The sequence below is a fragment of the Bos taurus genome, chromosome 18 (assembly GCF_002263795.3).
Source record: "Bos taurus isolate L1 Dominette 01449 registration number 42190680 breed Hereford chromosome 18, ARS-UCD2.0, whole genome shotgun sequence".
In the NCBI taxonomy this organism is placed as follows: Eukaryota; Metazoa; Chordata; class Mammalia; order Artiodactyla; family Bovidae; genus Bos; species Bos taurus.
The window spans coordinates 60,215,953-60,343,114 of NC_037345.1; the positions used below are offsets into that span (position 1 = coordinate 60,215,953).

The window sequence follows — 127,162 nt, forward strand, 5'->3', positions numbered from 1 at the left end:
GCAGCAGTGGACGTTGGGTTAACAGTGTGTATGTGCAGGGACAAATGCCTTTGAAAATGATGCCCTTAAAGCTACCCGATGACCAACCAAAGAAATAAGGATCAGTGTTAGGTCATAAGTGAACTTACCCCTAAATTATACATGAAAGGGATTCTCTGGTGGCTCAGATGGTAAAGAGTCTGCCTGCAGTGTGGGAGACCCAAGTTTGATCCCTGGGTCAGGAAGATCCCCTGGAGAAGAAAATGGCAACACTCTCCAGTATTCTTGCCTGGAAAATCGATGGACAGAGGAGACTAGTGGGCTTCATTCAGTCCATAGGGTTGCAAAGAGTCAGACACGACTGAGTGACTTCATTTTCACTTTCAACACATAAAAATGTTGCTCCTCTACTTCATGGTTGTATTTCTAAGCTTATGAATCATCTATTATAGTTTGTTCTCTGCTCTTTTTAAAGAGTTCTATTTCTCACATCTTTAAAGGATAACTAAGGAAAAATTAAATATAGGAACATATCCAGTTTCTAATAGTATATATTCTAAAAAAATATTTAGTGTGCATGTACCAGTACCAATATCTTAGATGATTCAGTTTCACAGTCAGAAATGAGAGTAGGTACAGAGATTTCCCCATATACATCTTGTTCCCACACATAGACAATCTCCCTACTTTATCTTTCCCCACCTGAAAGTACATTTGTTAGCACAGATGAATTTACATAGAATTAAGTAAGTTCTAGTTTCACTTTATGTTTCTCTTTTAGGGATGTGTACAGATATCCTGGAATGTGAAATCAAGTGGGCCTTAGGAAGCATCACTACAACCAAAGCTACTGGAGGTGATGGGATTCCAGTTGAGCTATTTCAAATCCTAAAAGATGATGCTGTGAAAGTGCTGCACTCAATATGCCAGCGAATTTGGAAAACTCAGCAGTGGCCACAGGACTGGAAAAGGTCAGTTTTCATTCCAATCCCTAAGAAAGGCAATGCCAAAGAATGCTCAAACTACCACACAATTGCACTCATCTCACACGCTAGCAAAGTAATGCTCAAAATTCTCCAAGCCGGGCTTCAGCAATACGTGAACCGTGAACTTCCAGATGTTCAAGCTAGTTTTAGAAAAGGCAGAGGAACCAGAGATCAAATTGCCAACATCCGCTGGATCGAGAAAGTAAGAGTGTTCCAAAGAAACATCTATTTCTGCTTTATTGACTATGCCAAAGTCTTTGACTGTGTGGATCACAATAAACTGTGGAAAATTCTGAAAGAGATGGGATACCAGACCACCTGACCTGCCTCTTGAGAAATCTGTATGCAGGTCAGGAATCACAGTTAGAACTGGACATGGAACAACAGACTGGTTCCAAATAGGAAAGGAGTTCCTCAAGGCTGTATATTGTCACCCTGTTTATTTAACTTATATGCAGAGTACATCATGAGAAACGCTGGGCTGGAAGAAACACAAACTGGAATCAAGATTGCTGGGAGAAATATCAATAACCTCAGATATGCAGATCACCACCTTATGGCAGAAAGTGAAGAGGAACTCAAAAGCCTCTTGATGAAAGTGAAAGAGGAGAGTGAAAAAGTTGGCTTAAAGCTCAACATTCAGAAAACGAAGATCAAGGCATCTGGTCCCACCACTTCATGGGAAATAGATGGGGAAACAGTGGCAGACTTTAGTTTTGGGGAGTCCAAAATCACTGTAGAAGGTGACTGCAGCCATGAAATTAAAAGATGCTTACTCTTTAGAAGGAAAGTTATGACCAACCTAGATAGCATATTAAAAAGCAGAGACATTACTTTGTCAACAAAGGTCCATCTCGTCATAGCTATGGTTTTTTCCAGTAGTCATATATGGATGTGAGATTTGGACTATAAAGAAAGCTGAGCACCAAAGAATTGATGCTTTTGAGCTGTGGTGTTGGAGAAGACTCTTGAGAGTCCTTGAACTGCAAGGAGATCCAACCAGTCCATCCTAAAGGAAATCAGTCCTGAATATTCATTGGAAGGACTGATGTTGAAGCTGAAACTCCAATACTTTGGCCACCTGATGTGAAGAGCTGACTTATTGGAAAAGACGCTGATACTGGGAAAGATTGAAGGCGGGAGGAAAAGGGGATGACAGAGGATGAGATGGTTGGATGGCGTCACCGACTCAATGGACGTGAGTTTGAGTCAACTCCAGGAGCTGGTGATGGACAGGGAGGCCTGGCGTACTGCAGTCCATGGGGTCTCAAAGAGTCAAACATGACTGAGCAACTGAACTGACTGACTCTATGGGTCTGGACAAATGTATAATAACTTGTGTCCATTTAAACAGTTTAACACAATGATTTCATGGTCCTGAACTCAGGATATTCATAACCCCTCCTTTGCAACCCATGGCAACCACTGACCATTTTAATCTCTTCTACATTTCCAACTATGTTCTCAGGTGGCTCTGTGGTAAAGAATCCACTTGCCAATGCAGGTGACCCGAGTGATGTGGGTTCAATCCTTGGGTAAGGAAGTTCCCTGGAAAAAGAAGTGACCACCCACTCCAGTGTTCTTTCCTGGGAAATCTCATGGACAGAGGTACCTGGCAGGCTACAGTCCATTGGGTCCCAAAGACTCAGACACAACTGAGCACATAAGAACATTTACCTACACCAAAATGCCATGTTGTAAAAATCCTACTTTTTGTAGCATTTTCAGATGGGCTTCCTTCACATAGCAAAATGCATGGAATGATCGTCCATGTATTTTATGCCTTGAAAGCTTAATATAAAAAGCTTAATATCTACATCTGCACTTCTAGTCCTGCTCATTAAATAGGTTCACCAATAACATTTTCTAGATTCCATATATATGTATATTAATACAATATTTTCACAAATACAGAAAATAGACCTGTGGACACAGTGGGAGAATGAGAGGGGGACCAATTGAGAGAATAGCCTTGACATATATTCACCACAATGTGTGAAATAGGGAGCAAGAGGGAAGCTGCTGTATAGCACAGAGAGCTCAGCTCAGTGCTCTGTGATGGCTAGAGGGGTGAGATGGAAATCGTGGGCGGGAGGGTCAAGAGAGAGTGGGTATAATATGCTTATGGCTGATTGATGAAGTTGTACAGCAGAATCTAACACAACATTGTAAAGCAGTTATATTGCAAAAATATATATACATCTCAAAAGAAAACAAAAAGACTGATAACCCAGTGCTTAAGAACCCACCTGACAGTACAAGGAACACGGGCCTCATCGTTGGTCCAGGAACATTCCACATGCTTCGGGGAGACTAAGCCTGTGCTCCACAACTGCTGAGCCTGGGTGGGGCAACTTGATCATTTAGATGGGCAAGAGGCAAATGAATGCTCAGCATCGCTAAATAATAAGAAATGCAAAACAAAACTACAATGATGTATCATCTCATGCCAGTCAGAATAACAACTAGCAAAAAGCCCACTAATAACATCATAAATGCTAAAGAGGCCTGGGGATCAGGGAACTCCTACATGGCTGGAAGGAATACAAACTGGTGCAGTCACTTGGGAGGGCAATGTGGAAGTTCCTTAAAAAACATAACCTCCTGACATTTAAGGAAATGAATTCCAAGAATAGTAGACAAAATAGATTAACTGACAAATGTTAATCGTGGACCCTCCCGCCCACGATTTCCATCTCACCCCTCTAGCCATCACAGAGCACTGAGCTGAGCTCTCTGTGCTATACAGCAGCTTCCCTCTTGCTCCCTATTTTACACATTGTGGTGAATATATGTCAAGGCTATTCTCTCAATTGGTCCCCCTCTCGTTCTCCCACTGTGTCCACAGGTCTATTTGCAGTTCTTAGTAAATCATCTGCAATTCTGAAATGACCAGTTGTGATCTAGCATTTCTAATTTAAGTATGTGTACTAATATACATACAATCATATGTTCCTTTTCAGTTTCTCACTGCTAGCATTTATACTTTCAGATATTTATTTATTGTTAAGAAACACAAGCTGGAATCAAGATTTCCGGGAGAATTATCAATAACCTCAGATATGCAGATGACACCACCCTTATGGCAGAAATTGAAGAGGAACTCAAAAGCCTCTTGATGAAAGTGAAAGTGGAGAGTGAAAAAGTTGGCTTAAAGCTCAACATTCAGAAAATGAAGATCATAGCATCTGGTGCCATCACTTCATGGGAAATAGATGGGGAAACAGGGGAAACAGTGGAAACAGTGTCAGACTTGATTTTTCTGGCCTCCAAAATCACTGCAGATGGTGACTGCAACCATGAAATTAAAAGACGCTTACTCCTTGGAAGGAAAGTTATGATCAACCTACATAGCATATTCAAAAGCAGAGACATTACTTTGCCAACAAAGGTCCATCTAGTCAAGGCTATGGTTTTTCCTGTGGTCATATATGGATGTGAGAGTTGGACTGTGAAGAAGGCTGAGCGCCAAAGAATTGATGCTTTTGAACTGTGGTGTTGGAGAAGACTCTTGAGAGTCCCTTGGACTGCAAGGAGATCCAACCAGTTCATTCTGAAGGAGATTAGCCCTGGGTGTTCTTTGGAAGGAATGATGCTAAAGCTGAAACTCCAGTACTTTGGCCACCTCATGCGAAGAGTTGACTCATTGGAAAAGGCTCTGATGCTGGGAGGGATTGGGGGCAAGAAGAGAAAGGGACGACAGAGGGTGAGATGGCTGGATGGCATCACTGACTCGATGGACGTTGAGTCTCAGTGAACTCCGGGAGTTGGTGATGGACAGGGAGGCCTGGCGTGCTGCGATTCATGGGGTCGCAGAGTCAGACACGACTGAGCGACTGATTTGATCTGATCTGATTGTATTCAATAAATAAATAAATATGTTATATAAATTATATAACATATATACTTTCAGAGATTTATATATCGCATTCAGTGTATGTCAAAGCCATGAGAAAACAGTTCCTTTAAGCCTCACAAAAACTTATGCTAAGAATTAAACAGGGTAAGATTTTATAAATCTTAGTTCAGAATTTTACCATCATGGTTTTTAATTATTCTTCTTGTGACAAATGTTAAATTTACATTTGCTTAAATGAGCCCATGAGAAGTCTTACTTAGCTCAATAGAAGAACAAAGGACAACTCAAGCAGGTGAGTTTATGACTCTAGGTCCGGAGAGAATTATCAGCAAGCTCTGAGTGAGGTCAAGAATAGAACTGAACAGAGAAAGAGGCAGTAATTGGGGTTCAGGTTTTTATAAGAGAACCTGGATGAAATGCTGTGGGCTCCCCAGGCTGAGTGCGGATTGGTCCATTCAGACCAAAAGGACTAGGATTCTGGTGAGTGCTCCAAGAGTGTCATTGAAGGGGAGCCTGTGAATAGGCCCTGGGGTTCAGCAAGACTGCTGGTCTCAAGGAAGGGGGTCATCTAGTGGAGGTGCTCACAGGACTGGCTGGTGTGAGTTCAAGGAACCGCAGGCTGCCTGCTCCCCAGACAGATGCTGAGGCAGTAACAGCACGGAGCAGTCAGGGAGGCTCTCAACAGTTGAGCAGTTATTAACAAATTGCTGATATATATAGACAAGATATAAGGCTGTAACCCTTCTTAGAAACAAAGCAATCTTACTTTATAAGTAAAGAAAAAAATTAAAAGTTGTAAAATATGCAAAGAATCACCAACATATCAACTAAACCTTTGTGATTAAATTATACCATGGTTCAAACACCCCTTGAAGGAAGTAGACAAAAAAACCTAACGATTACTTTTTGCTAGAAGTAATCTGAAATATATGAACAAAGCGTTTTCATAGATCTGGGATACCTGCTAATTATCTCCTTCTTACCAAACATATGTTCATTCAAGCATGTTATATTAGATCTTTTAGATAAAGTCATGTATGGATATGAGAGTTGGACTGTGAAGAAAGCTGAGTGCTGAAGAATTGATGCTTTTGAACTGTGGTGTTGAAGACTCTTGAGAGTCCCTTGGACTGCAAGGAGATCCAACCAGTCCATTCTAAAGGAGATCAGCCCTGGGTGTTCTTTGGAAGGAATGATGCTAAAGCTGAAACTCCAGTACTTTGGCCATCTCATGCAAAGAGTTGACTCATTGGAAAAGACTCTGATGCTGGGAGGGATTGGGGGCAGGAGGAAAAGGGGACAACAGAGGAGGAGATGGATGGCATCACCGACTTGATGGACGTGAGTCTGAGTGAACTCCGGGAGTTTGTGATGGACAGGGGGGCCTGGCATGCTGCGATTCATGGGGTTGCAGAGTCGGACACGACTGAGCTACTGAACTGAACTGAATAGATGATTTTGATATAAAACTGATCAGAATGTAAAAATATAGGGACCAAAGGATTTTGGGCTCCTATGGAGCTGAAGGAGCCAAAAACAAGCTGAATTTTAACTACATATCTGGTTCGTAAGTGGCCATTGTGAATGGCACAGAAATGAAACACCATGTAAGAAATCATAGTTAAGATTGAACTAAAGCATTATACAAGATTTTACAGGTTAATAGATCAGGCAAACCTAAAAAAAAACAATCCTTTAGATTATTTATAATTACTCATATAATCGTAACCTTTTTACTTTTCAATCATTGAATGAGCCACATAAATAATTTTATATCAATAATAATGCTTATCCAAATTGTTTTGAATATTTGGTCAAATATTCAGGAAATGGTAGAGCTTGGGAGATTTACTTCAGTGGATCTGAGCTTGATTTTCTCTAAAAAGAAAAAAGGCAGCACACAGACAATTCTAATGGATGTTTTACCCAATTGAGGTAATGGCAAAATATCAGAAACAGAAAAAATCAATCATATAATGTTAACATTTCATGCACACATACATACACTACTTAGGAACTATATACATATTAAAAGTAATAGAGAAAAATTATTCATGTCAATAAAATCAAAGAATAGATTTCCCTGTTTAAATCTTATAATTTATTTCTGGTTGAGTCTCTGTATTTTTAAACATGCTAGGGCAAAAACACATGACGATATGAATATAAATTAGAGCTTTTGCTTCTGAAATCTTTTATTCTTTTGAAATCTCTATCACTAGTGTTGAGCGATATTTTAGATTTAAACAGGGTTGAAACATATATTAGTAATAAGATTCCTGTAAATATTATTAGAAAATACAAAAATGTGATAAGAATTCTATTTTTGGAATATGTTGTTGTTCAATTGCTCATGTCTGGTCCAACTCTTGGCGACTCCATGGACTGCAGCACGCCCAGGGATTCCCTGTATTTCATCATCTCCCGGATTTTGCTCAAACTCATTTTCATCGAGATGGTGATGCCATCCAGCTAGCTCATCCTCTGTTGTTTCCCTTCTTCTTCCTGCCTTCAATCTTTCCCAGCCATCAAGGGGTCTTTTCCAATGAGTCGGGCTTTTCACAAAAGGTGGCCAAATAATTGGAGGCTTCAGCTTCAGGCCATCAATATTCAATATTCAACATTCAATATCAGGGTTGATTTCCTTTAGGATTGACTGGTTTGATGTCCTTGCAGTCAAGGGACTCTCAAGAGTTTTTCTCGAACCACCACAGTTCAAAAGCATCAATTCTTTGGGGCTCAGACTTTTTTATTGTTCAGCTCGCACATCCATACATGACTAATGGAAAAACCATAGCTTTGAGTATACGGACCTTTGTGGGCAAAGTAATGTCTCTGCTTTTTAATATGTTGTCTAGGTTTGTCATTGCTTTTCTTCCAAGAAGCAAGTGAGTTTCAATTTTATGGCTGCTGTCACCGTCCACAGTGTTAAATAAATAAAGTCTGTCATTGTTTCCATTGTTTCCCCATCTATTTACCATGAAGTGATGGGAACTGGATGCCATGATCTTCGTTTTTTGAATGTTGAGTTTTAAATTAGCTTTTTCACTCTCTTTCACCTTCATCAAGAGTCTCTTTAATTCCTCTTGCTTTCTGCCATAAGAATGGTGATATCTGCATATCTGAGTTTACTGATATTTCTCCCTGCAATTGTGATTCCAGCTTGTACTTCATCCAGCCCCGGCATTTTGCATGATTGTACTCTGCATATAAGTTAAATAAACAAGGTGACAATATACAGCCTTGACATACTCCTTTCCCAATTTTGAACCAGTTCTGTTTGTTCCATGTTGAGTTCTAATTGTTGCTTCTTGACCTCCATACAGGTTTAGAAGGGGGCAGGTAAGGTGATCTGATACTCCCCATCTCTTTAAGAATATTCCACAGTTTGTTGTTATCTAGCACAGTCAAAGGCTTCAGCGTAGTCAGTGAAGAAGTAGATGTTTGTTCTGAAATTCTCTAGCTTTTTCTATGATCCAGTTGGTGTTGGCAATTTGATCTGTGATTCCGCTGCCTTTTCTAAACCCAGGTTGTGCATCTGGAAGTTCACATACTGTTGAAGCCTAACTTGAAGGATTTTGAGCATTACTTTGCTAGCTTGTGAAATGAGTGCAATTGTGCAGTAGTTTGAATATGAATGCTGAGTATATTAAAAATGGAAAACAATCAGACCTGAGCTTAAGTAATGAAAACTCAAAAACTCAAGAACCCTACTAAACACAGGTGAGTGTTCATTTTTCCCAAAGCAAACAGAACTAAGAAGACACGGATTTCTCATTAACTGTGGCAGCTTATTCACACTCCTCACTAAATCTTTCAAAGATTTTTATAAAGATAAAGAGAAAAAGTATGAACATCTTAGTGCTGGAATCTGAGAACCACCTGAACCAACGGAACATGAGGTGTAATGGGAATAAATGTTAGTAGTGATCTGAATCTCTCCTGAAAAAATATCAGTTGTATGCTAATTTCACTTCACATATAACTTCCAATGTTCTGTATATTAAAAGTACAGTTAAGCATGAGTCCTTTCTGCAATATAGAGAAGCTGCTGCTCTGCTGCTAAGTCACTTCAGTCGTGTGCGACTCTGTGGGACCCATAGATGGCAGCCCACCAGGCTTCCCCGTCCCTGGGATTCTCCAGGCAAAGAACACTGGAGTGGGTTGCCATTTCCTTCTCCAATGCACGAAAGTGAAAAGTGAAAAGTGAAGTCGCTCAGTCATGTCCGACTCTTAGCGACCCCATGGACCGCAGCCTGCCAGACTCCTCCATCCATGGGATTTTTTCAGGCAAGTGTACTGGAGTGGGGTGCCATTGCCTTCTCCGATATAGAGAAGGGTGTCTCAACATTTTTCTTCTCCATCTTTTCCACAAACTTTCTGTGGAATTCTGGACTGCTGAGGTAATTCTATTTATAGGACCATTTTCTTAATCCTTTTCTAAATGTCTGAAGTTGCCATCCTACTATGTAAATTTCATCACTTACTGTTTCTAAGATTCCTAATGACTGAAGCCACATCCCAATAGGATCCTCAGATAGCTTATGCCTCCCTGGGGTGATCTCACACAAGGGATGTTTTCACCAGTTAAGAGTCATTATTCATGTTTGAGAATTTTTAAAAAAACATACTCCATAGAAAATCTGGGATACAGGACAATGCAGAAAAGACTCTAGGACTAAGACGGAGATATAGTCTAAGAGCTGGTCCTTACTATGTAAGAAAAAAAAAGGGAAGTAAAGGCTTGCAGATTCTCAGTCCAGGCATTTCAGGAGGAAAAGCAAGACACAGCCCCAGACCCAGGACAGGATATTACCTGAGAAGCTGGCCATTTCCTCCTCTTTTTCCTCCTTCTCAGTCTTCTCTGGGAATGTTATGTTGCAAATCACACCTGTGTCTTGAGAAAATACCTCCAAAGGCATCCGCACAGCTCTTTAACCTGCAACCACTTCACCTACAGACGGAAGGACCTTGAAAAAGCTGAAAAAACCCACTCTCCTGTCCTTTGTCTCAGGAGAGATTCGGGACCAGTCACTTCCTACCTGGAGACCAGCCTGTGGCTTATTCTTGATTGTTCTCTCCCCATTAGAGAGCTCCTAACACTCTGCTCACAGACGATGTGAGCTGACTGACTTCCCCGGTCCAAATCCAGCTAGACCAACCCTGCTGCCTCTGCTTGGACTGAAGCTGGGCCTCAGCTCTCACAAACGGACCAGAGGCCACGTCCTTAACCTGGGCATTCCCTTAGGATCCTCTGAAGCACTTCTACAAACCACACTGATGCTCCCACAGGACCAACACAGAACTCTGTTGGGAGGGGCATCAGTGAGGTCATTTCCTGACACTGGTCACGTGATCCTGATGGGGAACAGATGGAAACCACTTGGCTAAGGATTCTTTCTGAATCATTTCAGTGAATACCAAATCTCTGACGGTCAGGTCCCTACTTCCGAGAAGTTATGAATCTGCAGGCCTGAGGTGCAGAATGAGTCTTACCCAGTTTCCCATATGTTCTGATGTTTCTTCCCCCAAACACACATTCAGACACCCCAGAGCTCAAGCCCTCACACTCAGTACAGCTGAGACCTCTCAGGAGGGAGGATTAGGGTGGGAGCTTCTGAGGGAGGTCAAGGCTAGTATTAGGCAGAGAAAGTTCCAGTGTTTGGGGTTCAGGCCTAAGTGACCCTGGGTGAAGTGCTGTGGGCTCCCCAGGCTGAGTGTGGATGGGTCCATTCAAACCAAGAGGAGCAGGAATCTGGTGAGCTCTGAGGGTGTCATTGAAGGGGGGCCTGTGAAGTAGACCTGGGGTTCAGCCAGACTGCTGATCTCAAGGAAGGGGGTCATCTAGTGGAGGTGCTCACAGGACTGGCTGGTGTGAGTTCAAGGACCTGCAGGCTGCCTGCTCCCCAGACAGACGCTGAGGCAGCAACAGCACGGAGCAGTCAGGGAAGCTCTCAACAGTACTCTGTATGATCCTTCTTATTAGAACCGTCACAATGTCCCCGTAGTTAGAGTGGGCGAAAAGTACAATGGAGAAATGATGGGAAATACATGATCAAATGATTTGAGGCTTAAGGGTAGTAAGGAAACTAACTGTTACAGATGCCATCCCACTGTGCTACCAAAGATAAGATGGGAGAGGTTAATGGTGGTGGTAGGTTAACACTTCATTCACACCAACTTTACCACAAGAAGCCATTCAGTTTTATTGATTAACATGTATGAATATCACACACAGTCAGAATAAAACATTTTACACTCCCCTGTGTAACTATGATTAAAAGACAGATTACAAGCATAAACAATGATATTCATTCCTCTGATATAATGATCTGAGAGTTGTGATTTCTATGATTACAAAATGGAGGCTAATCATTCAAGAAAGAAGGCTTACAGTAATTACAGGAATTTCTGGGAAGCGTTTCCCATACATTTTAGGGTATCAGAGGTTATTTGAAATATGTCAGATATTCATAATTTCTGTTGATATTATAAAACACATCAAGATTTCAGTGAAACTGTCATTATATTAACCTTTAAAAAGCATAACTTGATAATTACATCTTTAGTATGTGGAATTATTCCTTGAACACTTACATCATGGTGACCTACAGGGATGTTTGACATGAATGACAAACACCTCCATTTAGATGTTTACTGTACATGTTACATTACTGTGCCCTTAATCTTCTAATGGAGAATACATATAAATGATTTCTCCTTAGATAGAAGGGCTTCTCTCATCTTTGAGGTACCAACCATCAAAAACATAAGTTTACATACACACTAGAAATGAAGCATATCATGGAGTAATTAGAGAGTTGAATTACATTCATTTTCAAATAATCACAAATCATGTCAATGTAAACAAGGATACATTGCTAATAATTGTACCTTTTTAAACAGAGTACATCATGAGAAACGCTGGACTGGAAGAAACACAAATTGGAATCAAGATTGCCGGGAGAAATATCAATAACTTCAGATATGCAGATGACACCACCCTTATGGCAGAAAGTGAAGAGGAACTCAAAAGCCTCTTGATGAAAGTGAAAGTGGAGAGTGAAAAAGTCGGCTTAAAGCTCAACATTAAGAAAACAAAGATCATGGCATCCGGTCCCATCACTTCATGGCAAATAGATGGGGAAACAGTGGAAACAGTGTCAGACTTTATTTTTCTGGGCTCCAAAATCACTACAGATGGTGACTGCAGCCATGAATTAAGACACTTACTCCTTGGAAGGAAAGTTATGACCAAGCTAGATAGCATACTGAAAAAGCAGAGACATTACTTTGCCAACAAAGGTCCGTCTAGTCAAGGCTATGGTTTTTCCTGTGGTCATGTATGCATGTGAGAGTTGGACTGTGAAGAAGGCTGAGCGCCGAAGAATTGATGCTTTTGAACTGTGGTGTTGGAGAAGATTCTTGACAGTCCCTTGGACTGCAAGGAGATCCAACCAGTCCATTCTAAAGGAGATCAGCCCTGGGATTTCTTTGGAAGGAATGATGCTAAAGCTGAAACTCCAGTACTTTGGCCACCTCATGTGAAGAGTTGACTCATTGGAAAAGACTCTGATGCTGGGAGGGATTGGGGGCAGGAGGAGAAGGGGACGACAGAGGATGAGATGGCTGGATGGCATCACTGACTTGATGGACTTAAGTCTGAGTGAACTCCGGGAGTTGGTGATGGACAGGGGGGCCTGGCGTGCTGCGATTCATAGGGTCGCAAAGAGTCGGACACGACTGAGCGACTGATCTGATCTGAAACATCAAACTTTCACTTGTGATCCACACTAACATCAATTTTCTATCTGTTTTAACTGTGGATTACTATCTATAGTACTTCTCTTTAAGAGGAACTTTGGAAAACAGGATTGATGTAAAGCTTTCTAGTATGGATTTTCTGGAATTTATTTAGATTTCATTTTTCATTAAACCATTTTCTACATTTTTTTTCTTTTACATTTCTCCATCATTCCATATCTTTCTTATATAAATGGTCTCGTGTTTTCTAACATGCATGTTTAGGACAAACTTCTTCCATCACTTATTTCATTACTAGAGTTTCTCTTCAGTATGTACACTGAGATGCCTAGTGAGATGACTGCGGTGCCTAAAGGCTTTGCCACAATCTTTACATTTATAAGGTTTCTCTCCTGTATGAATTCGCCGGTGTTTAGTAAGAGTTGAGGATTGACTAAAGGCTTTTTCACATTCTTTACATTTATAAAGTTTCTCTCCAGTATGAATTAAACTGATGTTGAGTAAAACCATAGTGCTGGCTAAAGGCTTTGCCACAATCTTTACATTTATAAGGTTTCTCTCCAGTATGAATTATCTGATGTTTAGTAAAATTTGAATTTCGATTAAAGGTTTTTCCACATTCTTTACATTTATAAGGTTTCTCTCCTGTATGAATTCGCCGGTGTTTAGTAAGAGTTGAGGATTGACTAAAGGCTTTTCCACATTCTTTACATTTATAAAGTTTCTCTCCAGTATGAATTAACTGATGTTGAGTAAAACCATAGCGCTGGCTAAAGGCTTTGCCACAATCTTTACATTTATAAGGCTTCTCTCCAGTATGAATTCGCTGGTGTTTAGTAAGAGTTGAGTTTTTATTAAATGCTTTTCCACATTCTTTACATTTATAAGGTTTCTCTCCTGTATGAATTCGTTGGTGTTTAGTAAGAGTTGAGTATTGACTAAACTCTTTTCCACATTCTGTACATTTATAAGCTTTCTCTCCAGTATGAATTAACTGATGTTGAGTAAAGCCATAGCGCTGGCTAAAGGCTTTGCCACAATCCTTACATTTATAAGGTTTCACTCCAGTATGAATTCGCTTGTGTTGAGTAAGATTTGAGTTTTTATTGAAGGCTTTTCCACATTCTTTACATTTATAAGGTCGCTCTCCAGTATGAATTCGCTGGTGTTGAGTAAGACCATAGCGCCGGCTAAAGGCTTTGCCACAATCCTTACATTTATAAGGTTTCTCTCCAGTATGAGTTCGCTGGTGTCGAGTAAGGTTTGAGTTCTGATTAAAGGCTTTGCCACACTTTGCACATTTATAAGGTTTTTCCCCAATGTGAATTCGCTGATGTTGACTAAGATTTGAGAAATAGATAAACACTTTGCCACATTCCTTACATTTATTAGGTTTCCTGCCAGTATGGATTTGTCGATGTTGACTAAGATTTGAACTCTGATTAAAGGCTTTGGCACATTCTGTACACTTGAAAGGTTTCCTTCCTGAATGTATTTTCCTATGTTTACTTATATTAGATGAGTTACTAAAGACTTTCCCACATTTGTTACACTTGTACTGTTTCTGTGAATTCTGAGTCCTCTGCTGTTGAATGAGATTTGAAGACTCATTAGAAACTTTACCATATTCACCACAATTGTAAGTTTTCTCTCCACTATGAATACTCTTATTTAGAGGAAGACCTGATGCTTGATAAAAGATATTCCTGCATTTATTACTTTTAGAATCCTTGTGTGAAGATTGAGCTCCCTGATGTTCCATAAAGTTTGAGTCTTGTTCAAAGTTATGCCCAGTTTCATTGCATGAATAGACCTTCACTCCATCATAAATAATTGTGTAATTACTGGCGCTGGAGCTCTTACTTAAGGTCTGATTCATTTTATTACACACAGAAAGTTCTTCCGTATTAACCATATCATGGGATGTATTGAACAATGATGGTTGGATTACATCTCTTCCATTATCATCAACATTACACACCTTGGAATGGAGAGAAAATATCTGTTGGTGGAAGAATAATGACTTTCTGCTAACAGATCCCTCAAATTGATTACATTGTGAGTTTTTCCCATCATTTTTAAATTTCTGGTTTTCAGACATGTTTAAATATATGTTTAATCGAAGCCTATGCTCAGAGTGGTTTGAATGAGTATTTACAGTAGAGACTGGAGGACCTCCCAGATTTTCCACATTTCCTTTCAGAGAACAAGTATGTTTCACAAAACAATGTAAATTTTTTCTGAAAAACTTACACTTCTCAGCAGATGTTGAAGACTGAAATGGGTGTTTCCCCCAATTTGACTCATGTAGCTCATTTCTTTCTGCAGTAATGTCTGTATCATCTGTAACTGTCTCAATTTCTTTATGTCCATATAAACATCCTCTCTGTCTTTCACATGCCTTTATATGTTCTGAGTCTTTCGTTAATTCCAAGTTTCTGAGGTGAAATCTTTCATATATTCCTAGGTTTGCTTTTGGGAACAAATCTTCTACCCTTGGTTTCTTTGGCATCAAATCCTGGGTGTCTTGAGGAGATATAGCTGAAAGACACCAAAGAATAAGTTTTATTATCTACTATTCTCAGTGATGCTTTCTAAGGCCCACTTGACTTCACATTCCAGGATGTCTGGCTCTAGGTCAGTGATCACACCATCATGATTATCTGGGTCGTGAACAAAGCTAGTGGAGGTGATGGAATTCCAGTTGAGCTATTCCAAATCCTGAAAGATGATGCTGTGAAAGTGCTGCACTCAATATGCCAGCACATTTGGAAAACTCAGCAGTGGCCACAGAACAGGAAAAGGTCAGTTTTCATTCCAATCCCAAAGAAAGCCAATGCCAAAGAATGCTCAAACTACCGCACAATTGCACTCATCTCACATGCTAGTAAAGTAATGCTCAAAATTCTCCAAGCCAGGCTTCAGCAATATGTGAACCGTGAACTTCCTGATGTTCAAGCTGGTTTTAGAAAAGGCAGAGGAACCAGAGATCAAATTGCCAACATCCACTGGATCATGGAAAAAGCAAGAGAGTTCCAGAAAAACATCTACTTCTGCTTTATTGACTATGCCAAAGCCTTTGACTGTGTGGATCACAATAAACTGTGGAAAATTCTGAAAGACATGGGAATGCCAGACCACCTGACCTGCCTTTTGAGAAATTTGTATGCAGGTCAGGAAAGCAACAGTTAGAACTGGACATGGAACAACAGACTGGTTCCAAATAGGAAAAGGAGTTCCTCAAGGCTGTATATTGTCACCCTGTTTATTTAACTTATATGCAGAGTACATCATGAGAAATGCTGGGCTGGAAGAAGCACAAGCTGGAATCAAGATTGCCGGGAGAAGTATCAATAACCTCAGATATGCAGATGACACCACCCTTATGGCAGAAAGTGAAGAGGAACTCAAAAGCCTCTTGATGAAAGTGAAAGTGAAGAGTGAAAAAGTTGGCTTAAAGCTCAACATTCAGAAAACAAAGATCATGGCATCCGGTCCCATCACTTCATGGCAAATAGATGGGGAAACAGTGGAAACAGTGTCAGACTTTACTTTTTTGGGCTCCAAAATCACTGCAGATGGTGACTGCAGCCATGAAATTAAAAGATGCTTACTCCTTGGAAGGAAAGTTATGACCAACCTAGATAGCATATGGAAAAGCAGAGACATTACTTTGCCAACAAAGGTTTGTCTAGTCAAGGCTATGGTTTTTCCTGTGGTCATATATGGACGTGAGATTTGGACTGTGAAGACAGCTGAGCACTGAAGAATTGATGCTTTTGAACTGTGGTGTTGGAGAAGATTCTTGAGAGTCCCTTGGACTGCAAGGAGATCCAACCAGTCCATTCTGAAGGAGATCAGCCCTGGGATTTCTTTGGAAGGAATGATGCTAAAGCTGAAACTCCAGTACTTTGGCCACCTCATGCGAAGAGTTGACTCACTGGAAAAGACTCTGATGCTGGGAGGGATTGGGGGCAAGAGGAGAAGGGGACAACAGGATGAGATAGCTGGATGGCATCACTGACTTGATGGACATGAGTCTGAGTGAACTCCGGGAGTTGGTGATGTGGGACAGAGAGGCCTGGCGTGCTGCGATTCATCGGGTCACAGAGAGTCGGACACGACTGAGCGACTGATCTGATCTGATCTGATCTGATTCTCAGTGAATATCCTTAAAGATTTAGAGAAAATTGATGAACCCTTCACTAGCTTAAAAATAAAATAGAGATGGGAGGATCAAGATACCAGAGGATTAGGCAGACACGGACTTCATTTCTCTCCACAAATGCATCAAGCATACATCAGAAATGGAACAGTTCTCACAGAGCCCAGCTGAACACTAGCAGAGGACCTTGGAAATCTAAAGGACAAGAAAGATTCCTGCTGAGCTATGCAGGGCAAAAGAAAGAAGAGGGGAAAAGAATAGGAAAGGAAGTCGGACAGGGCCTGCAACCCTGGGGGGATCTGAAGAAAGGAGAGGTCTCTACATCCGGGGAAGGCCCTCACTAGGGGAGCCCAGTTGGGACAGAAGGGGAGCCTCATCCTCTGTGGGAAGAGAATATGGCAACAGTCTGTGGCAGCAGGACAGAGTGAGACCTGTACACAGTGTACTGACCCCTGCCCGGCCCACCCAGCCTGAGAGGGTGTCCACTGCTGCAGACAAGGGCTGGGTGCCAGAATGTGGGGTCTGGAAAGCAGACTCAGGCAGAGGACTGCTGTGGGCTGTGAGGGGACATCCTGCAGGAAAGGCAGGGAGGGAGGAGCCCTGCAAACAGAAATGCTTGGGGAGGAAGACTGAACCACCACAGAGTAGAGTGCCATTGTTGAGTGATGTCCAAAGCGAAGACCCACCATTGTTTATAGCCTCTATCCCCCTGTGCTGGCCCCTCTTCACCAGGCACTATGAAGGGCTCCATTAGGGTGGGTGCTCTCATGAACCCAGCTGTTGCCTCTTCCTCTGTGCCCCTCATTACCAGGGTAGACTGGTGGACTCTGGGAAACCTTGGGAGCAGGTGTCTGTAGTTTATCCACATGCACAGAGGGTGCTGAAGCATTGCTGAGCCCCAGGGTCTGGCAGTTTAAGGAAGTCGAGCTGATATCTCTACTGGAAGTTGCACAAACTCTTTTCTATACCATCACAGCTGTCTGTGTAAACTCAGCCCGTTTAGAACATCTGAATGAACAAGGAGGGCTCCCCCAGTCACAGAAGGTGTAGCATAAGCAGCTGTAGACTTTGTAGGCTCCTACACGAGGGGGCGGAGCCAGGCCAGAATCTGAGCTGCCCCAGAGCACCACAGCGGGTCCAGCTCCATGATGAATGCAATCCTGGGCCCTGACTTCAGAGGATCTATGCTGGTGACCTGAGGATCTATGCTGGTGAAAACAACATCTGAGAGACATCAGGGCCATGTGCCGGGATACCCGTGGTTGAGGTGGGGCCAAGGGCAGTGCCGACCAGGGTCACATGAGAGCTCACACAAGGCATGAGATGTGGCACACAGAACACTCCCCGAGGTGAACATCCCCAGAAGAGCAATACTCAGGGTCTTCTCTCCCAGTGGGTGTGCTCCAATCCCACCTGCCTCCACCACAGATCAGAATCACAGTGAAGAAACAGATCTGGGGGCTTCTACTCCACAAATCAGGGAGCAGACCCCACCACAGATAGGGCAGTGACAGCCACAGAGCCAAGGGGAAGCTCGCTTCAATATCCAGGGCAGGCTCGGGTCACAGTAACAACAGTCAAAGCCCAGATCAGGAGATAAGGGCACAAACCTCTGGACCAACCTCACCCACCAGGGGACAGACACCAGGAGCAAGAGGAACTAGGATCCTGGAGCCTGCAGAACGGAGGCCACAAACACAGAATATGCGACAAAATGAGAGGACAAAGAATATGTTGTAGAGGAAGGAGTAAGACAAAAACCTGCTTAGATAAAAACTAAGTGAAGATTAGAGAGGCAATCAAATGACTACTTTTTGCTTAAAGTCCTCTTAAATTGAGACACCAAACATTTTCACAAGTACTAGGTGCCTACTAATTCTTTAATTCACTTCTTATCACCTGTGTTTTTATTTGAGAATGTTCAGATATTTGAATCTAAAAATCATAAATGATATGACATAGAACTAATGTCTTAGCAAGTGAGGACATACAAGACAGAGCCCAGGGAAGCTCATAACAAACAAGATAAATTGACAAAGTGGTAGTTCTTAAGAAATTAAATAAGAAGTGAGACTTTAAAAATATGATGGAAACACATGGGGCTCTACTCAGTACTCTTTGGAGACCTAACTGGGTAGGAAATCTAAAACAGAGTGGCTATATATATGTATAATTGATACTGTTTGCTGTACAGCAGCAGAGCTTTGTAAAACAGCTACACTCCACTAAGAACTTAATAAAAATATTTCTATATATTATCAAAAAATCTTAACAGTTTGAAACAACCATTGCAAATATGGAAAATGTTCTAAGTTCTTATGCCAATTTATTTTAAAATTCTTTGAGGTAATTGAATATATTAAAGTATTTTACCATTCAGGAATTGAGACAAATACACTTAGGTATTTAACATGAGTTTGTATAAAGAGAAGAGAACCTTTAAAGTAACCATGAAACTTTCATTTTCCCATTTTAGGGAGGTTTTGCTTTATGCAGTGAAGACATTACTTGAGTTTGACATGAATAAGGTCATATCTGCAGTTGCCAGTGGATTGGAAACTATAAATCAGAAAAAAGAAAAAAAAAATCTGTCCTAACTATTCCTAGGACTTTGGCAGTATGTCTATGACTCTACTTACACAGTTTCTGTTTAAAGGTAGAAACAAACTTTAAAAGGAGTATCATATAGTCACTCAGAAGTGTGCACAGTTTTCCTAGGATTCTCAAGAAATGAAAGAGTAGCCAACTCATGCAGGTTGTCACAGGCCAAGAGGAGAATTTTAGTTCTCACTGTGAATGAGAAAAGCAATCACTGGAGATGAATTCATGAATGATTAAAGAGACACAATGGGGCAGGTGATAGCTGTCTATGACAGCAACAGAAATAAATCCAGACTTCTCCAAAATCATTTCCAAGGAAGCAGATCTTCCCAAACCACATGACAAAGAATGACTTCCTCACTGATTCTCATAGAATCAACTATACATATATATAGCCACTCTGTTTTAGATTTCCTTCCCAGTTAGGTCTCTCACTGGACGTCTCACCTGAGTCATCAGCTCTATCCATTCACACCTACCTGGGTATATGCCTATTGTCTCCATTCTCCTTATATTCCTGAGATCCTTCATTTGCTCCAGAAAGGTGACCAAATCTGGCTTAGAGACCACAAGACCTGTTCATCAGAGAAAGGAATATTTGTTATGCCAGAGATTCATCAGTTTCTAATCCAATATGTATTCAGGTGAGAAGAGAACACATGGGTGAATGTTAATACAGCCTAGAGAATGATTTCCCCAAACACTTTACTGAAAGTACCTATATAATGCTAACTAATACAAAAAAGTCAGGTCCTGAGATTCTGGTCAAGTGCCACTAAAGCAAAAGTAAGTAGCGGAAATGTGAAACTAAGAGAAGGTACAACTATTTAATACCACAATTACCACTAACCTAGAAGAAGGAGGCAGATTACATGAAGGAAGAAAAGGTTACAAGCATAACGAATCATCATGAAGCCTTTCTTTCTAAACTCACAGATACCCATTTCCCCTAGAAAGCGGAGATCTGAAACAAATGTGCAGAGCAGAAAATTTCAGAAGACATTCTAGAAATGAAGGAACCAAAACCCTGAGGTTAGATAAGCGATTCTGGAAGGAAGTCATCCTCACCCAAGCAGGCCAGGTTCCTATAGTTCTCTATCATCACGTCCCTGTACAATTCCCGCTGACCGAGGTCCAGGCATTCCCACTCCTCTTGAGTGAAGTCTATGGCCACATCCCGGAATGTCAGCCATCCCTGAAATACAAAATACAGATGCCATGTTGCTGTGGGAACACTTCCTAATATGACCCATGCTGGAAACAGCAAGTTCAGAGACCTGGTTTTCATTTAGGAGAGTGGCTGCTATTAGACAAGAATATAAATTTTACACAATAATATTTTCTTTTTTGGGGTGTTAATTCTAGAAGGTCTTGTAGGTCTTCATGGAGCCGTTCAACTTCAGCTTCTTCAGCGTTACTGGTTGGGGCATAGACTTGGATTACCGTGATATTGAATGGTTTGCCTTGGAAATGAACAGAGATCATTCGGTCGTTTTGAGATTGCATCCAAGTACTGCATTTCGTACTCTCTTGTTGATTATGATGGCTACTCCATTTCTTCTAAGGGATTCCTGCCCACAATAGTAGATATAATGGTCATTTGAGTTAAATTCACCCATTCCAGTCCATTTTAGTTTACTGATTCCTAAAATGTCGACGTTCACTCTTGCCATCTCCTGTTTGATAGCTTCCAATTTGCCTTGATTCATGGACCTAAGATTTCAGGTTGCTATGCAATATTGCTCTTTACAGCATTGGATCTTGCTTCCATCACCAGTCACATCCACAACTGGGTGTTGTTTATGCTTTGTCTCTGTCTCTTCATTCTTTCTGAATTTATTTCTCCACTGATCTGCAGTAGCATATTGGGCACCTACCAACCTGGGGAGTTCATCTTTCAGTGTCCTATCTTTTTGCCATTTCATACTGTTCATGGGGTTCTCAAGGCAAGAATACTGAAATGGTTTGCCATTCCCTTCTCCAGTGGACCACATTTTGTCAGAACTCTCCACTATGACTTGGGTGGCCCTGCACAGCATGGCTCATAGTTTCATTAAGTTAGACAAGGCTGTGGTCCATGTGATTAGATTGGTTAGTTTTCTGTGATTGTGGTTTTTCAGTCTGTCTACCCTCTGGTGGAGAAGGATAAGAGGCTTATGGAAACTTCCTGATGGGATAGACCAACTGAGGGGGAAACTGGGTCTCATTCTGATGGGCAGGGCCATGCTCAGTAAATCTTTAATCCAATTTTCTGTTGATGGGTGGAGCTGTGTTCTCTCCCTGCTATTTACCTGGGGCCAAACCATAGTTTGGCCCCAGGTAAATACCGAATATGGAATGAAAGGGCAAAGATTAATAGAGTTTTGCCAAGACAGTGCACTGGTCATAACAAACACCCTCTTCCAACAACAGAACAGAAGACTGTATACATGGACATCACCAGATGGTCAACACCGAAATCAGACTGATTATATTCTTTGCAGCCAAAGATGGAGAAGCTCTATATAGTCAGCAAAAACAAGACCAGGAGCTGACTGTGGCTCAGACCATGAACTCCTTATTGCCAAATTCAGACTTAAATTGAAGAAAGTAGGGAAAACCACTAGACCATTCAGGTATGACCTAAATCAAATCCCTTATGAGTATACAGTGGAAGTGAGAAATAGATTTAAGGGCCTAGATCTGATAGATAGAGTGCCTGATGAACTATGGAATTATTTCTTTTACATCTATCAAATTGCCAACACCCGCTGGATCATGGAAAAAGCAAGAAAGTTCCAGAAAAACATCTATTTCTGCATTATTGACTATGCCAAAGCCTTGACTGTGTGGATCACAATAAACTGTGGAAAATTCTGAAAGAGATGGGAATACCAGACCACCTGATCTGCCTTTTGAGAAATTTGTATGCAGGTCAGGAAGCAACAGTTAGAACTGGACATGGAACGACAGATTGGTTCCAAATAGGAAAAGGAGTCCGTCAAGGCTGTATATTGTCACCCTGTTTATTTAACTTATATGCAGAGTACATCATGAGAAACGCTGCGCTGGAAGAAACACAAGCTGGAATCAAGATTGCCGGGAGAAATATCAATAACCTCAGATATGCAGATGACACCACCCTTATGGCAGAAATTGAAGAGGAACTCAAAAGCCTCTTGATGAAAGTGAAAGAGGAGAGTGAAAAAGTTGGCTTAAAGCTCAACATTCAGAAAACGAAGATCATGGCATCCGGTCCCATCACTTCATGGCAAATAGATGGGGAAACAGTGTCAGACTTTATTTTTCTGGGCTCCAAAATCACTACAGATGGTGGCTGCAGCCACGAAATTAAAAGACGCTTACTCCTTGGAAGGAAAGTTGTGACCAACCTAGATAGCATATTCAAAAGCAGAGATATAACTTTGCCAACAAAGGTTCGTCTAGTTAAGGCTATGGTTTTTCCTGTGGTCATGTATGGATGTGAGAGTTGGACTGTGAAGACAGCTGAGTGCTGAAGAATTGATGCTTTTGAACTGTGGTGCTGGAGAAGACTTTTGAGAGTCCCTTGGACTGCAAGGAGATCCAACCAGTCCATTCTGAAGGAGATCAGCCCTGGGATTTCTTTGGAGGGAATGATGCTAAAGCTGAAACTCCAGTACTTTGGCCACCTCATGCGAAGAGTTGACTCATTGGACAAGACTCTGATGCTGGGAGGCATTGGGGGCAGGAGGAGAAGGGGACGACCGAGGATGAGATGGCTGGATGGCATCACCGACTCAATGGACGTGAGTCTCAGCGAACTCCGGGAGTTGGTGATGGACAGGCAGACCTGGCGTGCTGCGATTCATGAGGTTGCAAAGATTCGGACACGACTGAGCGACTGATCTGATCTGATCGAAAACTATGGTTGAGGTAACGAAGATAATGGTGACATCCCTCAAAAGATCCCATGCATGCACTGTTAATCTGTGCCCCCAACCCTGCAGCAGGCCACCACCAACCCTTCTAGAATTAACACCCCAAAAAGATGTCCTTTTCATTATAGGGGACTGGAATGCAAAAGTAGGAAGTCAAGAAACACCTGGAATAACAGGCAAATTTGGCCTTGTAGTACAGAATGAAGGAGGGCAAAGGCTAATAGAGTTCTGCCAAGAGAACACACTGATCATAGCAAACACCCTCTTCCAACAACACAAGAGAAGACTCTATACATGGACATCACCAGATGGTCAACACCGAAATCAGACTGATTATATACCTTGCAGCCAAAGATGGAGAAGCTCTATACAGTCAGCAAAAAACAAGACTGGGAGCTCACTGTGGTTCCAATCATGAACTCCTTATTGCTAAATTCAGACTTAAACTGAAGAAGTGGGGAAAACCACTAGACCATTCAGGTATGACCTAAATCAAATCCCTTATGAGTATACAGTGGAAGTGAGAAATAGATTTAAGGGCCTAGATCTGATAGACAGAGTGCCTAATGAACTATGGACTGAGGTTTATGACATTGTACAGGAGACAGGGATCAAGACCACCCCTAAGAAAAAGAAATGCAAAAAAGCAAAATGGCTGTCTGAGGAGGCCTTACAAATAGCTGTGAAAAGAAGAAAAGCCAAAAGCAAAGGAGAAAAGGCAAGATATACCCATTTGAATGCAGAGTTCCAAGGAATAGCAAGGAGAGATAAGAAAGCCTTCCTCAGTGATCAATGCAAAGAAATAGAGGAAAACAACAGAATGGCAAAGACTAGAGATCTCTTCAAGAAAATTAGAGATACCAAGGGGACATTTCATACAAAGATGGGCTGAAAAAAGGACAGAAATGATAAGGACCTAACAGAAGCAGAAGATATTAAGAAGAGGTGGCAAGAATACACAGAAGAACTGTACAAAAAAGATCTTCATGATCCAGATATCACGATGGTGTGATCACTGACCTAGAGCCAGACATCCTGGAATGTGAAGTCAAGTGGGCCTTAGAAAGCATCACTACGAACAAAGATAGTGGAGGCGATGGAATTCCAGTTGAGCTATTTCAAATCCTGAAAGATGATGTTGTGAAAGTGCTGCACTCAATATGCCAGCGAATTTGGAAAACTCAGCAGTGGCCACAGGACTGGAAGAGGTCAGTTTTCATTCCAATCCCTAAGAAAGGCAATGCCAAAGAATGATCAAACTACTGCACAACTGCACTCATCTCGCACACCAGCAAAGTAATGCTCAAAATTCTCCAAGCCAGGCTTCAAAAATACGTGAACCGTGAACTTCCAGATGTTCAAGCTGGTTTTAGAAAAGGCAGAGGAGCCAGAGATCAAATTGCCAACATCCGCCGGACCATCGAGAAAGCAAGAGAGTTCCAGAGAAACATCTATTTCTGCTTTACTGACTATGCCAAAGCTTTTGACTGTGTGGATCACAATAAACTGTGGAAAACTCTGAAAGAGATGGGAATACCAGACCACCTGACCTGCCTCTTGAGAAATCTGTGTGCAGGTCAGGAATCAACAGTTAGAACTCGACATGGAACAACAGACTGGTTCCAAATAGGAAAAGGAATACAGTCAAGGCTGTATATTGTCACCCTGCTTATTTAACTTATATGCAGAGTTATATATCATGAGAAAAGCTGGGCTGGATGAAGCACAAGCTGAAATCAAGATTGCCGGGAGAAATATCAATAACCTCAGATATGCAGATGACATCACCCTTATGGCAGAAAGTGAAGAGGAAGTAAAAAACCTCTTGATGAAAGTGAAAGAGGAGAGTGAAAAAGTTGGTTTAAAGCTCAACTTTCAGAAAACTAAGATCATAGCATCATGTCCCATCACTTCATGGCAAATAGATGGGGAAACAGTGGAAAGAGTGACAGACTTTTTTGGGGGGGGGCTCCAAAATCACTACAGATGGTGACTGGAGCCATAAAATAAAAAGACGCTTACTCCTTGGAAGAAAAGTTATGACCAACCTAGACAGCATATTAAAAAGCAGAGACATTACTTTGTCAATAAAGGTCCATCTCATCAAGGCTATGGTTTTTCCAGTGGTCATGTACGGATGTGAGAGTTGGACTATAAAGAAAGCTGAACATTGAATAATTGATGCTTTTGAACTGTGGTGCTGGAGAGGACTCTTGAGAGTCCCTTGGACTGTCAGGAGATCCAAACTGTCCATTTTGAAGGAAATCAGTCCTGAATATTCATTGGAAGGACTAATATTCAAGCTGAAATTCCAATACTTTGGCCACCTGATGCGAAGAATGGACTCATTTGAAATGACCCTGATCCTGGGAAAGATTGAAGGCGGGAGGAGAAGGGGATGACAGAGGATGAGATGGTTGGATGGCAACACTGACTCAATGGACATGAGTTTTAGTCAACTCTGGGAGTTGGTGATGGACAGGGAGGCCTGGCATGCTGCAGTCATGGGGTCGCAAAGAGTCGGATATGACCGAGAGACTGAACTGAACTGAATATTTTCTACCCTATTTTTAGCCCCAAGAAAATAGGATGAGATATGATCCACAAACTACTATGGAAACTATTGTGACTTGGAAGAGGAATTATAAAATAATCAGATCAACATTGGCATATTTATTTTTGAGTGTTGTTCTCATGTGACACAGGATAAACTGTCTATCAAAAAAAAAAAAAAAAAGGAAATATTTTTAAAAGCATATTCTACTCCAAACATGCCGTGGTGGGCTCAGTGTGCCACATTTTTAACAACCTTTTTGGAACTAGTAATGTTGAAAATTCTGCTCCATGAATGACCATTTTGAACAGCAATGAAGTAGAATAGTAAGGAAAGAATTCATACTTAACTTTGAACTTTAAGAGTTCCACAGATTTTACAGCTCTAATAGGATTGTAACCTTGGTGGCAAGAATCATTGTAACTATTTAGTATATACTATATATCTTTCTGACAGTTTTCCAGAGTCTTGAATGTTCAACAGAAATAATTTAAAATCAATAATGTTGCTGTTGCATCTCTTGACAAATATTTTAACGGACATTCTTTAAATGGCAGAGCTGAAATTTTACTTCACTGTATGGACTATAGACTTTCATAAAACCCAGAAAAATATACAGAGACAACGCTAATGAAAGTTTATAGAAATTTCTGTATTTGTAAATAATACTAAAAACAAGAAAAGTGTTTGCCACTCAGTTGTGTCCTACTCTTTGGGACCCCAGGGACTGTAGCCTGACAGGCTCCTCTGTCCATGGGATTCCCCAAGCAAGAATACTGGAATGGGTAGCCATTCCGTTCTCCATGGAATCTTAAAAACAACAACAACAAGAAAAATATCGATGTTATTATGTTAACATGTTTATGCATACAGGCATATACTACAATGAGACTCCATACTCAGTAATAGTAATAGAGAAAAACTGTCATGTCAATAACATCAGGATAATTTCTACCTGATTAAAAATGTTCATAATATTTCAGGATATTATTTTAATTTTTAAAAATAGACTAGAGTGCAGACATATACAACAATATAAAATAAAGTGGAGCTCTGGTTCTGAATTTTTTAATTTCCTGGAAGTCATCATTTGCACTGAACTATATTTTAAAACTTGACACACACACACACACAAAACACTGTTGAACATAGATTAGCACTAATATGATTCTTGTAAACATTTTTGAAAATACAGAAATAGGATGAAACTATGTCTGTGATGTGAGCATGGAGCGTACCAAAAATGATCAGACTGGGGCTTGAGTGACGAAAACCCCCACTCCCCAAACCCAGTATCTCTACTAAACACAGGTGAATATTGTCAACTACAAACTGGCACTTGCCAAGAGCATTGCCAGCAACTGAACAACAACAAGGGCATTTGTCATCTGCCTCTGGGGAGAATGAACCCTGTGGTGCTGCAAGTGTTGACTTCAATCCCCTGAGGGAGTTCAGGTTGCATTGAGGCACTCTGTACTCCAGGGAATCTGGTGGAACAGGTCTTTAGAGAGTTAGATATTTTCAGGAACTGATTCCAAGATCCCAGTCCTTGCATCTCTTCATATCTGTGTGTGCTGGGCTTAGTCACTTAGACACTTGTATTCTGTCTGTAGGGATTCTCCAGGCAAGAATACCAGAGTGGGTTACCATGCCCCCTCAAGGGGATCTTCCCACCCATGGGTCAAACCAAGGCATTGCAGGCAGATTCTTTACCATCTGAGGCATCAGGGGAGCCCCTTCATATCTAGAAGAAGAAAGAAAGTGAAGTCGCTCAGTCGTGTCTGACTCTTTGTGACCCCATGGACTATAGCCCACCAGGCTCCTCCATCCATGAAATTTTCCAGGCAAGAGTACTGGAGTGGATTGCCATTTCCTTCTCCAGGGGATCTTCTTGACCCAGGAATTGAACCCGGGTCTCCTGCATTGCAGGCAAACACTTTACCATCTGAGGCACCAGGGAATCAGCACTAAATCACTGAACGGTGACATCAGCTCCTCATGAATGGAAGAAATGCTTTTGTCAAGTTAGCGCTTGTCTGCACTGGACTTGTGGTTCACTAAAATCTTATACACTGACCTTCCCCCACTGCCTCTTGGAGCAGTCTCTCAAGAGTTATCTGAGGTGCTGTCTCCTGGGGTGCTGTCCACATTTTGCTGTAAATAAAACTTAACTCACAATTCTCAAGTTGTGCATCTGTTTTAGCCAACAGTGTTCATTGTTCAAAGCAAAGAGAAACTAAGATGATAAAGAGTTTCCCCATTAACTGTGATAGTTATGCATATCCCTCAGTTTTTCTTTCCAAGACCCTTTTTGAAGATAGAAAAAAAAAAAAAATGCACTGGAATTTCAAAGAAGCACCTGAACCAGTGAACATCTGAGGTCATGGAGTAAGAAGCACATGGAAAAATGCGTTATCACTGCCAGGTATTTTAGCAATATTATGAAAACCATAATCTCAATCTATCATGAAAAATATCAGTTTTATGCAAATTCCACCACATATATACCTCCCATGATCTGTAAACTAATAGTACATTAATACTACTAATAGTACTAATAGTACATAATAGTAAGGGTTTTTTTTATCGATATAGAGGATAGTCTCTGGTACTTTTTTCATTTCTGAAAATTTTCTGAAAAATTTTGGACTGCTGAGTTCATTCTACTTATAAGGGCATTTTTTTACTCCTGTTCTAAAGAATTGAATTGCATCCACATGTAAACTCATCATGGCATTTCCCCTACTTTCCTAGGATCTCAACACTGAACCACATTCCAATAGGAATCTCAGATATCTGTGTTCATCTCTCACAAAGGGAATATATTCACCAGTTGAAAGTCACTAATTCATGTTGAGAATTCATCATGGTCTGTAGAAAGCCAGGTTAGAATGAAGAAAAGGCTGTGGGACACAAGGGAGAAGCAGTCTAAAGAGCCAGTCTTCATTATTATAAGAAAAAAAGAAAAAAGAAGTTGATAACAACAAACCCCCAGGGAGAAAAACTGGAATCAGAGAAGTAAAGGTTTGCAGCTTCTCAGTCCAGCCTTTTCAGGAGGAAAAGCAGACACAGCCCCAGACCCGGGACAGGACATTTACCTGAGAAGCTGCCATTTCCTCCTCTTCTTCCTCCTGCTCTGAGTCTTCTTTGGGGATATTATGTCGCAAACTCGCATACATGCTGAGAAAATACCTTTAGAGGCATCCACACAGCTCTTTCACCTTAAACTGCTGCAGTGAAAAAGAAGAGAACATCTTCTTGTTTCTCTCTCCCTTTTCTGAGCTCTTTTCTGACTTCCTCTGTCCCTGAGCTGTAGTGGGTAATCAAGATTAAGCTGATATGCTAATCACATCCTGGGTTTGGTGCTCTCTTTCTCCACTCTCTCCGAGAGTTCTCATTAGAGAAAGCAGGGCCCAGAACAATTCACAAGAAACAATGCGCCCAACTTCTGGGCTACCCGGCTCCGCCTCTGAGGGTTTTTGAAACAAAGCAGCAGGAAGACTGGCTTCCAGGAGCCCTGAGCTGGAGCCCTCAGCTCTGCCTGCCCCAGAGCTCTGGAGCCAGGGTTGAGGGCGGGATCTTCTCCAAACAAAGAATGTCAGCCTGATTCCTGGGGAGGGTCTCTCTCTGGAATGGGTGCGGCCTGTGCCTGTGCCCTTGGGGGAGGGGAGGGGAGGGGGCCCTGGGTTCCTGCAAGGCTTTGCTCTCAGAATTCTATCAAAGATGGCCTGAGTCCTTAGGTTTTTTGTTGTTGTTTTTACTCCCCTCTGTAACCTGGGGACACAGGTTTTCACAAAATGCTTTGCACTGTGAATGCCTCTCTGCAGGCGGGGGGCATCCTACTTCAGAGCAGGGGCCTGGAGGTGTTTCCATCACAGCTTTCTTTAAAAATAAACCAGGGGCAGCAGTGGACGTTGGGTTAACAGTGTGTATGTGCAGGGACAAATGCCTTTGAAAATGATGCCCTTAAAGCTACCCGATGACCAACCAAAGAAATAAGGATCAGTGTTAGGTCATAAGTGAACTTACCCCTAAATTAATACATGAAAGGGATTCTCTGGTGGCTCAGATGGTAAAGAGTCTGCCTGCAGTGTGGGAGACCCAAGTTTGATCCCTGGGTCAGGAAGATCCCCTGGAGAAGAAAATGGCAACACTCTCCAGTATTCTTGCCTGGAAAATCGATGGACAGAGGAGACTAGTGGGCTTCATTCAGTCCATAGGGTTGCAAAGAGTCAGACACGACTGAGTGACTTCATTTTCACTTTCAACACATAAAAATGTTGCTCCTCTACTTCATGGTTGTATTTCTAAGCTTATGAATCATCTATTATAGTTTGTTCTCTGCTCTTTTTAAAGAGTTCTATTTTCTCACATCTTTAAAGGATAACTAAGGAAAAATTAAATATAGGAACATATCCAGTTTTCTAATAGTATATATTCTAAAAAATATTTAGTGTGCATGTACCAGTACCAATATCTTAGATGATTCAGTTTCACAGCAGAAATGAGAGTAAGGTACAGAGATTTCCCATATACATCTTGTTCCCACACATAGACAATCTCCCTACTTATCTTTCCCCACCTGAAAGTACATTTGTTAGCACAGATGAATTTACATAGACATTAAGTAAAGTTTCTAGTTTCACTTTATGTTTCTCTTTTAGGGATGTGTACAGATATCCTGGAATGTGAAATCAAGTGGGCCTTAGGAAGCATCACTACAACCAAAGCTACTGGAGGTGATGGGATTCCAGTTGAGCTATTTCAAATCCTAAAAGATGATGCTGTGAAAGTGCTGCACTCAATATGCCAGCGAATTTGGAAAACTCAGCAGTGGCCACAGGACTGGAAAAGGTCAGTTTTCATTCCAATCCCTAAGAAAGGCAATGCCAAAGAATGCTCAAACTACCACACAATTGCACTCATCTCACACGCTAGCAAAGTAATGCTCAAAATTCTCCAAGCCGGGCTTCAGCAATACGTGAACCGTGAACTTCCAGATGTTCAAGCTAGTTTTAGAAAAGGCAGAGGAACCAGAGATCAAATTGCCAACATCCGCTGGATCGAGAAAGTAAGAGTGTTCCAAAGAAACATCTATTTCTGCTTTATTGACTATGCCAAAGTCTTTGACTGTGTGGATCACAATAAACTGTGGAAAATTCTGAAAGAGATGGGAATACCAGACCACCTGACCTGCCTCTTGAGAAATCTGTATGCAGGTCAGGAATCACCAGTTAGAACTGGACATGGAACAACAGACTGGTTCCAAATAGGAAAGGAGTTCCTCAAGGCTGTATATTGTCACCCTGTTTATTTAACTTATATGCAGAGTACATCATGAGAAACGCTGGGCTGGAAGAAACACAAACTGGAATCAAGATTGCTGGGAGAAATATCAATAACCTCAGATATGCAGATGACACCACCTTATGGCAGAAAGTGAAGAGGAACTCAAAAGCCTCTTGATGAAAGTGAAAGAGGAGAGTGAAAAAGTTGGCTTAAAGCTCAACATTCAGAAAACGAAGATCAAGGCATCTGGTCCCACCACTTCATGGGAAATAGATGGGGAAACAGTGGCAGACTTTAGTTTTGGGGAGTCCAAAATCACTGTAGAAGGTGACTGCAGCCATGAAATTAAAAGATGCTTACTCTTTAGAAGGAAAGTTATGACCAACCTAGATAGCATATTAAAAAGCAGAGACATTACTTTGTCAACAAAGGTCCATCTCGTCATAGCTATGGTTTTTTCCAGTAGTCATATATGGATGTGAGATTTGGACTATAAAGAAAGCTGAGCACCAAAGAATTGATGCTTTTGAGCTGTGGTGTTGGAGAAGACTCTTGAGAGTCCTTGAACTGCAAGGAGATCCAACCAGTCCATCCTAAAGGAAATCAGTCCTGAATATTCATTGGAAGGACTGATGTTGAAGCTGAAACTCCAATACTTTGGCCACCTGATGTGAAGAGCTGACTTATTGGAAAAGACGCTGATACTGGGAAAGATTGAAGGCGGGAGGAAAAGGGGATGACAGAGGATGAGATGGTTGGATGGCGTCACCGACTCAATGGACGTGAGTTTGAGTCAACTCCAGGAGCTGGTGATGGACAGGGAGGCCTGGCGTACTGCAGTCCATGGGGTCTCAAAGAGTCAAACATGACTGAGCAACTGAACTGACTGACTCTATGGGTCTGGACAAATGTATAATAACTTGTGTCCATTTAAACAGTTTAACACAATGATTTCATGGTCCTGAACTCAGGATATTCATAACCCCTCCTTTGCAACCCATGGCAACCACTGACCATTTTAATCTCTTCTACATTTCCAACTATGTTCTCAGGTGGCTCTGTGGTAAAGAATCCACTTGCCAATGCAGGTGACCCGAGTGATGTGGGTTCAATCCTTGGGTAAGGAAGTTCCCTGGAAAAAGAAGTGACCACCCACTCCAGTGTTCTTTCCTGGGAAATCTCATGGACAGAGGTACCTGGCAGGCTACAGTCCATTGGGTCCCAAAGACTCAGACACAACTGAGCACATAAGAACATTTACCTACACCAAAATGCCATGTTGTAAAAATCCTACTTTTTGTAGCATTTTCAGATGGGCTTCCTTCACATAGCAAAATGCATGGAATGATCGTCCATGTATTTTATGCCTTGAAAGCTTAATATAAAAAAGCTTAATATCTACATCTGCACTTCTAGTCCTGCTCATTAAATAGGTTCACCAATAACATTTTCTAGATTCCATATATATGTATATTAATACAATATTTTCACAAATACAGAAAATAGACCTGTGGACACAGTGGGAGAATGAGAGGGGGACCAATTGAGAGAATAGCCTTGACATATATTCACCACAATGTGTGAAATAGGGAGCAAGAGGGAAGCTGCTGTATAGCACAGAGAGCTCAGCTCAGTGCTCTGTGATGGCTAGAGGGGTGAGATGGAAATCGTGGGCGGGAGGGTCAAGAGAGAGTGGGTATAATATGCTTATGGCTGATTGATGAAGTTGTACAGCAGAATCTAACACAACATTGTAAAGCAGTTATATTGCAAAAATATATATACATCTCAAAAGAAAACAAAAAGACTGATAACCCAGTGCTTAAGAACCCACCTGACAGTACAAGGAACACGGGCCTCATCGTTGGTCCAGGAACATTCCACATGCTTCGGGGAGACTAAGCCTGTGCTCCACAACTGCTGAGCCTGGGTGGGGCAACTTGATCATTTAGATGGGCAAGAGGCAAATGAATGCTCAGCATCGCTAAATAATAAGAAATGCAAAACAAAACTACAATGATGTATCATCTCATGCCAGTCAGAATAACAACTAGCAAAAAGCCCACTAATAACATCATAAATGCTAAAGAGGCCTGGGGATCAGGGAACTCCTACATGGCTGGAAGGAATACAAACTGGTGCAGTCACTTGGGAGGGCAATGTGGAAGTTCCTTAAAAAACATAACCTCCTGACATTTAAGGAAATGAATTCCAAGAATAGTAGACAAAATAGATTAACTGACAAATGTTAATCGTGGACCCTCCCGCCCACGATTTCCATCTCACCCCTCTAGCCATCACAGAGCGCTGAGCTGAGCTCTCTGTGCTATACAGCAGCTTCCCTCTTGCTCCCTATTTTACACATTGTGGTGAATATATGTCAAGGCTATTCTCTCAATTGGTCCCCCTCTCGTTCTCCCACTGTGTCCACAGGTCTATTTGCAGTTCTTAGTAAATCATCTGCAATTCTGAAATGACCAGTTGTGATCTAGCATTTCTAATTTAAGTATGTATACTAATATACATACACTCATATGTTCCTTTTCAGTTTCTCACTGCTAGCATTTATACTTTCAGATATTTATTTATTGTTAAGAAACACAAGCTAGAATCAAGATTTCCGGGAGAATTATCAATAACCTCAGATATGCAGATGACACCACCCTTATGGCAGAAAGTGAAGAGGAACTCAAAAGCCTCTTGATGAAAGTGAAAGTGGAGAGTGAAAAAGTTGGCTTAAAGCTCAACATTCAGAAAATGAAGATCATAGCATCTGGTGCCATCACTTCATGGGAAATAGATGGGGAAACAGTGGAAACAGTGTCAGACTTTATTTTTCTGGCCTCCAAAATCACTGCAGATGGTGACTGCAACCATGAAATTAAAAGACGCTTACTCCTTGGAAGGAAAGTTATGATCAACCTACATAGCATATTCAAAAGCAGAGACATTACTTTGCCAACAAAGGTCCATCTAGTCAAGGTTATGGTTTTTCCTGTGGTCATATATGGATGTGAGAATTGGACTGTGAAGAAGGCTGAGCGCCAAAGAATTGATGCTTTTGAACTGTGGTGCTGGAGAAGACTCTTGAGAGTCCCTTGGACTGCAAGGAGATCCAACCAGTTCATTCTGAAGGAGATTAGCCCTGGGTGTTCTTTGGAAGGAATGATGCTAAAGCTGAAACTCCAGTACTTTGGCTACCTCATGCAAAGAGTTGACTCATTGGAAAAGGCTCTGATGCTGGGAGGGATTGGGGGCAAGAAGAGAAAGGGACGACAGAGGGTGAGATGGCTGGATGGCATCACTGACTCAGTGGACGTTGAGTCTCAGTGAACTCCGGGAGTTGGTGATGGACAGGGAGGCCTGGCGTGCTGCGATTCATGGGGTCGCAGAGTCAGACACGACTGAGCGACTGATCTGATCTGATCTGATTGTATTCAATAAATAAATAAATATGTTATATAAATTATATAACATATATACTTTCAGAGATTTATATATTGCATTCAGTGTATGTCAAAGCCATGAGAAAACAGTTCCTTTAAGCCTCACAAAAACTTATGCTAAGAATTAAACAGGGTAAGATTTTATAAATCTTAGTTCAGAATTTTACCATCATGGCTTTTAATTATTCTTCTTGTGACAAATGTTAAATTTACATTTGCTTAAATGAGCCCATGAGAAGTCTTACTTAGCTCAATAGAAGAACAAAGGACAACTCAAGCAGGTGAGTTTATGACTCTAGGCCCTGAGAGAATTATCAGCAAGCTCTGAGTGAGGTCAAGAATAGAACTGAACAGAGAAAGAGGCAGTAATTGGGGTTCAGGTTTTTATAAGAGAACCTGGATGAAATGCTGTGGGCTCCCCAGGCTGAGTGCGGATTGGTCCATTCAGACCAAAAGGACTAGGATTCTGGTGAGTGCTCTAAGAGTGTCATTGAAGGGGAGCCTGTGAATAGGCCCTGGGGTTCAGCAAGACTGCTGGTCTCAAGGAAGGGGGTCATCTAGTGGAGGTGCTCACAGGACTGGCTGGTGTGAGTTCAAGGAACCGCAGGCTGCCTGCTCCCCAGACAGATGCTGGGCAGTAACAGCACGGAGCAGTCAGGGAGGCTCTCAACAGTACTCTGTACGATCCTTCTTATTAGAACCGTCACCATGTCCCTGCAATTACAGAGAGGGGGAAAAGTACAATGGAGAAATGATGGGAAATACATGATCAAATGATTTGAAACTTAAGGGCAGTAAGGAAACTAATTGTTACAGATGTCACCCTTCTATGCTACCAAAGAGTTTCTTGTTAGGTATTCTTTCCTGCAACCTTAAATTGGTAGGCTAACACTTCATTCACTACACACCAACGTTTACACAAGAAGCCATTCAATTTTACTGATTAACATGTATGATTATCACACACAGAATAAAACCTTTTACACTCCACTATGTAACTTTGATAAAAATACAGATTATAAGCATAAACAATGATATTCATTCCTTTGATACAATGATCTGAGAACTGTGATTTCTATGGTTATAAAAGGCAGGCTAATCATTTAAGAAACAAGACATATACTAGTTACATGACTTTTCTGGGAAGGGTTTTCTGTACATTTCTAGGGTAGCAGACATGTTTTTAATTAAAACATGTCAACTGATATTCATGACTTCTGTTGATACTATAAAATACATCAAGATTTTAGTGAACTGGCATATATTTTACTTTAAAAGCAAGTGACATAACTATTGAAAATGTACATCTTACTTTAATATGTGGAATTATTCCCTGAACATTTACATCATGGTGACTTATAGGGATGTGCGACATGAATGACAAACACCATCATTTAGATGTTCACTGTACATGTTACATTATTGTGTCCTTAATCTTATAATGGAGAAAAATATAAATGTTTTCTTCCTAGATAGAAGGACTTCTCTCATCTTTGAGGTAGCAACCATCAAAAACATAACTGCATGCACACTAGAAATGAAGTGTAGCATGGAGTAATTTGAGAATTGAATTACATTCATTTTGGTTTTCAAATAATCACAAATCATGTCAATATAAACAAACATACATAGCTAGTAACTGTACACTGCTAAACATCAAGTCTTCATCTTGTGATCCATACTAACATCAATTTTCTATTTTAACTATGAATGACTATCTACAATATTTCTCCTTAAGAGGAACTTCAGAAAACAGGATTTATGAAATGCTTTCTAGTATGTATTTCCTGATATTTAGATTTGATTTTTTATAAATACTTTTCTATATTTTCTTTACATCATTCCATATCTTTCTTACATAAAAAAACTTGGGTTTCCTGAACTCTATGTTTAGGACAAACCTCTTCCATCACTTATTTCATTATTAGGGTTTCCCTCCAGGACATGTTCTCTGATGTCCAGTGAGGTGAGAGCTCTGATTAAAACCTTTGCAGGTTTCCTTACATTTATGAGATTTCCTCCAGTATGAATTCGCTCATGTTTAGTAAGAGTTGCATAGTGACTGGAAGCTTTTCCACATTCTTTACATTTATAAGGTTTCTCTCAAGTGTGAATTCTCTGATGGCAAGTAAGGCCTGTGCATTGAATAAAGCCTTTGCCACAATCCTTACATTTATAAGGCTTCTCTCCAGTATGAACTCTCTGATGGTAAGTAAGACTTGAGTGCTGGCTAAAGTCTGCCACATTCCTTACATTTAAAAGGCTTCTCTCCAGTATGAACTCTCTGATGGTATATAAGACCTGAGAGCCGGCTAAAGTCTTTGCCACAATCTTTACATTTATAAGGCTTTTGTCCAGTATGAATTCTCAGATGCTAAGGAAGACCTATGCTCTGGCTAAAGTCTTTGCCACAATCCTTATATTTATAAGGCTTCTCTCCAGTATGAATTCGCTGGTGTTTAGTAAGAGTTGCATATTGACTGAAAGCTTTTCCACATTCTTTACATTTATAAGGTTTCTCTCCAGCATGAATTACCTGATGTTTATGAAGACGTGAGCACTGTCTAAAGGCTTTGTCACAATCCTTACAGTTAAAAGACTTCTCCCCTGTATGGACTCTCTGATGGTAAGTAAGACTTGAGTGCTGGCAAAAGTCTTTGCCACATTCCTTACATTTATAAGGCTTCTTGCCAATATGGATTTGCCAATGTTGACTGAGTTTTGAACTCTGATTAAACACTTTGCCACATTCTGTACATTTGAAAGTTTTCCATCCTGTATGAATTTTCCTATGTCTACGTAGATTTAGTACGTTAGTAAAGAGTTTCTCACATTTCTTACACATGCAGTTTTTCTGTGCATTCTGAATACTTCGCTGTTGAATAAGTTCTGAAGACTGATTAGAAACATCACCATATTCACTACAATTTTAAGTCTTCTCTCCAGTATGTGTACTCTTATTTAGTTGAAGACCTGATGTTTGATAAAAGATATTCCTACATTTATTACTTTTAGAATCCTTATCTGAAGATTGAGGTGCCTGATGTTTCATAAGATCAGAGTCTTGTTCAATGTTATATCCAGTTTCATTGCATGAAGAGTTTCTTGCTCCATCATAAATACTCTGGTAACTATTGGGGTTGGAGCTCCTACTTAAGGCCCAAGTCGTGTAATTACACATGAAAAGTTGTTTCGTGTTAACCCTATCACGATATGTATCAAACAGTGATGGCTGAATTAAGTCTCTTCCATTATTATTACATTACACGTTTTGGAATGGAGAAAACCTATCTGTTGGTGGAAGAATAATGATCCGTTGCTCACAGATCCCTCAAATTGATTATATTGTGAGTTTTCCCCATCATTTTTAAACTTCTCCTTTTCAGACGTGGTTGAATGTATGTGTAATTGAAGTCAATGTTCAGAGTGGTTTGAATGAGCATTTGGAGTAGAGACTGGATGACCTTCCAGATTTTCTGCATTTCCCCTCAGAGAATGTGTATGTTTCAAAAACTGACGTAAGTCATCGCTTACAAAGATACACTTCTCTGCAGATGTTGATGACTGAAATGGGTGTTTTCCCCAATTTGACTCACATTTCTCATTTCTTTTGGCAGTCATGTCCACATTATGTGAAATGGTCTCAATTTTTATGTCCATATAAACATCCTCTCAGTCTTTCACATACCCTTGTATATCTCCAGTCTTTGGTTAAATGTTCATTTCCGAGGTGAGCTCTTTCACATAGTCCTAGGTTTGCTTTTTGGATTAAATTTTCAAACCTTGGATTCTTTGACATCAAACCACGGGTGTTGTGAGAAGACACAGCTGAATGATACCAAATAAAAGTTTTCTTATGTACTATTCTGTGTGAATATCCTTAAAGATTTAGAGAAAATAGGGACGCAAGAATCAAGATGCCAGAGGATTAGGCAGACTTGGAGTTCATCTCTCTCCACAAACACATCAAGAATACATCTGCAAATGGAACAATTCTCACAGCGCCCTCTCTGAACACTAGCAGAGGACCTACAACACCTAAAAGGACAAGAAAGATTCCTGCTGAGCCAGGTAGGACCAAAGAAAGAAGGAGAAGGAAGAGGAGAGGGAGAGGGATGGGCCCTGCAACCCTGGGGGATCTGAAGACAGAAGAGGGCTCCACCTCCAGGGAAGCCCCTCACTGGGGCTGGTGTGAACTCAGTTGGGACAGAAGGGGAGCCTCATTCTCTGTGGGGAAGAGAACACGGCAGCCAGCATGTGGGAACAGGACAGAGTGAGGCCTCTACACAGGGTGCTGACCCCAGCTCTGCCCACCCAGCCTGAGAGGGTGTCCACTGCTGCAGACAAGGGCTGGGTGCTGGAATGTGGGGTCTGGAGAGCAGACCCAGGCAGAGGACTGAGGTTGGCTGTGAGGAAATGCCCTGAGAGGATGGGACGGAGGGAGGGAGGAGCTCTACACATGGGAATGCATGTGGAGGAAGCCTGAACCACCATAGCACAGAGCGCCTTCAGCTGAGTGATGCCCAAAGGGAAGAAGCCCATTGCAGCCCCTCTCCCCCTGTGTTGGTGCCTCATTCCCGGCACTAGGAAGGGCCACCACCCGGGTGGGCTCTATTGAGCCCCAGCCACGGCCTCCCCCATGCACCTCCTCCACCACCAGCACACTCCTGTGCTCTGGGGAAGCCTCTGGAGCAGACACCTGTGGGTAGGCCACACGCACAGATGGAGCTGAAAGCACAGCTAGCCCCAGGGTTAAGGAAGAAAAGCTGAAGTCTCTCCTGGCAGCTGCACTAACCATGCTTTTATACCCAGAACCGGCTTTGTCAACTCAGCCCCTACAGAGCATCTGAAGGATAAGGAGGGCTCCCCCAGTCACAGCAGGTGTAGCTTTAGCAACTGTAAACTCTGTGGGCTCATACACAAGGGGGTATGAGGATCTATGCTGGTGACCTGGTGAAAACATCTGAGAGACCCCAGGACCATGTGCCAGCATGCCCATGGTTGGGTGAGGGGGAAGGGCAGTGCCCACACGGGGTGACATGAGAGCTCACACAAGGCATGAAGGTGACACACAGGGCACACCCCGAGGTGAACATCCCCAGAGGAGCAATCCTCAGTGGCTTCTCTCCCAGTGGGTGTGCTCCAATCCCACCTGCCTCGACCACAGATCACAATCACAGAAACAGATCTGGGGGCTCTGTTCCACCAACCAGGGAGCAGACCCCACCACAGACAGGGCAGTGACGGCCACAGAGCAAAGGGGAAGCTCCCCTCGATATCCAGCGCAGGCTTGGGTCACAGCAATCAAGTGCCCATCAAGGGGATAAGGGCACAAACCTCAAGACCAAACTGACCCCATAAGAGGCAGGCACAAGAAGCAAGAGGAACTAGGATCCTGCAGCCTTCAGGGCAGAGACCACAAACACAGAAAATGTAATAAAATGAGAGGACAAAGAGTATGATGCAGAGGAAGGGGCAAAATAATAAGCTACAAGAACCACTAAATGAAGCGGAGACACGCAGTCTAAGGATTACCTTTTGCCCTAAGTCGTCTTAAATGGAGACACCAAACATTTTCAGAAATACTAGGCGCCTTAAAATTCTTTAATCCACTTCTTACCACTTGTGTTTTTATTGGAACACATCCTATTAGATGTCTGTATCTAAAAATCATAAATGATATTGACATACAACTAATTAGAAACTGAGGGCCACTGGAAACTGATAACAAATGAGATAAATTAATAAAGTCTGGGGAAGCTGATAACAAACAAGATAAGTTAATAAAGACTTAAGCAATTAAATAAGAAGTGAAATTTAAAAAAATATGTTGGGAACACAGAGAACTCTACTCAGTGCCCTGTGGAGACCTAAATGGAAGGAAATCTAAAACAGACTGGCTATTTATACATATACTTTATTTTCTTTGCTGTGTAAGAGTACAACATTGTAAAACAGCTACACTCCAACAAGGATTTAAAGGACTGAAAAGGACTTCTTTATATGATCTAAAATGTTAATAGTTTGAAGCAACCATTAGAAATATGGTGGAAAATGTTCTAAGCTATTATGCCAATTTATTTTAAAAATCTTTGAGTTAATTGAATAAAGTATTTTACCATTGAGGAATTGCAGCAAATACACTTCAGATATTTAAAATGAGTTCACATAAAGAAAAGTGAAACATTGAAGTAACCCTGAGATTTGTATTCTCTCATTTTACAGATGTTTTGCTTTATACACTGAAATGACTTGAGTTTGAAATTTATATTTGTAGCTTCCAGTGTTTTAGAAATTATAAATCAGAAAAAAAAATTCTGTCCCCATTATTCCTAGAGTTTTGGCAGTTGTTTGCAACTCCACTCACACACTTCTGTCTAGAGGTAGAAACAAACTTAAAAAAAAATGTCCTATATTTACTCATCAATGGGCACAGTTTTCCTAGGAACCCCAAGAAATGAAAGAGCAGCCAACTCATGCAAGTTGTCACAAGCCAAGAAGAGAATTTGAATTCTCACTGTGAATGAGAAAAGTAATCATGGAGCTGAATTCATGAATGATTGAGAGGCAGAATAAGCCAGGCAATGTCGTCTATGACAGCAACAGAAATTAACCCAGAGTTCTCCAAAATCATTTCCACTGAAGCACATCTTCCCAAGGCACATGACAAAGGATGACTTCCTCACTGCTCCTTGGACCTCTCACCTGAGTCATCAGCTCCATCCATTCACACCTACATGGGTATGTGGCTGTTGTGTCCGTTCTCCTTATATCCCAGGGATTCTTCATTTGCTCCAAAAAGGTGACCAGGTCCGGCTTAGAGACCACAAGACCTATTCATCAGAGAAAGGAATATTTGTTTTGCCAGGGATTCATCACTTTCCAATCCAATATGTATTTGGGTGAGAAGACAACACAGGGTGAATGTTAATACAGCCTAGAGAATGATTTCCCCAAATACTTTATTGAAAGCACCCTTACAACACTAACAAATACATAAAAATCAGATCCTGAGATTCTGGTCAAGTACTACAAGGCACAAGTAAGTAGTGTAAATGTGAATTTAAGAGGAAGGTGTCACTGTTTAATACCATGGAACTCATATAATCACCACTAGGCTAGAGTGAAGGAGGCAGATTACATCAAGGAAGAAAAAGGTTAGAATCATACAGAATCACCATGAAGGCTTTCTATCTAAACTCACATATACCCATTTCCTGCTAGAAAGCAGGGATCTGAAGCTATTGTTGGAAGCAGAAAATTCCAGGAGATGTTCTAGAAACTAAACCCAGTGGTGGATAAGGGATTCTGGAAAGCAGTTATCCTCACCCAAGGAGGCCAGGTTCCCATAGTTCTCTAACATCACGTTCCTGTACAATTCCCGCTGATCGAGGTCCAGGCATTCCCACTCCTCTAGAGTGAAATCTATGGTCACATCCTGGAACATCAGCCGTCCCTGAAATACAAAGTACAGATGCCACGTACTTTGGGGTCACAAAGAATCAGACACAACTGAGATCGCAGAGTCAGACACGACTGATGACTGAATGACTGAACTGACTGTCATATGGCCAAGTGAAGACTTCCTAACATGACCCTAAATGAAAACAGCAATTTCAGAGAACTGATTTTGATTTGGTGTAGTTCCCAGTATCACACAGTAACATTTTCTACCATATTTTTAACCCCAAGAAAAGAGGATATGATTCACAAGAACCTATTCTGATGTGGAAGAGAAATTATAATGTAATCAGATCAACCCTGACATATTTATTTTTGAGTGTTGTACTTGTGTGACCCAGAATAAATTGTCTACCAAAAAACAGGAAACATTTTTAAAAAGCAGATTCTGATCCAAGAGTTCTGGAGTGAAGAAAATGTGCCCCATTTTTACCAAGCTTATTTGAACTAGTAATGTTGCAAATTCTGCTCCATGAATGACCATTCTGAACAGCAACAAAGTAGAATAGTAGGGAAGAATTCATACTTAAGTTTGAACTTTAAGTCTTTTACAGATTTTACAGGTCTTATAGGATAGTAACCTTGGCACCAAGAATCATTTTAAGTATTTAGTATACACTGTATATCTTTCTGACAGTTTTTACAGACTGTTGAATGTGCAACAGAAATGATAGCCCCTCTATCCTTAGGATTCTCCAGGCAAGAATACTAGAATGGGTAGCTATTCCCTTCTCCAGGAAATCTTAGAAAGAAAAAGAAAGAAAAAAACAATCAAATCATGTTAACAGGTTTATGGACACAGACATATACTTAAATGGGACTATATATTCATTATTAATAGTTAATAGAGAAAAGTTGTCATGTCAATAACATAAAGATGTTTTAACTTATTAAAAATGTAAATAAATACATGAGGATGATATTATTTTTGTTTCTTTAAATAAACTAGGATACAGATATACACAATGATGTAAAATAGAGCTCTGGTTCTGAATTTTTTAATTTCCTGAAAATCTGTATCATTTGCAAAGAGCTATAGTTCAAATTTTAATACAGTTGAACGTAAATTAGCACTAATAAGATTCTTATAAACATTTTGAAAAATAAAAAAATGTGATGAGACTCTGATGTGAGCATGGAGTGTACCTGGAAATGATCAGACCTGGGCTTGAGTGACAAAAACTCCCACTCCCCAAACCCAGCATCTCTACTAAACACAGTCATCTTCCAAAGCAAAGAGAAAACTAAGAGCATATGGGATTCCCCCATTAACTGTAATAGTTTAGGCACATCCCTCACTTTATCTTTCCAAGGCACTCGTTAAAGACAAAAGGAAAATACATAAGCTCCATAACATGGGACTCTCACAGAAGTACCTAAACCAGTGAACATCAGAGTCATGGGGTTAGAAGTACATGGAAGAATGCATTATTACTGCATGGGTATTTTGGCAATATTACAGAAACCATGATTTGAATCTATCATTGAAAAATGTTAGTTTTAAGCAAATTTCACTTCATATATACCACCTGTGACATGTAGCCTAATACCACATTTAATTAGTAAGTCTTTCTTATCAACACAGAGGAAGAGGATAGTCCCAACTACATTTTTTTATTTCTGAAAAATTCTGGACCACTGAGTTCATTCTATTTCCAAGGGCATTGCCTTTTGCTCCTGTTTTAAAGACCTGAAGTTGCATCCAGATATAAACTCATCATGGCATTTCCCCTACTTTCCTAGAATCCCAACACAGAACAACATTCCACTGAGAATCCCTTATACCAATGCCTCCTTGTGTTGGTCTTTCACAAAGGGAATATGTTCAACATTGAAACTGACTAATTCATGTTGAGAATTCACCATGCCAGGATACATACATTGGATAACGGGCTCTGGGACATAAGGAAAAAGAGCCAGTCTTCTTTACTACAAGAAAAACTGGAAAAACAAACACCTTAGGTAGAAAAATTAGAAGCAGAGAATTGAAGTTATGCAGATTTTCAGTCCAGGCATTTCAGGAGAAAAAGCAGACACAGCCCCAGACCTGGGACAGGACATTTACCTGAGAAGCTGCCATTTCCTCCTCTTCTTCCTCCAGCTCTGTGTCTCCTCTGGGGATATTTTGTCACAAACTCATATCTGGGTGTTAAGAAAATAACTTTAAAGGCATCCACAACTCTTGAATCTGCAAGTGCTGCAATGATTGAGAAAAAAGTTTTCTTGTTTCTCTTTGCCTTTTTCAGAGATCCTTTCTCACTTGGTTCCTGGTCTGTGGCAGATAATCAAGACTAACCTGATATGCTAATCACATCCTGTTTCTGGTGCTTACCTTTCCTGCATTCTCTTTGCAGACCACCCCTGCTAGTTCTCCTTTCTTTTTGCATTTCAGAGTGCAGACCACAGTACAATTCGTGAGAGATAAAGGACAGAACTACCAGGTTACCTGACCCAGCCTGTGAGGGTTTTTGAAACAATGTAAGAGGAAGACTCAGGTCCATGAGCCAAGAGCTGCAGCCTCACACTCAGCACTCCTGAGACCTCAGGGAGGATTTAGGGCGGGAACTTCTAGAAACAAAGAATGTCTGCCTGATTGGGGAGGGGCTCCTTCTAGGATGGGTGTGGCCCTCCAAGGCCTGGTATCTGTGCCCTTTAGGGAGGGGAGATGGGGAGTGACTGCTTGGTGGGAATCATCTGGGGGCCCTGAGTTGCTGGAAGGCTCTGCTCTCAGAATTCTTCCAGAAGATACCTTGCCTGCTGCAGGCTAAGTCGCTCAGTCCTGTCCAACCCTGCGAATCCACGGAGTGTAGCCCCATTGGCTTCTCTGCCTATGGGGAATCTCCAGGCAGGAATACTGGAGTGGGTTGCCATGGCCTCCTCTAGGGGATATTCCCAACCCAGGGATGGAACCTGCATCTCTTACATCTCCCCATTGGCAGGTGGGTTCTTTACCACTAGCACCACCTGGAGGGCCCCATGATACCTTGAGTACTTCATTTTCACCCCTCTCTGCAGCCTGGGGGACACAGCTTTTCACAAAATGATTTGCATTGTGACCACCCGCCTGCAGGTGAGGGACCTCCAACTTCAGAGACAAGGAGCCTGAAGGTATTTCCATCACAGCTTTCTTTGAAAATGAACCAGGGGCAGCAGTGAACACTGGCTTAAAAATGTGTGTGCCTAGACGCTGAGTCAGGTCTGACTCTGGGGCCCCTTGTACTGCAGTCCACCAGGTCTCTCTGCCCATACGAAGTCCCAGGCAAGAATACTGAAGTGGGGTGCCATTTCCTCCTCCAGGGGATCCTCCCGACCCAGGGAGCAAGCCCATGTCTTTTGGGCCTCCTGCATTGGCCAGTGGATTCTTTAGGACCATTGCCACCTGTGAAGCCCAAAAGTGTGTATGGGAATGGACAAATGCCTGCGGAAATGATGCCTAAATGCATATCTGATGATCAACAAAGGAAATAATGACCTGTGTTAAGTAATAAGTGACATAACTCTAAGCTGGGGGAAAAAAAAAAAGCGAGCTCAAAGTTGAGAATTAGGTTTTATTTGGTGGGAATGTTAGGTCTTGAGCCCAGGAGACAGTATGTCAGGTGATCTTGAGACAGCTGACTCTGAGGAGTCAGGGGAGGAGACAGACTATAGACAAGTTTGCAGCAATGGGCAGGTAATCTGATTATTAAAGGTTACAATAATTAAGAAAAAGATCCCTCACATGAAGAGATTTAGTGATCTTCTCTGTATGGTAAGATACAAGTGTCCAGACTTATTGAAATCATTTCTTTCATATGCATCTAGCTATCCAGAAGTAATCTGGCTTCCTAATTGTTCACATCCTAATTGTTTCACATCCTAATCCCTTGTTTACCATAAGAGATGGTCAACACCGAAATCAGATTGATTATATTCGTTGCAGTCAAAGATGGAGGAGCTCTATACAGTCAGCAAAAACAAGACCAGGAGCTGACTGTGGCTCAGACTATGAACTCCTTATTGCCAAATTCAGACTTAAATTGAAGAAAGTAGGGAAATCCACTAGACCATTCAGATATGACTTAAATCAAATCCCTTATGATTATTCAGTGGAAGTGAGAAATACACTTAAGGGCCTAGATCTGATAGAGTGCCTGATGAGCTATGGAATGAGGCTCGTGAATTTGTACAGGAGACAGGGATCAAGACCATCCCCATGCAAAAGAAATGCAAAAAAGCGAAATGGCTGTCTGGGGAGGCCTTACAAATAGCTGTGAAAAGAAGAGAAGACAAAAGCAAAGGAGAAAAGGAAAGATATAAACATCTGAATGCAGAGTTCCAAAGAATAGCAAGAAGAGATAAGAAAGCCTTTTTCAGCGATCAGTGCAAAGAAATAGAGGAAAACAACAGAATGGGAAAGACTAGAGATATCTTCAAGAAAATTAGAGATACCAAGGGAACATTTCACACAAAGATGGGCTGAAAAAAGGACAGAAATGATAAGGACCTAACAGAAGCAGAAGATATTAAGAAGAGGTGGCAAGAATACATAGAAGAACTGTACAAAAAAGATCTTCACAACCCAGATAATCACGATGGTATGATCACTGACCTAGAGCCAGACATCCTGGAATGTGATCAAGTGGGCCTCAGAAAGCGTCACTACAAACAAAGCTAGTGGAGGTGACAGAATTCCAGTTGAGCTATTCCAAATCCTGAAAGATGATGCTGTGAAAGTGTTGCACTCAATATGCCAGCACATTTGGAAAACTCAGCAGTGGCCACAGGACTCGAAAAGGTCAGTTTTCATTCCAATCCCAAAGAAAGGCAATGCCAAAGAATGCTCAAACTACCGTACAATTGCACTCATCTCACATGCTAGTAAAGTAATTCTTAAAATTCTCCAAGCCAGGCTTCAGCAATATGTGAACCGTGAACTTCCTGACGTTCAAGCTGGTTTTAGAAAAGGCAGAGGAACCAGAGATCAAATTGCCAACATCCGCTGGATCATGGAAAAAGCAAGAGAGTTCCAGAGAAACATCTATTTCTGCTTTACTGACCATGCCAAAGCCTTTGACTGTGTGGATCACAATAAACTGTGGAAAATTCTTGAAGAGATGGGAATACCAGACCACCTGATCTGCCTCTTGAGAAATGTGTATGCAGGTCAGGAAGCAACAGTTAGAACTGGACATGGAACAACAGACTGGTTCCAAAGAGGAAAAGGAGTCCGTCAAGGCTGTATATTGTCACCCTGCTTATTTAACTTATATGCAGAGTACATCATGAGAAACACTGGACTGGAAGAAGCACAAGCTGGAATCAAGATTGCAGGGAGAACTATCAATAACCTCAGATATGCAGATGACACCACCCTTATGGCAGAAAGTGAAGAGGAACTCAAAAGCCTCTTGATGAAAGTCAAAGTGGAGAGTGAAAAAGTTGGCTTAAAGCTCAACATTCAGAAAACGAAGATCATGGCATCTGGTCCCATCACTTCATGGGAAATAGATGGGGAAACAGTGGAAACAGTGTCAGACTTTATTTTTTGGGCTCTAAAATCACAGCAGATGGTGACTGAAGCCGTGAAATTAAAAGACGCTTACTCCTTGGAAGGAAAAGTTATGACCAACCTAGATAGCATATTCAAAAGCAGAGACATTACTTTGCCAACAAAGGTCCGTCTAGTCAAGGCTATGGTTTTTCCTGTGGTCATGTATGGATGTGAGAGTTGGACTGTGAAGAAAGCTGAGCACCAAAGAATTGATGCTTTTGAACTGTGGTGTTGGAGAAGACTCTTGAGAGTCCCTTGGACTGCAAGGAGATCCAACCAGTCCATTCTGAAGGAGATCAGCCCTGGGATTTCTTTGGAAGGAATGATGCTAAAGCTGAAACTCCAGTACTTTGGCCACCTCATGCGAAGAGTTGACTCATTGGCAAAGACTCTGATGCTGGGAGGGATTGGGGGCAAGAGGAGAAGGGGACGACAGAGGATGAGATGGCTGGATGGCATCACTGACTCAATGGACATGAGTCTGAGTGAACTCCGGGAGTTGGTGGTGGACAGGGATGTTTGGCGTGCTGCGATTCATGGGGTCGCAAAGAGTCGGACACGACTGAGTGACTGATCTGATCTGATCTGATCTGGTATCCTCTTATAATCACCCCACGCCCCTGCCCCCAGCAGTTCAGTTCAGTTCAGTTCAGTTGCTCAGTGTGTCCGACTCTTTGCAACCTCATGAATCGTAGCACTCCAGGCCACCCTGTCCATCACCAACTCCTGGAGTTCACTCAGACTCACATCCATCGAGTCAGTTATGCCATCCAACCTTCTCCTCCTGCCCCCAATCCCTCCCAGCATCAGAGTCTTTGCCAATGAGTCAACTCTTCGCATGAGGTGGCCAAAGTATTGGAGTTTCAGGTTCAGCATCATTCCTTCCAAAGAACACCCAGGACTGATCTCCCTTAGAATGGACTGGTTGGATCTCCTTGCAGTCCAAGGGACTCTCAAGAGTCTTCTCCAACACCACAGTTCAAAAGCATCAATTCTTTGGTGCTCAGCTTTCTTCACAGTCCAACTCTCACATCCATACATGACCACAGGAAAAACCATAGCCTTGACTAGACGGACCTTTATTGGCAAAGTAATGTCTCTGCTTTTGAATATGCTATCTAGGTTGGTCATAACTTTCCTTCCAAAGAGTAAGCGTCTTTTAATTTCATGGCTGCAGTCACCATCAGCAGTGATTTTGGAGCCCCACAAAATAAAGTCTGACACTGTTTCACCATCTATTTGCCATGAAGTGATGGGACCAGATGCCATGATCTTAGTTTTCTGAATGTTGAGTTTTAAGCCAGCTTTTTCTTCTCTTTTGAGGCTCTTTAGTTCCTCTTCACTTTCTGCCATAAGGGTGGTGTCATCTGCATATCTAAGTTATTGATATTTCTCTTGGCAATCCTGATGGCAGCTTGTGCTTCATCCAGCCCAGCATTTCACATGATGTACTCTGCATTTAAGTTAAATAAGCAGGGTGACTATACAGCCTTGACGTACTACTTTCCTGATCTGGAACCAGTCTGTTGTTCCATGTCCTGTTCTAACTGTTGCTTCTTGACCTGCATACAGATTTCTCAGGAGGCAGGTCAGGTGGTCTGGTATTCCCATCTCTTTAAGGATTTTCCAGTTTGTTGTGATCCACACAGTCAAAGGCTTTGGTGTAGTCCATAATGCAAAAGTAGATGTTTTTCTGGAACTCTCTTGCTTTTTCTAGGATCCAAGGGATGTTGGCAATTTGATCTCTGGTTCATCTGCTTTTTCTAAACCCAGCTTGAACATCTGGAAATTCACGGTTCACATACTACTGAAGCCTGGCTTGGAGAATTTTGAGCATTACTTTGTTAGCCTGTGAGATGAATGCAAGTGTGAAGTAGTTTGAACATTCTTTGGCATTGCCTTTCTTTGGGATGCCACCAAGGAAGTCCTTTCTTTGGGACTGGCCTAGTCCATGAATTCTCCAGGCCAGAATACTGGAGTGGGTAGGCTTTCCCTTTTCCAGGGGATCTTTCCAACCCAGGGATCGAACCCAGGTTTCCCTTATTGCAGGAGGATTCTTTACCAGCTCAGCCACAAGAGAAGCCCAAGAATACTGGAATGTATAGCCTATCCCTTCTCCAGTGGATCTTCCTGACCCAGGAATCAAACCAGTGTCTCCTGCATTGCAGGCGGATTCTTTACTAACTGAGCCATCAGGGAAGGCCCTAGTATCAAATTGACTTTAAATAATAATATCAAAAACTGATTTTAAATATCGAAAAGCTTAATTTCAAGGAAACAAACAACCCAATCAAAAAATGGACAGAAGAATTCAATTATCCAGACATTTAGATGGCCACCAAGCACAGGAAAGATGCTCAACATTGCTAACTATTTGAGAAATGGAAATCAAAACTACAATGAGATCACACCCCACACCAGTCAGAATGACCATTATCAAAGAGCCTGCAAATAGGATCATAAATTCTAGAGAGGGTGTGGCAAATAGGGAACCGTCCTACACTGTGGCTGGGAATGCAAACTGCTGCAGTCACTAAAGAGAACAGTATGGAAGTTACTTAAAAAACTAAAACTTAAAGCAGAATGGAGTTTTCTTAAAAATATAGATTCATGAAGTTTTGGGAAAACGAACTCAATTTAAAGTAGACCAAAATTTAAAATCTGCCCTTTCTGAATTCTTAGTAAATAATAAAAAGTTTAAAAATATCAATATTGATCTAATGTTTCTAAATTCTTCAAAAGACCAGTGTACAAATATGTATACAGACACACTCTTCATTCTTAGCTTTCTCAGTGCTAATGTAAACCTTCATATATTTATTATATATTTCATTCAATGTATGTCAAAGCCATGGGAAGAAGTTTCTTTAAGCATAGACAAGAAACATGTACTAAGAAATATATAGTGTAAAATTTTATGATTATTCGTTCATAATATTAACAACATGGCTTTTAATTATAGTTCTTGTGACTTTTCAAAATTTGCACTTGTTAAAATGAGACTGTGGCAGTCTGTGGAATGTCTCAGTTCAACAAAACTTCACACTGGATATGAGGGAGGTGAGTTTATGACTCTAGGTCCTGAGAGAATTCACAGCAAGCCAAGAGGGCCCCAAGAGAGGTTAGAACCAAGGGAGGTTGGTATCAAGGCTAGAACCAGGCAGAGAAATCTCCAGTATTCGGGGTTCAGGTCTTTATAAGTGATCCTGGGTGAAGTGCTCTGGACTCCCCAGGCTGAGCGTGGATTGGTCAATTCAGACCAAGATGAGCAGGATTCTGGTGAGCTCTCTGAGGTTGTCATTGAAGAGGTGGGCCTGTGAAGTAGAACCTGAGGTTCCACAAAACCGCTGATCTCAAGGAAGGGGTCATCTAGTGTAGGTGCTCACAGGACTGGCTGGTGTGAGCTCAAGGACCTGGAGGCTGCCTGCTCCCAGACAGATGCTGTGGCAGCAACAGCATGGAGCAGTTCAGAGAAACTCTCAACAGTACTCTGTATGATCCTTCTTATTAGAACTGTCACAATGTCCCTGTAGTTACAGAGAGGGGGAAAAGGTACAATAGAGAAATGATGACAAATATAGGAAATTATTTGAGGTTTAAGACCAGTAAGTAAGCTAATTTCTACAGATGCCATCCCAATGTGATACCAAATGGTTTTATTATTCCAATCTTTTCCCTGAAACCTTACGTTTGTTGGAAAAGTTAATGTTGGTGGTGGATTAATGTTTCATTCATTACACATCAACCTAAACACTTAAACAGCACCCACTTTTATTAATATATTAATTTCACACATAATCAACATAAAACCTTTTACAATCCACTATATGATCCTTGGGCTTATCCAGGCAGTCCCACTATGGTAATGGATGGGGAGGAAAGTGGACCAGGGGCTTGAGTGAACACAGAGAAAGTTGCCCCAGTGTCCAAAAGGAAATAGATGGATTGGCCTCCCACAGTTATTAATACCCAGGGTTCCTTAGGTGTAATTAGGATGGGAGCTTCTGTGGGAACCCTCAGGCACCTTCAGTCCCGATTGCTTTGAGAGCCCGACCCCTGGGCGCTATGCCTCATAGGGCAGTATCTCCTCCAGTGTGGTCCTTTGCAGACATGGACATGGACATGGAGCCAGGGGTGGCTTAGACAACTGAGGGTAATCCCGCTTGAGATGTCCCTCCTTGGCACAATAATAACATGTCTATCCCTTTTCATTGGGTTCCTCTGGCCATTGTTCCTTAGGCTGTTTCAAAGCAGATCTAACAGCCATTTTGGGGACTTCATTCTTTGGCCTGGTTCTTTTTTGCCTCTTATTTTCCTCCTTGTATTCTCTGTTGTAATATACTGTCTGAGCCAGCTGTAACAGTTTTTCTAAAGACTGATTTGATCCAAATGACTGTTTTCATAATGTAGGCAGATATCTGGAGCCGACTGGGTGAGAAATCTATCCTTTAAGATTACTCCTCCTTCTGCACTTTCAGGATGAACAAATATCAGTAAACTTGCAGAGACCCTCCTGTAGTCTATCTAGGACTTTACCAGGAGTTTACTTCATTCGTGTTCTATGTGAGCCAACTTAGCATAGTTGGAAGGCTTAGCGTGCCCTAGTTTAAGTCCTTCAAGAATACATCCGACAAAGTGGCTCTGTTATGGGAACTCCTTGGGTCTCAGTAGAGAGGAGGGCTATTTCGTGTTCCTTCTTTCCCCTTGCCTTCAAGCCATTCATCTCCAAAAGTAGTAGCTTCCCCTCAAACTCAAGCTCTCAAATCAGGCATCAGCATCTGCCCCAAGACATACATTACATCTCTCCAATAAGCTCATAAAATAAAGTTAGTCCCATAAAGGCTTCTATGTACTTTTTGGGTCCTCTAAATAGTCTTGATCACAACCGTGACTGTTTGAATTTCTACCAAGAGTGAGGCAACCTCTTCTGGAAGGGTGCCCTGATTCTCAGCCTGTTTAGTTGGGACCCTGGATCCAGGGGCAAAGTAAGAGGACAGGAGGGATCTGAAGGTTTCACACCCAAATCTGTACCCTTAGGAAATAAGTCTGGCATGTCTTGAAGAGAGATAAAGAGCAACACGTATATCACTTCTACATATTTCCCTTGTTTTCTACAGAACCATTCCAGTTGTAAAGCAGTATCGTAATTAAAGAGACTTCAACTGGCCAGTGTTCCCCATCTTCAAAAGGATTACCATGACTATTCAGTATCATAGAAGATCAGGCGCGTCTTTTAAAAACTCTGGGTATAAAACCTGTTCCAGTATTTTAAATATATTTTAAAGGAGTGGTTCTGGAGCCGTTAGCTCCCATCTGTGAGAAAAAAGAGGCATCCACAGCTGAGGCTTTTTTCCATCGGAGGCATCTCTACCTGCTCTAGATGGGGGTGGAGACAGAATTTCCACTGAAGCTTTCCTTCTCTGGTTGGACTTAGTCTGTCCCTTACCGACACAGGTGCCTTATCTGTCCTTTCTGGTTCTACCACTGAGGTGGGGTGAATATGCACCAAGTGTAGACCTGATGGCATCCCAGATTAAGGTCCAGTCATTAACGTCCATCATTAATTAATTAATGTCCATCATTAATTAATGTCCATCATTAAAATCTTCGATTTCTGCTCTTCCTGTCATGCCACCCAGAGTGCAACAGAGTAGCCTTCTGGAATGCTTCCCAAGTTAGAACTATTAGGGGAAGTATCCATCTTCCGTGTACTTGTGGCTATTCCTGAGTACAATCCTGAGTGCAATAGAAGGGGTGAGTCATAAAGGGATGAACAACAACCAAGATGTCCCTTCTGAGTATAGCAAAAGTGGGGAAGGGCCGCCCAGCAAGGAAAAAGTGATTTTAGTCCTTCAACAATTAGCGCCAATCCTTCCAGTTCATTCTCACAGATTCCAGAGAAAGAATATCTAAGGAGTTGAGACAGAGAGCCTCCTCTGATCCACTAACAGCACTACCAGAGGAAGAGGCCTGCTGTACTTCCAATTTGGCATTCTCGACTTATGTTTGTAGAAACCTCATGCTCACTAGCAGCGCTTCCATCCATATAGTTTGAGGCACAGCTATGACGAGGACTCACTTTTAGGACTCTGGCCCCATATTCAGCAGATGGATAGATCTTTTGTTTTCTCCTTTGTCTCTCGCTTCTCTTCTTTTTTCAGCTATTTGTAAGGCCTCCTCAGACAACCATTTTTGCCTTTCTTTTTCTTGGGGATGGAACCATGAGGGTGTGATCACTCAGCTAGAGCCAGTCATCCTGGAGTGTGAAGTCAAGTGGGCCTTAGGAAGCTTCACTACCAACAAAGCTAGTGGAGGTGATGAAATTCCAGCTGAGCTATTTCAAATCCTAAAAGATGATGCTGTGAAAGCCCTGCACTCAATATGCCACTAAACTTGAAAAACTCAGCAGGGGCCACAGGACTGGACAAGGTCAGTGTTCATTCCAATCCCAAAGAAGGGCAACAACAAAGAATGTCCTAACTACCACACAATTGCATTCATCTCACAGGCTAGGAAGGTCATGCTCAAATTCCTTCAAGCTAGGCTTCAAAGAATCAAGAACTTCTTAAATAAGCCTATACAAGTCACTGAAAAGTCTCAGTTAAACAGCAGAACACAAGGAAATGGAAGTAGGTGAATTTATTACAAGGACCTGAAACAATTAACAAAAAGGGCACCCTGAGGGAGGTCAAGGCTAGAACCAGGCAGAGAAAGTTGCAGTACTTGGGGTTCAGGCCTTTATAAGTGACCCTGGGTGAAGTGCTGTGTGTTCCCCAGGTTGAGTGTGGATTGCTCAGTTCAAACCAAGACCAGCAGGATTCTGGTGAGCTCTGTGAGCATTTCATTTAAGGGGGCCTGTTAAGTGGAACCTGGGGTTTGGCAAAACCGCTAATCACAAGGAAGGTAGTCATCTAATGCAAGTGTTCAGAGGACTGGCTGGTGTGAGTTTAACACTTGCAGGCTGCCTGCTCCACACACAGATGCTGAGGCAGTAACAGCAAGGAGCAGTTCAGGTAAGCTCTCAACAACACTCTGCATGATCCTTCTTATTAGAATTCTCACAATGTCCAAGTAGTTACAAAATGGGAGAGGTGATACAACATAGATATGGGGGAAAATATATGAAAGTATTAAAGGTTTAAAGCCACTAAGGAACTAATTTCTACAGATACCAGCTCTCTGTGCTACCAGATAGTTTGTTATAATCTCTTCTTTATAACTTTAAATAAGGTGGGAGAGGTTAATGTTGGTGGTGGGTTAACATTTCATTGATTACAAGCAACCGAAATACTAAACACCATTCATTTTTATTAACTGTGTGCTTAGTCACTCAGTTGTGTCCGAGTCTTTGCGACCCCATGGACTGTAGCCTGCCAGGCTCCTCTGTCCATGGGGATTCTCCAGGCAAAAATACTGGAGTAGGTTGCCATTTCCTTCTCCAGGGGATCTTCCCAACCCAGGAATCGAACCCAGGTTTCACGCATTGCAGGTGTATTCTTTACTGTCTGAACCACCATGGAAGCCCATACATGTATTAATTTCATACATATTTGACATTTTACAATTTCACACGTTATAATCTTTTACAATCCACTGTGTGATCCTTAATTAAAATACAGACTACAAGCATAGAGAAAGATTTATTTTTCTGATATAATAATATGAAAATTGTGATTTCTATGGTTTACACAACAGAGGTTAGCAAACACTTAGGAAATATGGCCATACACTAATTATATGCTTTTTCTAGAAAGCGTTTCCCGTACATTTCTAGGTTACCACAGAAGATATATTTCAACATTGTCAACTAATATTCATGACTTGTGTTGATGTTATGATGATACAACAATATTTTAGTGAACTGTTATTGTGTCATCTTCACAAATTCAGTGATATAACTATTGAAAATTTAGAACCAACCGCTGTTGTACTTTAATACATGCAAAGAGTTCATGACCACTTACATCATGGTGACCTCTAGGGACATTTGACATCAAAGACAAACACCTGCAATTAGATGTTCATTGTACATTTTACATTCCGGTTCCATTCTGTAATGGAGAATAGATAGAAATGGTTACAACACAATATAGAAGGGCTTCTCTTATCTCTAAAGTACAAACCATAAAAAAAAAGAAAAAAATCTACATTTGCATACACACTAAAAATGAAGCACAATATGGATTTCATAGTTCAATTACATTAATTCTCAAATAATCTCAAATCATGTCATTATAAACAGGATACATTGCTAATAACTGTAACTTTCTAACCATCAACGCTTCATCTTGTGACCATACTAACATGTTCACTTTCTATGTGTTTTAATTATACATTACTCTCCATAATAATTCTCCTTCAGAGGAACTTCAGAAAACAGGATTGATGAAATCCTTACTAGTTTTCAGTCTCTGATATGTATTTAGATTTACGTTTTGATGAAATACATTTGTACATATTTGTTACATTACTTCCATATGTTTCTTGTATAAGCTCTCATGCTTTCTGATGTATGTTTAAGACAAACCTCTTCCATCACTTGTTTCATTACTAGGGCTTGTCTCCAGTGTGTGCTCTCAGGTGTTGAGTGAGATCACTGCTCTGACTAAAGGCTGTGCCACATTGCTTACATTTGTAAGGTTTCTCTCCAGTATGAATTTGCTGATATTTAGAAAAATTTGAGCTCTGGCTAAGGCTTTGCCACCTTCTTTGCATTTGCATGGTTTCTCCCCAGTATGAATCCTCTGATGTTGGGAAAGACCTGAGCTATTGGTAACGGCTTTGCCACATTCTGTACGTTTCTAAGGTTTCTTCCAAGTATGAGTTCGCTGATGTTCAGTAAGATTTGAGAAACGGATAAAGGTTTTGCCACATTCCATACATTTGTAAGGTATATCTCCACTACGAATTCACTGATGTTGAGAAAAACTTGACATCTGGTGGACGGCTTTGAAGCAATCCTTACATTTAGAAGTTTTCTCTCCAGTATAAATTCGCTGATGTTAAGTAAGATTTGAGTTCTGATAAAAGGCTTTGCCACACTTTGCACATTTATAAGGTTTCTCCCCAGTATGATTTGCTGATGTCGATTAAGATTTGAGCAATAGATAAACACTTTGCCTCACTCCTTACATTTATAAGTTTATAAGATTTCTGGCCAGTATGGATTCACTGATGGTGCCTAAGATGTGAACTGTTACTAAAGGCTTTGCCAAATTGTACAATTGAAATGTTTCCGATCTGCATGAATCATCCAATTGCTACTTAGATTGGATGAGTGAGTAAAGACTTTTATACATTCCTTACACTTGTTTTCTTTTTGTGGATTCGGAATAGTCTGCTGTTCAATAAGTTCTGAAGACTGATTAGAAACTTTACCATATTCACTACAATTATAAGTCTTCTCTCCAATATGAGTATCTTTATAGAAAGACCTGATATTTGATAAATGGAGCATCATAGTTACTCAGAAATGTGCACAGTTTTATTAGGACTCTCAAGAAATGAAACAGCAACCAGTTCATGCAGGTTGTCACAAGCCAAGAAGAGCATTTTAGTTCTCACTGTGAAAGAGAAAGGTAATCACCAGACAAGATTTCGTCATGGTTTAACAGGAAGAAGGCAGCAGGTGATAGCCATCTATGACAGAAACAGAAATAAATCCACACTTCTCCAAAATCATTTCCAATGAAGCAGATCTTCCAAAAACACATGACAAAGAATGACTTCTTCACTGATGCTTGGACCTCTCACCTGAGTCATTGGCTCCATCCATTCACACGTACCTGGGTACATGGCCATTGTCTCCATTCTGCTTATATTCCTGGGATCCTTCATTTGCTCCAGAAAAGTGACCAGGTCCACCTTAGAAACCACAAGACCTGTTAATCAGAGAACAGAATATTTGTTTTGCTAGAGATTCATCACTTTTCAATCTAATATGTATCCAGGTGAGAAGAGAATGCATGGTAGGATGTTAAGACAGCCTAGAAAAAGATTTCCTCAAATACTTCCTATAGTTCTCTAACATCATGGTAGAGAGCACCCCTGAGTTGGGTCTTGGTCTTTGCCTGGCGTTGTTCTGTGCACAAGTCACACAAGTAGCATTGATCTGCACACACAGGGCTGGGAGCTTAGGAACAAAATAGCAGTGGCCCAGTAAGCTCTCCAGCACAGTTTTTCCTAAACGAGTTTTCTCATGATGTTTTACCAGCTGGATTTCTGTATTGCTGGAGACAGAGTCTTTGATCTGGGAGCTCCAGCAGCCCTCCTTTTATTCTTCCCTCATTTAGCGCCCACTGAACTTCTTCCTTGGTATACCTTGGGGATGGAGGTAATTCTGGTGCGAAGAGAACCTTAAAGATTGCCTCGGGGCCCACTGTGGGACTCGGTTGGATTGCCACCTCCTTGGCTGCCTAATCGCTGTCCGATTCCCATTGCTGACTGGATCAATTCCTTGCTGATGTAAAGCTGGCCTTTACAATGGATGACTGCCACTTGGGAAGGCTTCCAGACTGCTTCTAACAGCTGAAGATTTCTTTTTTTTTTTAAAATCTCCTTTCCCTCTGCTGTCAATAGTCCCCTTTCTTTATAAATGGCTCCATATACAGGTAAAGAAGCAAAGGCGTAATGTGCCTCGGTATAGATGTTGACTCCTTTCCCTTCGGCGTGCCATAGTGCCTGGGAGAGTGCCCATAGCTTAGCCCGAGGTGGTGACCACCCTTGTGGCAGGCCTCAGCCTTCACTATCTCATCAGTTGTTGTTATGCCAGAGCCTGCTTTGTGCTGCCCATCTTGGATGATACTGCTTCCGTCAGTGAACAGTTCCAGTTCTGGGTTCTAGAAGGGAATGCCCATCAGGTGCAGCCTGCTCGAGTAAATCTCATCTATGAACTCCTCACAGTTATGATCGGGGTTTCTGCTTCTGTAGGTAAAAATTGGTGGGTTGCAGTGTCCACACAGTCTTGAGCTGGACCCGTGAGTTTCTGCAAAGCAGTTCTTGATAGTGAATCGTCCTGGAGTTGGCCAGCCACTTATGTTCCCTGTTCATCAGGGCAGTAACAGCATGGGGAACCTTTACATTTACACTTTGTCCTAGTGTAAGCTTATCTGCTTCTCTGGCCAGAATCACAGTGGCAGATAATGCTCGGAGGCATGGTGGCCGTCCCGTGACCACTGAATCTAGTGGTTTGGACAGGTATGTGACTGGGCGCTACATGGCCCAACTGTTTGTGTGAGGACCCCCAGTGCAGTGTGATTTCCTCATGTACAGAGAGGGTAAAGTCCTTTGTCTCATCTGGCAGCCCTAATGCTGGAGCGCTTGTCAAGAGTCTCATTCACATTCATTTTTCCTCCACCTGGCCACTCTCCTGAGGGAGATTTAAGATTCCTCTTAATATTGACAGGTCGGTACAAACTCCCAAACTGGACCAGCCTCATAGGGAGGGATCAGATCCCCAAGAGGCTGGCACATCCTTCCAGCCTCATGAGGTCATCACAGACCCCAGGTTTTGGGCCCTCTCAGTCTCCGAAGGCCATGGACTGTGAAGCTCACTTTCACTGCATTCAATCAGCAATCATGCATACACAATCACTCAGAGGTTGTCACAATACCCCCCTCTCCTGAGTCCCCAGGTCTCCCTATCTGATGCTCCCTTCCTGGGAGCTCCAAGGAGGTGATCAGTCTCCTCTTCTACACATTGGATTAAGACCTCCTGACTTGGGACTGGCCCCAGGCCTTTACCTGATCCTGTGGCCATTCCTGGTGAGTTGGTCTGTCCCTTCAATGAGTCTGGTCAGGGCTCAGCCATCCAGAGAGTTAGAGCACCGTTCCAAAAGAGCACAGAGAATACCATCAGGTATCACGCCTCCTTGTTTGTCTCAGGGTCCTCTGCTCTGACCTGGCTGAGCCACCAGTCCGGCAGCTAAAGGGGCCAGTGTGGTTGGAATCTCGCTGGGGTCTCCAGGAATGTTGCAGAAACCAGTACTTGAGAAACTAAGCATCACACTCAGAGAGTTGGAGAACTCAGGTTCATTACACCGGTGGGCCCAGAGGAGTTAACACTCCAAGCTCTGAGCCCTGAACAAAGGGGTTACAGAGTTTTCATACATGGACAGGCATGATTTGCAGGTTTGCAGGGGCTAGGGCGATTCCAAAGGGCAGGACAAGGGTGAGTGAGATAAGCTCCAGTTCCAAGTATTGTGAGTCCCCACTTTTTGAGACCTATGTGATATAGACTTTGCAAGGAGCAAGCTGAGTTACAGAGGCAGAAGGAGCAGGAGATCATGTAAAATTTTGATTTGTTTCTCTTGACCTTCACAGCTTTCTTTGGAAATAAAGCAGGGACAGCAGTGAACATTGGGTTAAAAATGTGTGTGCCTAGACGCTCAGTGATGTCTGAGTCTTTCCGACCCTTTGGACTCTAGCCCACCAGCTCCTCTCTCCATGGGATTTTGCAGGCAAGAATACTGGAGTGGAGTGTCATTTCCTCCTCCAGGGGATATTCCTGACCCAGGGATGACGCCCAGGTCTGTTAGGCCTCCTGCATTGTCACTTAGACTCTTTAGTCCTACTGCCACCTTGGAAGTCCAAAAGTGCACAAGGGAATGGAGAAATGTCTGTGAAAATGATGCCTTAAATGCATACCTGATGACCAACAAAGGAAATAATGATCTGTGTTAAGTACTAAGTGATATAACAAAGGCTAAAAAAAAAAAAGATACACGTGGCCTGAACGTTGAGAGTTAGGTTTTATTTTGTGGAAATGTGAGCCCAGGAGACACAGTGTCAGGTGACTGCAAGACAGCTGAGGAGGCAAGACAGGAGCCACACTATATACAATTTTGCAGCAAGGGGCAGGTAATCTGAATATTAAAAGTGACAATTAATGCAAGGGAAAAACATCTCTCACATGAAGAGATTTAGTGATCGTCTATGTATGGGGCTTCCCTCATAGCTCACTTGGTAAATCACCTGCCTGCAATGCAGGAGACCCGGGTTCAATTCCTGGGTCAGGAAGATCCCCTGGAGAAGGAAATGTCAACCCACTCCAGTATTCTTGCCTGGAGAATCCCACGGACAGAGGAGCCTAGTGGGCTGCAGTCCACGGGGTCGCAAACAGTCGGACACGACTGAGCTCACTTTCACTTTCACTATGTATGGGAAAATGGAAGCATCTGGACTTATTGAAATCATTTCTTTCATATGCATCTAGCTATCTGGGGACAATCCTTCTTCCTTCATTGTTCACATCCTAATTCCAAGGGGACGACAGAAGACCAGAGGTTTAAATGGCATCGCCATCTCAATGGAGATGATTTTGAGCAAACTCCAGATGGTGAAGGAATGGGAAATCTGGCGTGTTACAGTCCATGGGTCTCAAAAGTTGGACAAGAGTGAGTGAGTGAACAACAACAAACATAGAGACACAAGCCCATCATACCCTGACTGCTGAATGGATGAGGGAGCTCACTGATCACTAAGTCACACCCTCTATGAATCAGTATATTCAAGAAACAAAGTCTGAACAAAAATGGCGGATGGCAGCCTCTCACACCACCGCCCACCCCCCCATCCCCACGCCCCAACCAGCCCCAGCTCCTCAGCAGTTACCAAGTAGGAAACAGCTGGTGGCTTCTGAATAGCTGCCTTTGTTTCACCCAGGCTCAGAGATCTGCTTTTAGAAAAGGCTTCTTTAGTGTTAGAGTCAAGATGGCCTGGATGAACAGCAACAACCTCAGATACGCAGATGATTTTACACTACTGGCAGAAAGTGAAGAGGAACTAAAGAGCCTCTTGATGAGGGTGAATGAGGTGAATGAAAAAGCTGGCTGAAAACTCATCATTAAAAAAACTATGATGATGACATCCAGTCCTATCACTTCATAGGAAATAGAGGGAAAAAGTGGAAACAGTGACAGATTTTCTGTTCCTGGGCTTTAACATCACTGTGAACGGTGACGGCAGCCATGAAATCAAAAGATGCTTGCCTCTTTAAGGCTATAACAAACTTAGTGTAGTAAAAAGCAAAGACATCAATTGCTAACAAAAGTCCATCTAGTCTAAACTATGGTCTTTCCAAGTCGTTTGAGATTTGGACCATAGAGAAGGCAGGGCACTGAATAATTGAGGCTTTCAAATTGTGTGCTGGAGAAGACTCTTGAGAGTGTTTTATCATTGAGGAACTAGGGTAAATACACTTAACATATTTAATGTTAGTTCATCTAAAAAACTAATTTTGAAGTAAAATTCAGGTTTGCATTTGCCCATTTAAGGGAGGTGTCTTAAGCAGTGAAGAAATAATTTGAGGATGAAATTTATTAAATCATACATGTAGTTTCCAAGGATTGGAAATTATAGGGTAGAAACAAATAATATCTGTCCTCAGTATTCCCAGAAGTTTGGCAGTTTGTTCACGACTCCACCCACACATTAAGATTTAAAAGGGCTTAATATAGTTACTCAGAAATCCTCACAGTTTTCCCTGAAACCTCCTCAGTGGCTCAGTGGAGAAGCCATCAGGTCATGCCATTTGTCCCAGGCCAAGACAAGAATTCTTGTCCTCACTGTGAATGTGAAAATTAATCACTGCAGAGAAATACATAAATGATAAAAAGAATCAAGAAGGGGTCAAGAGATGACCCTCTATGACAGGGACAGAAATAAACCAAGGCTAATCCAAAATCATTTCCGTTGAAGTAGATCTTCCCAAACCACATGACAAAGTATTGCATCCTCCATCGCTTTCATCTGAGTCATCTGCTCCGTCCACTGACATGTACCTGGGTGTATTGCTGTTTTCTCCATTTGATTTACAGTCCAGGCATCCTTCACTTCATCCTGAAAGATGACCAGATCCAGCTGAGAGAACACAAGACATGTTCATCAGAAAAAGGAATATGTGTTTTGGTGGTGATTCATCTGTTTCCAATCCAGTATGTGTTAAGGTAAGAAGAGAAGTCAAGGTAGAAGGTTAAAATAGCCACCCCCCCCCCCCACACACACACACAAAGAAAAAAAGGATTTCCCCAAAGACTTTATTGAAAGCACCTTTAAAATACAAATGCATAAAATCCAGATTCTGCAATTGTACTCAAGCTCTACTGAGGTTAAAGCAGGTAGAGGAAATCTGATTTTAAGAGGAGGTTGGCGCTATTTGATGCCAGAGAATTTATAGAATCACCACTAGTCCAGAATGAAGGGTATGCAGGTCATGAAGCAACAGTTAGAACCAACACGGAACAATGGACTGGTTTCAAATAGGGAAGGAGGACCTCAGAGCTGTATATTGTCACCCTGTTATTTAACTTCTATGCAGAGTACATTATCCAGCCAAAGCCATGCTGGATGAAGTAGAACCTGAAATTAGGATTGCCAGGAGAAATATCAGATATGCACATGATACCACTCTAGTGGCAGAAAGCGGAAAGGAGCTAAAGAGGCTCTTAATGGGGGTGAAACGGAGAGTGAAAGAAGCTGGCAGAAAACTCAACATTCAGAAAACTAAGATCATGGCATGTAGTCCCATCACTTAGTTCAAATAGATGCCAACACAGAAACAGTGACAGAGGGCTCCAAAATCACTGCGGATGGTGATTTCAGCCCTGAAATTCAAAGACAGTTGCTCCTTGGAAGAAAAGCTATGACCAATCTAGACAGCATATTCAAAAGCAGGATATCACTTTGCACACAAACGTCAAAATGGTCAAAGCTATGGTTTTTCTAGTAGTCACATACGGATGTGATAGTTGGATGATAAAGAAGGCTGAGCGCCAAAGAACTGATAGCTCAAATTGTGGTGTGGGAAAAGGCTCTTAAGAGTCGTTTGGACTCAAGAAGCTGAAACCAGTCAACCATAAGGAAATCAATCCTGAATATTCATAGGAAGGACTGACGCTGAGGCTGAAGCCGCAATACTTTGGTCTCTGTGTGTGCTGAACCAACTCATTGGCAAGATCCTGATGCTGAGAAAGATTGAAAGCAAAAGGAGAAGGGAGTGACAGAGGGTGAGATGGTTGAACAGCTTTGTTGACTCAGTGGAGATGAATTTGAGGAAACTCCAGGCGTTGACGAAGGATAGGGAAGCCTGGCTTGCTGCATTCCATGGGATCCAAGAGTTCCATACAACTTAGCCACTGAATAACAAACAACAAGAATGAAGGCAGAAGAAGCAGTGGTACATAGTACACAATGGAATATTACTCAGCCATAAAGGGGAACGTATTTGAGTCAGTTCTAACGAGGTGGATGAACCTCGAGCCTACTATACAGAGTGAAGTAAGACAGAAAGAGAAATAGAAATATCATATACTAACACATATATATGGAATTTAGAAAAAAACAGTACTGAAGAATTTACTTGCAGGACAGCATTGGAGAAACGGACATAGATAATAGACTTATGGAAATGGGGAGAGGGGAGGAGAGGGTGAGATGTATGGAGAGAGTAACATGGAAACTTACATTACCACATGTAAAAATAGATATCCAAAGGGAATTTGCTGTGCGTGTCAGGAGACTCAAACAGCACAGGGAGTGGGATGGGGAGGGAGATGCGAGGGATATTCAAAAGGGAGGGGATACATGTATACCTATGGCTGTTTCATGTTGAGGTTTGACAGAAAAGAACAAAATTCTGTAAAGCAATTATCCTTCAATTAAAAAGTAAACAAACAAACAAAAAGAATGAAGGCAACAGATTACATCAAGGAAGCAGTAGTTTAGAATAATAATGACTCGTGAAAATTGTCTTTCAAATATCACAAATACTCATTTCCCCCTAGAAAGCAAGGACCTGAAATTATTGGAAGAAGAAAAAGATTTCAGGAGACCGTCTAGAACAAAAGAAGCAAAACCCTGATGGTAGATAAGCGATTCTGGAAGGAAGTCATCCTTACCCAAGGAGGATAGGTTCCTATATTTCTCTACCATCACGTCCCTGTACAATTCCTGCTGACCGAGGTCCAGCATTCCCACTCCTCTTGAGCAAAATCTATGGCCACATCCCAGAATGTCAGCTGTCCCTGAAATACAAAGGAAAGATGCCATGTGGCCATGGGAAGACTTCCTCATGTGACCCAAGATGAAAACAGCAAGTTCAGAGACCTGGTTGTGATTAGTGGTGTGGCTGATGGTACAGAATAATAACATTTTTACACAGTAATATTTTCCACCACATTTCGACCCCACGAAAAGAGGATGAGATATGATCCACAAAGCATTACACAAACTATTGTGATCTGGAAGAGAAATTATAAAATGATCGGATCAACATTGGCATATTAATTTTTGAGTGTCATAAGCCTGTGAAACAGGATAAATTGTCTATCAAGAAAACAGGAGACATTTAAAAAAAGCATACTCTGATTCAAGAGTTTTGGAGTGGGGCCAATGCTCCACATTTTTAACAAGCTTATTGTAACTAGTAATGTGAAGAAAACTGCTCCTTAAATAGCCATTTTGAACTACATGAGCTGCAAAGAAATAGAATAGTAAAGATTCATACTTAAACATTGAATTGTAAGTGTTTTGCACATTTGAGAGGTCTGATAGAATAGTACCCAGGGCAGCTACAACCGTTTGACTTATTTAGTATATATTCTATGTCTTTCTAACAATTTTTTACTGTTGAATGCACCACATAAATAATATAAAATCAACATTGCAGTTCTACCTTTTTGCAAATATTTTGTCAAACATTCATTAAATGGCAGAGCTTGAATTTTGCTTCAGTTTGTGTGACCTAGAATTGAACTAATAAAACACAAATACACAGAGACAACACTAATGAAAGTTTGTAGAAGTTTTAGAGGGACTTTTGTGGTGGTCCATCGTTGGGGTACTTTAGTGGAACGGAACCTGGTGGTCCGGAGTTGATGATAAGAAAGTAAAAGAAGGAAAGAGGCTAATATTCCCTGGGTTACAGAGCAGGCCTCTGCGCTTCAGGGAATCAGCCAGAAAGAGAGAGAAAGAAAGAAGGACATGGGGACCCAAGTCTGGTGGTACAAGGGTGCTTTATTGAATTCCGTGTGAGTATTTATACTGTATTACAACGTAGCTTCTTCAGGTAAAGATCAAAAGACCAGACTTTACAAGTTACCAGGGAAACAGAGCAATAGAGGCCATAAGGCCAAAAGGCAATCCATATCAAAATTCAGTTCAGTTCAGTTCAGTCGCTAGTCGTGTCCCCTAGCTCTTTGCGACCCCGTGAATCACAGCACACCAGGCCTCCCTGTCCATCACCAACTCCCGCAGTTAACGCAAACTCATGTCCATCGAGTGATGCCATCCAGCCATCGCATCCTCTGTCATCCCCTTCTCCTCCTGCCCCCAATCCCTCCCAGCATCAGGGTTTTTTCCAATGAGTCAACTCTTCGCATGAGGTGGCCAAAGTATTGGAGTTTCAGCTTTAGCATCAGTCCTTCCAGTGAACACCCAGGACTGATCTCCTTTAGGATGGACTGGTTGGACCTCCTTGCAGTCCAAGGAACTCTCAAGAGTCTTCTCCAACACCACAGTTCAAAAGCATCAATTCTTCGGGGCTCAGCTTTCTTCAGAGTCCAACTCTTACATCCATACATGACCACTGGAAAAACCATAGCCTTGACTAGACGGACTTTTGTTGGCAAAGTAATATCTCTGCTTTTGGATATGCTATCTAGGTTGGTCATAACTTTCCTTCCAAGGAGTAAGCGTCTTTTAATTTCATGGCCGCAGTCACCATCTGCAGTGATTTTGGAGCCCCCAAAATAAAGTCTGACACTGTTTCCACTGTTTCTCCATCTATTTCCCACGAAGTGATGAGACCAGATGCCATGATCTTAGTTTTCTGAATGCTGAGTTTTAAGCCAACTTTTTCACTCTCCTCTTTGAATTTCATCAAGAGGCTTTTAGGAGCTATCCCACATTGAAGGTCAGGAAGGGTGGCGGTGAGGAGATACCCCTCGTCCAAGGTAAGGAGCAATGGCTGCGCTTTGCTGGAACAGCCGTGAAGAGATACCCACGCCCAAGGTAAGAGAAACCCAACTAAGACGGTAGGTGTTGCAAGAGGTCATCAGAGGGCAAACACACTGAAACCATACTCACAGAAAACTAGTCAATATAATCACACTAGGACGACAGCCTTGTCTAACTCAATGAAACTAAGCCATGCCCGTGGGGCAACCCAAGATGGGCGGGTCACGGTGGAGAGATTTGACAGATTGCGGTCTACTGGAGAAGGGAATGGCAAACCACTTCAGTGTTCCTGCCTTGAGAAGCCCATGAACAGTATGAAAAGGCAAAATGATAGGATACTGAAAGAGAAACTCCCCAGGTCAGTAGGTGCCCAATATGCTACTGGAGATCAGTGGAGAAATAACTCCAGAAAGAATGAAGGGATGGAGCCAAAGCAAAAAGAATACCCAGCTGTGGATGTGACTGGTGATAGAAGCAAGGTCCAATGCTGTAAAGAGCAATATTGCCTAGGAACCTGGAATGTCAGGTCCATGAATCAAGGCAAATTCGAAGTGGTCAAACAAGAGATGGCAAGAGTGAATGTCGACATTCTAGGAATCAGTGAACTGAAATGGACTGGAATGGGTGAATTTAACGCAGATGACCATTATATCTACTACTGTGGGCAGGAATCCCTCAGAAGAAATGGAGTGGCCATCATGGTCAACAAGAGTCCGAAATGCAGTACTTGGATGCAAACTCAAAAACGACAGAATGATCTCTATTCGTTTCCAAAGCAAAACATTCAATATCACAGTAATCCAAGTCTATGCCCCAACCAGTAACGCTGAAGAAGCTGAAGTTGAACGGTTCTATGAAGACCTACAAGACCTTTCAGAACTAACACACAAAAAAGATGTCTTTTTAATTATAGGGGACTGGAATGCAAAAGTAGGAAGTCAAGAAACAACTGGAGTAACAGGCAAATTTGGCCTTGGAATACAGAATGAAGCAGGGCAAAGACTAATAGAGTTTTGCCAAGAAAATGCACTGGTCATAACAAACAGCCTCTTCCAACAACACAAGAGAAGACTGTATACATGGACATCACCAGATGGTCAACACCGAAATCAGATTGATTATATTCTTTGCAGCCAAAGATGGAGAAGCTCTATACAGTCAGCAAAAACAAGCCCAGGGGCTGACTGTGGCTCAGACCATGAACTCCGTATTGCCAAATTCAGACTTAAATTGAAGAAAGTAGGGAAAACCACTAGACCATTCAGGTATGACCTAAATCAAATCCCTTATGATTATACAGTGGAAGTGAGAAATAGATTTAAGGGCCTAGATCTGATAGATAGAGTGCCTGATGAACTATGGAATGAGGTTCGGGACATTGTACAGGAGACAGGGATCAAGACCATCCCCATGGAAAAGAAATGCAAAAAGCAAAATGGCTGTCTGGGGAGGCCTTACAAATAGCTGTGAAAAGAAGAGAAGCGAAAAGCAAAGGAGAAAAGGAAAGATATAGGCATTTGAACGCAGAGTTCCAAAGAATAGCAAGAAGAGATGAGAAAGCCTTCTTCAGTGATCAATGCAAAGAAAGGAGAGGAAAACAACAGAATGGGAAAGACTAGAGATTTCTTCAAGAAAATCAGAGATACCAAAGGAATATTTCATGCGAAGATGAGCTCGATAAAGGACAGAAATGGTATGGACCTAACAGAAGCAAAAGATATTAAGAAGAGATGGCAAGAATACACAGAAGAACGGTACAAAAAAAGATCTTCACGACCCAGATAATCATGATGGTGTGATCACTGACCTAGAGCCAGACATCATGGAATGTGAAGTCAAGTGGGCCTTAGAAAGCATCGCTACGCACAAAGCTAGTGGAGGTGATGGAATTCCAGTTGAGCTATTCCAAATCCTGAAAGATGATGCTGTGAAAGTGCTGCACTCAATATGCCAGCACATTTGGAAAACTCAGCAGTGGCCACAAGACTGGAAAAGGTCAGTTTTCATTCCAATCCCAAAGAAAGGCAATGCCAAAGAATGCTCAAACTACCGCACAATTGCACTCATCTCACACGCTAGTAAACGAATGCTCAAAATTCTCCAAGCCAGGCTTCAGCAATATGTGAACCGTGAACTTCCAGATGTTCAAGCTGGTTTTAGAAAAGGCAGAGGAACCAGAGATCAAATTGCCAACATCCACTGGATCATGGAAAAAGCAAGAGAGTTCCAGAAAAACATCTATTTCTGCTTTATTGACTGTGCCAAAGCCTTTGACTGTGTGGATCACAATAAACTGTGGAAAATTCTTGAAGAGATGGGAATACCAGACCACCTGATCTGCCTCTTGAGAAATGTATATGCAGGTCAGGAAGCAACAGTTAGAACTGGACATGGAACAACATACTGGTTCCAAATAGGAAAAGGAGTACGTCAAGGCTGTATATTGTCACCCTGTTTATTTATCTTATATGCAGAGTACATCATGAGAAACGCTGGGCAGGAAGAAACAGAAGCTGGAATCAAGATTGCCGGGAGAAATATCAATAACCTCAGATATGCAGATGACACCACCCTTATGGGAGAAAGTGAAGAAGAACTCAAAAGCCTCTTGATGAAAGTGAAAGCGGAGAGTGAAAAAGTTGGCTTAAAGCTCAACATTCAGAAAACGAAGATCATGTCATCCGGTCCCACCACTTCATGGGAAATAGATGGGGAAACAGTGGAAACAGAGTCAGACTTTATTTTGGGGGGCTCCAAAATCACTACAGATGGTGACTGCAGCCATGAAATTAAAAGACACTTACTCCTTGGAAGGAAAGTTATGACCAACCTAGATAGCATATTCAAAAGCAGAGACATTACTTTGCCAACAAAGGTCCGTCTAGTCAAGGCTATGGTTTTTCCTGTGGTCATGCATGGATGTGAGAGTTGGACTACAAAGAAGGCTGAGACCCGAAGAATTGATGCTTTTGAACTGTGGTGTTGGAGCAGACTCTTGAGAGTCCCTTGGACTGCAAGGAGATCCAACCAGTCCATTCTGAAGGAGATCAGCCCTGGGATTTCTTTGGAAGGAATGATGCTAAAGCTGAAACTCCAGTACTTTGGCCACCTCATGCGAAGAGTTGACTCATTGGAAAAGACTCTGATGCTGGGACGGATTGGGGGCAGGAGGAGAAGGGGATGACAGAGGATGAGATGGCTGGATGGCATCGCTGACTCGATGGACGTGAGTCTCATTGAAGCCTGGGAGTTGGTGATGAACAAGGAGGCTTGGTGTGCTGCAATTCATGGAGTCGCAAAGAGTCGGACACGACTGAGCAACTGATCCTATCTGATCTGATGTGATCACTTTCTATCCATATCAAAGTGAAAGTGAAAGTGAAGTCACTCCGTCCTTTCCCACTCTTTGTGACTCTGTCGACTGTAACACAGTAGGCTCCTCAGTCCATGGGATTCTCCAGGCAAGAATACTGGAGTGGGTTGCCATTGCCATCTCCAGGATCCATATCAAAAGAGGGTCTTAAATAATCCCTTTCACCAAATGGAAAAGCTAATGAAGGAAATCCTCTGTAAGCATCCCATCTCTATTATATCAGTCCTGGGAGTGGCTTGTCACTCCTCTCCTCCTGAGAGGAACTGAAAAGGAACAGAGGGCTCAAGAGAGATAGGAAAGGGCACACAGGACTCCTACTGTGAAACATTCCCTGACAGTCCATGACTAAGACCTCAGCTCCCAAGGCAGGGGGATGGGTTCAATACCTACTTAGAGAAATAGATTCCACACCGCACAGCTAAAGTTTTCCAGTGTCAACAAAATCTCCCACATGGCTCCAAGATCCTGCGTGCTACAACTAAGACACAACCGGGGCAAACAAATAAATTAGTGTATTTTTCAAAAGAACTTTATATAACTTGGGAGAATACCAAAACAAGAAAAAAAATCATCAAATAATTTCAACATTTTTCTGCACACAGGGATACATTAAAATGAGATTATACTTACTAAGAATATTAAAGCTCTTCATGTCAATAAAATCAAGATCATTTTTAAAGGGTTAATATATATACATGTACTTGTGGATGATATTCTTTGTACATTTTAGATTCATTTACGGTGGAAACATACACAGCAGTATAAGATAAATTACGACTATTGGTTCTGAAGCTTTTCTTTCTTGAAAAACTGTATCATTTGTGTTGAGCTTTATCTTTCAACACAGTGGAAAACAGATTAGCTCCATTATGATTGCTGTAAATATTTAAAAATATACAAACAGGTGGTAAGAAGACTGTCTGTGATTTGAGCCTGGAGTGCTCTGGAAACATCACACTTGGGCTTGAGTGATCAATTCGCCTACCCCGAAAACCCACTATCTATAATTAACACAATGAGTGTTCATTCTCAGAAGCAAAGAGGAACCAAGAAGATGGGAATTTTCTCCATTAACTATGAGCATTTCCACACATTCCTTCTTCCTTTTTTCCACAACCTTGTTTAAAGAGAGAGGGAAGTATGAACTTCATAGTCTCATGATGTCAGTGATGTCTCCAGAACCAGTGGGCATCAGATGTCACGGTGTAAATGAATCACATGAAAGATGCACAATCACTGCCTGGGCATTCTGGAATTAACAATGAAATAAATTATAACTTGAATCTAACATTTAAAACTGTCAATTTTATGCAAATTTCATTTCACATATACTTCCCCTGTTTAGTATCCTAATAATGCATTTAAGTAGTAAGACTCAGCAATGCAAAGGACAGCATCTCCTAGCTTGCTTTTTATTTCTGAAAATTTTCGGAAAAACTGTGAACCTCTGAGTTGAGTCACTGGGCTTCCCAGCTGGCTCAGTGGTAAAGAATCTGCCTACCAATGCTGGAGATGTGGCTTCAGTCTCGGGGTGGAAAGAATCCCTGGGATGAGGAAATGGGAACCCACTGCAAAATTCTTGCCTGGAAAATCCCATGGACAGAAGAGAGTTGGTTCTATGTATAATGGCATTTTCAAACTCTGTTTTAAATATCTATATTGCACCCAGGTGCTAAGTCATCACTGCATTTCCGAACGTCCCTAAAATCCCAACACCAAACCACATCCCAGTGGGAGTGAGAATAGGAGTGACTCCCTATGCTGATCTCTCACAAAAAGAATAGTTTCAACAGTTGAAAGTCGCTGATTCACGTTGAGAATTCATCATGTTCCATAGAAAGCAAGGATGCAGACAATGGAGCAAAGGCTCTGGGACACAAGGAAGTCTAACGGGCTGGTCTTCACTATGATAAGAAGAAATGGGACGAAATAAGGTGATGAGATACCCGGGAAGAAAAACTAGGAGCAGAAAGCTAAAGGCTTGCAGATTCTCATTTGGGCATTTCAGGAGGAAAAGCAGATGCAGCCCCAGACCCAGGACAGGATATTTACCTGAGAAGTTGCCATTTCCTCCTCTTCTTCCTCCTGCTCTGTCTTCTCTGGGGATGTTACGCTGCAAATGCACATCTGCGGCTTGAGAAAATACCATTGAGGGCATCACAACAGCTCTTTAACCTGCAACCAATGCTCCTACAGACAGAAGGGCCTTGGAAAGCTGAGAAGACCGACCTCTCCTGTCCTCTGTCTCAGGAGAGATTTGGGAACAATCAATTCCTACCTGGAGACCAGCCTGTGAACTTATTTCTGGATTGTTCTCTCCCCATAGAGAGCTCCTAACACTCCCCTCACACAGATAATGTGAGCTGATGCCGGAAGCCGGTGTGAGGACATCCACCCATGGCAAAGGTCATGAGGAAGGAGGCTTGACAAACGCAAAGGTGGGATCGAGCCTCAGGAGTCCCTCTGGAAATTCTAGAGCATCTACCCCCAAAACCAGAGTCTGCCTACTTTACTACTTTGTGCTCTCACCTACACCTCTGACTTTAAGGGGGGCTGTCCCCCACCACCTCTTTCGGAGGAGTTAACTTAGAGCTCCAGTTAATAATAATTCCTGGGCGTGATAGGAGTGTTTCAACCTACAAACTTCTCTGAAGGTTCTTTAGCCTGCCTGACAGGCTTGTCTGGCCGCATGTGATTGCTCACAGCCTCCCAACCGTGAGAGGCATGAGATGCTTTAAACCTTCTAAAAACAGGTTCTTTAGAGAAGTTAGAAAACTATTAGTATAAGTATAGTGGGCTGATTAGAAATTGTATTGGTGAAGGGTTTTTCATTTGTTGAGCCAATGTTTACTGCTAAGTCTCCACATCCCCTGCCCTTACACACATTAATGAATATATAGAAGAAATAAGTATTAACCTTTTATATTAATCACATTAGACCTTAGGCTAAGTAAATTCTTTCCTTAATTAAAACCCACTACACTCTCACCCTATAGGAATGTAACTTTATTTGGGTGGCATCTGTAAGAAAAATCACCCCTGGAGAAATAAGTGTTGACTGACTGCTGTCACAAGGAGAGGGTCATAAATTGTCAGCAGGCCCCCTGGCCAGAAGATGATGTAACACCCCTAAGACCTCTGTATACATCTGTATGAAGCACCTGGCTTTAATAAAAGTCAGGACTGCTGTCCCCACGTGACTTTTGTGTAACATCTCAGTGTATAAAAACAGACCCTGGAAAATAAAGAATGGGATCAGTTACTTGAAAGACTGGTCTCCCCATGTCTCTCTCTCAAACTCTGGCTGAGTTTCCATCTGGAGCGCGGAGCCCGCCATGTTTACTAATTTTGCCTGGGCTTCTAAGATCTGACCAGGGAGGCCTTAGTGTATCCTCTCCTTTGGGAGGACGGAAGGATGCCTGTGGCCTACATAAGTGGTGCAAACTTCTTGTCTTGAAGTTTTATTGGTTTCCCGCGTAAACCAAGCTACTCAGCCTCTTTTCTCCACTGAATATTCCTGCTGAGCTATTCTCATTCTATTACTCTTTACATCTCTCATTAATATTTAATTAAAGCTGTTGTATCCTGAATACCAAAGCCATCTCCCCTTCGAACTCCCTGGATCAGCCGGGGCTGGACCTCGGCATGAGCTGACTGACTTTCCCTGTCCAAATCCAGCTAGACCAACCCTGTTGCCTCTCCATGGACGAAGCCAGGGCTCAGCTCTCACAGATGGATCAGGAGGCACTTCCTTAATCCGGGCCTCTGCTTAGAATCCCCTGGAGCACTTCCTAGACACCACAGTGATGCTCCCACAGGACCAACATAGAACTGTTGGGAGGGCATCAGTGAGGTCAGTTCCTGACACTGGTCATGTGATCCTGATGGGAAACCAGATGGAAACCATTTGGCTAAAGATTCTTTCTGAACCATTTCAATGAATACAATCCCTGGTGGTCAGGTCAACACTCCAAGAAGTTATCAATCTGCAGGTCTACAGTGTGGCCGTTAATGGAGTCCTCAGCAAATCCCATTTTTTTCCTGATGTTTCTTCTCCCAAACCAACGTTCAGGAGTCCTGAGCTCAAAGCCTCACACTCACCACACCTAAGACCTCTCTGTAGGGGAGGATTTCGGGCAGAAATTTCTGAGAGCTCAAAGCTAGCATCAGCCAGAGAAAACACCAGTTCTTACAGTTTAGCCTGTAGAAGTTATGCTGGGTGAGGTGCTCTGGGCTCGCTAGGGTGAGTGTGAATTAATCCATTCAAGCCAAAACAACAAATCCGGTGAGCACTGTGAGGGTGTCATTGAACGGGGGCATGTAAAGTAGACCCTGGGGTCAGCAAGACTGTTGATCGCAAGGAAGGTGGTCATCTAAAGCAGGTGCTCACAGGACTGGCTTTTGTGAGTTCAAGAAACCACATGCTGCCTGCTGCCCAGACATATGCTGAGGCAGCAACAGCATGGACCAGTTTAGGGAAATTGTCAACAATACTCATTTTTTGATATAAGGATATGAGATTTGTGACTTTTACAGCTTACCAGACAAAGCCTAGGAAGCACTTAGGAAGCATGGTATACACTAATTTCACGCCTCTTCCAGGAAGACTTTCTAATACGTTTGTGGGTTATCACAGAAGCTGTCTTCATTTCAACATTGTCAAGTAATACTCATGACTTGTGTTGCTATGATAAAGATACATCAATATTGCAGTGAACTCTCATTGTGTTTTTCTTACAAATCAAGGATATTACTATTGAAACTTTTAAACCAACTTCTATCTTACTTTAATACATGGAAGATTAAATGATCACTTACATCATGGCAACTTCCAGATATTTCACATCAATGCCAAACACCTCCGTTTAGATGGTCATTGTTCATTTTACATTATGGTATCCTTCATCTTCTAATGGAGGATAGATAGAAATGGTTGCAACACAATATAAAAAGGCTAATCTTAAATAAACCATTAAAAAAACTACGTTTCCAATCATAGTAGAAAGCTTAGTATGTATTGAGTGTTGAATTACATTCACATAAAAGAATCTAAAATCACGTCATTCTAAACAAGCATACAGATAGCAATCCACTCCAGTACTATTGCCTGGAAAATCCCATAGACACAGGAGCCTGGTAGGCTACAGTCTATGGGGTTGCAAAGTTGGACACGACTGAGCGACTTTACTTTTGCTTTCATACATACATTGCTACGAATTGTAACTTTCTAACCATCAACCTTCATCTCACGATTCTTGCTAATATGTCCATTTTCTATGTGTTTTAACTATGGAGTACTCCCTACAGTCATTGTACTTCAGAGAAACTTCTGAGAACAAGATTGATGAAATGCCTTCTATTATGCAATCTCTGATATTTATCTCCATTTAACTTTTGATTAAATACTTTTCTACATATTGGTTACATCATTTCCATTGGTTTCTTATATAAACTCTTGTGTTTTCTGATGCATGTTTAGGGCAAATCTCTTCCATCACTTGTTCCATTACTAGAGTTTCTTTCCAGTGTGTGTTCTCAGATGTATAGTGAGATGACCACTCCGACTAAAGGCTTTGCCACATTCAGTACATTTATATGGTCTCTCTCCAGTATGCATGTGCCAATGTTCAGTAAGATTATAACGTGTAATAAAGGCCTTGCCACATTCTGTACATTTATAACGTCTATCCCCGGTATGAATTTGGTGATGTTGAGTAAAGGCCGAACTCCTAATAAAGGCTTTGCCACATTCTTTACATTTGTATGGTTTCTCCCCAGTATGGATTCGATGATGCTGAGAAAGAACTGAGAAATGATGAAAGGCTTTGTTACATTCTTTACACATATAAGGCTTCTCTCCAGTATGGATTCGCTGATGATGGGTTAGATCTGAGTAACAGATAAAGGCTTTGCTACATTCTGTACATTTATAAGGTTTCTCTCCAGTATGAATTAGCTGATGTCGAGTAAGAAATGAGGAACGACGAAAGGCTTTGTTACATTCTTTACATATATAAAGTTTCTCTCCAGTATGAATTCGCTGATGTTCAATACGGTCTGAGTTGCAAGTAAAGGCTTTGCTACATTCTGTACATTTATAAGGTTTCTCTCCAGTATGAATTCGCTGATGTTCAGTAAGGCGTGAGTTGTAAGTAAAGGCTTTGCTACATTCTGTACATTTATAAGGTTTCTCTCCAGTATGAATTTGCTGATGTTCAATAAGGGCTGAGTTGCAAGTAAAGGCTTTGCTACATTCTGTACATTTATAAGGTTTCTCTCCAGTATGAATTCGCCGATGTTGAATAAGAAGTGAGTTGTAAGTAAAGGCTTTGCTACATTCTGTACATTTATGAGGTTTCTCTCCACTATGAATTCGCCGATGTTGAATAAGGCTTGAGTTGTAAGTAAAGGCTTTGCTACATTCTGTACATTTATAAGGTTTCTCTCCAGTATGAATTCGCCGATGTTGAATAAGAAGTGAGTTGTAAATAAAGGCTTTGCTACATTCTGTACATTTATAAGGTTTCTCTCCAGTATGAATTCGCCGATGTTGAATAAGGCTTGAGTTGTAAGTAAAGGCTTTGCTACATTCTGTACATTTATAAGGTTTCTCTCCACTATGAATTCGCCGATGCTTAATAAGAAGTGAGTTGTAAATAAAGGCTTTGCTACATTCTGTACATTTATAAGGTTTCTCTCCAGCATGAATTTGCTGATGTTCAATAAGCCTTGAGTTGTAAGTAAAGGCTTTGCCACATTCTGTACATTTATAAGGTTTCTCTCCTGTATGAATTTGCTGATGTTGAATAAGAAGTGAATTGTAAGTAAAGGCTTTGCTACATTCTGTACATTTATAAGGTTTCTCTCCAGCATGAATTCGCTGATGTTTAATAAGGCTTGAGTTGTATGTAAAGGCTTTGCCACATACTGTACATTTATAAGGTTTCTCTCCAGTGTGAATTCGCTGATGTTGAGTAAGGAATGAGGAACGACGAAAGGCTTTGTTACAATCTTTACATATATAAGGTTTCTCTCCAGCATGAATTCGCTGATGTTGAGTAAGAAGTGAGTGACAGTTAAATGCTGTGCAACATTCTGTACATTTGAAAGGTTTCCTTCCTGTATGAATTCTCCTATGTCTACTTAGATTGGATGACTTACTAAACACTTTCTCACATATCTTACACTTGTTTTCTTCCTGTGGATTCTGAACAGCGTCCTGTTGAGTAAGTTCTGAACAGTGATTAGAAACCTTACCATATTGACCACAAGTCCTCTCTCCAGTACAAGTACTCTTATCTAGAGAAAAACCTGACATTTGATCAAAGGTATTTCTACATTTATTACTTTTAGAATCCTTGTTTGAAGATTCAGGTCCCTGAGGTTTCTTAAGGTTTGAGTCTCCTTCAACTGTGTACCTAGCTTCACTGCCTGAATATCTTCTCAGTCCGCCATAAATACTCTTGTAATTATTGGAGCTGGGGCTCTTACTTAAGGTCTGACTCATTTTATTATACATGGAAAGTTGTTGTGTATTAACCATATCACAATATGTATTGAACAATGATGGTTGGATTGCATCTCTTCCATTATCATCAACATTATACATCTTGGAATGGATAGAAGATATCTGTTGGGGGAAGAATAATGATCCCCTGCTCATGGATCCCTCAAATTGCTTAGATTGTGAGTTTTCACACTCATTGTTAAATTGTAGGTGTTCAGACATGCTTGAATGTATATTTACTCGAAGCCTATGTTCAGAATTGTCTGAATGAGTATTTGCAGTAGAGACTAGATTACCTTCCAGATTTTCCACGTTTTCTTTTAGAGAACACGTATGTTTCATAAAAGGATGGAAATCTTTTGTTAAACACTTACACTTCTCGGCAGATATTGAAGATTGAAGTTGCTGTTTTTCCCAATTTGACTCACGTTGCTCATTTCTTTTTGCAGTAATGTAGCATTATGTGTAACTGTCTCCATTTCTTTATGTCCATATAAACATCCTCTCTGTCTTTCATATACCCTGGTAAATTCCCAATCTGTCATTAAATTTAAGTTTCTGAGGTGAAATGTTTGATATATTCCTAGGTTTGCTTTTGGGAATACATCTTCTAAAGCTGGATTCTTTGTCCTCAAATCCTGGGTGTCTTGTGGAGACATAGCTGAAAGATACCAAATAACAAGTAATTTTACCTGCTATTCTCAGTGAATATCTTTAAAGATTTAGAGAAAATTGATGATCACAGCTAGTTTAAAAATAAAATAGAGATGGAAGGATCAAGATGCCAGAGGCTTAGGCAGATGTGGAGCTCATCTCTCTCTCCACAAATGAATGAGAAATGGAACAATTCCCAGAGAGCCCAGCTAAACACTAGCAGAGGCCCTTGGAAATCTGAAAGGACAAGAAAGATTCCTGCTCTGCAGGGTAGGACAAAAGAAAGAAGAAGGAAAAAGAAGAGAGGTAGTGGGTTGGGGCCTGCAACCCTGCGGGGAGATGAAAGTGAGGAGATCTCCATATCCGAGGAAGCCCCTCACTCGGGCAGCTCAGTTTGGATAGAAGGACAGCCTCATTCTCTGTGGGAAGAGAACATGGCAAACAGTGTGTGGCAGCAGGACAGAGTGAGACCTGCACACAGGGTACTGACCCCAGCCCTGCCCACCCAGCCTTAGAGGCATGTCCAGCAATGCAGACAAGTGCTGGGTGCTGAAATGTGGGGTTTGGAGAGCAGAGCCAGGCTGAGGACTGCGGTTTGCTGTGAGGAGACATCCTGAGGGGACGGGAGTGAAGGAGGAGGTCTATAAACGGCATGCTTGTGGAGGAAGCATGAACCACCACAGAGAGAGTGTCCTTGTTAAGTGATGCCCAGGGAATGAGCCCGCTGCATCCCTTGTCCCTTGTGCCTGCCCCTGCTAGCCAAGGACTAGGAAGAACTCTACCCAGCCTGGGGTCTTTTGAGCCCCCCGCCATGGCCTCCCCCATCAACCTCCTCCACAATCAGCAGAATCCTGAGTTCTGGGGCAGCCTCAGGAGAAGACACCTGTGAGTTGGCCACACGCACAGATGGAGCAGAAAGCACAGGTGAATGCCAGCAATAAAGAAGAAAAGCTGAAAACTCTCCTTGCAGCAACAAAAGCCACGGTCTTACACCCAGCTTTGTAACCTCAGTCCGTACAGAGCATCTGAACCTACAACCAAGGGCTCTCTCATTCATGGCAGGTGTAGCTTTAGTAGCTGTAGACTTTGTGGGCTCCTACCCAAGGGGGCTAGGCCAGGACAGAGCCTGAGCTGCTCCGTAGCACCACAGCGGGTCCAGCTCCATGCTGAATGCAATCCCAGGACCTGACTTCACTGAGTCTATGCTGGTGACCTTATGAAAACAACAGCTGAGAGACACCAGGGCCATGTGCCATCATGCCCATGGTTAAGGGGGGGACAAGAGCAGTGCCAACACTACATAACATGAGAGCTTGCAGGACGCATGAGAGAGGACACCAGAGCACACCCTGAGGTGAACATTCCGAGAGCAGTAATACTCAGTGACCTCTCTCCCAGTGAGTGTGCTCCAATCCCACCTGCCTCGCACCACAGATCAGAATCACAGCAAAGACTCAGATCTGGGGGCTCTATTCCACCATGCAGGGAGCAGGCACCACCAAAGACAGGGCAGTAACCACCACAGAACAAGGGGGAAACAGCCCTGAATATCCAGGGCAGGCTCTGGTCACAGTTAACAGCAATCAGAACACAAATCAAGAGAGGATAAGGGCACAAACCTCTGGACCAACCTCACCCACCAAGGTGCAGATAACAGAAGGAAGATTAACTAGGTGGCTGCACCCTTCAAAACAAAGACCACAAACAGAACGCAGGACAATATGAGATGGCAAATAAATACATTATAGGGGAAGAAACAAGATAAAAACCTCCAAGGACCACTGAGTTAAGAGGTGACAGGCAATCTAATGGTTACTTCTGCTTTTAGTCATCTTAAGTGGAGACACCAAGCACTTTCACAAATCCTAGGTGCCTAGTAATTCTTAAATCCACTTCTTGCCACACATGTTTCTGAGAATGTTCTATTAGATCTTTCAGTCTAAGAATCATAAATGATAGTGATAGAGAACTAGTCGGAAACTGAGGACACATAAGACAGTGTCCGAGGAAGCTGAATACAAATAAGACAAACTCAATAAAGTACTAGTTTTAAAAAATTAAATAAGAAGAGAGACTTTAAAACTATGATTGAAAGAGGGAACTCTACTCATTGCTCTGTGGAGACCTAAATGGGAAGGAAATCAATAGGATGGTAAAGACTAGAGATCTCTTTAAGAAAATTAGAGGTACCAGGAATATTTCATGCAAAGAGGGGAACAATAAAGGACAGAAACGGGATGAGCCTAAAAGAAGTAGAAGATATTAAGAGAAGCTGGCAAGAATACATGGAATAAGGATACAAAAAAGATCTTAATGACCGAGATAACCACGATGGTGTGATCACTCACCTAGTAACAGACATCCCGGCATCTAAAGTCAAGTCAGCCTTAGAAGGCATGACGACCAACAAAGCTGATGGAACTCCAGCTGACCTATTTCAACTCCTAAAAGATGATAATGCTAAAGTTCTATACTCGATAAGCCAGCAAATTTGGAAAACTCAGCAGTGGCCTCAGGATGGGAAAAGGTCAGTTTTCATTCCAATCACAAAGAAAGGCAATGTCAAACAACGCTCAAACTACTACACAATTTCCCTCATTTCAAACAATAGCAAAGGCTCAAAATTCTCCAAGCGAGGCTTTAACAGTACGTGAACCGAGAGCTTCCAGATGTTCAAGCTGGATTTAGAAATGGCAGAGGAATCAGAGATCAAATTGCCAACATCCCTTGGATCATATAAAAAGCAAGAGAGTTCTGGAAAAACAAATACATCTGCTTTATTGACTACACCACAGCCTTTGATTGTGTGGATCAGAAGAAACTGTGGAAAATTCTTAAAGAGATGGGAACACCAGACTACCTTACCTGTCTGCTGAGAAGTCTGTATGCATGTCAAGGAGCAACAGTGAGAACTGGACATGTGACAACGGACTGATTCCAAATTGGGAAAGCAGCACATTATTTGTCACCCTGCTTATTTAACTTATATGCACAGTAGTTCATGGGACATACCCGGTTTGAGGAAGCACAAATTGGAATCAAGATTTCAGGGAGAAATATCCATAATCTCAGATACACAGATAACACCACCCTTAGAGCAGAAAGCAAAGAGGAACTGAGGAGTCTCTTGATGAAACTGAAAAAAGAGGCTAACAAAGCTGGCTTCAAACTCAACCTTCAAAAAACAAAGATCATGGCACCGGTCAGATCATTTCATGGCAAACAGTGGGAGAAACAGTGGAAACAGTGAGAGGTTCTAGTCAAAGCTATGGATTTTCCAGTAGTCATGTATGGATGTGAGAGTTGGACCATGAAGAAAGCTGAGTGCTGAAGAATTGATGCTTTTGAATTGTGGTATTGGAGAAGACTCTTGAGAGTGCCTTGGATTGCAAGAAGATCACACCATTCCATCCTAAAAGAAATCAGTCCTCAATATTCATTGGAAGGACATGGTTCCTTGTCCTGAAGTTCTGAAGTTCTGATACTTTGGCCACCTGATGCAAAGAACTGACCCACTGAGAAAGACCCTGATGCTGGGAAAGACTGAAGATGAGAGGAGAAGGGGACGACAGAGGGTGAGATGGTTGCATGGCATCACTGACTCGACAGACATGAGTTTGAGCAGGCCCTGGGAGTAAGTGATGGACAGGGAAGCCTGGCCTGCTGCAGATCATGGATCACAGACTCAGACTCGACTGAGCGACGGAACTGAACTGACTGATATGTATATTTGATTACCTTTGCTGTATAGGAATACAAAATTGGAAAATACCTATATTCCAATTAGAACTTTTAATAAAGATTTCTTCATATAATCTAAAAATTGTCATAGTTTGAATCAACCATTAATAATGTAGTGGAAAATGTGCTAAGATTTTATGTCAATGTATTTTAAAATTCTATGAGGTGATAAAACACAATAAAGTATTTTAGCATGTTGGAATTGGGGCAAATACACTAAAGATATTTTATATGAGATCATATAAGGTAATGAGAAACTTTCAAGTCAACCTGAGATGTGCACTGTTTCATTTTCACCAGGTTTTGCTTTCTGCAGTGAAAAATTACTTGAACTTGAAATTTATTTGAAAGGTCCTATGTGTCGCTCCCAGTGGATAGGAAATTATAAATCAGAGAACAAAAACCTGTCCCTAGTATTCCTGGAAATTTGGCAGTTTGTCTACCACTCGACTCACACATTTCTGTCTAGAGATAGAAGGAAACTTTAAAAGGACTTTCATACAGTTACTCAGAAATGGGCAGAGTTTTCCTAGGGCCCCCAAGAAATCGAAGAGCAACAAATGAATGCAGTTTGTCACAAGCCAAAAGGAGATATTTAGGTCACACTGTGATGGAGAAAAGTAATCACTGGAGATAAATTCATGAATGATTTCAGAGACAGAGAATGGGGCAGGTGATACATTTCTATCACCGTAGCAGAACAAACCCAGGTTTTCGAAAACCATTTCCATTGAAGCAAATCTCCCAAGATCACGTGATGAAGGATGAGTTCCTCACTGCTCCTTGGACCTCTCATCTGAGTCATCATTTCCAACCATTCATACCTACCTGGGTAAATGGCTGTTGTCTCCATTCTTCTCATATTCCTGGGATCCTTTAATAGCTCCAGAAAGGTGACCAGGTCCACCTTAGAGACAAGCCCTGGTGATCAGAGAAAGGAATATCTGTGTTGTTAGAGATTCATCAGTATCGAATCCAATATGTATTCAGGTGAGACGAGAATGCATTTTCTTCTGAAAATGATTTCCTGAAATACTTTATTCAAAGCTGCTATACAATACTAACACACACCTAACAATCAGGTCCTGAGAGTCTGGTCAAGTAGTACTAAAGCAAAAGTAAGTAGTGTCAATGTGAGATTAAGAGAGGGTGCAACTATTTAATACCACAGAACTTACACAATTACCAGTAACCTGGAATGAAGGACGCAGAGTATATCAAGGAAGAAAAACATTACCAGCATAATGATTCATCGTGAAGCCTTTCTTTCTAAACTCAGAAATGACCCATTATCCCCTAGACAGCACAGATCTGAAAATACTGTGGGAAGCAGAAAATTTCAGAAGACATTCCAGAAATGACAGAACAAAAACGCAGTGGGTAGATAAGGGATTCTGGAAGGCAGTTATCCTCACCCAAGGAGGCCAGGTTCCTGTAGTTCTCTACCATCACGTCCCTGTACAATTTCCGCTGACCAGGGTCCAGGCATTCCCACTCCTCTTGAGTGAAGTCTATGGCCACATCCTGAAATGTCAGCCGTCCCTGAAATACAAAGTACAGATGCCAGTAGGCCATGGGAAGTCTTCCTAATGTGATCCAAGATGAAAACGGCAAGTTCAGAGACCTGGTCGTGATTTGGTGGCTTGGCTGGTATTACAAAATATATTTTTTTACACAGTTTTCCTTTTTACCCAATTTCTAATGTGAAGAAAGGACGATGAGTTATGATCCACAAGAGAAACTATTCTCATCTGAAAGAGCAATTATAAAATAATCAGGGCAACATTAGCATATTTATTCCGTGATTCAGGAGCAGACCATGGCCATGTTTTACGGATATCAGGATGGCAAAAGTCTAACCATGAGGGGTTACTTTTGGAGAAGAATAAGCTTTGTCTACATGTACCATAACCTTAAGTAATGCTTATTTATTTTACCAAAGTAACAAAAGATTTTAAAAATGAATGTAAATCACTTAAAGGCAAAAAATTCATAATCTCTTCTTGAAAGCTGCATTCTAAGAAAACTGTGTTCTATTAACATAGAGATTAGACTAAATTCCAGTCTGCTACCAGCTTACCAGATAGCAAACAAAAGTTGTTTATCGGTTAACCTTCGAAAAATCTTTTCCATAAATTATGAAGTAGCAGTATTCTTCCAAACGCATTAGAGTGAAACCATAGAAGGCATGTTTAAATCTGATTAAACTGCAATTGACAGTGTAGCCTGGTCACTGCTATGACTTGTAACACTTTAACAGGATAAGCAGAATTATAGTTGACCAGATTTTATTAGGGCATATCAGATCTATAAGACTCCACATAATTTTAGGATATCTATATTGGTAACATCCACCATACAGTATAATCTGAGAAGATTTATCACCCCTTCAACAGTACTTCCCATGTAACTTTACATGTCCAATGAACCCAGGTAGTTTAATAGCTCCCTGGGATGTCTCAGGGGCCCTCTGAAGCATTCCAAAGTCAGCTAGAAGTCAAGTCATTTAGGAAGCTTTGTGGACAAATATCAAAAGGGGTTATAACATTCAGTCAGATAAAATCTGAGTAACAGGCAAATTTGGCCTTGGAATACGGAATGAAGCAGGGCGAAGACTAATAGACATTTGCCAAGAAAAGGCACTGGTCATAACAAACACCATCTTCCAACAACACAAGAGAAGATTCTACACATGAACATCACCAGATGGTCAACACCAAAATCACTGATTGATTATATTCTTTGCAGCCAAAGATGGAGAAGCTCAGTCAGCAAAAACAAGACCAGGAGCTGACTGTGGCTCAGATCATGAATTCCATATTACCAAATTCAGACTTAAATTGAAGAAAGTAAGGGAAACCACTAGACCATTCAGGTATGACCTAAATCAAATCCCTTATAATTATAGAGTAGAAGTGAGAAATAAATTTAAAGGCCTAGATCTGATAGAGTGCCTGATGAACTATGGAATGAGGTTTGGGACATTGTACAGGAGACAGGGATCAAGACCATCCCCATGGAAAAGAAATGCAAAAAAGCAAAATGGCTGTCTGGGGAGGCCTTACAAATAGCTGTGAAAAGAAGAGAAGCGAAAAGCGAAGGAGAAAAGGAAAGATATGAACATCTGAATGCAGAGTTCCAAAGAATAGCAAGAAGAGATAAGAAAGCCTTCCTCAGCGATCAATGCAAAGAAATAGAGGAAAACAACAGAATGGCAAAGACTGGAGATCTCTTCAAGAAAATCAGAGATACCAAGGGAACATTTCATGGAAAGATGGGCTCAATAAAGGACAGAAATGGTATGGACCTAACAGAAGCAGAAGATATTAAGAAGAGATGACAAGAATACACAGAAGAAGGGTACAAAAAAGATGTTCACGACTCAGATAATCACCATGGTGTGATCACTGACCTGGAGCCAGACATCCTGGAATGTGAAGTCAAGTGGGCCTTAGAAAGCATCACTACGAACAAAGCTAGTGGAGGTGATGGAATTCCAGTTGAGCTATTCCAAATCCTGAAAGATGATGCTGTGAAAGTGCTGCACTCAATATGCCAGCACATTTGGAAAACTCAGCAGTGGCCACAGGACTGGAAAAGGTCAGTTTTCATTCCAATCCCAAAGAAAGGCAATGCCAAAGAATGCTCAAATTACCGCACAATTGCACTCATCTCACACGCTAGTAAAGTAATGCTCAAAATTCTCCAAGCCAGGCTTTAGCAATACGTGAACCGTGAACTTCCAGATGTTCAAGCTGGTTTTAGAAAAGCCAGAGGAACCAGAGATCAAATTGCTAACATCCACTGGATCATGGAAAAAGCAAGAGAGTTCCAGAAAAACATCTATTTCTGTTTTATTGACTATGCCAAAGCCTTTGACTGTGTGGATCACAATAGACTGTGGAAAATTCTGAAAGAGATGGGACTCCCAGACCACCTGACCTGCTCTTGAGAAATCTGTATGCAGGTCAGGAAGCAACAGTTAGAACTGGACATGCAACAACAGATTGGTTCCAAATAGGAAAAGGAGTATGTCAAGGCCGTATTTTGTCACCCTGTTTATTTAACTTCTATACAGAGTACATCATGAGAAATGCTGGGCTGGAAGAAGCACAAGCTGGAATCAAGATTGCCAGGAGAAATATCAATAACCTCAGATATGCAGATGACACCACCCTTATGGCAGAAAGTGAAGAGGAACTCAAAAGCCTCTTGATGAAAGTGAAAGAGGAGAGTGAAAAAGTTGGCTTAAAGCTCAACATTCAGAAAACGAAGACCATGGCATCCAGTCTCATCACTTCATGGGAAATAGATGGGGAAACAGTGGAAACAGTGTAAGACTTTATTTTTTGGGCTCCAAAATCACTGCAGATGGTGACTGCAGCCATGTAATTAAAAGACGCTTACTCCTTGGAAGGAAAGTTATGACCAACCTAGACAGCATACTGAAAAGCAGAGACATTACTTTGCCAACAAAGGTCCGTCTAGTCAAGGCTATGGTTTTTCCTTTTGTCATGTATGGATGTGAAAGTTGGACTGTGAAAAAGGCTGAGCGCCGAAGAATTGATGCTTTGAACTGTGGTGTTGGAGAAAACCCTTGAGAGTCCCTTGGACTGCAAGGAGATCCAACCAGTCCTTTCTGAAGGAGATCAGCCCTGGGATTTCTTTGGAAGGAATGATGCTAAAGCTGAAACTCCAGTACTTTGGCCACCTCATGCCAAGAGTTGACTCATTGGAAAAGTCTCTGATGTTGGGAGGGATTGGGGGCAGGAGGAGAAGGGGACAATAGAGGATGAGATGGCTGATGGCGTCACTGACTCGATGGATGTGAGTCTCAGTGAACTCCGGGAGTTGGTGATGGACAGGGAGGCCTGGCGTGGTCGCAAAGAGTTGGACACGACTGAGCGACTGAACTGAACTGAACTGAGCTTCTTTGGCTGGTAATACTGTTTCTGCCATTCTGATGTGTCAGGAGGGCAATGGGTCCCTTGGGATCATGATTATGGGTAAGTTCAAACAAACCGGTTCAGAAGTTAAGACGCTTATCAAGTCCAAAGAAACAGCATTTCAGGAAAAAGAACAAACAAACAAAAGGATTATGCCTCTTACCTCGGAATGAGTCATTTCTGACTCCTTGCTTTCCTCTTCCTCTGGGCTTCCTTCTCACGTAAGATCAGTCTTGGGAAGTGACCCCTGAATGTTGAAAATAGACTGTTCAATACCTAGAAAAACACACCGAGCTCCCTGTCACACAGCCCCACACAGAGGGAGGATCTCAACAGGTACAAAATACAATCCTCTACGGCCACTGACACAGCAGGGATTCTGGAACACAGAATCAAACGAGGTGTTTTTCGTTTTATTCTTTTCTTCAGAACTCGCGGCCCTTCCTGTGAAAACCACACGTTCTAGGCTGACCCTCCCCTTCAAACCTCAGGCGAGACCCTGACCAAACTCCATACAGAATAGAACCTCCTTCACCTCTTCGCGGATCAAGGACCTAGGGGTTGGGCAATGCCGGACTTTAAGCAGCGGTCTCCACAAGTTAGAAGGCAGAACTGCCAGAGAAGGACGTGGACTCTAGAACGATAATAACAGGAAGCGGACGTGGACCCCAGGGACCCGGCAGCTAAGACAAAGGACTTCAGAACTTCTCACGGCGATGCGAGGACACACACTGGGGACGGGAAAATGGGGACGGTAGTTTGAACGTTCACAGAGACCCCCGAAAGCCACGTGTGAAGGACAACAGGCTGTGGGACTAGGAATCGGGTTTTAAACAAACAAAACTCACCAGAACACTCTGTCGCTCATTTAAACTCGATTCCCGGTCTGAAGGATACTGCGCACGCGCGGGCGGAAGAGCCGGTACAGAGGAAGGTGAGTGCGCTACGGGGCGGCCAAAGATAGGCGACGAAAGGGGAGAGGGTGGGACGAGGCCGGAAGCGCAGGTACTTATGGGCGGGGCCAGTGGGGACGGGGCCTTGCCTCCCCTCACCCCCGCCCCTCTCGGTTTTGGGTCTGTTGGTCCTTCTGTCCTGCTGTGCTTCCTTTCTCTGCCTTTTGATGCCTTTAAATCTCTTTGATTTCCTCTGGAGCAGAGCTGCTTCCTGCCTGTTCTAAGTTAGTGTTTCAAACAACTTAAGGCAAAAGAGAAGAATTTTGAGAGCTGCCTCTATGGAAAGCCGAGATGTTTTCAGCAAGTTGAAAAACGGGGAAAATTCAAAAGCCCTTTGTGGGAGTGTGTGAAGATGGGTGTCTCCTCAGTAACAAAAAGCAGAATGTAACCACTCAAATAATCCGTTGGGAGGAAGCCTCAGTAATTGTAACCAGAGACCTGCTTCCATCAGGGAAGCCGGCTTTTCTCTTAGGAAGTGATTCCAGAAAGAAAGAGGGAGATAGGAATCCACATTGTCGTTTATAACGTAACCACAGAAATGACATACTCTTATTCCTGTCAGAATCTGTTGATACACAGATTGCCTCTGTTAATTGTTGCTGCTGCTGCTGAAGCCACCAATTGCCCTGCTTCTTTCAGGACTGAACAAGTTTCCAAGAAGCAGGACTTTTTGTGCTAAAAGTGGGCACGAAACTAGGCAAATGGGACGCGTGGATCACATCGACTGCTCTGCACTTAGCTTCCCAAACACCCTCCTCTACTGTTGGCTTGCTTTCCTAACCTCCTCCTCTTCACCCAGTCCTTGAAAGGATAATCTGGAGAAGCGCTAACACAAGACAGGAAAAATAGTAAGAGGCCCACAGACCATTGTATCCCAGGAGAGTACACCCTTCTCTTTAAATGTGAGATTAGCAACTTCCCTAGTAGTCCAGTGGTTAAGATGCTGTGCTTCCACTGCAGGTTATTATTGGGTTCAATCCCTGCTCGGGAAGTTAAGATCTCAGAGTTGAAGGTTTAATCATTTCTTACACAGAAAGAGCATTAATCATTACAATATAAAGGAAAATATATGTCAAGGTAATAAATTACTTATTAAAGAAAATGTGTTTTGGAGCATCCCCAGCAGCCCAGTGGTTAAGACCCCATCTTCCAATGCAGCTTTGCGGTTCCTTCCCTAGCCAGAGAACTAAGATCCCTCATGTTTTGGGCTGTGAACAAAATGAAAAGAAAATATGTTTCTTAAGTATCTGTGAGTGGGGACAAATTCTAAGTAGAGGATATTGATACTGATTTTCATGATAAAAGTATTAGTAGGTCAAATCTCACAGTTCCCTGCTGGAACCTCTGGTTCTGAATATGACTTTGGTCACGAAGAACTAGGAGAATATTCTCTAGGGAGTTGGCACTAAGGTGTACCTGCTATTGCAGACTACAGTGGAAATTAGGCGGGAATTTCTATCTATCAGACATTGAATCCTAACTATAAACAGGGGGCATTTGCCTCAAGATACTTTTTGAGAAGTTCTATGACATTTCAGACAATGAGGTATGATGATTTCACCTTTGTAAAATGACAGATGGAGAAATTCTTGAAAATCCCTCTCAGGTGCTTTGGCTCCATTTCTCTACTCATAATCTAAATGGAGGCACAGTTCAGTGGTCTCAAGAATAGGAAATAACTTGTTTTTGGTGGAAACACCTCATGGATACAAACTATACAAGCAGACACATGAAATTCCCTTCCTTTGTCAGATCTCAGTATTTATTACAGGTTCCTTGTGAGTCCCTGTCTGTCTCCAGGACCAAAGGGAATAGAACCTTCCTCAAGCATTTCAAGAGTCCCTTTGGAGAGGATCGGTACAAACCTTTAATTGTTCTTTTATCATTAGCAACTGAGCCATAAAGATTTCCACAAATAATCTCAGTTCTTTAAGCCTGTCTCACATCGCAGATACAGGTGAAGAGATAATTGCAGTTCTGAGGGGTCATGAGGTCACAGAATTACAAACCGATATCTAGGGGTCTAGCTGCGTCCCTCCCCGTCACAGGAGCAGCTTGACGTGACCAGCACTCTGAACCCAATATCCGGGCTATGTGAAGATATCAAGTTAGTATTTTCTGTTTCAGCTTGTGGGCAAGAATCTGCAAGAAACAGGTGCTTTCGGGAGTCTGGGTTGGTGACCATTCAGGAAAAACGAAGTGTTCTGACTCAAAGTAATGCAAAGCTGGAAGGAGGAAGAATTCAAAAAATGTAATGGAGCTATTAAAGAGAGATTGGGTGCTACCAGATGTCAGTTCGCAATGCCTCCTAACATATCTTAGTGTAATTCTTTTTGAAAAATATTTATTTATTTGGCTGTACTGGATCTTCGGAGAAGGCAATGGCACCCCACTCCAGTACTCTTGCCTGGAAAATCCCGTGGACAGAGGAGCCTGGTAGGCTGCAGTGCATGGGGTCGCTAAAAGTGGGACACGACTGAGCAACTTCACTTTCAGTTTTCACTTTGAAGCATTGGAGAAGGAAATGGCAACCCACTCCAGTGTTCTTGCCTGGAGAAGCCCCGGGACCGGGGAGCCTAGTGGGCTGCCGTATATGGGGTCGCACAGAGTCGGACACGACTGAAGTGACTTAGCAGCAGCAGCAACTGGATCTTACTTGTGCTGTATGGGATTTAGTTCCCTGATCAGGGATCAAACCTAGGCACCTCCCCCAAGTCCTGACCCCCCACCCCCCACCCCCGCCCTCGCCGAAGCTAGCATTGAGAGCCAGGTGTCTCAGTCACTGGACCACCAAGGAAATCACAGTGTAATTTTTGTGACAGTGATTGTTATTTTAGAATCCAAGCGATATGAAACCTTAAGTTTAGTGTAACTAATGACTGGAATTGCAGAGATATATGGGAAATCATGGAGTACCTTACAGAAATCATACATTTTGGGAGTTACTATATGTGTGCCAACAGTACCTCCATGAGTAATACATCTATAGAAATGATATTTATTAGAAACAGTGTATACAGTTGACAATTGTGTGCTTAGTCCATCAGTCGTGTGTGACTCTTTGCAATGCCATGGACTGTAGGCAGCCAGGCTCATTTATCCATGGAAGTCTCCAGGCAAGAATAGTGGAGTGGGTAGCCATATCCTTCTCCAGGGGATCTTTCCGATCAAGGTATCGATCCCTGGTTTCTTGCATTGTAGGCAGGTTCTCTACCATCTGAACTACCAGGAAGCAATAGAAATAACTTCTCTAACTCTTGAATTTATAAAGTGCTTAACAGAGACATTGTTTCCTATTGAAAACTTCCATAGTTGGCTGATTTGGGTCAGACCATTTTCCAAAAGTAACTTCAGAAATGGGTTTCAGATGGTGGCTATCAGGCATAAAAGCATAGTGTGTCCTATTCTCTGATTTGAAAATATTCTCAAAATTTATAGTTGTATAACTTCATTTTACAAAATAAAAATTTATAAAAATAAAAATCACTTTCTTAAAATGTCCTTTTCTTTAAATGTGATATATTAATGTTTCAGATATCTTGACTTCTGCTCAATACTTTTAATGTCACATTAATTAACAGATCAGTTTATGATTTGAAATTCAGTTCAGGAGCTCAGTCATGTCTGACTCTTTGTGACCCCATGAATCGCAGCACGCCAGGCCTCCCTGTCCACCACCAACTCCCCGAGTTCACTTAAACTCATGTCCATCGAGTCGGGGATGCCATGGAGCCATCTCATCGTCTGTTGTCTCCTTGTCCTCCTGCCCACAATCCCTCCCAGCGTCAGAGTCTTTTCCAGTGTGTCAGCTCTTGGCATCAGGTGGCCAAAGTATTGGAATTTCAGGTTCAAAATCCTGCACTCAATGTGCCAGCACATTTGGAAAATTCAGCCCTGGCTTCAGGACTGGAAAATATCAGTTTTGATAGAAATCTCAAAGAAAGGCAATGCCAAAGAATGGTCAAACTGAAGCAGAGTTGTTGCACTCATCTCACATGCTAGTAAAGTAGTGCTCGAAATTGTCCAAGCCAGGCTTCAATAGTATGTGAGCCAAGAACTTCCAGATGTTCAAGCTGGATTTAGAAAAGGCAAAGGAAACACAGATCACATTGCCAAGATCCCTTGGATCATAGAAAAAGAGAGTTCCAGAAAAACCTCTACTTCTGCTTTATTGACTATGTTAAAGCATTTGTGTGGATCACGAGAAACTGTGGAAAATTCTTAAAGAGATGGGAAAGCCAGAACACCTTAGCAGTCTCCTGAAAAATCAGTATGCAGGTCAAGAAGCAACAGTTAGAGCTGGACATGGAACAGACTGGTTCCACATTTCGAAAGGAGTACATCAAGGCTATATGTTCTCACATTGCTTATTTAACTTAAATGCAGAGTATTTAGTATTTAAGCTAAATGCGTGGCTGGATGAGGCAAAAACTGGATCCAAGATTGCTGGGAGAAATATCAATAACCTGAGATATGCAGATGACACCATTCTTAGGGCAGAAAGTAAAGAGGAACTAAAGAATCTCTTGATGAAAGTGAAACAGGAGCGTGAAAAAGCTAGCTTCAAATTCAACGTTTAGTTTTGAAGATCATGAAACCCAGTCTCATCACTTCATGGGATGGACTTCAATAGATGGAGAAACAATGCAAAGAGTGACAGACTTTATTTTCTCAGGCTCCAAAATCACTAGAGACATTGGCTACAGTCATGAAATTAAAAGGTGCTTGTTTCTTGGAAGAAAAGCCATAACTAATCTAGAGAGAATATTAAAAATCAAAGTCATTACTCTATTAACAAGGGTCTGTATAGTCAGAGCTATGGTGTTTCCAGTAGTCATGTATGGATGTGAGAGTTAGACCATAAAGAAAACTGAGCACTGGAGAATTGATGCTTTTCAACTGTGGTGTTGGAGAAGACTCTCAAGAATCCCTTGGACAGCAAGGAGATCATAACAGTCAATCCTAAAGGAAATCAGTCCCAAATATTCATTAGAAAGACTGATACTGAACCTGAAGCTCCAATAGTTTTGGCCACCTGATGCAAAGAACTGACTTATTGGAAAAAGCCCTGATGGTGAGAAAGATTGAAGAGGGGAGGCGAAGGGGACGACAGAGGATGAAAATGGTTGGATGGCATCACTGACTCAATGGACTCGAGTTTGAGCAAACACTGGGAATTGGTGATGGACAGGGAAGCCTGGCGTGCTGCAATCCATGGGGTTGCAGAGAGTTGGTCACAACTGAACTGAACTAAGTTCTAATTGTCACCTTTTTAATAAAAAGACTTTACATTTTTACAAATCTGTAACCTGTATTAGGCTCATTGCTACTTATGGTTCCATGAAAATACTCATCCTGGCATGAATTTTGATGTATATAAACGTGTGTTATAGACATGACTTTTATTTATTTTTATAATTTCATCTTATGTATGTTTTACTATCAGGGTCCAGTCCCGGTTGCATCCAGGGATTCCCTCGGGAGGACGGCATCGGCGACTGAGAGAAATAAAGAGATAAGGAAAGAATTTTGCAGTTAAGAAAATAGAGGAGAAAAAAGAGGCTGATATTTCTTGGTTTACCCAGAAAGCCAATAAAGCCCCAGCACAAGACTTGCTCTGTTCATGTAGGCCACAGACGCCCTCTCAAATAGCTGAATGTGCCCCACCTTAGGCACCTTCTCCAGTGGGTCTTAGAAGCCCAGGCAGGAAAGTGAACGCAGAGGGCCCCTGCGCTGCAGGGAATCAGCCTGAAAAAGGAGAAGGAAAGAGAAAGAATGACATGGGGAGACAAAGCTTCGGTGGGCAAAGCCCACACTTTATTTTTCAAGGTAGTTTTTATAGCTTAAGTTGTGCATAGAGGACAATGGGGGTGGGGTAGAGTCATGCAAGGTCAGCAGTGCTTGACCCTTATCAAAGCCAGGCTTTCTTTCTGCAAACTTACCATGTGCAAAAGCTTTAGGTGATTTACGTCATCTTCTGGCCAGGAGGCTTGTTAACATTTTATGACCCTTTCTTCCGAAAACTTATTTTTCTCTAAAGGTGATTATTTTAAAGTCAGGCACCACCCTCTGAAAGCATTAGATAAAGTTGCATGCCTATAGGGCAAAAGTGTGGTGGGTTATAACAAGAAAAGAATTAACCCAAGGGTCCAAAGTTACAAACATTAAAGCTACTACTTACATTTCTATATACCAACTATATTAATCAATACACTCCCAGGGACACAATAGGTAAGGGATATGGAAACTTGCCTTTTCATACTGTTCTGGGATGGAGACAAAGCAAAAAGAATACCTAGCTGTGGATGTGACTGGTGATAGAAGCAAGGTCTGATGCTGTAAAGAGCAATATTGCATAGGAACCTGAAAAGTCAGGTCCATGAATCAAGGCAAATTGGAAGTGGTCAAACAAGAGATGGCAAGAGTGAATGTCGACATTCTAGGAGTCAGCGAACTGAAATGGACTGGAATGGGTGAATTTAACTCAGATGACCATTATATCTACTACTGCGGGCAGGAATCCCTCAGAAGAAATGGAGTGGCCATCATGGTCAACAAGAGTCTGAAATGCAGTACTTGGATGCAAACTCAAAAACGACAGAATGATCTCTGTTTGTTTCCAAGGCAAACCATTCAATATCAGAGTAATCCAAGTCTATGCCCCAACCAGTAACACTAAAGAAGCTGAAGTTGAACGGTTCTATGAAGACCTACAAGACCTTTTAGAACTAACACCCAAAAAAGATGTCCTTTTCATTATAGGGGACTGGAATGCAAAAGTAGGAAGTCAAGAGCCACCTGGAGTAACAGGCAAATTTGGCCTTGGAATACGGAATGAAGCAGGGCAAAGACTAATAGAGTTTTGCCAAGAAAATGCACTGGTCATAACAAACACCTCCTTCCAACAACACAAGAGAAGACTCTACACATGGACATCACCAGATGGTCAACACCGAAATCACATTGATTATATTCTTTGCAGCCAAAGATGGAGAAGCTCTATACAGTCAGCAAAAACAGGACCAGGAGCTGACTGTGGCTCAGACCAAGAACTCCTTATTGCCAAATTCAGACTTAAATTGAAGAAAGTAGGGAAAACCACTAGATCATTCAGGTATGACCTAAATCAACTCCCTTATGATTATACAGTGGAAGTGACAAATAGATTTAAAGGCCTAGATCTGATAGATAGAGTGCCTGATGAACTATGGAAAGAGATTCGTGACATTGTACAGGAGACAGGGATCAAGACCATTCCCATAGAAAAGAAATGCAAAAAAGCAATATGGCTATCTGGGGGAGGCCTTGGAAATAGCCGTGAAAAGAAGAGAAGTGAAAAGCAAAGGAGAAAAGGAAAGATATAAGCATCTGAATGCAGAGTTCCAAAGAATAGCAAGAAGAGATAAGAAAGCCTTCTTCAGCGATCAATGCAATAAAATAAAGGAAAACAACAGAATGGGATAGACTAGGGATCTCTTCAAAAAAAATGAGAGATACCAAAGGAACATTTCATGCAAAGATGGGCTCGATAAAGGACAGAAATGGTATGGACCTAACAGAAGCAGAAGATATTAAGAAGAGGTGGCAAAAATAGAAGAACCGTACAAAAAAGATGTTCATGACCCAGATAATCACGATGGTGTGATCACTGACCTAGAGCCAGACATCCTGGAATGTGAAGTCAAGTGGGCCTTAGAAAGCATCACTATGAACAAAGCTACTGGAGGTGATGGAATTCCAGTTGAGCTATTCCAAATCCTGAAAGATGATGCTGTGAAAGTGCTGCACTCAATATGCCAGCACATTTGGAAAACTCAGCAGTGGCCACAGGACTGGAAAAGGTCAGTTTTCATTCCAATCCCAAAGAAAGGCAATGCCAAAAAATGCTCAAACTACCACACAATTGCACTCATCTCACACGCTAGTAAAGTAATGCTCAAAATTCTCCAAGTCAGGCTTCAACAATATGTGAACCGTGAACTTCCTGACGTTTAAGCTGGTTTTAGAAAAGGCAGAGGAACCAGAGATCAAATTGCCAACATCCACTGGATCATGGAAAAAGCAAGAGAGTTCCAGAAAAACATCTATTTCTGCTTACTGACTATGCCAAAGCCTTTGAGTGTGTGGATCACAATAAACTGTGGAAAATTCTTGAAGAGATGGGAATACCAGACCACCTGATCTGCCTCTTGAGAAATCTGTATGCAGGTCAGGAAGCAACAGTTAGAACTGGACATGGAACAACAGACTGTTTCCAAATAGGAAAAGAAGTTCGTCAAGGCTGTATATTGTCACCCTGTTCATTTAACTTATATGCAGAGTACATCATGAGAAACGCTGGACTGGATGAAACACAAGCTGGAATGAAGATTGCTGGGAGAAATATCAATAACCTCAGATATGCAGATGACACCACCCTCATGGCAGAAAGTGAAGAGGAACTAAAAACCCTCTTGATGAAGGTGAAAGCGGAGAGTGAAAAAGTTGGCTTAAAGCTCAACATTCAGAAAATGAAGATCATGGCATCCAGTCTCATCACTTGATGGGAAATAGATGGGGAAACAGTGGAAACAGTGTCAGACTTTATTTTTCTGGGCTCCAAAATCACCACAGATGGTGACTGCAGCCATGAAATTAAAAGAGGCTTACTCCTTGGAAGTAAAGTTATGACCAACCTAGATAGCATATTCAAAAGCAGAGACATTACTTTGCCAACAAAGGTCCCTCTATTCAAGGCTCCTGATGCTGGAAGGGACTGGGGGCAGGAGGAGAAGGGGATGACAGAGGATGAGATGGCTAGATGGCATCACCGATTCGATGGACATGAGTTTGGATAAACTCCGGGTGTTGGTGATGGACAGGGAAGCCTTGCCTGCTGCGGTTCATGGGGTCACAAAGCGTTGGACATGACTGAGTGACTGAACTGAACCGAACTGATCCTTCATCTTCTAATGGAAAATAGATAGAAATGGTTGCAACACAACATAAAAAGGCTAATCTTTGAAGCGTTAACCATCAAAAACTTTTTTTCATTCACACTAGAAACAAAGCATAGTATGGATTATTTGAGCATTGAATTACATTCATTTTGCTTTTCAACTAATCTTAAATCAAGTCATTGTAAAGAAAGATACATTGATTAAAAGTGTAGCCTTCTAACTGTCAACCTTTATCTCACGATCCTGGCTAATATATCCATTTTCTGTTTTTTAACTATGGATTGCTCTCTACAGTAATTCTCCATCTAGAGAAAATTTAGAAAAGAGGATTGATGAAATACTTTCTAGTATGCAATCTCTGTAATTTATTTCAAGTTGATTTTTGATTAAATAGTTTTCTACATATTTGTTACAACATTTCCATAGGTTTCTTGTATAAACTCTTGTTTTCTGATGTATGTTTAGGGCAAACATCTTCCATCACTTATTCCATCACTCGCCAGCATGTGTTCGGAGATGTGTAGTGAGATGACAACTATGACTCAAGGCTTTGCCACACATTCTGTACATTTATAAGGTTTCTCTCCAGTATGAACTTGCAAATCTGTAATAAGAACTGAATTCCGATTAAAGGCTTTGCCACATTCGGTGCATTTATACCGTCTCTCCCCAGTGGATTTGCTGATGTTTAGTAAGACAAGAACTGTTAATAAAGGCCTTGCCACACTCCGTACATTTATAACGTCTGTCCCCCATACGAATTCGGTGATGTTGAGTAACATTTGAACTTGTAATAAAGGTTTTGCCACATTCTTTACATTTGTATCATTTCTCCCCAGTATGGATTTGATGATGTGCAGTTAAACTTGAACTTTGAATAAAAGTTTGACCACATTCTGTACAATGATAAGGTCTCTCACCAGTATGAATTTGCTGATGTCGAGTAAGATGTGAGCAATGGATAAAGGCTTTGTCACATTCTTTGCATTTATAAGGTTTCTGTCCAGTATGTGTTCACTGATGTTGAGTAAGGGTTGAGTTCTGATTACAGGCTTTGCCTCATTCTGTACATTTATAAGGTTTCTCTGCAGTAAGCATTTGCTGATTTTCAGGAAGTGTTGAGGTGTGATTAAAGGCGTTGCCACATTCTGTACATTTATAAGGTTTCTCTCCAGTATGAATTCGCTGATGTTGAATAAGATGTGAGCAACGGATAAATGCTTTGCTACATTCTGTACACTTGAAAGGTTTCCTTCCTGTATGACAGAGGAAGGTGAGTGAGCTACGCCGCGGCCAACAAGAGGCGTCGTAAGGTCGAGGGTAGGAAGAGGCCAAAAGCACAGGTACGTAGGGGCGGGGCCAGTGGGGGCGGAGCCTTGCCTCCCCTCACCCCCACTCCTGTCAATTTTGGGTCTGTTGGTCCTTCTGTCCAGCTGTGCTTCCTTTCTCTACCTTTTCATGCCTTTAAATCTCTTCGATTCCTTCTGGAGCAGAGCTGCTTCCTGCTTGTTCTAACTAGTGTTTCAAACAATTAAGGCAAAAGAGAAAAATTTTGAGAGGTGTCTATGGGAATCTGAGGTGTTTTCAGCAAGTTGAAAAACGGGGAAAATTCAAAAGCCCTTTGTGTGAGTGTGTGAAGATGGGTGTCTCCTCAGTGACCAAAAGTAGAACATAATCACTTCAGCAGCAGCCGCAACAACAATTAACAGAAGCAATCTGTGTATCAACAGATTCTGGCAGGAGTAACGGTATGTAATTTCTGTAGTTATGTTATAAACAACAATGTGGGTTCCGGTCTCCCTCTTTCTTTCTGGACTCACTTCCTAAGAGAAAAGCCAACTGCCCTGTTGTAAGCAGGTCTCTGGTTACAGTTTCCTCCCAACGGTTCATCTGAGTGATTCAGTTCAGTTCAGTCGCTCAGTCGTGTCCGACTCTTTGGGACCCCATTGAGTCAGTGATGCCACCCAACCATCTCATCCTTTATTGTCCCCTTCTGCTCCTCTCTTCAAGCTTTTCCAGTATCAGGGTCTTTTCTAATGTCACTTATTCGCATCAGGTGGCCAAAGTATTAGAGTTTCACCTTCAGCAACAGTCCTTTCAATGAATATTCAGGACTGATTTCCTTTACGATGGACTGGTTGGATCTCCTTGCTCTCCAAGGGACTCAGAGTCTTCACTACCACAGTTAAAAAGCATCAGTTCTTCAGTGCTCAGCTTTCTTTATAGCCCAACTCTCCCATCTATACATGACTCCTGGAAAAACCATACCCTTGACTACATGGACATTTGTTGGCAAAATAATATCTGTGCTTTTTAATATGCTGTCTAGGTTGGTCATAACTTTTCTTCCAAGGAATAAACATCTTAAAATTAAATGGCTGCAGTCACCATCTGCAGTGATTTTGCAACCCGAAAAAATAAAGTCTGTCGCTGTTTCCATTGTTTCCTGTCTATTTCCCATGAAGTGTTGAGACCAGATGCCATGATCTTAATTTTCTGAATGTTGAGTTTTAAGCGAACTTTTTCACTCTCCTCTTTCAGTTTCATCAAAAGGCTCTTTAACTCTTCTTCGCTCTCTGCCCTAAGGGTTGTGCCATCTGCATTTCTGAGATTATTGGTATTTCTACCAGCAATCTTGATTCCAGCTTGTGCTTCATGCAGTCCAGCATTTCTCATGATGTACTCTACATATGAATTAAATAAACAGGGTGACCCATGCTTAGGGTGGGGCCAAGAGCAATGCCAATAATAGGATCACACAAGAGCTTGCTAGAGCATGAAAGGTGACACACAGAGCACACCCCATGGAGAATATTTTGCGAGGAGAAATATTCAGTGGCTTCTCTCCCAGTGGGTGTGCCCCAATCCCACCAGCCTCTCACCACAGATCAGAAACAGCTCAGAAACAGATCTGGGGCTCTATTCCACCAACCAGGGAGCAGAGCAGGTATCACCACAAAGAGGGCAGTGAAAACCACAGAGCAATTGGGAAGATGCCCTCAATATCCAGGGCAAGCTCTGGTCATTGTAATCCAATCAAAGCCCAGATCAAGGGGATAAGGGCACAAACCTCTGGACCAACCTCACCCACCAAGTTGCAGACACCAGAGGAAGACTATCTAGGTTACTGTAGCCGTCAAAACAGAGATCACAGACAGAAAACTGGACAAAATGAGAAGGCAAGAAATAGGATATAGAGAGCAAAGCAACATCAAACCCTACAAAAACCACTAAATGAAGAGAAGATAGGCAATCTAAAAATTACTTCTTGCTTTTAGTCGTCTTAAGTGGAGACACCAGACGTTTTCACAAATCCTAGTCTCCTGATAATTCTTTAATCCACTTCTTTTCAAACATGTTTCTGAGAATGTTCTATTAGATGTTTCAATCTAAAAATCATAAATGGTAGTGACAGAAAATGAATCAGAAACTGAGGACACATAAGACAGTGTCCAAGGAAGTGGATTACAATTAAGATAAACTAAATAAAGTGCTAGTTCTTAAGAAATTAAATAAGAAGAGAGCCTTTTAAAAATATGGTTGAAACTCATAGCTCTGTGGAGACCAAAGTGGTATGGAAATCAATAGAATGGGAAAGACTGGAGATCTCTTCAAGGAAATTGATATACCAAGGGAACTTTTCATACAAAGATGGGCACAATAAAGGACAGAAATGGTATGGACCTAACAGAAGTGGAAACTATTAAGAAAAAGGGACAAGAATACAAGGAGAGATATACAAAAAAGATCATAATGACCAATATAACCAGGATCGTGTGATAACTCAGCTAGAGACAGACATCCTGGAGTCTGAAGTCAAGTGGGCCATGGGAAGGATCACTATGAATAAAGCTAGTGGAGGTGATAGAATTCCAGTTGAGCTGTTTCAAGTCCTAAAAGATGATGTTGCGCAAGTGCTGCACATAGTATGCCAGCTAATTTGGAAACCTCAGTAGTGGCCACAGGACTGGAAAAGGTCAGTTTTCATTCCAATCCCAAAGAAAAACAATGCCAAAGAATGATGAAACTAACACAATTGCACTCATTTCACGTACTACAAAAGTAAGGTTCAAAATTCTCCAAGTGTGGCATCAACAGTATGTGAACCGAGAACGTCCAGACGTTCAAGCTGGATTTGCAAAAGGCAGAGGAACCAGAGATTAAATTGCCAACATCCATTGAATCATAGAAAAAGCAAGAGAGTTCCAGAAAAACATCCACTTATGCTTTATTGACTACGCCACAGCCTTTGATGGTGTGGATCAAAACAAAGTGGAAAATTCTTAACAAGATGGGACTACCAGACCACCTTACCTGCCTCCTCAGAAATCTGTATGCAAGTCAAAAAGAAACAGTACTGGAGATGAACAATGGACTAGTTCCAAATTGGGAAAGGAATATGTCAAGACTGCCTATTATCACCCTGCTTGTGTAACTTATATGCAGAGTACAACATGCAGGAGCTCTCACCTCGGTCCCTGGGTTGGGAAGATCCCCTAGAGAAGGGAATGGCTACCCACTCCAGTATTCTGGCCTGTAGAAGTCCATGGATTGTATAGTCCATAGGGTCACAAAGAGTTGGTCAGAACTGAGTGACTTTCAGTTTCACTTTGCATCATGTGAAATGTCAGGCTTGAAGAAACACAAACTGGAATCAAGAGAGGGAGAAATATCAATAACCTCAGATATACAGATGACACGACCCTAATTGCAGAAAGCAAAGAGGAACTGAAGAGTCTCTTAATGAAACTGAAAGAGAGGAGTGAAAAAGTTGGCTTCAAACTCAGCATTTAGAAAACTAAAATCACGGCATCTGGTCCCATCACTTCATGGCAAATAGATGGGAAAACAATCCAAACAGTGACAGACTTTCTGTTCTTGGGCTTCAAAATCACTGCAGATCGTGACTTCAACCATGAAAGTAGAAAACGCTTGCTCCTTGGAAGGAAAGCTATGAGCAATGTAGACAGCATACCAAAAAATAGAGACATTCCTTTGCAGACAAATGTCTGTGTACTCAAAGATATGGTTTTTCCAATAGTCACGTATGGATGTGAGAGTTGAACCATAAAGTAGGCTGAGCATCGAAGAATTGATGCTTTTGAACTGTGGTGTTGGAGAAGACACTTGAGAGTCTCTTAGACTGCAAGGACTCTATTCTGAAGGAAAGCAATCTGGAATATTCGTTGGAAGGACTGATGCTAAAGCTGAAGCTCCAATACTTTGACAATCTGATGTGAAGAACTGATGCATTGGAAAATATCCTGATGCTGGGTAAGACTGAGGGCAGGAGGAGAAGGGGACGACAGAGGATGAGATGGTTGGATGGCATCACTGACTCGATGAACGTGAGTTTGAGCAGGGTCTGGGAGTTGGTGATGGACACGGAAGCCTGGCATGCTGTAGTCCATGGGGTCCCAAAGAGTTGGACACGACTGAGCCACAGAACTGAACTGACTGATCGGTATAATTGATTCTCTTTGCTATACAGTAGTACAAAATTGTAAAACAGCTATATTCCAATTAGAACTTTTTAAACTAATTTCTTTATATAATCTAGAAATGTTTATAACTTGAATCAAGTATTAATAATATGGTGCAAAATGTGCTGAGCATTTATGCCAGTTTATTTTAAAATTCTATGAGGTAATTGAATATAGTAAATATTTTTCATTTTAGAATTGGGGCAAATACACTTAAGATATTTAATATGAGATCATATAAGGAAAGGAGAAACTTTGTAGTCAACCTGAGATGTGCAGTCTTTCATTTTCGGGAGGTTTTGCTTTCTGTAGTGAAAAAAGCTTTTGAATTTGAAATTTATTTAGAAGGTCCTTCTAGCTCCCTGTGGATAGGAAGTTATAAATCAGAAAACAAAAATCTGTCCCCAGTATTCCTAGTAATTTAGGAGTTTGTCTACCACTTCACTCACACATTTTTGGCTAGAGGTACAAAGAAACTTTAAAAGGACTGTCATACAGTTACTCAAAATGGGCAGTTTTCCTAGGACCCCCAGAAATGGAAGAGCAACCAATGAATGCAGTTTCTCACAAGACAAGAGGAGACTTCTAGTTCACACTGTGATGAAGGAAAGTAATCACTGGAGATGAATTTATGAATGATTTAAGAGAGACTAGGGCAGGTGATACATTTCTATGACAGCAGTGGACACAAACCCAGGTTTTCCAAAATCAATTCCACTGAAGATGATCTTCCAAAACCACCTGACGAAGGATGACTTCCTCTAGCTCCTTGGACCTCTTATCTGAGTCATCATCTCCATCCATTCATACATACTGGGAATATGGCTGTTGTCTCCATTCTCCTTATATTCCTGGGATCGTTCAGTTGCTCCAGAAAGGTGATCAGGTCCAGCTTAGAGCCCACAAGACCTGTTCATCAGAGAAAGGAATATTTGTGTTTCAGAGACTCATCAGTGTCCAATCCAATATGTGTTCAGTTGAGACGAGAACACAAGAGACAATGTTAATACAGCCTGGAAAATGATTTCCCCAAATCCTTTATTCAAATCACCTATATAACACTAACAAATACATAACACCAGATCCTGAGATACTGGTCAAGTACTACGAAGGCAAAGTAAGTGTGTAACTGTGAACTTGACCCAGAGGGATGGTATGGGGAGGGAGGTTCAGGATGGGGAACACGTGTACACCTGTGGCAGATGCATGTTGATGTATGGCAAAACCAATACAATATTGTAAAGTAAAAATAATAATTAAAAAAAATCTAAAAAAAAAGGAAAAAAAATAAAAAATAACAGGGGTGTCTATTTAATACTACAGAGCTTATACAATTACCACTAACCTAGAATGCAGTGATAGGTTCCAGTGAAGGGTGTCAGATTCATGATCTCCAAACAAGAAGATTTAACTTTGGGACCAGAGAACAGGCACCAGAGCTGATCGCTGAAGACCATTTGTGTAGCACAGTTTTATTAAAGTGAAAAAGGGACAGAGAAGTTTCTGACATAGACATCAGAAGGGGGTGGAGAGTGCCCCCCTTGCTAGTCTAAGCAAGGGAGCTATATACTTTTTTAATCAGTAATTACAATAAATCAAAAGAATGTCTCAAGGTTGTACAAATTTTACCAGACCCACTCCCACAATCCTAAAGGAAATCAGTTCTGAATATACATTGGAAGTACTGATGCTGAAACTAAGACTCCAATACTTTGGCAAGCTGATGCGAAGAGCTAACTTATTTCAAAAGACCCTGATACTGGGAAAGATTGAATGCGGGAGGAGAAGGGGACGACAGAGGATGAGATGGTTGGATGGCATCACCGACTCAATGGGTTTGAGTAAACTCCGCGAGTTGGTGATGGACAGGGAGGCTTGGTGTGCTGCAATCCATGGGGTTGCAAATAGTCAGACAAGACTGAGCAACTGAACTGAACTGAACCAGACCCTCTCCCATAATATAAATTCTAAGATATCAGGATTAGTCAGAAGGTTTTCAGGAAGGAGAAACTGTGCTCAAGCAGGATACATTTTGTTATATAATCCCTAGTACAGAGTTTAAACCGAGTTGTTTGTTGTTTAATCATCAGTTCTGGGCTTAAAGAAAAAGTCCTGTGTCTAAGACTCATAAAGACATAAAAAAGTCATTTTATGTGTCTAAGACCAAGGAATGTAAAGGGAAAAAAGGTATTTGTCTTTTCCTCCTTTAGAATTGCAGACCCCTATCTCCTCCACGAGAGTCCCAGACCACCACCCTCCCCCTTCCTCCTCAGGACCCTGGACTTCTTATCAACCTGCCTAGGAATTGACTCTCACAGAAGGAGGCAGAGTACATCAAGGAAGAAAAAGGTTACCAGCATAATGAATTATCCTGAAGCCTTTCTTTCCAAATTCATACATACCCATTTCCCTTAGAAAGGAGAGATTTCAAACTCCTGTGGAAATCAAAAATTTTCAGAAACATTCTAGAAATGATGGAACCAAAACCCAGTAGGTAGATAAGGGATTCTGGAAGGAAGCTGTCATCATCTAAGCAGGCCAGCTTCCTATAGTTCTCTAACATCACGTCCCTGTACAATGCCCATTGAAAGTTTTGTGGAAAACTCTGGACCACTGAGTTGAGTCACTGGGCTTCCCAGCTGGCTCAGTGGTAAAGAATCTGCCTGCCAGTGCTGGAGATGCGGCTTCAGTCTCGGGGTGGAGAGAATCCCGGGGAGGAGGAAATGGCAACCCACTGCAGAATTCTTGCCCGGAAAATCCCATGGACAGAAGAGAGTTGATTCTATGTATAATGGCACTTTCAAACTCTGTTCTAAATATCTAAATTGCATGCAGGTGCTGTCATTACTGCATTTCCCAACGTCCCTAAAATCCCAACACCAAACCACATCCCAGTGGGAGTAAGGATAGGAGTGACGCCAAATGCTGATCTCTCACAAAAAGAATATTTTCAACAGTTGAAAGTCGCTGATTGACGTTGAGAATTTATCATGCTCCATAGAAAGCGAAAATGCAGACAATGGAGCAAAGGGTCTGGGACAGCAGGAAGTAGTCTAAAGGGCTGGTCTGCACTATCATAATAAGAAATAGGAAAAAAATAAGATGATAATAAATGCCCGGGAAGAAAAATTAGGAGCAGAGAGCTAAAGGCTTGCATATTCTCACTGGGGCATTTTAGGAGGAAAAGCAGACACAGCCCGAAACCCAGGACAGGATATTTACCTGAGAAGCTGCCATTTCCTTCTCTTCTTCCTCCTGCTCTGTCTTCTCTGGGGATATTACGCTGCAAACGCACTTCTGAGTTTTGAGAAAATACCTTGGAGGGCATCAACACAACTTTATATTCTGCAACCACCGCTCCTACAAACAAAAGGATTTTGAAAAGCTGAGAATACCGACCTCTCCTGTCCTCTGTCTCAGGAGAGATTCAGGAACAATGAATTTCTACCTGGAGACCAGCCTGTGAACTCATTTCTTGATTGTTCTCTCCCCATAGAGAGCTCCTAACACTCTGCTCACACAGATGATGTGAGCTGACTGACTTCCTCCGTCCAAATACAGCTAGACCAACCCTGCTGCCTCTCCTCAGACTGACTCCGGGGCTCAGCTCTCAGATGATCCAGATGGACCAGGAGCTACGTCCTTAACCTGGGCCTCTGCTTAGAATCTCCTGGAACACTTCCTACAAACCACCCTGATACTCCCACAGGAGCACACAGAACTCTGTTGGGAGGGCATCAGTGAGGTCATTTCTGAAACGGGTCACGTAATCCTGATGGAGGGGAAGATTTAGGGCAGGAAATTCTGAGAGAGGTTAAAGCTTGAATCAGGCAGAGAAAACAAGAGTACTTGCAGTTCAGCTTTTACACTTTACCCTGAGTGAAGTGCCTCAGGCTCTCCAGGCTGAGTGTGGGTTAATTCACTTAAACCAAGTCAAGGATTCTGGTGAGCACTGTGAGGGTGTTGAAAGGTTGCTGTTCAACCAAAAAAGACCCCTGGATTCTTGGCCTCCTGAGGAGAAGAATTCAATCTGGGGCCAGAGATGAGGCTTGATCGCTCACAGCTTTTGTGTAATAAAGTTTTATTAAAGTATAAAAGAGATAGAGAAAGCTTCTGACATAGACTTCAGAAGGGGGCAGAAAGAGTGCCCCCTTGCTAGTGTTAGCAAAGCAGTTACATACTTTTATTTAGTTATTCCAGTGAATCAAAAGACTGTCTGGAGGTTGTAAAGACCTCACTAGACCCACTCCCATAATTTACATTTTAAGACAACAAAATTAGCCAGAAAGTGTTTTTCCAGAGAGTGTCCTCAAGCAGGATAAAACTACATTTGTCCTTTCTTCCTCCTTGAGAATTCCAGACCCCTCTCTCCTTGGGGACCCCTGGACTTATCAACCTGCCTAGAAATTGACTCTCTCAGTGTGATTGAACGGGGGTCTGTGGATAGACCCTGAGGTCCAGCAAGACTGCTGGTCTCAAGGAAGGGGTTCATCTAGTGCATGTGCTCACAAGACTGGCTGGTGTGAGCTCAAGGACCTGCAGGCTGCCTGATCCCCAGACAGATGCTGAGGCAGCAACATCATGGAGCAGTTTAGGGAAACTGTCAACAATACTCTGTATCATCTTTCTTACTAGAATCATCCCAGTGTCTAAGTAGTTACAAAATGAAAGACGAGATACAACCTAGAAATGATGGAATGTACATGAAGTTATGAGAAATTTAAATCCAGTGAGTAAACTAATTTCCCCATATGCCATCCTTGTGTGTTATCGAACAGTTAATTGCGGTCTCTTCACTACAACCTTAAATAAGGTGGGCGAGGTTGCTGTTGGTGGTGGGTTAACATTTCATTCATTACAACAACCGAAACAATAAAAGCCATTCACTTTTATGAATAACCATGTATTAAATTTCACACATAGTTGAAATAAAACCTTTTACAATCCGCGGTATGATCCATGATTAAATACAGATCAAAAGTACGGAGAAAGATATTCAATTTTTGATATAATGATGTGAGATTTCTGATTTCCACGGCTTACCAAACAAAGACTAGGAAGCACTTAGCAAGCATGATATGCACCAATTCCATGCCTTTTCCAGGAAGGGTTTCTTACGTTTCTAGGTTATTGCTGTCTTGATTTCAACACTGTCAAGTAATAATCATGACTTGTGTTAATATTATAAAGATACATCAATATTGCAGTGAACTGTCATTGTGTTCTTCTTACAAATGAAGGATATTACTATTGAAACATTACAATGAACTTCTGACTTACTTTAACACACGGAAAGATTAAACGATCACTTACTTCATGGCAACCTCCAGATATTTCACGTCAACGACAAACACCTCTATTTAAATGCTCATTGTCCATTTTACATTATGCTATTCTCAAACTTCTAATGGAGATTAGATAGAAATGGTTGCAACACAATATAAAAAGGCTAATCTTTAATAAACCATCAAAAACCTATGTTTGCAAACACACTAGAAAGAAAGCATAACGTGGATTATTTGAGTGGTGAATTACATTCACTCCAAATAACCTCACATCACATCATTATTAACAGGCATATATACATTGCTAAGAACTGTAATGTTCTAACCATTAACCTTCATCTCACGATTCATGCTAAAATATCCATTTTCCATCAGTTTTAACTATGGACTGCTCCCTGCAGTCATTCTCCTTCAGAGAAACTTCTGAAAACAAAGTTGATGAAATGCCTTCTAGTACGCATATTTCGGAGAAGGCGATGGCACCCCACTCCAGTACTCTTGCCTGGAAAATCCCATGGATGGAGGAGCCTGCTGGGCTGCCGTCCTTGGGGTCGAAAAGAGTCGGACATGACTGAGCTACTTCACTTTTCACTTTCATGCATTGCGAAGGAAATGGCAACCCACTCCAGTGTTCTTGCCTGGAGAATCCCAGGGACGGGGGAGCCTGGTGGGCTGCTGTCTACAGGGTCGCACAGAGTCAGACACGACTGTAGCGACTTAGCAGCAGGAGCACGCATCTTTACTTCGATTTAACTTTGATTAAATACCTTTCTATATATTTGTTGCATCACTTCCATTGGTTTCTTATATAAACTCTTGTGTTTTCTGATGCATGTTTAGGGCAAACCTCTTCCATCACTTGTTCCATTACTAGGGCTTCTCTCAAGTGTGTGTTCTCAGATGTTTAGTGAGATTACTACTATGACTAAAGGCTTTGTCACATTCTGTACATTTATAACGTCTCTCTCCAGTTGAATTCGCTGATGTTGAGTAAGATGTGAGCACTAAATAAAGGCTTTGTTACATTCTGTACATTTATAAGGTCTCTCCCCAGAATGAATTAGCTGATGTCGAGTAAGAAGTGAGGGACGATGAAAGGCTTTGTTACATTCTTTACATTTATAAGGTTTCTCTCCAGTATGAACTTGCAAATGTGTAGTAAGAATTGAATTCCGATTAAAGGTTTTGCCACATTCTGTACATTTATACGGTCTCTCCCCAGTATGAGTTTGCTGATGCTTAGTAAGACTAGAACGCTTAATGAAGGCCTTGCCACTTTCTGTACCTTTATAACATCTATCCCAAGTATGAATTCGGTGACGTTGAGTAAGGACTGAACTCGTAATAAAGGCTTTGCCATATTCTTTACATTTATAAGGTCTCTCTCCAGGATGAATTTGCTGATGTTCAGTAAGATGTGAGCCACGGATAAAGGCTTTGTTACATTCTTTACATTTATAAGGCTTCTCTCCAGTATGAATTCGCTGATGATAGGTTAGCTGTGAGTAGCAGATCAAGGCTTTGCTACATTCTGTACATTTGTAAGGCTTCTGTCCCGTATGAATTCGCCAATGTTGAATAAGATTTGAGTTGTGATTAAAGGTTTTGCCACATTCTGTACTTTATAAGGTTTCTCTCCAGCGTCAATTCTCTGATGTTTAGTAAGAAGTGAGCTATGGTTAAATGCCTTGGTACATTCTGTACCTTCGAAAGGTTTCCTTCCTGTATGAATTTTCTTATGTCTACTTAGATGGCATGAGTTACTAAATACTTTCCCACATATCTTACACTTGTTTTCTTTCTGTGGATTGTGAACAGTCTGCTGTTGAATAAGTTCTAAAGACTGATTAGAAACCTTCCCATATTCAGTACAAGTCCTCTCTTCAGTACAAGTACTCTTATCTAGAGAAAAACCTGACATTTGATCAAAGGTATTTCTACATTTATTACTTTTAGAACTCTTGTTTGATGTTTCGGAACCCTGATGTTTCAAAAGTTTTGAGTCTCCTTCAACCCTATACTCATTTTCTTTGCCCGAATACCTTCTCAGTCCACCATTAATACTCTTGCAATTATTGGAGCTGGAGCTGTTACTTAAGGTCTGACTCATTTTATTACATATGGAAAGTTGTTGTGTATTAACCATATCACAATATTTAGTGAACAATGATGGCTGGATTATGTCTCCTCCATTATTATCAACATTATATATCATGGAATGGAGAGAAAATATCTGTCGGGGGAAGAAAAATGACTCTCTGCTCACGGATCTCTCAAATTGATTAGATAGTGAATTTTCCCACTCATTGTTAAATTTTACGTGTTCAGACATCCTTGAATGTATGTTTAGTAGAAGCCTACATTCACAATTGTCTGAATGAGGATTTGCAGTAGAGACTAAATTACCTTCCATATTTTCCACATGTCCCTTCAGAGAATATGTAGGTTTCAAAAAAGGATGGAAATCTTTTCTTAAATACTTACACTTCTCGGCAGATATTGAAGATTGAAGTTGCTGTTTTTCCCAGTTTGACTCACGTTGCTCATTGCTTTTGGCAGTAATGTTAGCATTATGTGTAACTGTCTCCATTTCCTTATTTCCATAAAAACATCCTCTCTGTCTTTCATATACCCTTGTATATTCCCAGTCTTTCATTAAATTTAAGTTTCTGAGGTGAAATATTTGATATATTCCTAGGTTTGCTTTTGGGAATACATCCTCTAACGCTGGATTCTTTGGCATCAAATCCTGGGTGTCTTGTGGAGACATAGCTGAAAGATACCAAATAACAAGTAATTTCCCCTGCTATTCTCAGTGAATATCTTTAAAGATTTAAAGAAAATTGATGACCATTAGCTAGTTTAAAAATAAAATAGAGACCGAAGGATCAAGATGCCAGAGGCTTAGGCAGATGTGGAGCTCATCTCTCTCTCCACAAATGAATGAGAAATGGAACAATTCTCTTGGAGCCCAGCTGAACAGTAGCAGAGGCCCTTGGATATCTGAAAGGACAAGAAAGATTCCTGCTGAGCCAGGTAGGACAAAAGAAAGAAGAAGGAAAAGGAAGAGGAGAGGAAGTGGGTTGGGGCCTGTAACCCTCCCAGGAGATGAAAGTGAGGAGATATCTCCATATCCGGGGAAGCTTCTCACTGGGGGAGCTCAGTTTGGACAGAAGGCAAGCCTCATTCTCTGTGCGAAGAAAACATGGCAACCAGCGTGTGGCAGCAGGACAGAGTGAGACCTGCACACAGGGTGCTGACCCCAGCCCTGCCTACCCAGCCTTAGAGGCATGTCCACCAATGCAGACAAGGGCTGAGTGCTGAAATGTGGGGTTTGTAGAGCGGACCGAGGCAGAGGACTACTGTTGGCTATGAGGAAACATCCTGAAGGGATGGCCATGACGGAGGAGCTCTGCAAACAAGATGCTTGTGGCGAAGCCTGAACCACCATAGAGCAGAATGCCATTGGTGAGTGACGCCCAAACAAGAAGCCCACGCATCCCTTGTCCCTTGTGCCGGCTTCTGCTCTCCAAGGACTATGAAGAACTCCACCCACGTAGGACTTTTGAGCCCCCAGACACGGCCTCTCCCATCCATCTCCTCCACAATCAGCAGAATCCTGTGCTCAGGGGCAGCTTCAGGAGAAGACACTTGTGAGTTGGCCACACGCACAGATGGAGCTGAAAGCACACGTGAAACCCAGGGATAAAGAAGAAACCTGAAACCTCTCCTTGGAGCAACACAAGCCATGGCTTACACCCACAACCGGCCTTGTAACCTCAGCCCCTACAGAGCATCTGAATCAACAACCAGGGCTCTCCCAGTCATGGCAGGTGTAGCTTTAGCAGCTGTAGACTTTGTGGGCTTCTACACAAGGGGGCTGGGCCAGGACAGAGCCAGAGGTGCCCCGTAGCACCACAGCGGATTCAGCTGCACACCCAAGGCAATCCCAGGACCTGACTTCACTGAATCTGTGCTGGTGACCTTGCAAAAAAAACATCTGAGAGCCACCAGGGCCATGTGCCATCATGCCCATGGTTAAGGTGGTCTAAGTGCAGTGCCAACACTCCATATCACGAGAGCCTGCAGAACGCATGAGAGGGGACACCAGAGCACACCCTGAGGTGAACACTCCTAGAGGAGTAATACTCAGTGACTTCTCTCCCAGTGGGTGTGCTCCAATCCCACCTGCCTGGCACCACAGATCAGATTCACAGCAAAGACTCAGATCTGGGGGCTCTATTACCCCACGCAGGGAGCAGGCACCACCAGAGACAGGGCAGTAACAACCACAGAACAAGGGGGAAACAGCCCTGAATCTCCCCAGCAGGTTCTGGTCACAGTTAACAGCAATCAAAGCACAGATCAAGAGAGGATAAGGGCACAAACCTCTGGACCATCCTCACCTACTAAGGTGCAGATACCAGAAGGAAGATTAACTAGGTTTCTGCACCCTTCTAAACAGAGACCACACACAGAATGCTGGACAAAATGAGATGGCAAAGAAATAGGTTATAGGGGAAGAAACAAGATAATAACCTCCAAGGACCACTGAATTAAGAGGTGATAGTGAAAGGTTGTTGTTGAATCATGTGAATATACCGGGCTTCTTGGCCCCCGGAGGAGAAGAATTCAATCCGGGGCCAGAGACGAGGCTTGATCGCTCAGAGCTTTTGTGTAATAAAGTTTTATTGAAGTATAAAGGAGATAGAGAAAGCTTCTGACATAGGCATCAGAAGGGGGCAGAAAGAGTACCCGCCTGCTAGTCTTCAGCTGGATGTTATATAGTCACTAGCAGTCTGTTAATGAAAGAAAGGAATGTCTTAAAATTCAGAATGGCACCAGGCCCCTCACCCATAAGATGCATTTTGGGATAGTCTTGGCGCCAAATGGTTTATCCTGGGCCATAAAATGATTAACTTGAATCTTGAAGAAGGACAGATCACCATACAAATAGTTTCATTTACATAGATTAGGAGAACAATATCCATACTGGTTTGTTAAGTAGGTTCTGGGCCAAGAGGAGGAACCGACTTGGAGACAGAGTTTGGGGTAAAGGCATAGTACATTAGCATAGCTTAAGACGAACATTTCCATAAGAAAAAGGCATTGATTATCTCTAGGCTCAAGAATAGCTAACTTCAGGGGAAACCAGGTGTCATTATGGCAACACAGTATTTTAAGAGAAACCTCCCTTTAAATTTGTATAGAGAAGGAAAAAATATTGCTAGTTTGTTTCTTCCTGCCGCTTAAGACAGATAAAAATGTCTGACACTTGCAGGCTGTTTCCTCCATTTGGAGACCCCTGGCCTTCCTGCCTGTTACCCTCTCAATAGTCAATCTAATGATTACTTCTTGCTTTTAGTCATCTTAAGTGGAGACACCAAACACTTTCAAAAATCCTAGGTGCCTAGTAATTCTTTAATGCACTTCTTGCCACACATGTTTCTGAGAATGTTCTATTCGGTCTTTCAATCTAAAAATCATAGATCATAGTGACAGAGAACTAAGCAGAAACTGAGGACACATAAGACTGTGTCCAAGGAAGCTGAATAGAAATAAGATAAACTTAATATACTACTGGTTTTAAGAAATTAAATAAGAAGAGAGACTTTAAAACTATAATTGAAAGAGGGAATTCTACTCATTGCTCTGTGGAGACCTAAATGGGAAGGAAATCAATAGAATGCTAAAGACTAGAGATCTCCTTAAGAATATTAGAGGTATTGGGAATATTTCATGCAAAGATGGGAACAATAAAGGACAGAAACGGGATGGACCTAAAAGAAGTAGAAGATATTAAGAGAAATTGGGAAGGATACATGGAATAAGTATACAAAAAAGATCTTAATGACCGAGATAACCACGATGGTGTGATCACTCACCTAGTAAGAGACATCCCGGCATCCAAAGTCAAGTCAGCCTTAGAAGGCATGAACACCAACAAAGCTGATGGAACTACAGCTGAGCTATTTCAAGTCCTAAAAGATGATAATGCTAAAGTTCTGCAACTTGATAGGACGGCAAATTTGGAAAACTCAGCAGTGGCCTCAGGATGGGAAAAGGTCAGTTTTCATTCCAATCACAAATAAAGGCATCATGGAAAAAGAAAGAGAGTTCCAGAAAAACATCTATTTCTGCTTTATTGACTATGCCAAAGCCTTTGACTGTGTGGATCACAATAAACTGTGGAAAATTCTGAAAGAGATGGGAATACCAGACCACCTGGTCTGCCTCTTGAGAAATCTGTATGCAGGTCAGGAAGCAACAGTTAGAACTGGACATGGAACAACAGACTGGTTCCAAATAGGAAAAGGAGTTCGTCAAGGCTGTATATTGTCACCCTGTTTATTTAACTTATATGCAGAGTACATCATGAGAAACGCTGGACTGGATGAAACACAAGCTGGAATGAAGATTGCTGGGAGAAATATCAATAACCTCAGATATGCAGATGACACCAGCCTTATGGCAGAAAGTGAAGAGGAACTAAAAAGCCTCTTGATGAAGGTGGAAGAGGAGAGTGAAAAAGTTGGCTTAAAGCTCAACATTCAGAAAACGAAGATCATGGTATCTGGTCCCATCACTTCATGGGAAATAGATGGAGAAACAGTGGAAATAGTGTCAGACTTTATTCTTTGGGGCTCCAAAATCACTGCAGATGGTGACTGCAGCCATGAAATTAAAAGATGCTTACTCCTCGGAAAGAAAGTTATGACCAACCTAGATAGCATATTCTGCCGGGAGCAGGAGCTCCGTCCCTGGAAGAGGTCATGGGGAAGGAGGCTCGGCATAGGCAAAGGCGGGATTGAGCCTCAGGAGTCCCCCTGGAAATTCTCGAGCATCTACCCCCCAAACCAGAGTCTGCCTACTTTCTGCTTTGTGCTCTCACCTACACCTCTGACTTTTCGGGGGGCTGTCCCCCACTACCTCTCTCTGAAAAAAGAATTAACTTACAGCTCCAGTTAATAATTCCTGGGTGTGACAGTGTTTCAACCTACAAACTCCTTTGGAAGTCCTCTAGCCTGCCTGAATAGGTTTTTCCAGCCACATGTGATTGTTCAGAGCTTCCCAACAGTGAGAGGCATGAGATGTTCTAAACTGTCTGAATACAGATTCCTTTGAGCAGTTAAAAGATTGATTAGAAATTGTATTGGTGAAGGGTTTTTCACTTGTTGCACCATTGTTTGCTGCTAAGTTTCCATATCCCTTACCTGCTGTGTCCCTGGCAGTGTATTGATTAATATAATTGGTGTAAGTAGTAGCTTTAATGTTTGTAATCTTGGACCCTTGAGTTAATTCTTTTTCTTGTTATAGCCCACCACACCTTTGCCCTATAGGAATGCAACTTTAATGCTTTTGGAGGGTGGCACCTGACTTTAGAATAATCACCTTTAGAGAAAAATAAGTTTCTTAAAATGTTAACAGGCCTCTGGGCCAGAAGATGATGTAAATCACCTAAACTTTTGCATATGATAAGTTTGCAGGAAGAAAGCCTGGCTTACTGCATGACTCTACCCCTTCCCCCATTATCCTCTATGCGTAACTTAAGGTATAAAAACTACTTTGGAAAATAAAGTGCGGGCCTTGGTCACGGAAACTTGGTCTCCCCATGTCATACTTTCTCTCACCTTCTGGCTGAATTATTCAGCCTCTTTTCTCCACTGAATTTCCTCACTGAGCTATCCTTATTTCAGCCTCTTTTCTCCACTGAATTTCTTCACTAAGCTATCCTTATTTAACCACTCCTTATATCCTTAATTAATGTTTACTTAAGCAATTCTTTCCTGATCCTCACCGACACCATCCCCGCTTCGAATTCCCTGGATCCACCGGGGCTGGACCCCGGCAATATTCAAAAGCAGAGACATTACTTTGCCAACAAAGGTTTGTCTAGTCAAGGCTATGGTTTTTCCTGTGGTCATGTATGTATGTGAGAGTTGGACTGTGAAGAAGGCTGAGCGCCGAAGAATTGACACTTTTGAACTGTGGTGCTGGAGAAGACTCTTGAGAGTCCCTTGGACTGCAAGGAGATCCAACCAGTCCATTCTGAAAGAGATCAGCCCTGGGATTTCTTTGGAAGGAATGCTGCTAAAGCTGAAACTCCAGTACTTTGGCCACCTCATGCGAAGAGTTGACTCTTTGGAAAGTTCTCTGATGCTGGGAGGGATTGGGGGCAAGAGGAGAAGGAGACGACAGAGGATGAGATGGCTGGATGGCATCACTGATGCAATGGACATGAGTTTGAGTGAACTCCAGGAGTTGGTGATGGACAGGGATGCCTGGCGTACTGCGATTCATGGGGTTGCAAAGAGTCAGACACGACTGAGCAACTGATCTGATCTGATCTGATCTGTGACGGGGAAAAGAAATCACTGGAGATAAATTCATGAATGATTTCAGAGAGAGAATGGGGCAGGTGATACATTTCTATCACAGTAGTAGACACAAACCCAGGTTTTTGAAAACCATTTCCATTGAAGCAAATCTCCCAACACCACGTGATGAAGGATGAGTTCCTCGCTGCTCCTCAGACCTCTCATCTGAGTCATCATCTCCATCTATTCATACCTACCTGGGCAAATGGCTGTTGTCTCCATTCTCCTCATATTCCTGGGATCCTTCCATTGCTCCAGAAAGGCGACCAGGTCCAGCGTAGACACAAGCCCTATTTATCAGAGAAAGGAATATTTGTGTTGTTAGAGATCCATCAGTATCGAATCCAATATGTATTCAGGTAAAACGACAACGCATTTTGTTCTAGAAAATGATTTCCTTAAATACTTTATTCAAAGCAGCTATACAAGACTAACACACATCTAACAATCAGATCCTGAGATTCTGGTCAAGTAGTACTAAGCCAAAGTAAGTGGTGTCAATGTGAAATTAAGAGAGGGTACAACTATTTAATACCACAAAACTTACACAATTACCACGAACCTAGAAGGAAGGACGCAGAGTACATCAAAGAAGAAAAACGTCACCCGTATAACGAATCATCATGAAGCCTTTCTTTCTAAACTCACAAATACCCATTTTCCCCTAGAAAGCAGAGATCTGAAACTGTGCGAAGCAGAAAATTTCAGAAGACATTCTTGACATGATGGAACTAAAACCCAGTGGGTAGATAAGGGATTCTGGAAGGCAGTTATCCTCACCCAAGGAGGCCAGGTTCCCGTACTTCTCTAACATCACGTCTCTGTACAATTCCCGCTGATCGAGGTCCAGGCATTCCCACTTCTCTTGAGTGAAGTCTATGGCCACATCCTGGAACGTCATTCGTCCCTGAAATACAAAGTACAGGTGCCATGTGGCCATGGGAAGACTTTGCAATGTGACCCAAGATGAAAATGGCAAGTTCAGAGAACTGGTCGTGATTTAGTGGCTTGGCTGGCATTACAAAATACACTTTTTACACAGTACTCCTTCCTACCCAATTTCTAATATGAAGAAAAAAAGATGAGTTATTGATCTACAAGCCATTAGGGAGACTAGTTTCATCTGAAAGAGCAATTATAAAATAATCAGGGCAGTATGAGCATATTTATTCTTCAGTGTTCTACTCGTGTGACATAGGATAAATTGTTTATCAAAGAAACAGGAATTTTTTTTTTTTTTTTTTTTTTTAAGTGTAGTCTGATCCAAGAGTTCTGATGTCTGGCCAAAGTGCCACATTTTTAGCAAGGTTATTTGAGTTAGTAATGTTGAAAATTCTGCTCGATGAATGACGATTTTGAACCACAACAAAATAGAATAGTAAGGTAAGAATTCATGCTTAAGTTGAAATTCTAATTGTTTTACAGATTTTAACAGGTCTAATAGGATAGTAACCTTTCTTGTGGTCTGGGGTCGTGTTGGAAAAGAATTTCCAGACACGAGACAAAATGAGAGTTTATTAGAATGGGGGGTGTTGTTAGAACAGTTGGCCAGCTCAAGGGAGAATGGATGTTCAACAGGGGTCCTTAGTCCACTTTCATAGACAGGGTACAAGGAGTGGGACAGGGGTCTTGCAGATCATTTGATGAATGGATGAGGCACCTATACTGGGTGGGGGATGTGTAAGAAAAATACTTTCTCCTTATGGGGTAGGAGGGGAGACCGTTTATAATGCTGAGAAGGACCTGAAATCCATCAACAGTTACAACATGGGGGAGGGAAAGATGCTAATGAGTCTTGTTTTTCCATTCCTGCATTCCAAGACCCTCCTTGGTTTTATCTAGTCTTTTGTCCCTGCATCATCACATACCTCCCTCTCTTTATTTTTAGGGCCAATTCTTTGGCCCTTGTTGATACCCTGCTCATGTCTAACTATTTATCCATTTCCCTTCTCACACATTTGGGAATCCAGTTTCAGGGAAAATGGAGCAATGACCGCTCTGGCTTCTTCAGGCTGAGCCGGGGTGCCATGGGGCTCTGGGTTCCCTTTACCTACTCAGTCAGGGACCATTTATGGAGGGAGATGAGAGTCCATTGAATGATAAGGTGAGTTGTTTCAGCATTGTTTAGGTGTTGTTCAGGGAATATTCTTGCACGACCACTTGGAAATTTGTGGTATTTTAGAAGAAACAAACTTTACAAGAAAGTTAAAGGTACATGGCCCAAAGATTAGGGGCTAGCCAGGAAAACCAGAACCAGACATTGGTTCGTGATGTGTTTCTCTAGGTACAAGAAGCAGCAAGAATTTGGGCTCATAAAATCTTTACATGAAAACATCTGACCTTCGGAAGGCCAGTTCTGGGTTTTTCCCAGAGCACAGAGTTCCTTGTTTCTGATCTCTACTCTGAACTCCTTTTGGGGGGTGTTGCAAGTCAGGAGCTTGCAGTGGTCATGATGTCATCTTTGTAGAGACAGCTGGCAGAGTCCAGTCAGCAGGGTCCCTTCATAGCCACATATTTAACCATGCTTTGGGGGCATTTCTTGTCCATTGTGTCCTACGGCACTGGCAAGACTCATTCCCAGGTCTAGGGAAAGTTCCATTGATAGGCCACTCAATGTGCTACTTCTAGAGCAGGCCTTGTGAGTAGCAAAAGCCTCTGGACCATACCTGTCTTACAGCATCTAGGTCCTGGAAAATATTCCCTCTTTTTGCTTCTTCCCATATCTAGAGTTACATTATTACAATCATTGATAGCATGTGGAGCTGCATATCAGCATTTTATCACAGGCTCAGTCACACATTTAGTAACCTAAGAAACAATGTTCTGAAGTAAGCGACATAGAAAATAATTTAGCTATGGCTAGCAATTATTAGTCAGGTCGTAAGTAAAAATGATAAGTCAAGCACTTTCATTAAGTAGAGCTCAGTATACCACAGGTCATCTGACTTCATTTGTTAAATGACTATAGCCAGGTGTTAATCTCCTGGTTGTATATCATGGAGCATCTAATCTTTATCTGAAGATTGCTTCCTGAGATTACCTTTAGAAACAAACTTAGAGTGTCCTTTTTAATAACTTAATTAAATCTTTTAGAAATATAACATAAGAATGAACTATCATAACTTAATTAAATCTTTTAGAAATATAACATAAGAATGAACTATCTCAGAAGTGAGGCTTAGTAAACACTACACTTTAATTAGCAAAACTAGAAACTTAGTTTAACAATGAACAGAACTTACTACTCAGTGAAACATTTTTTTCTTTATGAGGGCATTAACCCTGTAGCCAGGGAAGGCTTTAACCCATCAAATAGAAATGAGGTTTGTCAGGGAGCTGGGAAAAGCCAGGCAGCCATGTTAGATTTCCCACAGCCTGAGTCTTTGATTTACAGCTACTGTTCACCCATTTTTAATTCCCCAATTTAGGAGCAGACTATGGCCATGTTTTAAGGACATCAAGATGGCAAAAGTCTAACCATGAGGGGTTATGTTTGTAGAAGAAGAATGAGCTTTGTCTACATGTACCATAATCTTAAGTAATGCTTATTTACTTTACCAAAGTAACAAAATATTTTAAAACTGAATATAAATGACTTAAAGGCAAAAAATTCATAATCTCTTATTGAAAGCTGCATTCTAAGAAAACTTTGTTCTATTAACATAGAGACTAGACTAAATTCCAGTCTGGTACCAGCTTCAGTTCAGTTCAGTCGCTCAGTCGTGTCTGAATCTTTGCAACCCCATGAATTGCAGCACATCAGACCTCCCTGTCCATCACCGACTCCCGGAGTTTACTCAAACTCATGTCCATCGAGTCAGTGATGCCATCCAGCCATCTAACCTATGTCGTCCCCTTCTCCTCCTGCCCCCAATCCCTCCCAGCATCAGAGACTTTCCCAGTGAGTCAACTCTTCGCATGAGGTGGCCAAAGTATTGGAGTGTCAGCTTTAGCATCAGTCCTTCCAATGAACACCCAGGACTGATCTCCTTTAGAATGGACTGGTTGGTATCTCTGATTTTCTTGAAGAGATCTTTTGTCTTTCTCATTCTATTGTTTTCCTCTATTTCTTTGCATTGATCACTGAGGCAGGCTTTCTTATCTCTCCGTGCTATTCTTTGGAACTCTGCATTCAAATGGGGACATCTTTCCTTTTCTCCTTTGCTTTTGGCTTCTCTTCTTTTCACAGCTATTTGTAAAGGCCTCCTCAGATAGCCATTTTGCCTTTTTGCATCAGATAGCAAACAAAACTTGTTTATCGGTTAACCTCAGAAAAATCCTTTCCATAAATCTTGAAATAGCAGTATTCTTACAAAGGCATCAGAGTGAAACCATAGAAGTCATGTTTAAATCTGATTGAACTGCAATTGACAATGTAGCCTGGTCACTGCTGTGACTTTAACACTGTAACAGGATAAGTAGAATTATAGTTGACCACATTTTATTAGGGCATATCAGATCTATGTATGACTTCCACATCATTCTAGGATATCTATATTAGTAGCATCAACCATATAGCACAATCTGAGAAGATTTATCACCCCTTCAACCATACTTCCCATGTAATTTAACATGTCCAATGAACCCAGGTAGTTTAATAGCTCCCTGGGATGTCTCAAGGGCCCTCTGAAGCATTCCAAAGTCAGCTAGAAGTCAAGTCATTTAGGAAGTTTTGTGGACAAATATCAAAGGGGGTTATAACAGTCAGATAAAATCATGTAGATCACTGGGAAATAATATATTCACTTAGCCAAAGTAACAAAGAAGATTTCAAAGGTAAACCTAGAACAGATCACTTTAGAGGTAAAGAAACTTAAAATCCATTATCAAAGGCAGCTCAACATCTCAAGAAAACATGTATTTATGCACAAAACTCTTCCCTTGGGGTCCACTTTCCATAAAACTTTATCACTTTCTGTACCCATTACTTTGTTCTCCCATGCTGAAAGAGCCACCTCTAAGTCAGACCTACTTTCTTTTCTCTTCATAAAATATAATTTCTTTTCTCATACCTTCTTTACTGAAAATACACATGCTACTTTCCTTAAGCAGCCTAGAAGTTAAGCATTCTGTGGATTGGTGAACATAAATACCAGTGATAATTTCGGAAAAAAATATTCTAGAGAACATCTCAGGATGGCATCAAGCATTATTCATGAATAGTCCAACATCTCTACTTTCTCTGTAAGAGGAAGTTAGTTCTCAGTAATGAATGTTTCAGAATGTTATTTTATTTGCAAATGACCTAGCTAGTCAATAAACTTCCATCACTTAGTTTGGCACAGCCCTAGAAAGTCAGGTTACCAAAATCTAGAGAATGTTTTAGAGAGACATTTCTAAAGTATAATTATTCTTAAAAGAGTTTCTCTGAAAGATCATGTCTGTTTTACATTTTCTTTGAAGTTCTTTTTTTTTTTTTTCTTCCCCTTTCCTAGAGGTACTTTCCTGGTTGAGAAACTTGTAACAGATATAAAAATATAACAATATGTAAGTAATAATAAACATAGGCACAATGAAAATACTGTGCTTAATGACTCTTAGACATATCTACATTAGATTAGTAAACAAACATTAATGCTAGATATTTAATATTTCCCAGTTCACATGAATCTGAAATTCATTTAGATAAATTTTTCTTGGAGTTAGAATTGTCTGATTTGTAAGCACTTACCTTCCTTTAGGTGAAGTGAGTAAAGTCGCTCAGTCATGTCCGACTCTTTGTGACCCCGTGAACTGTAGCCCACCAGGCTCCTCCGTCCATGGGATTCTTCAGGCAAGAATACTGGAGTGGGTTGCCGTTTCCTTCTCCAGGGGATCTTCCCAACCCAGGGATCGAACCCAAGTCTCCTGCATTGCGGGCAGATGCTTTAACCTCTGAGCCATCAGGGAAGCCCTTTAGGCCATTTAAATTAGAACTCATTAGAGCTTCAGCAATATTATATATATTAAAAAAAGCACACTGAGACATACATAAATCCAGACAGACAGAGATTTCATAGTTTCCTGCTCAAGATTTAAAACATCTCTTTGACCGTTTGTTTGTTTCTTTGTTTGGCTTAAAGTTCTGATTTGCCCAAGACTGAGTCAGGTCTCAGGCAAAGTGGGCAGTGACATTCAAGGACATGGAAAGGGTTAACTACAAGCTTTTCCCTAGGCAGGCCTTTTAACAAGCTGCTGCTGCTGCTGCTAAGTCACTTCCATCGTGTCCAACTCGGTGCGACCCCATAGACGGTAGCCCACCGGGCTCCCCCATCCCTGGGATTCTCCAGGCAAGAGTACTGGAGTGGGTTGCTATTTCCTTCTCCAAACTAGTTGTTAACAAGCTAGTTGTTTTAAAATGTATATGCAAAAAGAACGGGTTTTGCAGTTTCCAAGGGAAAGAAACTTTCATTTTAACCAGTTTTCTCCAGAGTCTAAAGAATATCAGGGCCATCCTGTGTCAAAAAGTTATCTTTCCTTTCTGTAGTCTTGGTTTTATAGCTAAAATATAGACCAAATTATGCTCAAACTGACTTTGATATCAGGGGCATTTCAGCTGATAAAAATTTTGGACTGTCCCTGTGGTGGAAAGTGAGGTCTTTGTCCCATCAGAAGAATCTGAAGGGTTAAGGGAATTTGCAGGACTAGGGGAACCTTGGTCCTTGGCAGCCCTGAGAAAACAGAAGTACTCATAAGGGAATTCTTTAGAATGTTCAGGCGTGGGGGAAGCTTGGTTCCCTCTCCACGTGAGAGATAAGCTTCCTTAGAAAGGGATACTTTAGAAATGTTGGGACAGTTTTTGATCCTTCAGGCTTTTGAATATAGAAGAAACCTGGACCAAAGGGAACCTCAGAATCCTTTCCTAGAGATCATGTGGATATGAAAGATCACATAGAGGTCATCTAGGAAATCTGTTGGAGACAGACAGAGGGACAGGAGACAGGGAGGCAACAGAACATAAGGAAATTCTGAGTCCTTTCCTGTCTTTTGGCAAAGCCTAGTGAGCCATTCAGAGGCCATTTTTGGGGGTCCTCTGTTTGTTTTGGAGCCAGGCCTTTTGGAGGGTCAAAAGTATCCAGTTTCTGAGAATGTAGCCAAGGGTTGAGTATGAGAGAGCCTCCTGGGATGTAACAGAACCCACTCATAGCCTATCTACCATAGAATGCGAGTACTGAGAGTCACTGGCTGACAGAAAGATGTCCCTGTTCCCCTAGTGGTCTCTCCATGTGACTGAGGGTACAGAATGGCCGAGCGGCCCAACAGTCACATCCAACAGTCAGAGGAGACCTCTGAGAACCAAGCAGCTAGCCACCAGGTGACACGGGCAGAGAAAGACAGAGATTCCTGGGAGCAACCAGGTGACTCACCATTTGGTGATTCCCTGAAACGTGGAAGGCACTCTTGGGATGGCTCAGAGGCAATACCCAGGCTTCTGTAAATCAATCCAAACCAAAAGGGAAAGAAGAGAAAGTGACAGGGAAGAAGGCTGAGGAATCCGCCGAACAACATATCCGGGAGGCAGTGGCCTGGGAAGAACGCTCTCTGTTTTGCTTCAACCACTATGAGCCTGACATGGTGGACGAAAGTTGCCTTGCTGCGGGTGGATGCCCTTGTGGCCTGATCCATTCTGTACACCCCCATCCTCACATGGGAGTCTTTCTGTGGCAGGAGCCCTAATGGCTTTTACATGTCTGATCTGTGCCCACAGAATATTGGTTGGCATAGTCCTCACTTGCAAAAAAACAAAGGAGAGACCCTCACCCACTCAAGTCACAGATACTTTGGGCGCAGTGAGCAGTGGAGCGTTTGGAACACACCAGAGGGTAACCCTGGCCAGCATTCCCCAGTTGCCTCCAGAGAAGTTGCCTGTTGGAAGAGGGTCCCTGTGAGAAAGGAGAAGTGAGGGCGTTGGGGGGGGGGGGTGGTGGTGGTGTGGGGGGTGGGGGGTGGGTGCGAGGGGGGGCAAGAGACTCCAAGTCCCTGAACAAGCCAGAAAAATGTCATGGTCTGGGTGCTGGTTGGAAAAGAATTTCCAGACATGAGACAATATGGGTTTGGTTTTTCAGTTTCTGCATTCTAAGACCCTCCTTGGTTTTATCTGCTCTTCACTCTTTGGGTAACCACAACCTTGGCAGAAAGAATCATTTTAACTATTTAGTATATGCTCTGTATCTTTCTGATTGCTTTTATCAGAGTCTTGAAAGTGCAAGAGAAATAACTAAAAATCAGTAATGTTGCTCTTGTACTTTTTGGCACATATTTTAACAAATAGCCATTAAATAGCAGAGCTTAAACGTTACTTCAGTTTATGTACTTTAGACTTTAACTAATAAAACACAGATTCACAGAGACAACTCTAAGATAAGTTGATAGAAGTTTCTGTAACTGGAAAGAATACTAAAGGCAAGAAAAGTTTTAGCCACTCAGTCATGTCCCATTCTTAGTGACCCCATGGACTCTAACTTGCCAGATTCCTCTGTCCAAGAAATTCCCAAGCAGGAATACTGGAACGGGTAGTCATTCCGTTCCACAGAAGTTCTTCAGAAAAACAAAGCAAAAAGAAAAGAAGAAGAAGAAAAAATTGATCAAGTCATGTTAATATTTTCATACACACAATTCAGTTCAGTTGCTCAGTCGTATCCCTCTTTTTGCGATCCCATGACCAGAAGCCAGGCCTCCTGGTCCATCACCAACTCCCGGAGCCTACTCAAACTCATCTCCACGGAGTACAGACATACACTCAAATGGGGCTATATGCTCATTTAGGGGGAAGAGAGACATTTTCATGTCACTAAACTCAGGTAATTTTGAATGTAGTAATATGTACATAATGTTAGAGGACGATATTCTTTACTTGCAGTGAGCTGTATTTTAAATTTTAATACAGTTGAGCATAGATTAGGACTAATATGATTCTTGTAAACATTTTGGAAAATACAAAACTGTGAAAAGACTCTGTGATGTGAGCATGGAGTGTACTGGAAAAGATCAGACCTGGGCTTGGGATGAAAACCGCCATTCCCCAAACCCAGCATCTCTGCTAAACACACATGAGTGTTCATTTTCCAAAGCAGAAAGAAGGTAAGAAGACAGGAAGTTACTTCGTTAATTGTGATAGTTTAGGCACATCCCTCATTTTTCTTTCCAAGACACTTGTTCAAGTCAAGTGGAAGAAAACAAATTCACAGCATGGGAATCTCACAGAAACACTTAAACCAGTGAACATGAGTCATGGGGTAGAAGTACAGGGAGGTGGTAAAAAGACTGTGTCTGTGATTTGAGCCTGGAGTGTTCTGGAAACATCACACCTGGGCTTGAGTGATCAATTCCCCTACCCCGAAAACCCACTATCTATAATCAACACAATGAGTGTTCATTCTCAGAAGCAAAGAGAAACCAAGAAGATGGGGAGTTTCTCCATTAACTATGAGCATTTCCACACATTCATTCTTCCTTTTTTCCACAACCTTGTTTAAAGAGAGAGAGAGAAGTATGAACTTCATAGTCTCATGATGTCAGAGTGATGTCTCTAGAACCAGTGGACATCAGATGTCACGGTGTAAATGAATCACATGAAAGATGCACAATCACTGCCTGGGCATTCTGGAATTAACAATGAAATTATAACTTGAATCTAACATTTAAAACTGTCAATTTTATGCAAATTTTATTTCACATATACTTCCCCTGTTTAGTATCCTAATAATGCATTTAAGTAGTAAGACTCAGCAATGCAAAGGACAGCATCTCCTAGTTTTCTTTTTATTTCTGAAAATTTCCTGAAAAACTGTGGACCTCTGAGTTGAGTCACTGGGCTTCCCAGCTGGCTCAGTGGTAAAGAATCTGCCTGCCAATGCTGGAGATGTAGTTTCAGTCTCAGGGTGGAGAGAAACCCCAGGATGAGGAAATGGGATCCCACTGCAAAATTCTTGCCTGGAAAATCCCATGGACAGAAGAGAGTTGGTTCTTTGTATAATGGCATTTTCAAACTCTGTTTTAAATATCTATATTGCACCCAGGTGCTAAGTCATCACTGCATTTTCGCAACGTCCCTAAAATCCCAACACCAAACCACATCCCAGTGGGAGTGAGGATAGGAGTGACTCCCCATGCTGATCTCTCACAAAAATAATAGTTTCAACAGTTGAAAGTCGCTGATTCACGTTGAGAATTCATCATGTTCCATAGAAAGCGAGGATGCAGACAATGGAGCAAAGGCTCTGGGACACAAGGAAGTCTAACGGGCTGGTCTTCACTATGATAAGAAGAAATGGGACGAAATAAGGTGATGAGATACCCGGGAAGAAAAACTAGGAGCAGAAAGCTAAAGGCTTGCAGATTCTCATTTGGGCACTTCAGGAAGAAAAGCAGATGCAGCCCCAGACCCAGGACAGGATATTTACCTGAGAAGTTGCCATTTCCTCCTCTTCTTCCTCCTGCTCTGTCTTTTCTAGGGATATTATGCTGCAAACGCACTTCTGAGGTTTGAGAAAATACCGTTGAGGGCATCACAACAGCTCTTTAACCTGCAACCAATGCTCCTACAGACAGAAGGGCTTTGAAAAGCTGAGAAGACCGACCTCTCCTGTCCTCTGTATCAGGAGAGATTTGGGAACAATAAATTCCTACCTGGAGACCAGCCTGTGAACTTATTTCTTGATTGTTCTCTCCCCATAGAGAGCTCCTAAAACTCTGCTCTCACAGGTGATGTGAGCTGACTGACTTTCTCTGTCCAAATCCAGCTAAACCAACCCTGTTGCCTCTCCATGGACGAAGCCAGGGCTCAGCTCTCACAGATGGATCAGGAGGCACTTCCTTAACCCGGGCCTCTGCTTAGAATGCCCTGGAGCACTTCCTAGACACCACAGTGATGCTCCCACAGGACCAACATAGAACTCTGTTGGGAGGGCATCAGTGAGGTCAGTTCCTGACACTGTTCATGTGATCCTGATGGGAAACCAGATGGAAACTACTTGGCTAAAGATTCTTTCTGAACCATTTCAATGAATACAAATCCCTGGTGGTCAGGTCCCCACTCCAAGAAGTTATCACTCTGCAGGTCTACAGTGTGGCCATTAATGGAGTCATCAGCAAATCCCACTTTTTTCTGATGTTTCTTCTCCCAAACCAATGTTCAGGAGTCCTGAGCTCAAAGCCTCACACTCACCACACCTAAGACCTCTCTGTAGGGGAGGATTTCGGGCAGGGATTTCTGAGAGAGGTCAAAGCTAGAATCAGCCAGAGAAAACACCAGTTCTTGCAGTTTAGCCTGTAGAAGTTACGCTGGGTGAGGTGCTCTGGGCTCCCTAGGGTGAGTGTGAATTAATCCATTCAAACCAAAACAACAAATCAGGTGGGCACTGTGAGGGTGTCATGAAGGGGGGCTTGTAAAGTAGACCCTGTGGTTCAGCAAGACTGTTGATCTCAAGGAAGGTGG

General features: G+C 41.8%; 2 protein-coding genes and 4 pseudogenes across 2 annotated transcripts; all 6 read right to left on the reverse strand.

Annotated features, from left to right (window-relative positions):
• Window positions 1-12,109: 12,109 nt before the first annotated feature.
• On the reverse strand, window positions 12,110-15,120 carry LOC132342735 (zinc finger protein 883-like; annotated as a pseudogene).
• A 2,711-nt stretch (window positions 15,121-17,831) lies between these two features.
• On the reverse strand, window positions 17,832-41,989 carry LOC101905616 (zinc finger protein 679-like; annotated as a pseudogene).
• Window positions 41,990-56,025: 14,036 nt separating this feature from the next.
• Window positions 56,026-71,987, reverse strand: LOC112442370 (zinc finger protein 286A-like; annotated as a pseudogene).
• LOC616720 (zinc finger protein 420-like) lies at window positions 61,832-87,606 on the reverse strand. The gene is given in 8 exon segments (XM_059877235.1): window positions 61,832-62,371; window positions 64,429-64,554; window positions 70,251-75,403; window positions 75,406-76,979; window positions 82,591-82,683; window positions 83,178-83,304; window positions 86,872-86,955; window positions 87,557-87,606. Coding segments are annotated over 5 exon segments (1,926 nt in total). The 5' UTR covers window positions 86,887-86,955; window positions 87,557-87,606; the 3' UTR covers window positions 61,832-62,371; window positions 64,429-64,554; window positions 70,251-75,286.
• Window positions 87,607-96,313: 8,707 nt separating this feature from the next.
• On the reverse strand, window positions 96,314-104,489 carry LOC112442410 (zinc finger protein 492-like; annotated as a pseudogene).
• On the reverse strand, window positions 102,685-116,989 carry LOC786224 (KRAB domain-containing protein 5-like). Its single transcript, XM_024979326.2, has 5 exons — window positions 116,527-116,989; window positions 115,944-116,036; window positions 109,853-110,140; window positions 105,306-105,443; window positions 102,685-102,992 (listed from the first exon to the last, which is right to left on the reverse strand). Coding segments are annotated over exons 1-4 (543 nt in total). The 5' UTR covers window positions 116,687-116,989; the 3' UTR covers window positions 102,685-102,992; window positions 105,306-105,441.
• Between the last annotated feature and the right edge of the window lie 10,173 nt (window positions 116,990-127,162).

Excerpts from the sequence above, each read along its gene's own strand:
- LOC786224 (XM_024979326.2), bottom strand. The coding sequence starts at position 116,686 with ATGGCCACATGGCACCTGTACTTTGTATTTCAGGGACGAATGACGTTC. Across the intron at positions 116,037-116,526 it reads CGGGAACCTGGCCTCCTTGG|GGCTTGTGTCTACGCTGGAC; the intron begins GTGAGGATAACT and ends TCTGATAAATAG. Across the intron at positions 110,141-115,943 it reads GACAACAGCCATTTGCCCAG|CTATGTCTCCACAAGACACC; the intron begins GTAGGTATGAAT and ends GGTATCTTTCAG.